Below are 144,179 nucleotides of genomic sequence, written 5' to 3' on the forward strand. Positions count from 1 at the left end.
ACACCATGTGTGTCACTGTCAGCATACAGTGCTATGATCCTCCAGCCGTCATCCTGGGTCATGAGGACCCTCTTCAATGATTACTGGCGTGGCCCAGATGGAAGCCCACCGCACTAATGTGACGAGGGGATCGACCCAGAGGAGAGCGCAGGGGGGCGGCCCTCCTCCACTCGGGCAACCGATGGGGGCTCTGTTTGCCTTCCTAAAAGGGAATCAAAGCCCCAGGGAGCCCTGTTGCCATTGTGCCCCCGTAATTGGATTTTGGGTCCTAGAGAAGGGAGAGACTCATTTTCCCGGTGAGACAGAGAAAGCGCTGCCGCCGCAGAGAGATGGCTTTGGGCGCTATGGAGGAAGGCCCGGGATCATTCATTTCCCCTTGAATGGGAACGGCGGTGCTTAGCGCCGGATTGGATGCTGGCGACCACAATAGGACGTGTGTCAGTCAGTTGATCTGCTGCATCTGATGTATTATCCGGCTGAGAGTGTGTGTGTGTGTGTGTGTGTGTGTGTGTGTGTGTGTGTGTGTGTGTGTGTGTGTGTGTGTGTGTGTGTGTGTGTGTGTGTGCGTGTGCGTATGTGTGTGTCTCTTTGTCTGTCTGTCTGCGTGCGTGCGTGCGTGCGTGTGTAACAGAGTGGTTCACTACCTCAGCCTGATGTCTAATATCTCCCCCGAGCCATAAGGATACCCCTTTGGCTTAGCGGTTAAGATGTTGGCTTTCCACGTGGGAGACCCGGGTTCGAACCCAGGCGTTACAATGGTGCCGTGACCCGGATTGCATGGGTTTCCCCGTGGGAGGAGGTCAAAAGGTGGGTGAGTGTAACAGAGTGGTTCACTACCTCAGCCTGATGGCGAGAAACTCTAATATCTCCCCTGGGCGATAGACATGTCCTTGGCTTAGCGGTTAAGATGTTGGCTTTCCACGTGAGAGACCAGGGTTTCAATCCCGGGCGTTACACGTGCATGAATGAAAACATCCTGTGATTGGTGGAAACATTTTTGAAAACTCTTGAAAAGAAATGTATACATTTTTCAATAATTCAGATCTATTTCAACACAAATCTTCTCTTCTGGGGAGTCCCTGGCACAAACTATTTTCAGATGGGGGTCCGCGGCCAGATGCATCTCAATTAGGGGGTCCTTGACATGAAAAAGTTTGAGAATCACTGTACTAAATACAGGTTGTTTCTTTTATGTTGTTGTCTTGCCTTTAAAGGTTGATTGATTGAGTGAATACTTTAATAACAAGATTTCTTAACAGTATGGTCAAAGGTTATGCTAAAAGGATAACACAAAAAGCCCCAGGGTTTGTTTCCATCGTGGCCCATTGTACTCAATGCATCAATAAGACATATACAACACATACATATGTAACGCCCGGGATCTGAACTCGGGTCTCCCAAGTGGAAAGCCAACATCTTAACCGCTAAGCCAAAGGGAATTCTTTGTTGCTATGGGGAGATATTAGACTTTCACGCCATCAGGTTGAGGTAGTGAACCACTCTGTTACACATACATATATTACATACAATGCAGTACATACTGTAATGCAATGTGTACGGCTGGCCTGTACGTAAGGATAGATTCTCTTTATGAACCAAGTCCTTTCACAGACACAACACAATATTGTGAAATTTGTTTTACTTTGTATGGAGTGTATAGAACAAAGAGAGAGGCACCTTGCATTTTAGAAACACACACGCATGGCACAACTTTAAGCCCAACCCCTAAACCTATAACCTCTACATTAAATGTCTAATCCTAATCTTAACCCCAACCTGAATCTTTTCCTTAATGTAAGCATAACACCTTTTTTTAAAACAATAAAACAACCATTTCAACCATTTCTCAAATTCTAATATACTTGTTGGGACATTTGGCCCTGTCAAGTATAGTATTACAAGCGCACACGCACACGCACGCACGCACGCACGCACGCACGCACGCACGCACGCACGCACGCACGCACGCACGCACGCACACACTCACGCACACACGCACACACTCACATAAACACGCGCATGCACATGGGTACAGGCACACCCACCTATACACACATAAATAGTGGTTTCCATGGGGACCAAAGCAAGCACTCTGCTCTTCAAAAGCGGGCGAGCGAGCAGAGGTAGCGGCCCTATTGTCTGGAGACAGAGAGAGAGAGAGAGAGAGAGAGAGAGAGAGAGAGAGGAGAGAGAGAGGCTGGGCAGCACACTACACACAGATGAAAGCAGTGCCATCCTCAAAACCCAATCATAATTTAGTCATCACCGGAGGAGACTATGATCATAATACAGAAATAGGTAACAAAATAGGCAATATGGGATAGAAGGGGAGAGAGAGAGAGATGGAGAGAGAGAGGGAGAGAAAGAGAGAGTGAAGTGCACGGGTCAGGGGAAGGGGATGAGGAGAGTGCTGCTAGATGGGAAATGATAGGGGGAGGGGGGGGTGGACAAAAATGGCCTTGTGTTTGATTGTTCCTCTTATTTGCAATATCAGCAGCCCTTAATAGTCAGGCAAAGCACTCAGTCTGAGAGGACGTCTGGAGCCTGGATACAGCCCTATGTATACAAGAGGAGTGGGCCCTAAGGAAGAGTGGGCACTAAGGAAGAGTCGGCACTAAGGAAGAGTGGGCCCTAAGGAAGAGTGGGCACCAAGGAAGAGTGGGCACTAAGGAAGAGTGGGCCCTAAGGAAGAGTGGGCACTAAGGAAGAGTGGGCACTAAGGAATAGTGGGCACTAAGGAATAGTGGGCACTAAGAAGAGTGGGCACTAAGGAATAGTGGGCAGTAAGGAATAGTGGGCAGTAAGGAATAGTGGGCAGTAAGGAAGAGTGGGCAGTAAGGAATAGTGGGCAGTAAGGAAGAGTGGGCAGTAAGGAAGAGTGGGCAGTGGGCACCTCCATGTGACATTTTGCTATTTTGTTCAAAAATGTTAAATGATAATATTTATAAAGTATTTAACCACTTAAACCCCATGTGGTTGAGTGAAGTCTCTCAGGGTTCTATCTCTTTTCAGTTTTTTGTTATTGTGTGGGGAAAGCTTTCGAAAATAGCAGATCGACAAGCTCACAACGCGACGCAACGCGTCTTGTTGTGAGCTTGTCGATCTGCTATTTTCCTGCGGAAGCTTTCCACACAATACAGAAGCGGTAGTTCACCCATTTTTTTGTTTTTTTCTTATCGATTAGTCACCCAATGGAGACTTGAATTCATGGATATTTTTTTGTTTTTGTTTTTGTAATGATTGATGATGACCAGCGGACCGGTAGGCAGCGGTTCCGGAAGGAGAAACAAAGGAGACTCTTTGTGTCTCCTACCGGAAACTCTGCCGGTCATCAAATTATTGGCTTAGAAATGCGACTAAAAACAAAAAAATATCCATGAATTCAAGTCTCCGTGGGATGACTAATCGATCGGAAAAAAAGTCATTTTGGGGGTGAACTATCCCTTTAAGCTAATAAACAATAACCTTTATTTGTGCAGAATTATATACAATACATAAAATGTATCTCAAAGTTCTAGAGATAATGCTGAGAAAAAAACAATACAGGAACAATATAAAAATGATTAAAGCAGTCCATAGATGTATTTAAATTCAAATCAAGTTAAACCAAGGAGCAAAGTGTTTTCCTGGTTTTGGAGCCAAAAGGTCCTTGGGTTCCAGGTTCACATGGAGAGAGAGAGGCCCTTTAGTAGGTCAAACCCAATATGGCGCCTGGACATTTACAGCTGGGACTCGTAAGGCCATTATCCTCTAACAATGCCCCGGAGAGAGGGACATATTTGAGCCCATTAGGCCGGGCCCGAGCGGGCCCTCCCCTCCTTCATTAGAGGGGGCTTTTTAACCCAAAAAATAAACCCGCAGAAAACACACAAAAAACACGTCAGACAATGAGCACACAGAGAGGTGACCGGGGGAGGGGAGGGGAGGGGAGGGGGGGGGGGGAGGCAAGGTGGCGCTTGTGGTTGGGGTGGGGGTATGGGCAGTAGATTGGCGGCAGTGGTGGGAGAAGTAATCAGATATTTGTTTTACTTGAGTAAACGTATCAATACCACAATGTACATACTCATCTGTTACAAGTCCTGTATTCAAAACTGTACTTGAGTAAAAGTAGGCATCAAAATATACTTAATATCTTTACTTAATTATCAAGTAAAAGCACTCATTATGCAGAATGCCCATTTCAGAATCATATATCATGTTACTGGACAATAACTATTGATCATAAGCACTTTAAACCCTATTTTATTCTTCCGGTATTAGAACACAGCTGATCTACAAGCTTAGCTCACAATGCGTCACATGGCGACTCGTTGTGAGCTTGTAGATCGGCTATTTTTGAAAACATCTTGAAGATTTTAAATTAATAATGTGATTAATTATCTAATCATCTGAATCCACAAAGCAACTAGTAACTAAAACTGTCAGAAATGAAGTGGAGTTTTTGTCTTGTTGTTATGACCTTGGTGGGGGGTTGGGGAAATAACATGTAAAATGTACATGTATGTTTATTGTCTGTTACACATGGAAAATAAAAATAAACGAAATGGAGTAAAAAAGTGCTACATTTGCCTCTCTGAGATGTAGTGGAGTAGAAGTACATATGGTAGGGTTATGGAAATGGAAATACTCAAGTCAAGTATAAAAGTACCTGGAAAAAAACTGCACTTAAGTAGGCCTACAGTACTCGAGTACATGTACTTAGTTACTTTCCGCCCCTGATTGGCGGGTGGTTGGAACGCAGCTTTGAGGAGAACAGAGGGCAGCTCCCTAATTACTGTGTTTCTGTCTCCTTGGCCTGAAAGAGACTTTGATAATGTTTCTCTTTCTGCTGGCGCTGGCACAATGGGAGGCCAGGCCAGCTTCAAGCACGACTAGTTCTGCCCATTAGGGGGAAGACATGCCTTCGCCTTGGTTTTCTCCACACCGTTGGTTCCCAAAGTGGGGTCCGGGGACCCCCAAGGGTCCTTGGCGGGCAGTGGTGGAAAGTAACTAAGTACATGTACTTAAGTACTGTGCTTTTTTTTGGTTGTTACTTTTTACTTTTAATACTAGAGTATTTTCAATTTGCAATACTTTTACTTCTACTCCACTGCATCTCAGAGGCAAATATTGTACTTTTACTCCACTATAAATAATTATTTGAAAACTTTAGTTACTAGTCACTTTGCAGATTATAAAACATACATTAACCACTTTAGCCCTATTTTATACATAGGCTATTTGAAAATAGCAGATCTACTTTGATTGATTGATTGATTGATTGATTGATTGATTGATTGATGTACTTTATTTAGTAAGACATGTGAACAGTACATGACAGTACATAACAGTACATGGAAGTACAAATTCACAATACACTGTCTACTAAACTGGAAATCTCATTAAGCACTAAGCTTGTTTAAGATGAGAACCCCATGCACACAAATCATGATGACATATAAGAGACAGACAGATATACACACTACTGTACAAAAAGTCATACAATCAGTTTACAGGTTACTGGTATGAAAAGTGAAAAATATGTACAAAAGAAGAAAGAGAGAGGGGGGGAGGTAGGGGGGTAGGTTAGGTTAGGACATGGGGTAGGTTAGGACTTGGACAGGGGCCATTTTTGAATTGCAGCCTCCTGAAGGTGTATCTTTAGGGCAGTTTTGAAAGTGAGTAGGGTTTTACACTCCTTTACTCCTTTTGGTAGGGCATTCCACATTTTTGATGAATAGCATGAGAACGAGTTCATTCCCTTTGTTGAGCCAAATCTGGGTTGAACATGATTTGTGGAGCTGCCTCTGGTGTTATGATCATGGACTTCATTAACATTTTGGAAGTATTTTGACAAATACAGGGGGATCCCAATGTTGTGGTGTATCTTGAAGACCAGGCCCTAGCAAGTTGCTGTACTCTGTCCTCAACCCTAAGCCATCCAATCCTAGCAAAATGAGCAGGGGTTAGATGGGTTTTGTGATTGAGGCCAAGAAGTAGCCTTACAAGTTTGTTTTGGGATGTTTGGAGCCTTGTTTTTAAGGCCTTGGAGGAGTTGTGATACCATGAAGTGCATGCATAATCATAATGACCTTGTATGAGGGCCCCTGCAAGAATCTTCAGAGTATTCTTACTGACTAGACGATCAATCCTCCACAAATAGCGTGTAGTTTGGTTGACATTTTTGATCGCTCTTTCGGCGTTTTTGTTACCGGAGAGGTTTGCCTCCAAGATGGAACCCAGGTAGGTGAGCCTACAAGCTCACAACGTTGTGAGCTTGTAGATCTGCTAATTGACAGACCCAGGGGGTCGGCCTACAGGAGGCTCGGTCGGTCTGTCGGTCCCTCTTTTCCTCCCCAGCCATTCAGGAACGCTTCAGATTTCAACCACCAGGGGCAACATAGCAGGTCTGGACTTGCTACAGCAGCCATATTGTGAAGACATTCACAGGTGTTACCAATGATACTAATGAAGGCTCTGTTCCATTCTGATCAAACAGAGTCAGGGTGCTGATATTGTGCATGTTGGCTCACTGGAAACACTCTGCTACACCAAGTGGCTCTAAAAGTTGGGTCCAGGGACCCTCATGGTTCCTTAAGGGGTTTCCAAATGGCCCCTTACGAGTGTGTGAGTTATGGGGGTCGTGGAAATTGAAAAATCTGAGAACCACTGTGCTACACTAAATGGAAAAGAGCCTTCATTAGTATCATTGGTAACACCTGTGAATGTCTTCACAATATGGCTGCTGTGCATAGAGCCTATTCTGTGCACTGACTGGCAAGGGACAGGTGAATGTAATCAGACTGGAAGGTTTGCTGGTCTAGCCTATTCACCTGTTTCCTAGGCTGTGTGTTTTCCACTTCCTGTCGATTTCATTGGATATCATTGGTCATCTGACCAGTTTCATTGGATTTCATTGGATTAAATCGACAGAAAGTGGAAAACACAGCCTAGGAAACAGGTGAATACACAAATCTACTAAAATGCTACACACACACACACACACAAAATGCCTAAAATGATTTGTACTTTTACTTTTAGTGGTTTGTAGGTGTGTTGCCTATTAGGAATTTGTTCCTTCTGGGTCTGGCAGAACCAGGTCTCCTGGTCTTGTTTTCAAACATTTTAGTACTTTTTCTTTTGGTACTTTAAGTATATTTTGATGCCAATACATTAATACATTTGTACTTTTACTCAAGTAACATTTTGAACTCAGGCCTTTTACTTGTAACAGTGTATTTTTATATTGTGGTATTGCTTATTTTACTTAAGTAAAACATTCGAGTACTTTTTTTTGCTGGGGGGGGTTCCAGCAAAAGTAGTTCAACATTTTAAACACTATCCATTGATGTGTTGGCTATTAAAAAATAGCAGATCTACACACTGTCTCAATGCATTTGATGTATTACCTTGTGTTCACCTTGCCTTACTGTAAGTCTGCTAAATGCCTACATTGTAAATTGTAATGTTGTTATAATGTATGTATGTCTGTGTTATAAAGGTATGTAGAAACAATTTATTTTAAAACCATTTCATTGATTTCATTTCAGTGATAATGATAAATATATATATTAAAGATTTAATTTAATTTAGAAATGGTTCATCTTTCACTCGATAACTCCCGTTGCAAGTTGCCATGTCATTTGTCCATGTATGGTCCAGCCATATGGAATGTGGAACGCAGAAAGTATTTAAAATATTGCTTTGATGCTCACATTAACCATAGGAAGTATTAACTTGTGTTTTAGTTAGCACATGCATTCCATAGGGCTGGACCACACATGGACAAATGAAATCATCAACTTGCGATGGGAGTTGTCCCTATTGGGTGAAAGGCAAACTTTTTTTCTAAAATAAATAAAATATTTACAGTATTTTTTATTTTAGTTATAGGGCAATTATAATGTATTAACGCATATAAAGCTTATTAGCCAGGGATCCTTTTCAGATTTGCAATAATTTAACAAAGTGGTTCTCAAAGTGGGGTCCGAGGACCCCCAGGGGTCCTTGAGGGAGTTCCAGGGGGTCCCCAGCTGATGGATAGTTAGGTATCTGTAACTCTGAGAGTGTACACATTTGTACACTCTCAGAGTTAAATTTACATTGATTTTACAATACAAATTGGGGTCCGAGAGATATAAATGCCATTAATGGGGGTCCGTAGCCCTAACGCATGTCAAACTGGGGGTCCTCGAAATTCAAATGGTTGAGAATCACTGCTAGAGCCGTAAATATCTTCTCTTATGGGGGTCCCTGGCATATACTTTCAAATGGGGCGTCCGCAGGCTAATAAGTGTAAATTTGGGGGGTCCTTGACATGAAAAAGTTTGAGAACAACTGATTTAACACACATGCTCTCTTATGGAGGTCCCTAGTACAAAATCTTTTCAAATGGGGGTCCCCGGCCAAATACAACTAATACATTTTGTTTTTGAGCCAAACTGTGTTCATCAGCATTTTGACTTCAGCAGCAGGCTGACGCATGGAACCTTTAAACCGGTGCCGCTCCTGTTTCCTCAGGATGACATTTGCGGTGACACACTAGCCATGAAAAAAAAAGACATAATATTTGTAAACAGAATAAAAGGTGAGTGAGAAGCGTTTTGTTTTTGAACTACTTATTGCTATAGATATTTATATATATTTTACCAGAGGATGTTATTGTCAAAAATGGACTTCTAAGTGAGTAAAGGATGTGTGGTGTCGTGGTTGAAATGGCATTTTGTTTCAAGGATGAGACAGTTAGGCTAACGTTAGCATAGCGGCTAACTAGCCTGCTGATATCAGCTGGTGTCAGGTTGTTGTGATCAGAGGTGGAAAGTAACTAAGTACATTTACTTAAGTACAATTGTGAGGTGTTTGTTCTTTACTTGAGTATTTCCAATTTTCAGTACTTTTACTTCTACTCCACTACATCTCAGAGGCAAATATTGTACTTTTACTCCACTATTATATGAAAACTTTAGTTACTTTGTAGATTTGGATTGTTATTACAAAACATACATTAACCACTTAAGCCCTATATTTTTTGGCCATTTCAAAATAGTAGATCTACAAGGTCGCATCTGCTGTTTTCAAAGGCAGTAAAAAAATACCTCAAAAAATTACTTAAGTACAGTACTTCAGTAAATGTACTTAGTTACTTACACCACTGGAAATCAGCTGATGTTATGATCAGCTCTCTGACCTTCTGCTCTGAGGCTGTTGTTGTTGTTATTAATATATTAGTGGTGGTAGAAGTACTCACATTTTTTACTCGAGTGAAAGTATCAATGCTGCAAAATGTAGAAATACTCCAGTCTGTTACAAGTAAAAGTCTGGAATTCCAAATTCTACTTGAGTAAGAGTACAAAAGTATTGGTATCAAAATGTACCTAAAGTAGAAAGTACTCATTATGCAGAATGTCCCATTTCACAAGTTCTCAAATGGATAAAAATATTTGAAAATAGCCGATTTACAAGCTTTGCGACGCGTTGTGTGAGCTTGTAGATCTGCTATTTTCAGATGGCCTAAATATACATAGGGCTGAAGTGGTTAAAGTATGTTTTGTAATAATAATCTAAACCTACAAAGTAACTAGTAACTAAAGTTGTCAAATAATTGTAGTGGAGTAAAAGTATAATATTTGCCTTGAGAGTAAAAGTATAGAAAATTGGAAACACGCCAGTAAAGTCAAAATTCCTCAAAGGTGTACTTAAGTACAGTACTTGAGTAAATGTACTTAGTTACTTTACACCACTGGTTATTATTAATATTGGATATATACAGGAAGAGTGGACACATTAACATTATGGCCATCTCAATGTTTTTTGGCTATTCCCCCCCAATATGTAAAAAAAAGAAAATATAGAATTTGGAAAATGGTCTGAACTTAAAATAATGTAAAGTATACATGATTTTGAACATTCATCATTATCAGACTTTAATTTACCCTTCAACATAATGACTGTCTATCCACAGGTTTTGTAGCAATTGTTGAAAAATATTAGGCCTTATGTCAAATGTTCAAGAAGCACGTTCAAATCATGTTTACATTCATTGAGATCATTTTCTGCGTTTTTTACATTTTATAAATAAAATGTAATAATAATAATAATAATAATAGATCGGCTATTTTGAAAACACCTGATGTGATGTATAGGTTTGCATAGCGCTGGTCCACAGCGTTAAGGAGAACTCCTTCTAACGCTATGGACCAGAGCTATGGTTTACACTGCCTTTAATATGTTGTCATTAAACAATCTGTTAGGGAGTGCTGTCTGCTAGTATTGGAACAAAACACAAACAGAAACACGTGGCATTTTTCATGGAGTATAGTTTGACTTTGTGTAGTATATAGTCATGAAAAACAAGTCAGGGGTCTTCAACGTTTTCAGGCCAAGGACCCCCTAGCCGAGAGAAAGATGAAGCAGGGACCCCCTCTGTATTGTATACAATTGTGTTTCAGATAAACTTTTGCTGCTCTTTTTTCCCTCTACACACCTGTAACTCTTTGCCAAAAATAGCCGATCTACAAGCTCACAACGCCTCGCGCTGCGAGGCGTTGTGAGCTTGTAGATCTGCTATTTTTGGCTAAAGTTCTCCTCAGAAAAGGGATGCTAGGGTTGAAGTGGTTAATGTAAAAGGAAAAAATCTTATCACACAAAGATTTGGCGGACCCCCTGTAGTAACTCTGAGGACCCCCTGTTGAAGACCCCTGCCCTAGATTATTGACCGACGGGGCAGAATTACGGCATTAATTCACTGTCCTGGATGGAAGGATGCATAAATCAAAGATTATTTTTATAACTTTTGCCTTGATTATTTATGATGAATGAAAGATTATTTTAAAATAAAATAGTACGTAAATCACCTTTTTACAGCAATGCATTGATTGCATTTAAAAAAAATATATATATTCTCAATTATTCGATTAACCTACATGAGCAAGATGAAACAGTTTCTAGGTTCCTCTTAATGTGGGTTATTATATTTTGGGTTAATTGTCCAGCCCTGTGCTCTGGTGTTGGTCACGAGGCTGTCTTTCCATGTGTCATCATCACTGAGTCAAGGTCACTGATGATGAGAGGCTGTTGGATCAGTCATGAATCATCACATACTCATGTACTATCCATCATCTTTGATCAACATTATTATTATTATTCTCTTAAAAAAAGAAAAATCAAATAATCAGGAAGCGCATACAAACGCATTACATACAAACAAATTGATTTAACACATTTGAATACATACATTTTTTTAAACTAAATCTATTCATCTGATAAACCACTTAAGCCCTTTTCCATACTTTGCCGTACAAAATTGGTATCACACATTCCTTCCCTGGCTGACTAATAATCAGCCAGTGATTAGTAATCTGTGTGGGTACACACACACACACACACACACACACACACACACACACACACACACACACATATATTTTTATGCCAAGTCTTCATGGTTGATGAGCTCACACTTTTCACTATGTTGATTGCGCTACTTTAATTTGCCATAAGGACTTGTCTTGTATGATATCTATAAGGTTTTTAATATGTTATTTTCCATTATGACATGGCTCCCTCTGACTGATCCTGGCTTCTGTCACTGCAATGTCAAGGGCTACATAAACATAACCACTAAAGCCCTATATACTCGGTCGTATGGAAGTTTGTGAAAATAGCCGATCTACAAACCCCACGTCGTGTTGCCATGCATGCATGTTTGGGAGGTTATAGATCGGCTATTTTCACTATTTGTGAAAAATATTTTTTCACTTATAATGGCACGCCTAAAGTAGGGATGTCAGGAGTGGTTAACAACAACACAGGCATTTGTTGCCCCCCCCAAAAAAACTCCTAATTTCCTAACCCCTGACACGCACAAACACACACCGAATCAGTAAAATGCTGCGTGGCGATTGGCTAGCGGTGATGTCATGGACTCTAAATAATGTATGTGTGTGGAGGAAAGTGGAAGTCCCTGCTGGACTGTTCAGAGTGGGACGAGAGAGGGAAATCAATACCAGAGAGAGAGAGAGAGGGAGGGAGAGAATGAGATATGGAGAGAGAGAGAGAGAGTTGGCAAGGGCAGACGCTGCATCATAATGTAGAGAGTGAGACCGTGTTGCCATGTCTGCTTATTATAAGCGACTTTGGGCTTGTTTTTCTGTAAAGTTGCTTGTAAACATTGGTAGTTGGGTTTTTTGGTTTTGTTTCTATAGTTGCTTATTTTGTTTTGTTTTGTAGTTGCTTATTTGGGCTACCTTCCTAAATGTTGTTTAAACCAGTGGTTCTCAAACATTTTCACGTCAAGGACCCCCAAATTAAATTGTGATTGTCCACCGCCCCTCACATCTGAAAAATATTTTGTGGCCAGGGACCCCCATACAAGACGTGTGTTGTTAAAATGTTTAAAAAATATTCCACGTTTAAAAAAATAATAAAGTTTTGAAAATAGCAGATTTACAAGCTCACAATTGTGAGCTTGTGGATCGGCTATTTTCAAATAGCCAATGGACATAGGTTTCAAAGTGCTCACGTGGCCTATAGTCGCTTCTATTGGGCTTGTTTTCATAGACACTTATTTCTCTCGCAAAATCTGGCAACACAGAGAGAGAGAGAGAGAGAGAGAGAGAGAGAGAGAGAGAGAGACAGTGGGATATGGATGGATGGATGGATGGATGGATGGTGTGAGTGTGAAGTGAACTCCACCCATCCCGCCTCCTGGGTGCTTCCCCCCCCCCCCCCCCCATGCAGCGCAGCACCATGCTAGCTGATGAATATCATCTGTCATACCAACTGAGCAGGGAGACAGACAGGGAGGGATGCTCTACTGTATGCTGCTGTATTTCTGGGCCATACATGAGGGTTTAAAGCTAATGGACACTACAGTACAACTACAGTATGTATAGGCAGGCAGGTAGGTTTTTAGACTGTTTATACATTTCGCTATTCAGGGTTGGCTAAAGTTCGCCCAGCCAAGTAACTTACTGTTGTTGTCAAAGAGTATTTTTTCACTTAAGTGGGTGCTGTACTGTATTACATACATACAGTGGTGTAAAGTAACTAATTACATTTACTCAAGTACTGTACTTAAGTACAATTTTTAGGTATTTTTACTTTACTAGAGTATTTCCAATTTTCAGTACTTTTACTTCTACTCCACTACATCTTAGAGGCAAATATTGTACTTTTACTCCACTATAATTATTTGAAAACTTTAGTTACTAGTTACTTTGTAGGTTTAGATTATTATCACAAAACATACATTCACCACCTCAGCCATATATTTATATTTCGGCCATTTGAATCTGTCTTTTGACAATTTTAGACATGTTATTAAATTGAAAATGTGTGAAATGGCCGGGACATACTGCATAATGAGTACTTTTGTACTTTAAGTATATTTTGGTACCAATACTTTATTACTTTTACTCAAGTAAATTTGTTATCCCGGACTTTTACTTGTAACAGAGTATTTCTACATTGCAGTATTGATACTTTTACTTAAGGAAAACATTTTAGTACTTTTTTCCACCGCTGTAAAGGGGGTACAGAAGACAGAGAAGTTTGAGACCACTGATATACCACCACGCCCCATTTGATAATATGGTGTATTGTTTAGTTGTTATTGTGTATTGCGGTGTCCCTTGACAGACCATGTCTATTTTCTCTCTCTCTCTCTCTGTTTATTAGAGTGAAGCCACAAACCGTATCAAAGCTGACAACACCGGTGCCATCTGAGCATGAGACGAGTGTCTGAACCGGGCTAGCTGATCCTCAATATCGACTCTCCCCTGAGTCTTGACGTCTCCCCGCCTGCCTGCCTGCCTGCCTGCCTGCCTGGCTGGCTCCCCCATTTGTCTTTCACCACTTTCCCCTCATGGTTCAGAGTTCTCTCGCTGGTGTTCTGAAGCCAACCAGCCATGTGTATTTAGCTAAGTAGAGCAATTGTTCTGCCTAAATCGGTGTCATTTCTGGCAGCGTTTCTGGCAACCCGGCCGCTGAAGTGTGTGTGTGTGTGTGTGTGTGTGTGTGTGTGTGTGTGTCACGTTTTGGCTTAAGTCCCCCACCAACAACGGCATTCCCCCTGCTGCAGCTAGGAGCTCTTCTCCCTGGATGAAAGCCCTGACTTGAGGGGAAGAAGCAGCCAGAGAGAGGGCCGGCCTCCCTTTGGACTGCAGACCACTGCTGCTCACTGTTCCTGCTCTCTGTTGGATAGACAGTACCAACAGTCACTCCAGGCACTTCACTGGATTTATACAGGTCAGTAAAGGGGAGCTGCATTACCTTAGTCATTATGTTGTAGTCATTAGCTACAGTCCTGTCCCTAGGGCTGTCACGACTGCAAATCTAAGTTGACGATTAATTGCCTCTCAAATAATTGCGATTATCGATTTAAAGGTAGGGTTAGTGATATTTTTGGGTTAAAACAAAAAGTATTTTGTTAAAAGGTTAAAGCACTATATTCTGATAGTAATCATTGCTATAGAGTCGGTAGGTGTCAAAATCTCAGCCAATCAGGAGAAAGTACCCATTTTAAGCTTAATTTTTATAGTGTTCCAGTTCCAATTTTGTCTGCTCATTTCTTAGTGTCATCACTTCCAATTTCACTTGTTTAATCTATATCCTGATTGAGTTCTCTATCCTGATTGGATAAAATTGGAAATGAAACTGAAACTGAAACGAAAATGCATTTTCTGTTTTATAAAGAGCTGGGGAGACATGGAGACTCCTTCTACTGAACAAACACTCTATAGCAATGAGTACTATCAGAATATAGAGCTATTTAACACTTATTTTAACCAAAGAAAATCACTTACCCTACCTTTTAATTGTGTGTTTGGCATTGAACATTGGGACGTATGAATTCAAATTACATTTCTGTTTGCCTTGTAGGCTTTGTAATAAAAAATTGCACAGGGCAAATAACTTAAATATACAAAGAAATTATTGACATATTTAATAAATTTATACATGTAAAATAGCAGAAATAGCTGATCTACAAGCTTTTTTTTTGGAAAATGAGTGAACATTTTTCAACATGGAGACGATTATGACGATTATGCAAAAATAATAATTGAGATTATCTCAAATGATTGCGATTAGACAATAATGTAATAATTGTAACAGGCCTACCTATCCCCCATCTTTTGCCACCAGAGGGAACAGATGGCAGATCTGAACGTGGCTATGTGGGATCTGGGACTCTGACTCTACCTGTGAATCCGTCTGGCAGTAAGAAGACTTCCAGCCCAGCCCGGGGAGAAGAAGAAGGCCCAGCCCGGCCCCGGGGCCCAGTCAGTCAGTCAGTCAGCCATGGAGGGGCTAGAGGGGCTGGACGCGGTGGGTGACATAAGCCCCGCCTTGGAGGCCACCGAGGACTTCATCCACTGCCTGGGGGGGTCCGGGAGTCCGGACCACCAGAGCCACAACCACAAGGGGGACAAGGTGGTGCAGGCCCCAGGCCCCAGGCAGCCCAAGAAGCAGCTGCAGGAGGCCTCCAACGTGGCCCTGGGCAAGCTGAGCTCCAGCGGGGTGTGGGGCCTGCTGGCCAGGGAGCACCAGGCCGAGGTGGGCCCACTGGGCCTGGCCTGGGCCGACCACCAGCCCCCCTCGGCGTTCAGCGTGCTGGGGCTGGGCATGGTGGGGGGCCTCAGGTACGCAGTGGTTTAAAGTAACTACTAACTAAGTACATTTACTCAAGTACTGTACTTAAGTACACTTTTGATGTGTATTTCCAATTGTCTATACTTTTACTTCTACTCCCATTACATCTCAGAGGCAAATATTGTACTTTTACTTCACTACAATTATTTGAAAACTTTAGTTACTAGTTACTTTGCAGATATACATTATTACATTATAAAACATACATTAACCACTTTAGCCTTATTTTATACCTAGGCTATTTGAAAATAGCCGATCTACAAGCTCACAACGCGTCGCATCGCAACGCGTTGTGAGCTTGTAGATCTGCTATTTTCAACATTTGAGTACTTTAACTTTTGGTACTTTTAAGTACATTTTGATACCAATACTTTTGCACTCTCACTCAAGTCAATTTTGAGTTCCGGTTCTTTTACTTGTAACGGAGTACTTCTACATTGCAGTATTGATACTTTTACTCGACTAAAACATTTGAGTACTTATTCCGCACCACTGCAGGTACGGCAAGAGGAGCCGCGCGCGCTCCACCAACGACCTGGCCGCCCACACCAAGGACTGCAGCACCGGCAACTCCTCTTCCACAGCCGCCTCGTCCAACTCTGCCTTCAAGAAGGGACACAACCGCTCCAGGTCGGACGTCAACTACCGGCCCTCTGCCTACATCACCGACAACGGGCTGCCCGCCGTGGACGGGAACACGCTGAAGAACATGGCCCTCAACCACCTCAGAGAAGGTCAGTTTGACTCTCTGTGTGTGTGTGTGTGTGTGTGTGTGTGTGTGTGTGTGTGTGTGTGCGTGTGCGTGTGTGTGTGGTTCAGCTATCTTTAACCCATTAAGAACTTAAGGCCAATTCTACAAATTCCTTCTAATTCAGTAGTTCTCAAACTTTTTCTTGCCCCCAAGGACCCCCAAATTGATATATGTTTATTTTGGTCGCGGACCCCCCATCTGAAAACGTTTTGTGCCAGGGACCCCCAGAAGAGAAGATTTGTGTTTAAATTAAGTGCTGAATTATTCAAGATTTTTCAAACACTTTCAAGTGTTTGAAACACACCCTATCTCTTGGCTGAAAATAGCCGATCTACCGGCTCACAACGCCTCGCACTCGCACCAGAATCTTCACCTCATATGCCATGATGCCCAGATTGGGACGCCGTTGTATTGGTTAACTCATTCCCTGCCTAGAACGTAAAAAACGTAATTATTTCCAATTACGCCAAGAACGTAAAAAAAAACGTAATTAATTTTTTTTCAAATGTTTTTTTCTTTTATTTTTTTATTTTTTTGACCCAAAGACCAAGGAGATATGATTTTTCGAAGATCTAGACTCCTATCCACTTCCTTGTTAACTTAAAACTTAAAAATTCTGTATCTCGGCTCCTGAGCACTTTTTTTTTTTTCAATGAAAAATCTCTGGCAGTGGGCAAACGCGGCCAGAAATAATTCAGGCAGTGAATGAGTTTAAGAATAGAATGTTCTTGTAATAGCCTTCTTGCAGCATTTATAGCAGATGATACCGTCTTCGTCACACTGGAGTCAAGAAAACAGGAACAGATCAGCGAATGACAATGATTCACATCTACAATCATCATAACTACAGTACTATAGTTATTGTAGGGGACCCATTTCAGGGCAGATTTAGCTGTTCAAACATCTATTTCCAACATTTATAAAAACATATTTATTGTTTATGAGAATGCCAAATAATAACTTTAAGTACAATTCCTTTTGAATATCCAGCATTTAACATTTTCTGTAGCCCTGCCTTAGGCACTAGGGCTGTCACAATTATGGCATTTTACATGACGATTATCATACAAATCTTTGCGATCAACGATTTAATTGCGCTTTTGTCGTTGAACACTGGAAGGTATGATTAAAAATAATATTTCTTGTTTGGCTTTTAGGCTTGTTTGAACATATATGAACATTTTTCAATATGGAAACGAATAGGACGATAATGCCAACAAAAAAAAAGCGATTATCTCAAATAATTGCGAGTAGGCGATGATGTAATAATTGTGACAGGCCTAATAGGCACTGGGCTCTGTAAGCCCGTCTCAGTCAGCAGATTGATCTAACTGGCACTTTGGTACAGTCGTGCACACTGACATTGAATCAATGAGGTGCCACGCCCTCTCGTAAGAGAATCACACTAAATGTCCATTACACTTATGCCTAGTTAATAGCCGCCCAGTCTCACGTAGCCAGACATCTATTTCCACAATCTCCGAATGCTAGTGTATAGAGTCTTGTTTGTCATTTCCATTCACGAAATATGTGATAGATTTTTTTCTTTATTTGAGTGTTATGCTTCCAAGCCCAGCCCATATGGACTTAAAGTACAACTTAGGTTTTGTACAACAAGGGTTATCTTATTAGTTTGTAATGATAATAATTAAAAGATGAGTGTTAAAAAAAAATCATGTATTGTTTTCTATCGTTTTTTTTATGATTTAGTGATTTTTAACTGGGGGGCGGGGGCATTCGGTCCATTGGTAATAGTCATGAACGCAGCCTCCGATTTCCGTGAAACATTGTACCCACATCCCCACTAGGCCAAGGAAGAAATGCCACCCTACATTTTTCAAATCAGCCTCATGGTGGCGCTGTAACAGGCAGATTCACATTTTGGCCTATTTATAGGCCTATTTATAGGCCAAAACGTGAATCTGCCTGTTACAGCGCCACCATGAGGCTGATTTGAAAAATGCCTTGTGGGGATGTGCGTACAAAGTTTCACGGAAACTTTAAAGTACACTTTGACTTAGACACTGAACCGACATGGCAATTCACAAACAACGATCAAACGAATAGCCGACTAAAACACCCAAGCAATACAACCTCAAACTTTTCTGTTTGACTGTATAGGATGTCAAGGCCAGAAAGTATTTTTTTGCCACTCAGTAGGCGTTCCCGCATAACCTCCGGGTACGATGATGCCACGCGCATAGCCTCTAGAGGACAAATTTGCGCGACTGTAAACTAAGAGGAAACGGAAGCGGGGACGAGGCGTCATATATCCTCTTTATCCTCTGATCATTTTCAGAGCTTCCGTTGCTCCAGACTGTGTGACGGAAGCATTTGAAAATTGTGGGAGGCAACAGTCTGGGTCGTGAGACTAATAGCCCCCTGACCCCCCCCCCCCCCCCCCAAATTAGTGAAATACCACTTTAACCCTAAATTATACTAGGCTATTCGGAAATAGCCGATCTGCACGCTCAAAACGCCTCGCACTGCTCGTGCGGTTTTGAGCTTGCAAATCGGCTATTTTCCCCCCCAAAAAATTACACAACATTGTTTAAAAAAATCATGTTCTCTTATGGGGGCCGATGGCACAACATCTCTTCAGATGTGGGTCCGCTGCCAAATTCTATATCAATTTGAGGGTCCTTGACAAGATTTTTTTTTTCGAAAGGTGCATTACGGCCAATTAGAAATGCAATGATAATAATGTCTTGCCGTCCCGTTGGTTTGGAGAAGCTCCCTTCAGGACTGAGAGGTTTTCAATAAAAACATGACCCGGCCTTATTTCCCTCATCTCTGCTGAAGCATCCTCGCACAGAGAGAGACATAATGACACATGATTGTTATGAGCATGATAACCTGAAATCACACAGCTGTGTGCTATGATGACGCTCTCACGCACGCTGGCGCACGCACACATTTGTATTGCTATACTTGTGAGGACATCCAAATAGGATGCCAGTTTTATGAATGCCATTTCAGCCAATCTACAAGCTCCTTGTCCTGGGTTCGATTCCCGCGGGGGGACGCTGGGGGCGTGTCCTCTCCTCCGCGTCATCAGTGCCCATACCCTAGGTGGGGTTGGTGAAAGGGCCTCTCTGTGTGGAGTTTGCATGTTCTCCCCGTGTCCCCTCGGGTACCTACCCTCACAAAAACATGCAGTAATCCTGGTCTCTATACTGCCTCCCCCTGGTCAGCCGCGGCGCCTGATGGAGGGGAGAGGAACTGGTTGAAATAACGTATTCCTTCCACACGCTACGTCCTACCGGGGAAACTCCCGCCTGTCGGGTGATAAGAAGCGGCTTGCTAGCTCTCATGCATTGAAGGAGGCATGAGCTCGGCTCTGGGCTCTCCCTACGCTGGCAGAGGGAGTGCAGCGCTCAGGATTACTTGGACAATTGGCACTGGGTGAAAATAATGGGGTTGCAAAATCGTGGGATAAAAATGTAAAGATATAATCTACAAGAGACGTGCTGTGAGCTTGTCGGCTATTCTCAGTGTGTGACGTCAAATCTTGGATAACTCCAACCTTAAACCCTAAACTTAACCTCTAAATATTTAATCCTAACCCTGTCCTTAATCTTTTCCTATTGTAAGCCTAACTCTAAAAAGCTTTTTTAACCATAAAACATGTTTTTCTTGAGAGGACCAGGACAGTCTATTTCTCAAATTCTGCTGTACTTGTGGGGACATTTGGCTCTCACAAGTATAGTAGGCCTAGTACACACACACACACACACACACACACACACACACACACACACAAGCAAACACACAAAGAACTCGGTGCAGTTTGTTTTGTGTTTGTGTGTGTGTGTGTGTGTGTGTGTGTTTAGCCACATGAAGACCTAAGGAGATCGTCTCCATAGAAGGATAATAGGCTGTAATCCTGTCAGCAAATGGGCTGAAATGAGGCGAGAGGAGAGGAGAGGCAGCCCAATTATCCTGCCCCCGATACTAGCAGGATTATTTAGCATTAGCATAATGTGTGTGCCAATAGGAGTCTGGCCTTTTTTTAAGGGGAAATTCGGAGTCAGACGGCTGTGTTTTTTTTCCCTCTGCAAGGCTCGCCTTGAATTCTTAATTTACGCTCTGTAGAGGTGCCGCGCGCTGAAAATAACAGACCTACAAGCTCATGAGGGGCAAACTTTTTCATGTCAAGTACCCCCAAATAATGTACGGTACTGTATATGTAGTTGGCCGAGGATCCCCATCTGAAAATGTTTTGTGCCAGAGACCCCCAGAAGAGAAGATTTGTGTTATTCAAATTATTCAAAATCTTCCAAACATTTTTGAGATTTTTTCAAAGATTGCAGATGTACAAGTGTGAGCTTGTAAATCTGCTATTTTTGAATATCCAACATATAAATGGATAAGGCGGTTAAAATTATTGTGGCGCTCTGTAAACTACTTTAGCTGGGGACCCCCTGGAACCCCCCCCCCCCACCCCACCCCAAACCCCACTTTGAGAACCATTGCAGTAGGTAGGATACAACAGCAGTGGCAAGTAGTGGGGGGGAATTAATTGGCATAATTATTCAAATTGGGAGGAAAAAGAGGTAAATTCGATTACTCAGAAAACAAAGAATTGAGTCTACTAATGGTTTAGGTCTTCAACGTTTTCAGGCCAAGGACCCCCTAGCTGAGCGAGAGATGAAGCAGGGACCCCCCTCTATATTATATAAAATTGTGTTTCAGATTAAAGTTTTTTTTTTACTTGGTCTGCTCTTTTTCCCCCCTTTTTACACCTCTTTGCCAAAAATAGCCGATCTACAAGCTCTTTTTGGCTAAAGTTCTCCTCAGAAAAGGGAAGTTAGGGTTCAAGCAATCTGGGAACCCAGAGCCAACTGAAAAGGAAAAACAGCGACCTCTGCTGTTTGTTACTATCTCAGTTAGCTCTGGGGGGAGCAAAATGGAGCACCCGTGCGCAAGGAAACCGGGGTTTTGGTCTGCCTTCAGCCTTTCACTTCCGGTGGTGCGACTGTTTTCATTCCCACTAACTAATATGTCTACACGGAACACTAACACCACTTCTCCCAGAGAACATGGATCGTTTTGGTTATAAGCCCACTTGTTTCTATGATGAAAGGGCAAGTTAAAATGTGAATATCTTTCCGTGGTTTTGTCTGCTCCGCGGACGCTATTGTTAAATGAGTTTCGGTTGGTTTCCAGTGGGGAAGGATCGACGGACACGTGAATCCCGCCCACTACATTTGATTGGGTAAAGCGCGGCCTGCTTCCTGATCTGAAGGCACGCCCACTTGTAGGTCAGTGCGTACACGTTATGACAAACCTCCCCGACAGATTCCAACGCAGAGCAGAGTCTGTTCTTGAGAGATTAGGGTTCAAGTGGTTAAGGTAAAAAAAATAATCATATCACACAAAGATTTGGCGGACCCCCTGTAGTAACTCTGAGGACCCCCTAGGGATCCCGGACCCCCTGTTGAAGACCCCTGTACTAATGGTTTAGTAGTTGTGTTTCCCGCTTGCAGTCCTCTTCAGGTACAGGTGTACACAGTCTCACATCATCATGCCATTACACTTTTCGAGAACTGAGCATTTTAGAGTTTTTGTTTTTCTGTCGACCTTTTGAGGGCCCGTTCAGAGATCTCTATGATGTCATCAACATTAACCCATTAAGACCGGCGGGAACGCATCTGTGCCATTTTACGATTTCTGTGGCTATTCAAAGATCGCAGATATAAAAGCTCATACTATGAGCTTGTATATCTGCTATTTTGGAAAAATCCTGAAAATGTGTGCAAATCTTTGAATTTATATATATATATATATATATATATATATATATATATATATATATATATATATATATATATATTTTAAAGCCAACATTTGTAACTCAAATCTTTGCTTCTAGGGGAGTCCATGAAATAAAATATTTTACGATATTTATTTTCTTTTTTTTTTTCTCGTTAGGATTTAGAAAACTTTTTTAGAATCGGCCTCGGGTCTTAACTCATTGAGTGCCATTAACGTGTTTCACGTGTTTTAGCGCTATGGTGCAACGTGCCATTAACGTGTTTCACGTGTTTTTGAAAAAATTTGAAAAAAAAAAAAAGAAATCACACCCAGTGTGAAGTGGGCGGTGTGGTCACACTGGTCATCACAGTGATGGAAGTTCACTTAAAGAAAAGTAATATTGTGGACCGATACGATACGATACGATAATACTTTATTGTCAGTTTGCACTGAAATTTGTCTTGCGACCCAACAGCCATGTATGCAACATATAACACACACATTTGACATGACACAAGAAAACAAAAAAAATACATACATAAAGACATGCAAAGACAAGAGCAATGTCCACCACATAGCCTACCCCTGGCCTATAACTCCTGATTAAGCCTCAATGTCGTCTGATGGACAAAGGACCTCTTCAGTTTGACCTTATTGTATGTAGGAACACCGTATCTCCTTCCTGAAGGCAGCAACCTATATTCTCCATACAAAGCATGGCTAGTATTTGAAGTGATATTCCTTGCCAACCTTATCATACTGTTATTATACGTAGATGTATAGAGCCTCTGAAGTGGTTGTCCAACAATCTTTGAACAAATGTTCACTTGCTGCAGCAGTTGTGACTTTAAAGCTACAGACAGACATCCATACCAGGTGGTACTACAGTACTGCAGAACACTCATAATAACAGAAGTGAAAAACAAAAGAAGAATCTGTCTACTAGCACCAAAAGATCTCAGACGGCGAAGGAAATAGACTCTTTGTTTTGTCTTCTTACCCACTGATTCAATCTGGTCTTTCCATGACAAAAGGTGGTCTATTACTACTCCTAGGTATGTATACGAACATACCTGGTTGATCTGTTCACTATGAATAGTAATGGGGGATCTGTGTATCTCTAGTGGAGCACCAAAAACAATCTCTTCTGTCTTTTTTGTGTTAATGATAAGAGCGTTGTTATCACTCCACTCCACCACCTTATTTACTCTGTGTTGGTGCAGTCCAGGATCACTGGAACTATCCAAAAGAGAAATCAAGACTGTATCATCAGAGTACTTTAGAATGTATTGGTCTGGTTTGTCAGTGCGACATTCAGACAGACATTCCTCAGTACGACAGCTGTCAGTATAAAGGGTGAAAAGTACAGCTGAGCTTACACAACCCTGGGGAGCACCAACATTAGTAGTTAATGCTGAGGAGAGGGTTTTGTTCACTTTCACCCTCTGTACTCTGCTAGTAAGGAAGGAAGCATACCAGTGAATTAAGTATGGATTCAGTTCCAACTGTACCATCTTTGACACCAGAATATCAGACTGTATTGTATTGAAGGCTGAAGAGAAGTCTAAGAACAGCACCCTTGCATGATTCTTATTAGACTTATCTAGGTGTTTTGTAATGAAGTGGACCAGTGTGACAACCGCGTCCTCTGTACCGCAACCTTTCTTATAAGCAAACTGACAGGGGTCAAATTTGTCTTTAGTTATACTCACATGATGTTGCAACAGTATTCTTTCCAGTGATTTCATAGTCACTGAAGTGAGAGCTATGGGTCTATAATCCTTATGTTCTTTTGGACATAGGATTTTGGGTAGTGGTTTTATGTGTGAGGTTTTCCAACACAGAGGAATTATGTGTGTGTCTACAGAGGTTTGAAATATTGGTTGCCACACAGAAGCCAACTCGGATGCAAAGTTTTTGAGGAGAAAAGCACTGCACTCGTCCGGCCCATTAGCTTTCCTTGTGTTAGTACACCGAAACACTCTCCTGACATCCTCTTCAGTGATGATAATTCTGTCTGAGGGGGCAGGTGTTACAGCCTTCAGTATTTCAGTGCACTTAGAGGAATCACCTAATGATTCGAATCTGGCATAGAAAGTATTTAGGTCATTGGCAAAGCCAAGTTCATTGTCTGTCACAATAGGTTTGGTTGGGGATGACATTCCTGTCATGGATTTCATAGTATCCCACGCCTTTTTGTGATTTTTGGCTTTAAACGCATCCTCTAGATGCTGTCTATGTGCCAATTTTGCCTGCCTCATTTTTGTTTTTAGCTTTTTTTCTGTCAATTTGAGTGCACCGAAATCTTTGTTTATGAAGGCTGTTTTCCTTTCATTTATTACATTCTTTATGTCCTTGGTCACATATGATTTATTGTTTGGATAGATTTTAATTTCCTTTGTAGGAACAACCAGCTGTACACAAAAATTAATGTAATAATTTGTAACTGTGGTTATTTCGTCCAATGAACCATCTCTAAAAGTGTCCCAATCTGTACAGTCCAGGCATGCTTTTAGTTGTTCCTTGCTTTCATTTGTCCATGTCCTAACTACTTTCTTCTCCAGCTTTCCTCTCTTCAGTTTTGACTTATAGACTGGAGTCATGCACACAACATTATGATCAGAGGTCAATATAGGCGGGCCTACCTTGGCAACATATGCATTTGGAATGTTCACATAACACTTGTCCAGAATGTTATTTTTCCTAGTCGCATCCTTGACATACTGTTTAAATCCTGGCAACACAGTGTCTAGATAACACTGGTTCAAGTCTCCAAGCACGATTGCTGGTGCCTCTGGGTACTGTAGTTGTAGTCCATGTACACTGTCAGCAATTGTTTTTGCTGCCTGTGCGGCTCTTCCTGGCCCTTTTGGAGGCACATAGACTAGGAACAGCAGAATGCACCCAAATTCGCGGGGAAGATAAAACGGTCTTAAAGTCATGCCCAGGATCTCCACGTTGGGATCGTCGCATATCCCGAGTTTGACGGAATGGGATCGACACCAGAGATCATTAATGTACACACATACTCCACCGTAACCGCTCCCTCCACCTCTGTCCAGTCGCACCAGAGTGAATCCGGGGACCTCATAGAGTGAGTCTGGTTTTGATGGCTTTAACCAGCTTTCAGTGAAACATAACAGTGATGCCTCACGAAATTCATAGCTGTACCTTGTGTATGTTCTTATCGTGCTGATTTTGTTTTCCAAGGATCGCACGTTGGCCAGAACGATAAAGGGGAGCGGGGGGCGGGTGAATCTCCTCCGTAATCGGATCCGAATTCCCCCTCTTTTTCCTCGTCTCCTCCTCCTTTTTCCTCGGATCAGCTCCACGGGGATGTCATCTAACACGGGCAAGTGGACGTGGCCCGCCGTTGTGTTCGGCTCCGGCGGCCGTAATGCCAGTAGTGCAGCTCGGCTGTACACACGGGCGATCCCGGTCGCCCCGTCTTCACGCCAGATGTTTGCCTCGAGCCGGGTCCCCGGTTCTACCGACCAGCACTTTCCACAGGAGTTACTAATGCACAGGATCAGTAGAGCTACCTCTACGGCTCTCATCTTGGCGATCTTGCACATCTTTACATGTAACGACATATAGACACACGGACAAAACAAACAACTAAACACCAAGGCATACAAGGCACGCTGAGGTCACGGTGCAGCCACAGAGCAGCGCACACGGAAGCTCAGAGCGGACCAACCATTGTACACCCCTAACTTAAAAAAAAAACATGTGTTATTTTTAAGTGCATAGTCCTATTTATAGGGCTATGCACATGTGTCATGTGTTTCACTAGCCAATCACAGTCCTGAATAGAGTCAGCGGTGGCCAATCACGGTGCAGGGCTAGGGGGGTACAATGGTGGCCAATCACAGCGCAGGGTTGGGGGGGTACAATGGGTGGGGGGGTACAATGGTGGCCAATCACAGTGCAGCGAATGTCGATGTCCAAACCTCACATATAGGGGCGGTTTCACCGCCCAAAAAAGAAAAAAGATAATGATATCTTGGCTTTTGAAGTCAAGATATCATTATCTAAAGATTTGCAGCTCCATCCACTCCTTGTTTAATTTATAACTGAAAAAGGCTGTATCTCGCTTCCTAAGCACTTTTTTTTTTTACTTTGAAAAAATAAAAAAATAAAAATAGTAATGGCCAGAAATAGATATTAATAATTTGGGCACTCAATGAGTTAATATCGTCCAACCTGATATGCTGACGCCAGTGCTCAGAAACGACTGTAATGGCATTGTCCGTCAATCGAATGGAGCTGACTCACCTTTTCGGTGTCAACCAGGGGAGAGGAGGACGTGATGTCCATTGTTGTGCTTTCATCAGCTCCTTTTGGGGCGGAGGAAGAGAGAGCTTCACAGACTCACTCAAACTTTTTCATGTCGAGGACCCCCAAAACTATGTTGGCTTCCGACCCCCATCTCAACATATGTTGTGCCAGGGACCCCAAGAATAGAAGATTTGTGTTAAAATGTCAAAATTGTTCAAACATTGTTAAAACATTTCAAATAATAGCTAAAGTATAAAATAACTACTTTTGCTGGGGACCCCCTGGTACCCCCCCCCCCCACCAAGGACCCCTGGGGGTCCCCGGACCCCACTTTGAGAACCACTGCTGTAGACCAGTGGTTCTCAAACGTTTTGGTGCCAAGGACCCCTACATTGATATGTATTTGGCCGTGGACACCCCCATCTGAAAATGTTTTCTGCCAGGGACCCCCAGAAGAGAAGATCTATGTTACAAAAATCTTCCAAACATTTTATATATATTAAAAAAAGATATGTCTAAAATAGCAGATATACAAGCTCACAGCACATGTTGAAAAGCTAACATATAGAATATGGATATAGTGGTTAAGATGATTGCTGTATTAACACATTTAGCTGGAGACCCCCTGGAACCTCTGCTGTAGACATCAGTGGTTCTCAAACGCTTTCATTATTTGGCCGTGAACCCCCCCCATACTCTGTGTGTGTGTGTGTGTGTGTGTGTGTGTGTGTGTGTGTGTGTGTGTGTGTGTGTGAGATCACTTCCAATTTCACCTTTTTATCCTGTATGAGTTCTCCCTCCTGATTGGATGAAATTGGTAAATTTATGTGTGTGTGGTGTGTCCCTTATACCCCCCCCCCCCCCCCACACACACACACGTGCGCAGAGCGTTCTGTATGATAGATTTCTCCGGTGCGGCGGTGACAGGTGTAACAGTGATGGATGTGTTGGTCGGTTCAGCGTTTCACCTTCAGCTGCCAGCCTTCATGCCTCCCCTGCTGCCTTGCTCATTTACCTTCCCTCATTAACATATTTATCGTTGTCTGAAGACATTAGGACAGGGGTCTTCAGGGTTTTTTTTTCAGGCCAAGGACCCCTTAGCTGAGAGAGAGATGAAGCAGGGACCCCACACTACATATTGTATTAGATTGCGTTGCAGACTTTTTCATTGATTTCATAGATGGCTTCATAGACTTGTTTTACAGCACTATCATCAGTGGTGTGTCAATTCATGTTTTTGTTTTGTTTATTTCAGACATTTAACACATTGAGTGCCAAAAACGGTCCGGACCGTTTTTCATAATCCAAACGAGGAGTGCCAAAAACGGTCCGGACCGTTTTTGGGAAAACATTATTATTTTTTATTTTTTTTCTTCACAGCACCAGGAGATATCATTTTTCGAAGATTTAAACTCCAATCCACTTCCTGGTTAACTTATGACTTCAAAAATATTTTGTGACTACTTGAAAAAGGTTAAAAAATGGTTCAAAATCCAGGCACTGACTGTACCCTGTTTTAAAAAAAACCCTGGCACTCAATGTGTTAACCAACAACGCAATAAAAGACACAAACTAGTCCACAAACTAGACAAAAACAATGGTTGTCTGCAAAACGTGAGTTTCGACCCCTACTGCACTGTGCTATATTATTTGTGTGTGTTTAGGGAATGGCTGGGTTCATTTAGTCACGGACCGTGGATCGACGGGTCGGGTATTGGTCTAAGTAATTAAGTACATTTACTCAAGTACTTCCACCAACGTGGGTCTTTTTTTTTGGAGAAAGAGGGCCAGAGGAAAACTTTTTTTTCCTTATACTGCCAATGGGCGCCAATGGTACTACAGGCAACGTACACGTCGGCCTGGCGGTGAATGTTGATCGCACGGAAGGAAATACTGGAGCCGCAGGTAACGGAGGGGGAGACAAAACAAACAACGTAAGGAGCATCGGCGCTCGTTACGTCTCCTTACGTCCGACTATAAATGATACTTAAGACGGTCAATACTTAGTGAACTTGGCCGTTGGCTCTGTACTTGGTTTGCTCCTTTTTCCCTCTACACCAAACTACTTTGCTGAAAATAGTCGATCTACAAGCTCTACAATACAAGCTCTATAATCTACAATAAGGCAGTCTACAGGTGGACTGAGATCTTTTGACAGTTTTGACTGGCTTCAACTCTGCTGTCCCTGTGACTGTGTCTAACCACATGAACCCTAGCGTCCCTATTCTGGGGACGACATTCAGCGAAAATGGCAAATCGACAGCTATTTTCGGCGATTGGATTGTTTGTGTGGGGGGGGGGGGGGGGGACCAAGTATAGACCCCTAGGGAACCCCGGTCAACGAAGTACATAGGGTATAAATGTCTAAAAACTACGCTTTAAGGACGCACTAGTGCTTTTCTTCCCTCAAACTGTGGTCTATTTTGGTCCTGACCTCACCCCGTGTCTATGATTTTAACATGCAACTCCTCTGACCTTCCACTGTGTTCCACTTAGTCTTTCAAATGTCTCCAGTAGAAATGGAAAATGTCTTGAGTTTTGTGTGTGTGCGCGTCTGTGTGTGTGTGTGTGTGTGTGTCTGCTTGTATACTTTTGAGGGCCAAATGTCCCGACAAGTATAGTATAATTTGAGAACATAACATTTTGGAGCCCATTTTCCTGGTCGTCCTCGAGAAATCAAATTGTTGTTTTATGGGTTTAAAAAAATCTAGTCATTTAGAGGCAGTGGTGTAAGGTAACTAAGTACATTTACTCAAGTACTTTTACTTCACTGGAGTATTTTCTATTTTCTATACTTTTACTTCTACTCCACTACATCTCGGAGGCAATTATTGAACTTTTACTCCACTACAATTATTTGAAAACTTTGACTACTCAACTTTGCAGATATATAAATTATTACATTATACAATAAACATTAACCACTTTATCCCCATTTTATACCTAGGCTATTTGAAAATAGCCGATCTACAAGCTCACAACGTGTCGCTTCGTGAAGCGTTGTAGATCTGTTATTTTCAAACATTTTAGTGCTTTTACTTTTTGGACTTTTAAGTACATTTTGATACCAATACTTTTGTACTTTTACTCAAGCAAATTTTGGATTCCAGACTTTTACTTGTAACAGAGTACTTCTACATTGCAGTATTGATACTTTTGAGTACTTTTTCCACCACTGCAATTGAGAACAGAATTCAGGTTAGGATTAGTCATTTAGAGGTTAGGTTTAGGGGTTGGGGGGTTAGAGTTATGCGGGTTTTTAGGTCTAATTAATGGCAATAAATTGTATATAAAATCGTCTCTCCTAAAATGTAGACGTCCTCACGAGTATAGTAATGCAGACAGTGGGTGTATGTGTGCGTGCGTGTCTCTGTCCAGGAAACTGTGGGAGTCTGATAGTCCGTGACAGAGCCAGAGCAGTAAAACACTGTGGGATGTTTTGATTGGCTATCTGATTATTGGGTGTGGCCGCCTGCCTGCCACAACCCTGCTTATACTTAGTCGGAACGGCGGTGTCGGAGTCGCACACCGAAAATAGCAGATCTACAAGCTCACAACGCGTCGCTGAGCGACCCGTTCTGAGCTGCTATTTTCGGTTCATGACACCGGAAAAAAATTTGTATAAGTAAAAAAAGTATTGGCTTCAAAATAATATTTTGAAGCCAATGCTTATTTTACTTTTACAAATTTTCCCGGAAAGTATGTTATACTTTCAGTACAACTGTAAAAGTACTCAGTACCCTTTTCACATTTGTGAAAACGTTAAAAAAATTGCCGATCCACAAGCTGTGAGCTTTTTCGAATAGACAACGTATAAAATAGGGCCTAATTGGTTCATGTTTTTCAACATTAAAACAATTGTGGTGGAGTGAAAAGCACAATGTTTGCCCCCGAGATGTAATGAAGTAGAAGTAAAAAGTACCTTTTAAAATTGTACTGGAGTGCAGTGCTGGAGTGAATGTGCTTAGTTACCAGTGGTGGAAGAAGTACTCAGATATTTTACTTAAGTAAAAGTAGCAATACCACAATATTAAGATGCTCTGTTACAAGTAAAAGGCCTGTGTTCAAAATGTTACTTGAGTAAAAGTACAAAAGTATTGGCATCAAAATGTACTTAAAGTACCAAAAGTAAAAGTACTAATGTTTGAAAATAGCAGATCTACAAGCTTGTAGATCTGCTATTTTCAAATAGCCTATGTATAAAATAGGGCTAAAGTGGTATATATATGTCTTAGAATATAGTCATTTATATCTGCAAAGTAACTAGTAACTAAAGTTTTCAAATAATTGTAGTGGAGTAAAAGTACAATATTTAGTATGTAGTGGAGTAGAAGTAAAAGTATTGCAACTTGGAAATACTCTAGTAAAGTATAAAGTAACAAAAATTTGTACTTAAGTACATGTACTTAGTTACTTTCCACCACTGTTATTTACCACTGAAATCAGGCGTAACCGATCCTGGAACTGAGGCGACCAGCTGTAGTGCAGAGAGTTTATGGAGAGTTGACTTTGGACAGAGTTGCTGAAATATCTGTTGTAGTTGGACGCCTAATTGTATATGCGCACGTTACTCATGCGAGAGGCTGTGCGTGCATGGGTGCTTGCACGTGCGTGTGTGTCTTTTTAATGATAATGATCTTTATTTATAAACCGCTCACCGAAACAGGTTTACAAAGTGCTTAACAATAGAGAGATAAAATACAGCCATAAGGAAAAAAACAACAGTTGAGTAAATATCAAAGGATAAAATCTAAATCGGTAATACAGATCTCAACAATTAGTCAGTTATGACATACAAAGGTTCACAAGGAATAAAACATGGCAATAAAAACAATGTAAAAACCTCGATATAACATCTGGTTTTCCGAAGTAATTCAAAGTTATACGGCTTAACTTTTTCAAATAAAAAATGCGAATAAAGATAAAATAACCTACTGAAACAAACAAAATTTAAATAATGAATAATAACGGTAATAAAGAATTGAAACTTTTGTTCACTGTTTGGTCTGCCGATGAATATGCCACAGATCAATATCACTCAAGTACCTGAACAATCGTGTGTGTGTGTGTGTGTGTGTGTGTGTGTGTGTGTGTGTGTGTGTGTGTGTGTGTGTGTGTGTGTGTGTGTGTGTGTGTGTGTGTGTGTGTGTGTGTGTGTGTGTGTGTGTGTGTGTGTGTGTGTGTGTGTGTGTGTGTGTGTGTGTGTGTGTGTGTGGATCAAGGCTAATTTAATGGAGTAGTTCCTCACAAGGCACGTACAGGCACAAAACTAATTCTTATCTCGACTCCCTCCAAGCATGAAGAATGCCAATCAGAAACCCTTCGTTTGGGCCTAAACCTCATCTGCATATTCATTAGCAGCTTAAACAAAAGGTTTGTTAACATGCAAAGTCGGAGACTTGTGGTGACAACTGTCGTACTGCTGTGTTTGTATAAGATTGATGAGACATTTGCTCTGGCCGCACTGGAGTCAACAGCTGCCACATAGGATTTAGCACGGCTCGTTCCCACTTAAGAGCTAATATAATGAACAAAAAAGGCAATGCAATGTCTGCCATTTAGGCTCATTTTGGTGGGTGTTTTCCATTTGTTTCAGTTAAGGAAAATCACCTCTGGAAAGTAAGAAGAGCGTTTGATGTACAAAGTGGTCGATTTTTACTTGCAATGCCGCAACGTAAAAACACTCTTAATACGAGTAGACTTTTTTCAAAATGTGGCAAACTATTTAGAAAATAGCTGATCTACAAGCTCAGTTGATACAAGCTTGTAGGTACAACATAAAATAGGGTTTAAGTGGTTATGTGTTTGTTTTGTAATCAAAATTTACAAATTAACTTAAGAAGCTAAAGTTTCAATTAATTGTATAAAAAAAGGTAAATACTAAAGTAACAGTATCTCAAAATGTTACTTACGTATTGTACTGGAGTAAATGTACTTAGTTACTTTCCACCGCTGATGTACTTTGGTGTTGGCCTGCCTGTGCATTCGTTGATGGCTTACCGACTTACAGGTCCCATTTTACACCTGGCAGGATTGCACTGTAAATGCATAGCACTACAAACAAGGTTAGAGACACATTTGGCCCCATTAGTTGTAGTTCTGTAAATGACTGTAATGCATCTCCATTTCACGACACTAGGAAGGAAATGCACACTGGCACTCAGATAGTACACTAGAAACTCAACTTCACTGGTCGATTCAGATTCTGGATTCTAATGCGAAACAGTTCGACTATTCGTAAGTATTATATATAAAGTTCTATAAAACTTTTTGATAAAAGAGTACATTTCCAAGCGTTTCAGTGCTGATTTAGACCACATTAACAAAGTCAAGAGCAACAAAGTCATAATTTGCATTTTTTGAGCATTTCAAATCGATAAAGCCGTTCCTAAGCCAATAATTTGATGACCAACGGACCGGTAGGCAGCGGCTCCGGTAGGAGACACAAAGGATACTCCTTGCGTCTCCTACCGGAATTGCTGCCGGTCATCAGATTATTGGCTTAGGAATGCAACAAAAAATCCCAAAAATCCACGTATTCAAGTCTCCATTGGGTGACTAATCGATGGAAAAAAAGTGTTTTTGACAACTATTTGGGGGGCCACTTGCAATACCCTCACGGCCCACCAGTGGGGCTTCGGCCCACCGGTTGAGACCCACTGCCCTAGAGCGGAGCGCTGCGTCTCCGAGACCCTCCATCATCAAGACGCTGAAGCGGAACCAGGAAGCCGGTCATTTCCTCGTTCCATTGAGCCCTGTCGCTCGACACCCGTTTCCTCCCGCCTGCTTGTTCAGTTGGGGGTCTTATCGGAGCGTGTCTCCCACTCTGCTGTTGTGACGTGACACCTGCTCCCATGGGGATCAAATCTCATTACAGCCCCCCCCCCCCCCCCCCCCAAAAAAAAGCAGCTTCAGTCCTTAAAGGGACATGCACTCACAATGCTGTCCATGTGCTTTTCGGTTCATTGTTGATGATAGAAATAATGTTTGCTGTTTGTCGGCGTGCCGCTTAGTGGTGCAACAGTCAATCCACTAATCTATTTAATGTATTATTATTTATGGGCTTATTTTATTGGGCTTATTTTATTGGGCTTATTTTATTGGGCTTTCGTGCCTTTATTTGACAGGACAGTAGGCTGACAGGAAATGGGGAGAGAGGAGGGGAGTGCCATGCTGCAAAGGCCGCCGGGATCGGGAGTCGAACCCGCGACCCACTGTCAGGCTACATTGAGCCTAGGTGCCTGAACCAATTTAATCGATTAATTGAAAAAATATATGATTTAATTAAATTATTTATTAACAATCAGTCTCTATTTTTGGCATGTCATTATAGGTGAAAAGTTTCAAAAAGTAAAAGAACGGTCGTTGCTGATTGACCACCACATGTCATATACGGAGTTGCCTGACACACCTAAGTATGATATCGTTCCATATTTGGGCATGGCTGACCTGATGGGATTCCAAATATGGATATAGCTGAGTCATCGTGACATCACCGGGATGACGTGAGCATTTAGGAGAGCGTTCAGCACCTCCTGCAACCAGGTTATTTGGCCTCAAGACTCAGATACCCCAGCGTCGTACAAGGGCCCTTTGTTTGCACTTGTACTATTTCAGCCTCTCTGCTACCGAGTTACTTTGAACTACCCTGTGAACCACTCGGGTTAGACATCTCGGTTCAAGTTCTAATCAGAACCACTGCGGCGGGTCTCTCTTCCAGACAACCTGCTAGAACCTAGTCAACCCTTGCTATTTTGAGTAGTGTTTCTCAACAAGCATGATCACACACCTTTTACCTTACTGGTAAAAGCTCCTATCCAGGTTTATGGAACAGAGGGCCGGTATGCCACTGCTCTGTACTCTGCCGCCAGCAAGCACAACAAGCTGGAGCAGGTGGAGCAAGAACTGGCCAAAGTTTCTACTCTCATCAAGGACCCCAAGCTTTCCGGCATCGCCGCAAACCCCCATGTGTCGAAACGTAGCGTCAAGAAGCAGACGTTCAATGACGCTCTCACCAGGGCTAAGCTCTCCCCCATCACCGTCAACCTCATCCACGTTTTGGCAGACAGTCAGTGGTGGAAAAAGTACTCAAATTCTTTACTTAAGTAAAAGTACCAATACTGCAATATAAAAATACTTTGTTACAAGTAAAAGTCCAGAATAAAAAAAATACTTGAGTAAAAGTACAAAAGTATTGGCATCAAAATGTACTTAAAGTACCAAAAGTAAAAGTACTAAATATTTGAAAATAGCCGATCTACAAGCTCACAACGCGTCGCGATGCGACGCGTTGTGAGCTTGTAGATCTGCTATTTTCAATTAGCATAGGTTTAAAATAGGTTTAAAGTAGTTAATGTATGTTTCATTATATCATAATTTATATCTGAAAAGTAACTAGTAACTAAAGTTTTCAAATAATTGTAGTGGAGTAAAAGTACAATATTTGCCTCTGAGATGTAGTGGAGTAGAAGTAAAAGTATTGGAAATTGGAAATACTCAAGTAAAGTACAAATACCTCAAAATTGTACTTAAGTACAGTACTTAAGTAAATGTACTTAGTTACTTTCCACCACTGCAGACAGTGGCCGACTGACTTTGACCGGTGCCGTCATCGCCGCCTTTGGGAAGACGATGAGCGCTCGCCGTGGAGGAGTCCTCTGCTCCGTCACCACCGCTCGTCCTCTGGACGAAGCCAACCTCGCTGACCTGAAAGTTGCCCTAAAAGGTTTCCTTCAGAAGGGCGAAACTCTCAAGCTGGAAACAAAGTCTGACCCCTCCGTCCTGGGTGGTATGATTGTCAGTATTGGAGACAAGGAGAAGCATGTGGACCTGTCCACCAAAACCAAGATTCAGAAACTGACCAAGCTCATCAGGGAAACCTCAAGTCCTGTGGACTGAACCGCATCGAAGACTAACATGGGGGGTGGTGGGGGGCGATGCTTATCAATGTACAATTGAGTTTGTAGATCTGCTATTTTTGCAGATTTTTTTCTTATCTTGAAAATAAATAAATAGACAAGGACCTTGTGGGCCTCCTGGCACAAAATAATTACGGACAAATACATATCAATTTGGGGGTCCTTGACATGAAAATGTTTGAGAACCACTGATTCACGTGATTATGTCTGTGCCAGACTGGACAACGTCCAGTGCAAATGTATAATGTATAATGGCAATTATTTTTGCATAATCGTCATAAAAGTCATAATCAATTCCATGTTAAAAAATGTCATATATTTAAAAAAAAAATGGAAATAGCAGATCTACAAGCTCAAAACACGTCATTAATGTTTATTTTTAAGTATAAAGTAATTAAATATGTGTTATTTGTCATATCTGCCCTGGGCAACTTTTGTTAACGAAGGCTAAAAGCCAAACAGAAATGTAGTTTTTATTCATAATATTCCATACATTTTCAACGACAGAAACACAATTAAATCGTTAATAGTTAGTGACAGTCCTACTTGCTTAGTGTTCCACCTCTGGCCCCGGCTCCCGTCACTAATCTCAGGAGCCTCTAAATCTTGATAGGGCTCTTTCCTCACAGAGGCCATGCATTCAGGAAGAGGGACAGCACAGCGCAGCGCGGAGTGGAGCCTAGGCTAGAGGGGGGCTCGGCTCCGACGCGAGCCTTGATATTTTGGTTCGAGATAGTGATGTGGCAGGGGCTCCGCCGCAGCCGTTTTATGTGGAGCTGGCAGGAAGAAACGGCATTGTTAAAGAGGCCACTGAGAAAACAAGTCAGCACAGGAGAAACGCTGCTAATCTGAAGGCCCACCACGGCACACCCACCCACCCCGGCCCTCTCTGCCCTTTCCTCTCCATCACTGTCTGTCTCCTACTCTCTTTTCACCCACGTCAGCCACTTTCATTCTAAACCTTTATCTATGTCTCTCTCTCCCCTCGCTCTAATGTGAGTAGACTGACTGACCTGACTCACGTAGACAGAAGGCACTGAACATACGTAACCCTTAACCAGCTGTGCTTGGCGATATGACGTGCTATAGACTTACAAATATTGAACTACGTAAGCCCTTTATACTTGGTTGTATGATGAATAGCGGAAATAACCGATCTACTGTGTATATATACAGTATATATATATATAATATACTGTTCATGATTGTAGATATTTGGCCACTTGTATATCCTCCTTATTTCAACCCACACGTGAATAAGAGTATGTATGGATATATACACTATCAATACTGTCACTTGCTAGATTACGTTTGCATGGAATGAAGGCGCGTAGAGAGACAACATTTAGTTTCAGATGATAGACGTAACGGCAGCCTTCAGCTGGTACGACATAATGCAATAGTGTGACCCAGTTTCCATCAGCTCGATTGTTGGCTTTGAAGCCACTCTCCCTTTGAAAAGACGTGCTTGGTGACCTAGCCTAATGACAACTCACTGATGTTTTGTAATGTTTTGCAATTTTTTAGAAATGTGCCAGATGGTGCCACCGCGTTGGATAAGTAGGACCAACACAGTGTCGCCTTCCATTCTTCTTCCTCATGCCGCCTCAACCCTCTTACCTGCTACATTGGTCTAGTGCATTGGTTCTCAAAGTGGGGTCCGGGGACCCCTAGGGGTCCTTGAAGGAGTTCCAGGGGGTCCCCAGCTAAATGATAGATTAGGCACCAAATGGAACCTTATGGGTCTGTGACTCTGAGAGTGTACAAATGGAACCAAATGGACCCGTTAGGGTCCATTTGGTTCCATTTGTACACTCTCAAATTAACATTGATTTTACAATATAAATTGGGGTCCAAGAGATAGAAATGCCATTAAATGGGGGTCCGTAGCCCTAATGCATGTCAAACTGGGGGTCCTTGAAATTTAAATGGTTGAGAATCACTGCTAGAGCCGTAAAAAAATCTTCTCTTATGGGGGTCCCTGGCATATCTTTTCAAATGGGGGTCTGTGTGCTAATAAGTCTCAATTTGGGGGTCCTTGACATGAAAAAGTTTGAGAACCACTGGTCTAGTGAAGTGTATCTCAACCTGTGGGTCAGGACCCCCAGGGTGGTCCCCAAATTATTTTGGGGGGTTCCCAGATTATTGTTAATGTGCAACATTGTTTTCTCACTCAACAGTAAACAAACCAACATACAGTATATATGTGTATACAGGGTACCGTATCTGCACATTTCTAAAGTGTCAATCTAAGGACTTTTAAGACCTTTTTAATACCTCTAAAAAGAAAGAAAAGAAAATAAGACCATTACTGCGCCAAAAGTAATCGACAAACTATACTATAAAAACTAGTCAAACATTGGCCAAATTGTCAAATCATAATAGGAAAAATTGTGAAAATAGCTGATCTACAAGCTTTGCGAGGCGTTGTGAGCTTGTAGATCGGCTATTTTCCCAATATTTATCTGTGGAACCGAGTTGGAACTAAATTGTAACGCCTCAACTCCTACAATTCCAAGTGCTTGTCAGGTTGGGATGTCTCCAGTTTAAATATGATTATTTTGGGGGGGTCCCTAGTTCACTTCAAATATGATTATTTTGGGGTAGGTAACATGTACTGTAGGTAAGATGATTCGACCTGTTTCTATCCTGTGTTTTTCTTCTGCTCTGAATCTCTGTCCTCTCCCTTCTCACAAAAAACAAACACATCATGGGGTGTACATAACAATATTTCACCCACTTCTTCACACCTGTAAACCTGTGATGTGCAGTGGTGGAAAGTAACTAAGTACATTTACTCAAGTACTGTACTTAAGTACAATTTTGAGGTATTTGTACTTTACTTGAGTATTTCCAATTTCCAATATTTTTACTTCTACTCCACTACATCTCAGAGGCAAATAATGTACTTTTACTCCACTACAATTATTTGAAAACTTTAGTTACTAGTTACTTTTCAGATATAAATTATGATATTATAAAACATACATTAACCACTTTAGCCCTATTTTATACCTAGGCTATTTGAAAATAGCAGATCTACAAGCTCACAACGCGTCGCACCGCGGCGCGTTGTGAGCTTGTAGATCGGCTATTTTCAAATATTTAGTACTTTTACTTTTGGTACTTTAAGTACATTTTGATGCCAATACTTTTGTACTTTTACTCGAGTAAATTTTTTATTCTGGACTTTTACTTGTAACAGAGTATTTTTATATTGCAGTATTGGTACTTTTACTTAAGTAAAGAATTTGAGTACTTTTTCCACCACTGCTGATGTGACTATGAAATTATTTCTGTTCATCACTCACTTCTTCCTCCTCTCCTCTCCTCTCCTGTAGCTGATAAGGGCAGCAGCAGTGGAGGCAGCGTGGTGAAGCAGGGCGCGCTGGAGCAGCGCGAGGGTCCGCGGGGCCGCTGGACGGCGTGCCACGTGGAGCTGACGCCCTGCGAGCTGCGCCTCTACACCCTGGACAGCAGCGCCAACCGGCAGCTGGGCAACGCCTACTCCCTGTCCCACTGCCAGAGCGTCGTCTCCCCCCCCGCCCCCACCTCCCAGAGCGGACAGAGCGGCCAGCCCCAGCCCAGCGACCCCCGAACCCTCCAGGTTAGAGGGGCTGCATGATTACGGCCCAAAATGATTATCACCATCATTTTGATCCATACGTAGGCCTGTCACAATTATTACATAATCGCATTTTTTTTTTTTTTTTTTTTCATAATCGTCATAAATCATTTCCATGTTAAAGATTTTCATATTTCTTTTTGGGCAGTGGGGTTGGGACACCTCATTCTCTGTACTGTGATTGGCTCATTAGTACACCCCTAGCTGTACTGTGATTGGCTGACTCTATTGGCTGACTATTCAGCACTGTCATTGGCTAGCGAGACACATGATGACATTAATAACCTATAAATAGGATTATGCACTTCCAAAAATCTTATATTTTTTTGGAAGTGAGCTTCCATCACTGTGATGACCACACCGCCCACTTCACACTGGGTGTGATTTTTTTAATGACAAAGATAGTAGAAATAGCAGATCTACAAGCTCAAAACGTGCCGCGATGCGACGCGTTTTGAGCTTGTAGATCGGCTATTTCCACTAATAATGTTTGATTAATAGTGTAATTAATTAAATATGTGTTATTTGTCATATCTGCCTTGTGCAACCTTTGTTTACGAAGGCTAAAAGCCAAACGGAAATAAAACACTCGTACAAGTGTCGCACAAAAAGCGAAAATTGCCGTTTGTGAGCTTTTAATATTTTCATTGAAAGAAAAATCAATTTAAAATTGGTTATTGATTTTTTTTATTATGATAATGGATTCCAATCGATAAGTTGGATTAACCGTTGCACCCCTGTGCCTCCAGGCCATGTTCTTCAACAGCACCCGTCTCCAGCTGAGGGCGGGGTGCCAGTGGGAGGCCCTGGAATGGAGGAGGATGATGTGGGAGAGGGTGCTGGCCGCCAGGCCCCCCGACACCCAGCAGCAGCACAACAAGAGCGCTGCAGAGAACCAGCAGGTCAGGCAGGAGGTTTAAGGTTTAAGCCCAAAGCATGCTCTACTAGGACAGCCTGAAAAAAACGTTCAGGTTCAGCTCGGTATTCATTTCCAAAATGAAGTTCCACTTCCAGCAGTGCTGCTGGCTGTAGTGTCGTGTTGATTTTGACAGCAAATTTTTATTTAATTTTAGTCATAGTCTTTTGAATCAAATTCCATTTAGTTTTAGTCATATTTAGTCATCTGAAATGCTTTACTGTTAGTCTAGTTTTAGTTGACTAAATGTCATAAGATTATAGTCGACTAAATCTACAGTTGATTTAGTCGGTTTAGTCGACGACGCCTTGATGGCGTCGTAATGGTTGATTTTACACTTGGTTGCATGCTGAAAATAGCCGATCTACAAGCTCTCAAGAGCTTGTAGATCGGCTATTTTCAACTACTGCTGTAGTGTAGCTTACACGCTGCTTTAGCCAGTCTCCACTCGCCACCAACAGCGCGAGCCGTGAGCGCGAGCCACAGAAGTATGACATGACTTTTGTCTGTCCACCGTTTGTCTGGTTCGGGGGGGGGGGGGCCCAGCCAAACAAGGGTACAATAATCCATTTGTGGGGGGGGGGTTTAAGTACCAGCCCACCACCACCGCAGAGGCCCAGTGGTTTGAATCCCTCGTGGTGTATCCGGCTTTGTAGTGTTCGGGGGGAGGGAAGCCGGGCGGAGAGGGGGATATTTGTCACTGTACCGTAGTCCTACGGGCAGTGGTGGAAAGTAACTAAGTACATGTACTCAAGTACTGTACTTAAGTACAATTATGAGGAATTTGTACTTATACTCGAGTATTTCCAATTTCCAATACTTTTACTTCTACTCCACTACATCTCAGAGGCAAATATTGTACTTTTACTCCACTACAATTATTTGAAAAATGTAGTTACTAGTTACTTTGCAGATATAAATAATAACATTATAAAATATACATTAACCTTTAGCCCTATTTTATACCTAGGCTATTTGAAAATAGCCGACCTACAAGCTCACGACGCGTTGTGAGCTTGTAGATCTGCTATTTTCAAACATTTTGTACTTTTACTTTTGGTACTTTAAGTACATTTTGATACCAATACTTTTGCACTTTTACTCAAGTAACATTTTGAATTCCAGACTTTTACTTGTAACAGAGTACTTCTACATTGCAGTATTGGTACTTTTACTTAAGTAAAACATTTGAGTACTTTTGCCACCACTGCCTACGGGCTGGGGGCGACACCCGTCAGTGGGGAGTGTTGGACGGGAGGACGGTAGAACGAAGGCTCTCTATGTCCTCCCGGTGGGGCTTCCCTCACTGGCAGGTGAGTCAGTAGGATACAAACTAGCCTGGGATCCATACCATTTTCAGGGGTTTCTGGGGCCAGTTGCACCACCTCACACTAGGTTCAAACTTAGCCTAGTTATAGCTTAAATGGCTTTTAAAAAGAGCCATTTAACCCATTTAGCCAGGAAAGTATCTGTGTCATTTTTAGATTTCTTTGGCTATTCAAAAATAGCAGATATACAAGCTCATAGCGCGGCACTCGCTATGAGCTTGTAGATCTGCTATTTTTTTTTTGTGAATTTTTTTTTGCAAATCTTTAAATATATATATGTATATATATTTTTTAAATATATATTCAAAGATTTGCACTCATTTTCAAGATTTTTCAAAAAATAGCAGATCTACAAGCTCATAGCGTGGCACTCGGTGCCGCGCTATGAGCTTGTATATCTGCTATTTTTGAATAGCCAAATAAATCTAAAATGACACAGATACTCTCCCGGATTGAATGTGTTTAAGCTATAACTAGGCTAAGTTTGAACTTAGTGTGAGGTGGTGGATCCGGTCTGAGCGGAAATAACTTTGTGTCATCAGGCGGCCGGAACCAACGACCCGGAACCACCGGCGCCGTGCATCTCCAAAATGATTCCCCTAGTTTAAAACTTGCATAGTAATCGTTTTTTGTTTCTTTTGGTATAATAATCGTTAGGCATGTCCAGTTTCTATGCTAACTCGTAGCTCGACTAGCTCGACTAAACTAATTGATTGGCATTAGGTGGGGAACAAAAACAATGAGATGCCAACCGGGAACCAACCACTGGAACCACGATTATTTTTTTTTTCCTTTTTTCTAAACCGGATCACACACTTAGGCTAGTTTTAGAAACGAATACCAGGCTTTCCTCCGCGGTGGAAAGGCTGGTGACGCGAGGTTAGGATGCAACAGCAGTGACAACACACAGTAGTGTGGTGTGTGGGGAGGAATTAACTGGCAAAACGACTGATTTGGGGAGAAAAAGGGGTCAAAAAAAGAATTGGCTACTCTAAATAATAAAGTATTGAGTATTATATGTTATTGCATTTTATGTATTTTTGATGTATTAGTTTTTACTGTCTGTGCATACTGTATGCCAGATTGCCGAAGGCAAATGTCCATTTGATGTCAAAATCTAATGGGTATTAACCCATTAAGACCTGGAACGCATCTGTGTCACTTTAGATTTCTTTGGCTATTCAAAAATAGCAGATATACAAGCTCATAGCGCGGCACCGAGTGCCGCGCTATGAGCTTGTAGATCTGCTATTTTTGAAAAATCGAGATTATTATTATTATTTTTTTTTTTTAACTCATTCACTGCCACAATTATTGCTGGCCGCGTTTGCCCACTGCCAGAGATTTTTCATCGAAAAAAAAAAGTACTCAGGAGCCGAGATACAGAATTTTTAAGTTTTAAGTTAACAAGGAAGTGGATGGGAGTCTAGATCTTTAAACAATCATATCTCCTTGGTCTTTGGGTCAAATTTGAAACAAAAACTAAAAAAAAAACTACACAATTTTTTTTCAAAAAAAAAAAATTACGTTTTTTACGTCAGTGGCAGGATTGGTAAACGGGAGAAATTACGTTTTTTACGTCAGTGGCAGTGAATGAGTTAATATTCTTTTCCGAAAAATGGTTAGGATTTAGATTTTTTTAGACGCGGCCTCAGGTCTTAATGGGTATTAAAGTTTCCCTTCTCTTTTCTATCAGGTGGCCAAGTTCCCCACGCCCATGTCTCCCACCTCGTCCTCCTCGCCGTCGGGCCTCGACACCAGGCCGGACGGCAGCGGCGGCGACACCCCCACCCCCTTGGCGGAGGCCAGTAGCAGCAGCAGCACGCCCTCCCCGCTCACCCCCCCCCGCCCGGCCCGGCCCACCGCCCTGCCCCTGTTCACCCAGCGCTGCCAGGAGGTCCTCAAGGCGGGCCTGCTCCACCAGCTGACCTCGGAGCAGAACAACTGGCGGGCGTTCACCTTCGTGCTGACCCGCTCGGCCCTCCGGGCGTTCCCCACGGAGGGCCGGGGCCCCGTCTCGGAGCCCCTCTTCCAGCACCCGCTGGCCTGCTGCGTGGCCGTGCAGCACGACGCGCACCGCCCCCACCCCCCCCACCCCCACCCCCACCCCCACCCCCAGCAGGAGAACGGAGATCCGTGGAGGACGGCGACCGCCGATTCAGGAAGCCACTTTCAGGTGTAGTGTTGTCACGATACAGTACATGATACGTACAGTCAGTGGTGGAAAAAGTACTCAAATTCTTTACTTAAGTAAAAGTACCAATACTGCAAAATAAAAATACTCTGTTACAAGTAAAAGTCCAGAATTCAAAATTTACTTGAGTAAAAGTACAAAAGTATTGGCATCAAAATGTACTTAAAGTACCAAAAGTAAAAGTACTAAAATGTTTGAAAATAGCAGATCTACAAGCTCACAACGCGTCGCAAAGCGACGCGTTGTGAGCTTGTAGATCGGCTATTTTCAAATAGCCTAGGTATAAAATAGGGTTAAAGTGGTTAATGTATGTTTCATAATGTCATAATTTATATCTAAAAAGTAAGTAGTAACTAAAGTTTTCAAATCATTGTAGTGGAGTAAAAGTACAATATTTGCCTCTGAGATGTAGTGGAGTAGAAGTAAAAGTATTGGAAATTGGAAATACTCAAGTAAAGTACAAATACCTCAAAATTGTACTTAAGTACAGTACTTAAGTAAATGTACTTAGTTACTTTCCACCACTGCGTACAGTATTTGGCTGCGGACCTGCATCTGAAATTAGTTTGTGCCAGGGACCCAGATAATAGATTGTTGTTGTGGCAAAATGTTTCAGAAATATTCCACATTTTTTTCAACATTCTATGAAAATGGCAGATCTAGAAGCTGGCAACGTTCTAGATCCGGGTATGTATGTATGTATAGGGTCAAAGTGGTTCAACCCATTTTGATGCTATATTAACACATTTGGAGAACCTCTGTTCTACAATACCTTGAAAAATATCAATACTACTGGAAAAAATCTGATAAGATTTTGGATGTTTATTAACACATTGAGTGCCAGGTACTATGCATCCAAATCATCCTCAGAGTGCCAGCGTTTTTTACTGTGTTGTGACGATCCTTGGAGCGCCGCAGAAGCCATAACGTGCACCAGGATGTAAACAAAAAGTGTCCGGGGGATGGGGGAGGGTCCCGTCTATCCACTGGAACCATTTTTTTTTACCGCGATCGGCCTTAGAGCGATCACCCGTTTAAAATGGCTGGTTTTCAAAAAAAAAAAGAAGAAAGAATCAAAGCTAGAAGTGTTTTTCTCCAAATCCTATCATTGGGGTGGACGGAAGTGATGTTTTTTGGGATGACGTTACATCCGTCGAAGCCTTCTAGCACAGTCGAGGGATCATTCCTACGTTGCGTTAGAGCGCCCTCTTGTGGAATTTCCCCCCCAAAAAAATTGGGGGAAAAGACGTAGATCTACGTTTATGGCACCTAATGTGTGAAAGGCTTGTGAATGTGTTGTTTTCGTTGCAGATTGTCCTCAGTTTATCTCTGATACTATAAGATAAATATCAGTTTTTTCCTTTTTTAGTTCAGGCCTTAACAGTTACAAAATGATCTTATCTTTAAATTAAGTAAAGTTAATTAACCCATGTAGACCTGGGGCCGATTCTAAAAACGTCTTCTAAATCCTGACCCTGAAGTTTTCTGAAAAACTTCAAATATTTATTAAAAAATTACAACAAATGTATGTTGCTATGTACTGTACATAGCAACAAGAACCCCAAAAGGGGTTCCCGTCCTGAAAGGTATAGTTACAAATGTGGGTTCCCGCCCAAAATGGGTTAAGAGACGAGAGAGAGCATGTTATTGATAATATCGATACTGTGGGAAATGAGTATTGAAGTAGATTCAGATATTCAGTGTCGACATGTCATGAAAAAAATCTGTATTTTTTGACAACTTTCAGGTAGTTTTCTCCAAAGAGGTGCTTCAACTCCGGGCAGAAAGTCAGACCAAAGCCCGGGACTGGGTGGAGGCCCTGCGGCAGGCTGCAGACGCCCAGAGGCCCGTCCGGAGAGAGGCGGAGGAGGTGGGAGAGGCAGCGCCAGGTAGGACTTCAAACCACTATCACCATTATTTCAAACTTTTGCCTCGATTACGAACGATGAACGATTATATAAATATATATATATATCTGCTGTCAGGCCTCTTATCTCCATATTCTAACCTTTTTGTGTTTTTTTGTAAATTAACACCCTACTTCAGTGGTTTTCAACCTTTTTCATGCCAAGGACCCCCAGAAGCAAAGATTTTAGTTAAAAATCTTCTCTTCAAAAAATAAATATATTCAAAGATTTGCACACATTTTCGAGATTTTTCAAAAATCTACAAGCTCATAGGGGGAGGGGGGCTGATCTACAAGCTCATAGCGTGGCACTCGTGCCGCGCTATGAGCTTGTAGATCTGCTATTTTTGAATAGCCAAAGCTATATTAACTAATTTCGCTACAGCGTCACACAAACGTATCAAAAGTATCAGATCCGCAAGTGACTCTTTTTGAGCTTGTCGATCTGCAATTTTTGAATTTGAATTTGTTTTGGACATATCATTGTGAGCTTGTGGATCGGCTATTTTCACATTTTTTGTACGTCACCATTGTACAATGAAGAATAATACAGGGTTAATTAAAGTGGTTAATCAGACTAATCGATTTAGTCGATCATTAAAAAAAATATTATTTTCTTGTCGATTTGTTGATATAATAAGAATTTTTTTTTTAACATTAAACAAAATGCCCTTGATTATTGGATCAATCATTGGTTTACCTGTGATCCTACAGTAGTTTACTGAGGCATTACACCGTCTCTCTACATTTGATGCATGCGTTTACCTTGCTTACTGTAAGTCGCTCTGGATAAGAGGTTCTGCTAAATGCCTACATTGTAAATTCTAAATCTACACAAGCAAGATTTAAGTCGGTTTATTGGTTCATATTTAGTGCCAGAGTTTTTTTTTAAAACAGGGTACATCTAGTGCCAGCGCTTCTTACCGTGTGCTGATCTGGTTAGAGCTGTAGACGCCACCACGAGGACGCGGATGTAAACAAAGGGTGCGTGCGCGATGGTCGAGGGTCCCGACTATCGACTGGAACAATAACATTTCTAACGCCATCCGCCATTGCAGAGTGATCGTGCGTCGAAAATGGCTCGTTTTCACCACTGTAAAAAGTAATGGAGATGGGGGACCTTTTTCTCCAGATCCTATCATTGGAGAGAACGGGAGGTACGTTTTTTTGGATTGGATCCACATCCGTCCATTCTATTTTACAGTGTCCGCGGATCATTCCTAAGTTGCGTTGGAGCGTCCCATGTGGAAAAAATAAAAATAAAAAATGAATTTGAACACGCGTAGATCTCCGGTTTTGGCACTCAATGTATTAAATATGGGTTTGGATATGTTTGGGGTTAATTGGGGTTAATTGCTTAGCCCTAGCGCCAGCGGGCTCCCACGGCGGCGTGCTGCTGAGAGCCAGGCCGTCCAGGGAGAGGAGGCAGCGAGACGCCCAGAGAGCCAAGCGCCAGTCGGTCACCACCAGTTTCCTGAGCATCCTCACCTGCCTGGCCGTGGAGAAGGGGCTCACCGCCCAGAGCTTCAGGTGTGCAGGTGAATGAAGCACACACACACACACACACACACGCACACGCCTCTCATCGTAGATTTAACCCATTAAGACCTGAGACTGATTCTACAAAATGTCTTCTAAATCCGAACAGTTTTTTGAAAAAACCTATGTTGCTACATCAGTGGTTCTCAAACTTGTCAAGGACCACCCAAAATGATATGTATTTTGCCGCGGACCCCCATCTCAAAATGTTTTGTTCCAGGGACCCCCAGAAGCAAAGATTTGATTTGCAAATATTCGCTTTGAAAATATATATATTCAAAGATTTGCACACCTTTTTTAAGAATTTTCAAAACTAGCAGATCTACAAGCTCGTAGCATGCCGCGCTATGAACTTGTACATCTGCTATTTTTGAATAGCCAAAGAAATCTAAAATGACACAGATGCGTTCCCGGTCTTAAAGGGTTAATATGATACGATATTATTAGCTTTTACTGATTTCTTTCTTGCTACACATATATGGAACACATAATACACACATTTGACAGGACAAAATAAATTGCGTATTTACATAAAAACATGAATACAAGAGCAGTGATGACCCTCATTGTTCTACTGGGCCCTTGGACAGGTTCTAAATTTAGCCCCAAAAAAATCGACTGAAGAACAAAGGACTTCTGTAGTATTAATTCAACATTTGATATGATTCATTATAAAACACCCAGTGGTATTTTGAAGACGGCCATACTACCCACCCAGCCTTTTTGTGGCAGGTTTTGAGTTTGCGTTCTGCACTACCACACTTATCCTCCAGGTGGCTTGGTCTTAACCCATTAATACCTGGAACTGTGTCATTTTTAGATTTGAGCTAAAAAGCATTATTTTACACTTTAGGCTATTCAAAAATAGCAGATATACAAGCTCATAGCGCGGCACCGAGTGCCGCGCTACGAGCTTGTATATCTGCTATTTTTGAAAAATCATGAAAATGTGTGCAAATCTTCGAACATAATATATTTTTAAAGCGAACATTTTTAACTCAAATCTTTGCTTCTGGGGGGGTCCCTGGAACAAAATATTTTGATGGGGGTCCGCGGCCAAATACATATAATTTTGGGGGTCCTTGACATGAAAAAGATTGAGCACCACTGATATAGAAACATACGTTTTTCAGAAAACTGTTGAGATTTAGGAGACACGTAGAATTGGCTTCAGGTCTCAATGGGTTAACCAAACATCTTATGGGAGCAGTGCGTCGGGGCTAACCACACACCTGTCCTCACACACACACACACACACACACACACACACACACACACACACACACTGCATGCTTCAGGGAGACCCAACTTCAACTTTTTCCCCCCCGACACGCTTCCAGCCAACTTATTTTCTCAGCCCTTCCCACCACTGAAAAGTAAACATTGAGCAGAGATGTGATTTATCAGAAGAGAGCTGGCGCCTCTCGCCCACCATCGGCTACCGCCAGCCCCCCCCCTCCCCCCGTCGCTGTGTGCCCCCCCCCCCCCCCTCCTGTTGTGATTTAGTGGCAGGTCAAACATGTCGGCAAGGTTTATGTAAGCACAGCTATCTCTGCTAATGAGTGTGTGTAGCTAGCAGACCCGGGCCGTCAGGGGGAGTGTGTGTGTGTGTGTGTGTGTGTGTGTGTGTGTGTGTGTGTGTGTGTGTGTGTGTGTGTGTGTGTGTGTGTGTGTGTGTGTGTGTGTGTGTGTGTGTGTGTGTGTGTGTGTGTGTGTGTGTGTGTGTGTGTGTGTGTGTGTGTGTGTGTGTGTGTGTGTGTGTGTGTGTCTCACGAGGGGGGCCGGGAGGGTAATGTAGGTCGATGACAATCCCACCCTGCTCTCTCCATCCGGAGCTGTACCATTACTCAGCTGGTTGTGTTTACCAGGAGATAGGCTTTGGTTAAGGAGATGAAAGGGTTAGCTTGATGCGTTCACGACACGTGCGCAATGCAGACTGCTTTTTGGGTTAACGTGTCACTGCAAAACTCAGCTGGAATATAACTTTGACCGCTTTCAACCTGGTGTTCCCATTTTGGGCATGTTTTTGGCAAACATTTTCAAAAATATTTTCAGTATTCTATATACATTTTTCTTTCGTTTTTCGAAAATAGCTGATCTACAGTCTCACACCACGATGCGTTGTGATCTGTTAGATCGGCTATTTTTTAAATAGGGCTTACTTTTTTTTACATCCTAGAGGCAAATATTGTACTTGTACAGCTTTAGTTTCTTTGCAGATTTAGATTACTAGAGGTTCGGGCCACGTCGCACCGCGACCGATCCGACCGATATGTCTGAGTCATAGTGTCGGGGGCTTTGTTTGATTACCCGTTGTGCCCATCTGTCTACCTGTGTCCCTTTTATGCCCATATATGGAGATCTCTGTATCTGTTAGTCCGTGTCCCTTTTATGCCCATATATAGAGATTCCTGATATATGCCCATATATTGGTATGCCCATATATGGACATATGATATCGGTCGGATCGGCGGTTCTAGACAACCACTTAACCGAATTACTCAACGGTGGTGGGCACCACACTCCCTTGAATCTGTATCGGGTTTGTTGTATGTTATGTCTGAGTCAGATTGACGTGGCCCTGGTGCTGCCTATATATGGGCGTATCGGGTTTGTTTATGGTTATGTCTGAGTCAGAGTGGCGTGGCCGTGGTCCAGCCTACATATGGGCGTAGCGGGTTTGTTTATGGTTATATCTGAGTCAGAGTGACGTGACCGTGGTCCGTCCGTGTGTCCGTCCGTCCGTTCGCCCGCCTGCCCGTCCTCCCTCCCATTTGCCAATTTTAATATAGGATTAATACAAACCCACTTACCGTAAGTCCTATTTTATACTTTAGCTATTCTAAAATAGCTGATCTACAAGCTCACAACGCATTGCGACGCATTGTTAGCTTATAGATCAGCTATTTTCATAAAAAAGTTGATACATTTTGAAACATTTGAGTACTTTTACTTTGTTACTGTAAGCATATTTTGATGGCAATACTGTTGTACTTTCACTCAAGTAAAATGTTTAATGCAAGCCTTTTACTTACTACTTTTTATTTTAAGAAATCTGAGTACTTCTTCCACCTTGTTTCATTATTTGTATGCTGGATGGATTTGGGAAAAGTTTTATACCTAAAACCAAATGTTGCATTCGTGGTCGTGCAAATCAGTGGATCAGTCTTTACAGCAACTTCCTTTTGATCATGGTACGGGTACTGTCCCTTTCACCCTGCAGTGCTCCTCACAGTATGAAAACCTCTGATTTAGACCATAGAATAATGGTAAAAGGAGGTAATAAGGCTCAGAGTTATGGTAAATACTCAACGAAAGTTATCTGAAACCAGACAGACATCTTTGATCAGTCATTTTACCTCCAAAGGGCATAGAAAAAACCCCACCAGTTGTAAGATACAGTACATTACTATGTCAATTTTCTCTGTATCACGCAGTGTCGGCTCAGTTGGAGGAACATTCCCTGGCTCACACAATGGACACTACCCAGAATGCTTTGCTCTAGGATCGCACTCTGACTTGAGAATAGCTTAACCTCAACTTAACTCTTTGACTGCCAGAGTATTTTCATAAAGTACTCCCCCAGTGCCAGCAATTTTCGTGTTTTTTTATTTTTATATTTTGAATTTTTCTCATGAAAATAATTTAAGGACACATAATTTAAAGACCCAGCACAAATCCGCCACTAGAGAGCAGCACATGACAGCTTGATCATGTCGTTGGGTCTCTCTCACCCTTCTTGATAGATTAGACAAGGAAAAACATGAAAACGGATGTGACATCGTCCCAGATTGTTTTGATCGGCGAAAATTACGATGTGATACACGACGGCGATGACTGATCGTCACCCAGACCATAGATTATAGAAGAGAACCTGTCCGTTTGTCCGTTATACCGTGTGAAAACCCGTTTATTTACCTATTTTGGACGAAAATGACTGGGGAAAAAAATCAAAATCCGGAAACGGAATCCAGGTCATGGAACCGGATGCAGATGTCCGTGAAGTAAGTGGAACTCGAGAATAACATTGAATATTAGCGCAATCAGAGATTAAACAATGAAAGCGCGTCGAACGCGTCGACGGCCAACTGGACAAAGTAGCACTTGACGCGTTATCGCGTCGTCCGCAGTCAAAGAGTTAAGGTGAATATCGTGAATGGACATTTGTTCCATTAATATCTTGACAGGTCTATTAGAGGATGGTTTCTCTCTTCGCCGCACCCTGATATCTAAAAACAAACTTTCCATATTATTGACTTTTCCAGATGATGTTTCAAGAAAGTGTACTATCATCATTCAATATTATTCAATCAAGGGTCATATCCTTCTCTTCATCCCTCCTGTCCCTACGACACCCTGGCCGCACTCCAAGTGTCCTCAAAGTGTCCTAGACTAGTACTCTCTCCTTGCTCCCCAGCTGTGGAATGACTTCCCCCTTCAGTCTGGTCTGCAGACTCCCCATCAGGTGTCCAAAACATTTTCTTTTGCTTTGTCTTTTCTGCTCAGTATGTACTTTATGTTTATTGTTTGACCTATTTTCTTTGTCATATGTTTTTAATCTGTTTTTGTTTTTTTGTTTGTTTTTATTTTTGTTTTTAATATCAAATAATTCATTTATACCTAATGTAAAACGGTGAGGTTCTCGCATAACAACTAAATGCCAACTTTCCTATGGAAAGATTAAGAACTAACATGTCATGCATATATGTATATATAAACTATAAACTGTTGTGCAAATCAAATACAGTGCATCAAATCAAAACCTCTTCAGACTTGACCCCACAGCACTCTTCTTTCCTTATCCTTATCCGTATCACTTCTTGTTGCCTATTCTTTTTTTATATTATATTGTTATTTAGAAGGCATGTTGTTTTGACAGATGCAGGTTTGATGTACCCTGGTGTCCTAGTTACTTTGAAGCACTTAATTGTTTTCTTTATGTGTCGTCTCTGCACTCAATTTATATGATTATCTAACCTTGTTTATTGACTAGAGAGTTCTTGCTTACTCTACTTATTCAGATCTGGTGCTTGTAGCTCGCTCTAAGAGCGTCTGCTAAATGCCTAAATTCTAATTGTTAATTGTTTGCACTCTGTCGTATGGTGACTTAGGGCAGTGGTTCTCAACCTTTTTCAGGCCGCGACCCCCCAAAATAATCGCATTTGATCTTTGGACCCTCCAAAATAATCGCATTTGATCTTTGGACCCCCTAAAATAATCGTATTTGAACTGGGGACCCCCCACCCTGATAAGCACTTGGAATTGTAGGAGTAGAGGCATTACCTTTAGATAAATATTGTGAAAACAGCAGATCTACAAGCTTACAACGCCTCGCATTGCGAGGCGTTGTGAGCTTGTAGATCTGCTGTTTTCACAATTGTTGCCTCTTTCTTATATTATTTGACCATTTGGCCAGTTTTTATAGTATAGTTTGTTGATTACTTTTTTTGTAGGTATTAAAAAGGTCTTAAAAGTCCTTAAATTGTCACTTCACTGTCATCTGGGAACCCCCCTAAAATCATGTGGGGACCCACCTGGGGGTCCCGACCCACAGGTTGAGAACCACTGACTTAGGGTTCATGCCACTTGCTTCAGTGTTGCCCTTTTGTAAATAGCTCTGGATAAGAGTCTGCTAAAATGCCTAAATTGCAAAAATGTAATCATCAGCAGTGGCTGAAGTGCAGCCTTTGACCACCTCCTGCTTGGCTTGCCTTGAACCCTGGAATCCTGACCATTGCATTAGGTCAAGGAGGGTCTTATCTCATATCTTGTCTCCCGTTCTTTTCTGGCCTTATTTTACAATCCCCCCATGAACATATTCACGTGAAGTCCTCGGCCTGAACTGAGAGTGTGTGTGTGTGTGTGTGTGTGTGTGGGTGTGTGTGTGTGTGTGTTTATTTTTTACCATCATCGGCAGACAGTGTGGTATTACCCATGGTGCTTTGCAGTTTCACCTTTGGTGCCGTCTTTGTTGTGGGTGGCTTCAAAAGGGGTAGGAGGAGTGTTCTCTGTGTGTTTGTGTGTGTGCGCGCGCAGGTGCTTGTGTGTAGGTGTGTGTGTTATTTGAGCATAGGGACACACTTTTTAACCTTTGGCTGTTATGGACTCTCTCCCTTTCACCCACATCATCCTATGGACATGGGGGATATTATATTTCCATTAGAGCTTGCTGATGTGATTCAAAATGTTATGATACGGTACCCTGTTCCTAATCCTTGTATGTTAACTACCCGTTTACTCGTACTCTTCTTTTTTTCATTCTTACTTGTGTCTATTTTTTCTTTTCGGTATCTGTCCTGTGTTTCATACTGTAGTACTGCCATGACAACTGAATTTCCCTTGTGGGATCAATAAAGGTCTGTCTGTCTATCTGTCTATACCTTTCTTGATTTGTTTCCATGTTGACAGCTTTTCTCTAAACTTCCTCTATAAACCAATTAAGCCCTAACACTTCATTGTACAACAAACGTCAAATCGTTTCCATTTGAAAGAGGGAATGTAGCGCAAGAGTGAAATGAGTCTGAATGAGTTTAATGACAAAATGAAGAAATAAAGAAACGGCTTAATTTATGAAGCTGTGACCAAGCACTTGACAATTTTAGTCAGTGTCTTATACCAGTGAGGCGGGGTATAAAATGAGAGAAATTGCATGAATATGAGCATGGATGGTGTTGTCTGCATGGAGAGCAGCTGTATCCAGCAGTGCCCCCCGTCTCTCTCTCTCACTCTCACTCTCACACTCACACTCACACTCACTCACTCACTCTCACACACACACACCCCCACGGCTGCATCTGTCACTTTAATTCATCCATTGAGGTTTCTTCCTCTCTCTCTCCTCTACTGTGCTTTCATTCCAAGCAATTATTATCAGGTTTTCCCCCAGAGACCCCCTGTTCCTGATCAGGCAGGCGGGCCTTTATCCAGCGCCACTGGCTTTAATAGACCAGTTGAGAGAGAGAGAGAGAGAGAGACGCACCGCCTCACCTTCATGGAGTGGTCACATGACCTTATGGAGATGAACAGCACAGGAAAGCTTTAGTACAACGCTAAATAATAACTACATTGGATCCATTGGAACACAGGTTCTTCTTTTACATTTCCTGAAAAGTAACAGTTTTGGACATACAAGGTTTCCACCTGACAGCGACAATAATAGCGTAAAGAGTTTCAAACCTGCAATATACTGTAGTCTGTAATGAGAGAGCCGGAGAAAACATGGATCGATGGACACACTGGCAGGCAGGCAGACAGGCAGACAGGCAGACACACTAGTATTCTCTAAAATAGTCAATTGCATGCAGCCAGACCTTTACCAAAACACAAACATGCAAAAACAACATTTAAAAATATACCCATTCACCATGAGTTATAATCTGACAGACTTGATGAGCCTCAGTGCCTTGCCATCGCCTCACCTCCCTCTTCAGACCCCAATTTGTCAGCTCAATAATGGCTTGATCCTCTGTACCCCCCCCCTCCCCCTCTCTGTCTATTAGAAGGAGCACCCCCCCACACCTCTCTCTCTTTCTGTCTATTAGCAGGGGTCTTTTTCAGGGGTCTTTTTCAACAAAACCCAGAGCCTTTCAGCAGCCTTCCTGTTCACCACACAAACCATTTCTACTGGGTTCATAGTTGGACCTGTTCACACAGGATGGAACTATACAGGGCCTACAGCGCTACAGAATGCAATGAAACAGTTGTTGCACACCCTGCTTGGGTTCTCTGTGGTCATGATGATGTAAATATAAGCTGGATCAGTGCTTCTCAGACATAGGCATGTCAAGGACCCCCAAATTGATGTGTTAAAGGCCGCGGACCACCATCTGAAAATATGTTGTGCCAATGAAGATTATTTGTGTTCCAAAATTATTCCTGTATATTTTGTTTTCATTCTTTTTTTATAGCTTGCAATTATTAAAATAAATGAAAAAATCACACCCAGTGTGAAGTGGGCGGTGTGGTCACAGTGGTCATCACTGTGATGGAAGTTCACTTAAAGAAAAGTAATATTGTGGACCAACCATTGTACACCCCTAACTTAAAAAAACCCATAAATGTGTTTTTTTTAAAGTGCATAGTCCTATTTATAGGGCTATGGACATGTGTCATGTTTCACTAGCCAATCACAGTCCTGAATAGACTGTGATTGGCCAATCACGGTGCAGGGTTAGGGGGGTACACTGGTGGCCAATCACAGCGCAGGGTTGGGGGGTGCAAATGACCAAACCTCACATATAGGGGCGGTTTCACCGCCCAAAAATAGCAGATCTACAAGCTCTGGAGCTATTTTTGAACATCCGAGGGATAGAATAGGGTTCAAATTGTCATTGTTCCCCCCAGGAACCCCCTCAAGGACCCCTGGGGGCCCCTGGACCCCACTTACAGTACGACTGAGCTGCAGAACCAGATAAATGTATGCCGGATTTATCACTTGAAAGTAAAGAAAAAAACGACATCTGGTCATTTTTGGCAGCTTGTTTATCGCTATTGTCACAATTTTAAGACGTTTTAGAAATAACTAGAGGTTCGGGCTGCTATGAGCCCCTCACACCTACGTGGCACTGCAGATCCGACCGATATGTCTGAGTCATAGTGTCGGGGGCTTTGTCAGAGTACCCGTTGTGCCCGTCTGTCTGTCTCTTTTGTGCCCATATATGGAGATGTCTGTCTGTCTGTCTGTCTGTGTCCCTTGTATGCCCATATATGGAGATGTCTGTATCTGTCAGTCCTTGTCCCCTTTATGCCCATATATGGCGATCGCTGACGTCATCAGCATATGCCCATACATGGGCATGCCCCCTTTTGTGCCAACAAATGGAGCTGACTGATGTGTTTGTGGCTGATGCCATGACGACACATTAAGGTTTGACAACACACTCCATATTTGGGCGTATAGCTGCATTGGGAACTCCTCATATTATTATGGCCGAGTCACAGTGACGTCAGAGGTCTGTCTGCCCACCCGCCCTCCTATTAGACAATTTGAATATATTAATAAAGAAGGAACGGTTTTGGACATACAAGGTTTCTACCCGGCAGTGACGATATGTTCTATTGTGAGGACTGTGGTGGACTTGACCTCCATGCAGTGTTCAAGCTCTCTACACACAAGAGCCGTGTTGTGAAATCTTTATGATTTTCACACGGCCTCTTCACAATACAATGATGGGACTCGGTCCACTTAAACCCTGTACTTAGTTGACCACAGAGTCCCCCAGGACTCTTCTACAACGGGCCCCCCCTGCTTGCGAGCTTGTAGATCAGCTATTTTTGGCAATTGTTTGCCCCCCCAAGAATAGGGATGCTCTGCTCTACAATTCAAGTTGTTAAAACATAGAAAATGGGGCCCTTTAATCACTGGTCTGGTCAGGTGTATAATTGCAAGGCTTGGTTTGGTTTTAATCATTATTCTATTTCTACTCATAGATTGTAAAAACATATGGATATTGGTTTCTACGGACCTGCTTTGAGGCCTCTGTTTCAGTCAATTCAAATCCCACATCTTTGGATTTCCGGTCTTAACTCATTCAGTGCCAAAGACGTGTAACACGTCAAAACAGTGTTTTCAGTGTTTACACTATGAGTGATCGTATGACTTCCGGAGAAACGTATACCCGGAAATAACGTGATCACAACAAACCCAGCCCCGTCCAATCTAATGTTAAAGGATTTAGAAAAATAAAAATGTCTCTGCTTTCTTGTTTTTTTCCTGCGTTTTGGACGAGAACGAGCTATATTCAACAGCCAAAGAACGGAGGGCTGCGGTGACACGATTTAAGTAAAATAATCGATTGATAATTGATCCATATTTTGTCATTATAGCTGAAAAAATAATGCTCTGAGCTGGCATATCAGCTATTGTAACTGTTTTTGCACGTCTCCGTGCGATAAGAGTAAAATAGGGTTTAAGTGGTTATTCCATTTGTTGATATATTTAAAGAATAATATAATATAAAATAAACTTGCTGCTAGATTATTCAATTAATCAGAAAAGTAATTGATGGAATAATAAAATAATTGATAGTTGCAGCACTAGTCCGTTAATAATGTCTATAATTGAATGCCACCCCCTACCGCTAAACAGCAGACCCAGTGATGACAGAGAGCTGTGATGTTCACACGATCCATTAGTTTCCTGTCATCATGTCCCTTTGAAGCCATTTCAAGTCCATAGAAGCGGCCCCGTCTTTGCATATGCACGCCACGCCCTTCCATACATATCCAGCCATCGCTCGTTTAACCCATCCAGACCGGGAAAGCATATATTTATAAGTGTGTATATATATATATATATGTGATTTTTAACCACTTTAACCATTATTTTATACTTTGGATATTCAAAAATGGCAGATATACAAGCTCATAGCCCGTCACTTCGTGAGCTTGTACATCTGCTATTTTTGAAAAATCGTGAACATTTTAGCAAATCTTTGAATATACATTTTTAACTCAAATCTTTGCTTCCAGGGGTCCCTGGAACTAAATATTTTGAGAGCGGCCAAATGGATATAATCTTTGGGGTCCTTGACATGAAAACCGTTTGAGAACCACTGAGAAAACTGTTAGGATTTAGAAGACATTTGTAGAATTGGCCTCAGGTCTTAATGGGTTAACATCAAAATGTGGCTATTTTGTTCATTTTTTTTCATCCAGCGAAATGTATTCAACTCATTAAAACATGAGAATTAAAACAGTTTTTCATTCCTTTTGAAGGAAACGACCACTGTGTCCGTTTGATGCCTGTGACCCGTCGCTGTCTCCCCCCCCCCCCCAACCCCCACCCTTTCACACACACACTCGCATGCATGCACGCACGGGCGCGAACACACACACACACACACACACACACACACACACACACACACACACACACACACTTTTTGAGTGCACACTCAGGTTTGCATGACCCCTGTCATTCGGACAGAGCACATTCTCAGGACCTCTGAGACCGGATCTGTGTATATGTGTGTGTGTGTGTGTGTGTGTGTGTGTGTGTGTGTGTGTACTTGTATTATTATTGTACTTGTGACAGCCAAATGTCCACACAAGTATAGTAGAATTTGAGAAACGCACATTGTGAGGACAATTTTCCTGGTCCTCACTAAGACAAATGTTAGTTTTATGGTTAAAACTGATTTGGGGGAGTCAGGTTTCATTTAGAGGTCAGGTTTAGGAGTTACATTTAGAGTTGGCAAAAAAAAATCACTCATAAAATCACCATCCAATCATTCATAAAATTATCATCCTAAAATGTTTATGCCCTCACAAGTTGTGTGTGTGTGTGTGTGTGTGTGTGTGTGTGTGTGTGTGTGTGTGTGTGTGTGTGTGTGTGTGTGTGTGTGTGTGTGTGTGTGTGTGTGTGTGTGTGTGTGTGTGTGTGTGTGTGTGTGCGTGCGCCCAGGTCCCCCCTCATATAACTGTCACACATGTTTACATGCCATACACGCTGATTAAGGCTTGACGCCGTAACGTGACTGTCCGTAAGCATATGAATTAAAAGTACCAGAAGGAGTGCTGGCTATTACTTTATTACTGTGAATCTTAGTGAGCCGTGCGACCGGCCAAACTGCATTATATACAGACTGAGAGAGTGCTTGGTTTTGTTTTCTACTGTGTGTGTGTGTGTTTGTGTGTGTGTGTGCGGCCTTGGAGATGGAGGACATCAGGAGATGCAGGGGGTTCACATCAAAAGGTGGGCAATGCCCCCCCCCTCCACACACACACACACACACACACACACACACACACACACACACACACGTCACACACACACAATCAAACAGTCTTTCTCAGGCTCCTCTCCATTTGAGTACATTTTTATCTGAGTGTTTGGTTGGTATGAATAGAAAACATCAAAGCAGGGTCTCCTCTTGGACCCCTACACCCCCGACCCACCCCATCCCTGCCGCCACCACCACCACTCTCCCTGTGCATGCATGCGTGTGTGTGTGTGTGTGCATGCGTGCATGCGCACACACGCGCACACACACACACACCGTTTTGTCTTATTATACTTGGGAGAATATCAACATTTTAGGACGTTGAAAGCATGAACTCCTTTTTCTGTGTCACCTCTCTCTCTCTCTCTCTCTCTCTCTCTCTCTCTCTCTCTCCCACGTTACCTTTTCTCTCAGCTGTGCTCTCTCCCACTCGGATACGCTCACCCTTGTACCTCTCTTCAGCACCATGCCCTCACAGTATGCAGGGTATACTCTCTCTCTCTCTCTCTCTCTCTCTCTCTCTCTCTCTCTCTCTGTTTAATTTTCCATTCATCCCTCCCTCCTGTCTCCTTCTCTCTTCCCTCCACAGTGAGTCATAAAGGCTCAGATGTGTGCGTGTGGTTTCTGGGTGAGAGTGGGGTTTGGCCGGACCTACAGGAGGCTTCTCTGGAGTGGAGCCCCCTAAACAACACTCAGCGCCCGTCATACCCACTCTTTTATTCTGCTACACCAGCAGTGGATCTCAACCTGTCAGGATATTGCAAATGGGCCCCCAAAATAATTGTCAAAAGATTATACAGATTTTAAAATAAAAGATTTTATTGATATAAAACATAACATTAATATATTTTTAAGTAATTAAAAAAAAAGTAGAAAAATGTGTTTGTTCCATTGATCCAAGCTGGAAACCGTTACATTGACTATACAAAAACTCAAGGATGAGTCTGTTTTGGTCAACACAAGCCCTTTTCCTCAATGAAGCTGACCGGTGGGAAAAAAAAACATGTCTTTGATGTTTCGTCATATCTTGTTCATCAAATAAACGTCACACGCGCACAGACTACGGCAGCCGAAGAGAGACAAACTTGGCTGTTTTCAGTCCTGTTGACTTTTTGGTAGATTTTAATCCATTCAATCGCATCGCATCTCCGTCATTTTGGGGGTCTCTGGCTATTCAAAAATAGCAGATCTACAAGCTCATAAGTGCCGCGCTACGAGCTTGTAGATCTGCTATTTTTGAAAATGTGTGCAAATCTTTTGAATATATATTTTTTAAAGCGAACATTTGTAAAACATTTTGTTGTCCCAGGGACCTCCAGAAGCAAAGATTTGAGTTAAAAATATATGTATTCAAAGATTTGCTCAAAATGTTCAAAAATAGCAGATCTCCAAGCTCGTAGCTATGAGCTTGTAGATCTGCTATTTGTGAATAGCCAAAGTCTTAAATAATATGGATAAACTGGTTACACGGATGCGTTGCCGGTTTGAATGGGTCTCTTTAACCCATTCAAACCGGGAACGCATCTGTGTAACCAGTATGATGCTCTCGTTTTTTTCAGGCGAAAAGTGAAAATATACGTGTCGCTGGGTCTATCAAAGTGCTTCAAAGTCTGAGGCATTTAGCTGCTGCTTTTCTCCAGTGAATGACAGGCAGGGCTTTCAGGTGCCCCGGGGACACTTTGAAAAGAACATATCTGTTGTCTTTTACTGCTAGGAGGGTTTCTCTCTCTCCACAACACGGCTTATATAAATAGTGCACTCATCAATCCTTTCCCCTCATTGGCTCGATCCACTCCCAAGGTCTCCGCGATCATTGGCGGGGAACAGATCTCTGTGACGCGGTTGGAGGGTGGCCACCAGGCTTTGGTGGCTTTTGCTTGAAAACGAGGCGAGCGTGTGAGGGCCAGATGCCTCATGTCTTTATTTGCACAAGGTCTATTTCTTCCTCCATAGAGCTGCTAGCTATCTGTATTTGGGATTGTTGCTCTTTAAGGCTTTGTTTTTCTAAGGGCCCCAAACTAGTCCCCAGAACCTGGTCCACATTACAGGCCACTGCTGCTGCTTGTGGGGAACGGGACCATATGCGACTTGTGTTTTGACATAGAAAGTGCGGTTCTTGGGTCAGAAGTTGTTTGTGTGCATGCGGCCGTGTGTTCTCGTGCACCGGCCATGTGTGTTGTGTGTGTGTGTGTGTGTCTCTGTGTGTGTGTGTGTGTGTGTGTGTTTTTGTGCCTGTGATCCTTGACAGTGGCAGCGGTGTGGTCGACAGCGGCCGCGGGTTGCGTTAGCCGGCCCGGCCCGGCCCGGCCCGGGACATATCTCCTTCCCAGAAGTGACACAGCGTTTGTCTGGCGGAGGACCAGCTCTCCTGATCAACATTATACCCACAAAGCTGCTCAAGGATGTGATGTAACCAGTTGACCATATTCACACAGCGGCCATCTTATTTATGCCTCTTTCTTTTTTCTTTGTTTTTCATTTTACCCCCAATTTAGTCATTACGCCAATTGATTCATCCCCACACACATTTCTCTTTTTAGAGATTAATTTTTTGGCTTTTATGCCTTTAGTGATAGTATAATAGCCTGACAGGAAATGGGGAGAGAGATGAGGAGCAGTGGTGGAAAAAGTACTCAAATTCTCTACTTAAGTAAAAGTACCAATACTGCAATATAAAAATACTCTGTTACAAGTAAAAGTCCAGAATTAAAAATGTACTCGAGTAAAAGTACAAAAGTATTGGCATCAAAATGTACTTAAAGTACCAAAAGCAAAAGTACTAAATATTTGAAAATTGCCGATCTACAAGCTCACAACGCGTCGCATCGCGACGCGTTGTGAGCTTGTAGATCTGCTATTTTCAAATAGCCTATGTATAAAATAGGGCTAAAGTGGTTAATGTATGTTTCATTATATCATAGTTTATATCTGAAAAGTAACTAGTAACTAAAGTTTTCAAATAGTTGTAGTGGAGTAAAAGTACAATATTTGCCTCTGAGATGTAGTGGAGTAGAAGTAAAAGTATTGGAAATTGGAAATACTCAAGTAAAGTACAAATACCTCAAAATTGTACTTAAGTACAGTACTTAAGTAAATGTACTTAGTTACTTTCCACCACTGATGAGGAGTGACATGCAGCAAAGGCTGTCGGGATCGAGACTCGAACCCACGATCACGCTGTCAGCCTACTTTGGAGCCTAGGTGCCTGGACCGCTACGCCAGCAGTCCAGGCCACACACACACACACACACACACACATTTCTGTGTGTCGTTGCTCCCGCCCAACACTCCCCAGCCCGTAGGAGTAAGTGCGGTGACAAATAGCACCCAGTCCTGCCCGGCTTCCCTCCCCATGGATTAAAGTTCTCAGTCGCCATGCACGACTGATTTCAGTCCTTTGGATTCCATAGAAGCCAGCATGTTGTCTTCTATGGAAGCATGTTGCACAGCGAAAATAGCCGATCTACAAGCTCACAACACGTCGCAATGCTTGTGGATCAACTATTTTCGGTTAATAGTTATTTTAAGATGATTTCTTTTTTTTTTTAAGTGGTCAGACTAGAGAATAGAATACGTGTTCAGAAGCATCTTCCATAGAACATGAATGAATGGTCTCAGAAATGTCATGAAAGCGAAAGGTTAAAGCCGCAATCTGTGATTTCATCAACTGTCTGGCTGTATTTAGAACAGCCGCAACATAGGTTTTAGAATGATAACGCCTAAACATTATCCTTACATTTTCAGTCTTGAGATTTTATTTTACTTTATTCCATGCCTCCCACAAACACGGTTGTGTTCGTATGGACGCTTCGACAAAGCCATGGATTCGACACGGTGGATTCGAACCCCCCAGACTCCGCGGTGATGGGCAGGCACTTTACCACTTGCGCCATCCGAGCGCCCCCCCCCAAAACTGTGCAGATGCTAATATCTTATCCTTTTATCAATATCTTATCCTCTTCCAGCAGTTTCACAAAGTGCACGAGCAGAGGCATAAAATAGCCCGTGTCTTTCTATCTTTAGCAGCCGTGTCAAAAGAAAGAAGATAGAAGATAGGCACACATAAAATACATAAGTAAGAAAGAGAGTCATTTGCCCGTTTCATTCCGTTATTACGACGACTACATTTGGACAATGGAAGAATCATAGTCATACTTCATATCCACAGATTGAGATGATCAACTCAGAATCAGAATCAGAATCAGTTTTATTGTCACATCACAGGTTTACAAGGTAAACTCAACATAAGTGTTTCAGAAAACTCTTAATTTTTTTTCATGCAAATAATACGTTTTTAAAAAAACGTATAAAGTCAATGCAAGCTTACATGGAGCGAAAAAGCGAAGCGAAAAAGCGTCTTTTAATTATTCGGAACAAGTCCGAATTTTGCGTATATTCGCATATTCGCCGGTGTGTAACCGCCTTTAGGATTTAGAACAGTAGTTCAGAACAGTGGTTCTCAGGAATAGCAGGTATACAAGCTCACTTCGTGCCGCGCTGCGTGCTTGTACATAATATGCTATTTTTGAGAATTTTTTAAAAATCTTGAAAGTGTAAGAAAAATATTGAATAACCTTTTTTTTAACCCATTTAGACCTGAGGCCGATTCTAAAAACGCTTTCTAAATCCTGACCTAAGTTTCCTGAAAAACTTCAAATACTTATTAAAAAATTACAACAAATGTATGTTGCTATATACTATGTACATACTGTAGCAACAAGAACCCCAAAAGGGGTTCCCGTCCTGAAAGGTATAGTTACAAGTAGGGGTTCCCGCCCAAAACACAAATCCTCTTCTGAGGGTCCCTGGCACACAACTTTTTCAGATGTGGGGTCCGTGGCCAAATACATATCATTTTGGGGGTCCTTGGCACGAAAACGTTTGAAGGCATTTGTGGAATCGGCCTCATTGAGGCCGATTCCACAAATGCCGTCAAACTTTTTCAGCGTTTTATTTTTTTTAGGCAGCGGTTCCGGTAGGAGACACAAAGGAGACTCTTTGTGTCGATAGAAATCGATATAAAGAAAGTCATTTTGGGGGTGAAGTGAACTATCCCTTTTAATGGGTTAAAGAATTCTTCCTACATTAGTTCTCTGTTAGGACAGGATCTCTGTTAGGACAGGATCTCTGTTAGGACAGGATCTCTGTTAGGACAGGATCTCTGTCAGGACAGGATCTCTGTTAGGACAGGATCTCTGTTAGGACAGGATCTCTGTTAGGACAGGATCTCTGTTAGGACAGGATCTCTGTCAGGACAGGATCTCTGTTAGGACAGGATCTCTGTTGGGACAGGATCTCTGTTAGGACAGGATCTCTCTGTTAGGACAGGATCTCTGTTAGGACAGGATCTCTCTGTTAGGACAGGATCTCTGTTAGGACAGGATCTCTTGAGACCCAGTTTTGAGACGCACTTGTTTTGCACAGTGAGTGTCCAATCATAATGGAAGGAAAATCCTTCCATCTTGTAGATCGGCTCTTCAGGCTAAACATGCACACATACGCCAGTGCCTTCTATTTATACTCGTGACACGTCGTTAGCGTGTGTAGATCAGTTCTTTTTGGCAAGTGACACCCCCCTGCGATGGAGTATATGTACATAAATTAACCCATTAAGACCGGGAACGCAACTGTGTGTCATTTTTAGATCCCTTTGGCTATTCAAAAAACGCAGATCTATATATATTTTTTTAATTTGAAAATGTGTGCAAATCTTTGAATATATATATATATATACATTTTCAACTCAAATCTTATTGCTTGTGGGGATTCTACAAATGTCTTCTAAATCCTCTTCAAATTTTTTTTATTTTACTTACGTTGCTAAATATCGGTGGTCATCACAGTGGTCATCATAGTGATGGAAGCTCACTTCCAAAAAAAAAGGATTTTTGGAAGTGCATAATCCTATTTATAGGTTATTAATGTCATCATGTGTCTCGCTAGCCAATCACAGTGCTGAATAGTCAGCCAATAGAGTCAGCCAATCACAGTACAGCTAGGGGTCTACTAATGGGCCAATCACAGTGCAGGAAACTAATACTAATGAGGTGTCCCAACCCCACTTATAGGGGCGGCTACACCGCCCAAAAATAGCAGATATACAAGCTCATAACGTGCTATCAGCTTGTATATCTGCTATTTTTGTATAGCCCTAAATAAATCTTAAAATGACACAGATGCGTTCCCGGTCTTAATGGGTTAAGCTTGAGGTCCCGAGTTCAGTTGGTTTTGGCATTTAGCGTTTTTTTGGTCCGTTGAGCTTGAGCTGCTCTGAGTCTCTTGCTGTAAGGCCAGTGTTCCCTGTCAGTGTTGTTTTTTTTTCTCCTGGGGTGACCGTGTGCTATTTCAGTAGCGTGGTTGGTTAGTGTGGTTCTGGTGGATTACAGGGCAGCGCGGACACACGACACCCCGCTTGCATGGTAGTGCGGTTCTGTTCCGCTACCAAGGACCCAGGAGCTCCAACACAACAGTTTTGTGTGGGAAGAGGAGAGGGAAGCTACACAACGTAGAGAGCAGTGATTCTCAGCCTTTTTCAAGGACCTCCGGTTTAATATGCATTAAGACCTGGAACGAGTCTGTGTAATTTTTAGATTTCTTTGGGCTATTCAAAAATAGCAGATCTACAAGCTCATAGCGCGGCACCGAGTGCCGTGCTATGAGCTTGTAGATCTGCTATTTTAGAAAAATCGTGACAATGTTTGCCAATCTTTGAATACTTTTTTTTTTTTTTTTTTTTTTTTACTCAAATCTTTGCTTCTGGGGGGTCCCTGGAACAACATATTTTGAGATGGGGGTCCGCGGCCAAATACATATCATTTTGTGGTCCTTGACATGAAAACCACTGATATTATAGCAACAACAAGTTTTTTCTTTAAAATTTTGCTAGGATTTAGAAGACATTCGTAGAATCCCCAGAAGCAAAGATTTGAGTTAAAAATGATTGCTTTAAAAATATATATATATTCAAAGATTTGAAAAAAGAATCCCATGATCTTTAAAAAAAAATAGCAGATCTACAAGCTCATAGCGCGGCACTCGCTATTAAAGGACAAGTCCGGACTAAATAACATATAGGCTCATTTTCCTACTTATATTGACCCCAAATGACCCCTGTCGTCCAGTTTCCCCAGCAGACCCCAGCAGCCCTCATAGCATAGAGCAGAGCCCATAAACATATCGCTACTTCAGCAATTTGTTGAGGTCAAAAGTGATATATTTTTTTCATGAATCTGTTATTAGTTGTCATTACACACACATCCATGCCTCGGTTGTCCCACAATATCAGTGTTGCCATGTCCGCTTGTTATCAGCGACTTTTGGCTTGTTTTTCTGTAATGTCGCTGGTAAAGCTTGTGAGGTTGCGTTTTTTTGGGGCTCGTTTCTAAAGTGTATAGCTGCTTATTTGGGCTTGCTTCCTCAATGCTGTTTAAACCATCGTTCTCAAACATTTTCATGCCAAGGACCCCCAAATTATATGTTTATATACATATCTAACTGTGCAGGTAAAGAGCATTCTGCCTATCTAATCGATAGCAGCAATATCACAGTCGAATGTGCAAGGAGTTGAGCATGTATACATAAATGAGTCATTTAACCCAATCGAATGTGCAAAGGAGTCGGCATATTACATAGAAAGAGAGGATTTTTACTGTGTTGAAGCTGAAGTTAGTTTGGCCAGTGTTGTGGTCTCTCTCTCTGGGAGATAAAGTAGGAATGGCCCCACTGGCTGATTAGACCATTGTGTGTGTCTCCGTCAGAAGTCAGATCTCACTCTGTGATACCTACCAACCAGCCTGTCTCTTAGGAGACTCATTGTACCCTCCTCTCTTTTTGTCTGACCCCCCTGTACTCTTTTTATTTTGTCCTATTTTTTATCTTTCGCATTCTCTCTGTGTCGCTCTCTGTTTCTTTCGTGAGCCATTCTTTCTTTCTTTCTTGTCCTTTCTCGCTCACCCCTCCTCCTCCTCTCCTTTCTGTCCTTTACGTCTTTGCCGTGTTTATCACATTTTGGGATTCCGCACATCGCTGCCGAGTGCTCCGTGTGTGTGTGTGTGTGTGTGTGTGTGTGAGTGTACACACACCCCAAAGTGTGTGTGTGTGTTTGTACACACTCACTCACTTGCACACACACACACACACACACACACACACACACACGCACAAGTTTGTTGAACTATGTTTGTGAGTATATCAACATTTTAGGATGGCAATTTTATGAACGCCATTTTTACAATATTTTGACATTTTTATCCCTAGTATAAACCAGACACAACTCCAACCTAACCTAACCCACAGGACCACAATGGAAACAAGCCCTTAGGGCTTTTTGTGTTATCCTTTCAGCATTATTGTATAATGGTACCACTGTACTATTTGCAAACTGTTAATAAAGTGTTCAATCAATCAATCACCTCTCTAATTGTCTAATCCTGACCCTAACCCCAACCTAAATATTTTCCTACATTTATAGGATATATATTTCCGTTCATTAAACTGCTGTTGTATGTTATGAATACATCCACACAGAACGTGAACATAATGCAGCGATAAAGTGATGTATTTATTATTATATATAACGAAGGTCGACTTTTCACCTGTATGAATGAGGGATCACCAAATTAACCCATTCAATCCGGAAACGTAATGTTTGCACACATTTTCATGATTTTTCTAAAATAGCCAAAGACATTTAAGATGACAGAGATGTGATCTTGGATTAATAGTGAAATAATCGCGAAAAAACTAACCAAAAAAAAACCTTTCTCTACGAGGTCCAGGAAAGTTTTCCGCACAATGTCTTATTTCTCACAAGTTATTTCCACCACAACTATTTCTATATGTGTGGGGGAACATTTTTCCCTCAGACACACTCCCTTTCTTTTCCATAGCTTTTCAACCCTCTCTTTTCCAAGGATCACGTAGATAACGATCTCTCTCTCTTCCTGTCTCTCTTTCTCTTGCATTTGCTTTCGTCTTTTCTTGGCCCCACGTCTTCCTAGATCGTGCGGATAAGGGACACCTGCTTGCCTTCACCTGTTTGGGTGTGAGTGTGTGTGTGTGTGTGTGTGTGTGTGTGTGTGTGTGTGTGTGTGTGTGTGTGTGTGTGTTTGTATTACTATACTTATAAGGACCCAATGTCCTTAAAACGAGGTTAAAACAAGATTTTTAGAGATACATTTACTATTCGAAAAAAAGATTTAGGTTTAGAATTAGAAGTTAGGTTTAGGGATTAGAGATAGTTATGCCTGATGTACACATAGTTGCTCACCGGTGTTGCTGATCTACAAGCTAGTGAGCTTGCAGATCTGCTATTTTTCGGATCTGCTATTTTTCGGCTTTAGGCTTATGCTTTAAAAATGGCAATTAAAAAAATGGCTTTCATAAAATCATCCTTCTTAAAATGTTGATGTCCTCTCAAGTATACTAATACAAACCTGTGCGTGTGCACACGTGTGTAGGAAGTGTGTAGATGGCTTGTTGTTCGGGGTCGGGTACGTACGGGTGTTTGGGTGTCGTGATGGAAGACTTCTAAAAGAGCCCGGAAGACAAAGCAGAGAAGCAGAACAACAGACCATGGCTGAGCACACAAAAGGACGCGTCGTCCCGTCCCGTCCGTCCCTCTCTCTCTGTCTGTGTCATTGATGTCCTCCAGCCGTGTTGTGACTACGGGACCAAAACAAGGACGTCCTCTGATCTGAACGTTTTTGGGATGTTTTTAGATGTTAACAGACAGGGTTGATATGGTCTGCCGTGATATGATAATAGACATGTATGCCTACAGTAGAATAGAGCAGTGGTTTTCAACCTTTTTCATGCCAGGGACCCCTAAATTGATATACATTTGGCCGCGGACCACCATCTGAAAATGTTTTGTGCCAGGGACCCCCAGAAGCAAAGATTTTAGTTAAAAATGTTCTCTTTGAAAAATTAATATATTTTAAGATTTGCACACATTTTCAAGATTTAAAAAAAATAGCAGATCTACAAGCTCATAGCGCGGCACTCGGTGCCGCGCTATGAGCTTGTATATCTGCTATTTTTGAATAGCCGATGCTAAGTGGTTAAAATGATTCTGAGGCTATGTTAACTCATTTAGCTGGGGACCCCCTGGTAACCCCCCAAGGACCACTGGTTGAAAACCACTGGAATAGAGCAATGTACCTCAAACTTACACTTTTTAAAGGGATAGTTCACCCCCAAAATGACTTTTTTTCCCCCCATGGAGACTTTGAATTCATGGATATTTTTTTTAGTTTTTGTCTCATTCCTAAGCCAATAATTTGATTACCAGTGGACCGGTAGGCAGCGGTTCCGGTAGGAGACACAAAGGAGACTCTCTTGCGTCTCCTACTGGAACCGCTGCTGGTCATCAAATTATTAGCTTAGGAATGCGACAAAAATATCCATGAATTCAAGTCCATGAGGGGGTGACTAATTGATAGGAAAAAAGTAATTTGGGGGGTGAACTATCCCTTAACTCTTGACAGTAACAGGTCCATTTGGTTCCATTTGTCAGAGTTACAGACTTGTAAGGGTCAATTTAGACCCCCGTAAAGGAACCCAGAAAGTCACTTTGAGAACCACTGGAATAGAGTATAATACAAGTTAAGGCGTTGAAAAAATAAGACATTAGAATGTCTAAAATCTAAAGGTAATTTATAAAAATGTAAGGTGCTGTGTGTGTGTGTGTGTGTCTATTAACCATTTGAAACGCGTTGTGCTTGTACATCTGCTATTTCCGTTAAAGAGATTTGTCATGTAGAGGGGGGGAAAAGTAGCAGGCCTAGTATTGACACTTGGGGGACTCCAGACAACTAGGCTATATAGGGTTTAGGAAATGAAACGTTTGCCGCATTGACCCCAGAGTTGAGCGTATGGATTATTCGTTAGGGCATTATTCACCACCTTGATTTCATGGTTGTTGTATCTTTTTGCATGGTGGCTTATGCATAATTCTGAAGCAGTTTTTGAAGCAGTGACGCACAATTTTAGCCATCCCATATTTTACTATTTGTCGTTGTATGAAAACACTCGGTTACATTGTCCCTAAAAATAACCTGGTTGTTGCATTATTCACCATGGCAACCAAGGACACAACGCTGCAGCGCGCTGTGTTAAGTCACTTCGTTGCTCTCGCGTAGAAACCTCATATCTCCAAATGTCATCTTTTTATGTTTTGTTTCGTAAATGTACGTCCTACTTCAACATACAAGGGTGTCACACAAAATTAGCAAAAATAGCCGATTCACAAGCTCACAACCGCGATGCGGTGTGAGCTTATCGGATATTTTCACTATTTTCACATGTTTTACAAATAATAAAAAAGGAACGGTTTTGGACATACAAGGTTTCCACCCAACAGCGACGATTTGCTCCTAGAGGCTGCTACAACGTCTTTAAAGACAGGACAACAGATCATTTTAAACGCTGGGAATCCAAATAATGTGAAAAAAACATAACCTATATGTAAGAATTATGATTTGCCATTCTCATAACCGCTAAATATGTTTTACAATTTTTTCAATCAAATACAAACAATACTTACCGTATATCATCCTCCAATATATGTTTCACATTTAACGGTGGAGAAGATTCCTGATCATTGCATAGTCTAGCTGGTTTAGAATGCTAGACATTAAAGGTCATTACACACCGGCGATTATGCGAATATACGCAAAATTCTGACTCGTTCTGAATAATTAAAAGACGCTTTTTCGCTTTGCTTTTTCGCTCCGTGGAAGCTTGCATTGACTTTATACGGGTTTTTTTTAAACGTATTATTCGCATGAAAAAAACGCCTCCAGTGTGTAAGGAGCTTTACGATGTACATTTATAGGCCAATATTGTACCAAGAACAGTCAATACAGTACTGCATGTATTACTAGCAACCTCCTCCACTCGTGATGATTATGATGATGATATAATTCGATTCTTCATACCTGGACAGCTGCTTTTTCAGCAGTTATGGAGAACTTTTCTCACTGTAAGTCATTGCTGTATAATAATTGTTTTATTTTAAAGCAAGTGAAGTTGTTGTCTAGATACGGACTACTATGTAAATATCTAAAGTTGTCCCTTATCTGCAGCCCTACCTTTTTTAAGAGTGCTCCACAGCACCAGGTCACAGTGCATGGGGCATGGGGTGGCTCAGGTGGTAGTAGTGGGTTAAGTGTCGAAGTGTCCTTGAGCAAGACACTGAACCCCTAACTGCTCCCGATGAGCAGGTTGGTGCCTTGCGTGGTTTTCCTCCGCCGTCGGTGTGTGAACGTAATGTACATTGTAATGCGCTTTTTGATAAAGGCGCTTTATAAATGCACCATTTACATTTTAAAATCCTTGAACGCTGAGAGTGTAAAAATAGAATAAGAGTCATTTTGGTTCAGTCATTTGGCTGGGGACCCCTGGAGGCCCCTCAAGGACCCCTGAAGGCGTTCAGGGACCTGAGGCCAGTTCAGTTATCTGTGAGGGTGTTGTTGGTTTTTAGTGGAGGGGTGGGGGCTGTAAATGGACACACTTTAACCGTGAGTTTAGACGCCACTTTGATACTCCTTCAGTGAACCTCGTTTCCTTCTGTAATGATTAGCTGCTCAGAGCAACATCATTATTCACATCAACTCGGAGTCCCCTGGACAGCTAATCACTAACACACACACACACACACACACACACACACACACACTCACACTCACACTCACACTCTCGCACGCTCACACACACACAGAGATAAACCAAAGCAGGTTCCTCCCAGCATTCTTTAGCTTGTAATCTAACCTTATTGATTGTAACCTTTTTTTCGACCACACCTGTCTACATTTATTTGATCTGTTTCTCTGTGTGACAATGATATGATTTGTAATGTTCTTTTCATGTATATTAAATCTGCTTACAGCATCTAGCCATAACATAGTTTCCTAAGTTTGTAATGTTCATTTTCATATACAAACTATGTTTACTGCTGCTAGCCATAATACTTGTTTTATTACGTTTGTTTCAAATAAGGTTTGAATTGAAGCATTTTCTTTTGCACACGCATAAGCGCACACGCAAAGGTACACACACACACACACACACACACACACACACACACACACACACACACACACACACACACACACACACACACACACACACACACTCTCTAGATTGTATGTGTCCTGTTTCAGTGTAAAGGTACTTTACACATTAATTCACATAACATTTCCCCTACGGTTTGTGTCTTGAGTACCCACAGAATACGTACATTTGTAATCCGTAGAACAGCGAGAACATGGGTTTAGAATGATGATACCTCATACATCATAATTCTCAAATCACAGATTAGAACTCGGCCGAACAAAAGGTTTCAGTCTTGTGGTTAGTTTTTGCTTTAACCCATTGAGACCGAGAACGCATCTCTTGTCATTTAAAAAACGTCTTTGGCTATTCAAAAATAGCAGTTGTACAAGCTCATAAGTGCATTTTCGTGGAAAATGTGTGCAAATCTTTAAATATAAATATATGTTTTAAAGCGATCAATTTAACTCCGATCTTTGTTTCTTGGGGTCCCTGGAACAATATTTTTGAGATGGGGGTCCGTGGCCAAATACATACAACTTTGTTATTTGAGTCTTTGACATGGAAAAGTTGGAGCACCACTGATATAGCAACATAAACGTTTTTTTTTTGCTAACTGTTTGTAGAATATATATATTCAAAGATTTGCACAAATGTTCACGATTAAAAAAGAAGAAAAGAAAAGAAGAAATCTTAAAAAGACACAGATGCATTCCCGGTCTTAGTGGGTGAATCCCTGAGTGTACTGTACAGCTCCATTATACTGACCCTCGCCCTGTATCCGCTCTCAGGCTGTCAGCGTCCCGTAGGCCTGTCCCGGGGTAACGCCAAGGTGTGCTGCTACAGCGGCTGGTACTACTGTCACAGCTGTCACCAGGACAACGCCTTCCTCATCCCCGCGCGGCTGCTGCATAACTGGGACACCAGCAAGCACAAGGTGGGTGGGACCCGCCAGCATCCCGACATGTCGCCCGTACCGACCCCGAGTCTGACAGCGTAGGGCTGTAACTATCCATTTTTCTTCTTGGCAAATATTATATTGATTACTTTTTCAATTAATCAAATGAGTGAGAAGTGCAGGTTTTTTTCTTTTATCTTAATTATGCGATGTCTTAACGATTTTTGACAAAGACTGAAATTACAGACATTTTCTCTAAGATTTTTGTTAGTTGTAATTATTTTTGTAAACGCAGTTTCAGTTATGTTTTTTTTTTTGTTGGAAAGCCTTGTTTTTGTTTTCATTTAATTTAACTACATTTCTTTTTGTTTTAACCCATTAAGACCTGGAACGCATCTGTGTCACTTTAGATTTCTTTGGCTATTCAAAAATAGCAGATATACAAGCTCATAGCGCGGCACCGAGTGCCGCGCTATGAGCTTGTAGATCTGCTATTTTTTGAAAAATCTTTACATTTTTTTGGGGGGGATTTTTTTCCAAAAACTGTTAGGATTTAGAAAACATTTTTAAGAATCACCTCAGGTCTTAATGGGTTAATTAACTATAATAACCCTGGCATATGTCTGTGTGCATGCATGCGTGCATATATATGTGTGTGTGTGTGTGTGTGTGTGTGTGCGTGTGCGCGCAGGTGTCCAAGCAGGCCAAGGAGTTCCTGGAGTTTGTGTACGAGGAGCCTCTGCTGGACGTGCAGCAGTTGAACCCGTGTCTGTACGATCACTGTGAGGCCCTGAGCACCGTGCTGCGTCTGAGGCAGCAGCTGCAGTCCCTCAGAGCCTACCTGTTCAGCTGCAGAGCCACCGTGGCCGAGGACCTGCGACGCAGGTACTGGACACCAGCGCTTCTAGAACCTTTTGTTTGCACCAAGGACCCCCAAATTGTACAAGCTCGCAGCATGGCACGAAGTGACGCGCTGTGAACTTGTAGATCTACTATTTTACCATTTGTTTTGAAAAGTATCGGGGGGGGGGGGGGGAAATCTATTAAAAAAATGGTTCAAATGATTGTGACGCTGTTAACTCATTTTGCTTGGGACCCCCTAGAACCTCCCAAGGACCCCTGGGGGGTCCCTGGACCACACTTTGAGAACCACTGATAGTACACTACCTTCTGCTCTCTTCAGCAGGGGTTCTCAAACGGTGGGTCGGTACCCCCAGTGGTCCCGGGGTTCCCCAAATGACTTTGGGGGGGGGGCCCAGATGATTTGCTTAATGTGTAACATTGTTATCTCACTCAACAGTAAACAAACCAACATACAGTATAAATGTTAACAGGGTATCTGCACATTACTAAAGTGACAATTTAAGGAATTTTAAGATATTTTTAATACCTCCGGTTATGAAAAATAAATATACAATATTACGAGGCGTTGTGAGTTTGTAGATCGGCTATCTGTGGAGCCCAGTCACACTAAATGTAATGCCTCAACTCAAAGTGCTTGTCAAGGTGGGGGGTCACGTGTGTGTGTGTGTGTGTGTGTATGTGTGTGTGTGTGTGTGTCAGTCAGACCACAGCAGAGCAGGTGGACTGTACCAGAGGTGTATATGGATCATTCTAGCTGAGAAGGGTCATCTGTGTGTGTGTGTGTGTGTGTGTGTGTGTGTGTGTGTGTGTGTGTGTGTGTGTGTGTGTGTGTGTGTGTGTGTGTGTGTGTGTGTGTGTGTGTGTGTGTGTGTGTGTGTGTGTGTGTGTGTGTGTGTGTGTGTGTGTGTGTGTGTGTGTGCGCGTGCGTGTGCCTGCAAGGGCACAGTTGTACGCATCAATGTACATTGGTTCATCTGTTTACTTTTGTTCGTACACTTATGTATGCTTGCATCCCAGTCTGCATACCGTGTGTGTGTACTTGTATTACTATACTTGTGAGGACCAAATGTCCTCACAAGTATATAGTAGAATTTGAGAAATAGACATTATGAGGAAAATTTTAGATAGATTTTTAGAGTTACGTTTAGAAAAAGATTCAGCTTAGGCGTAGACATTTAGAGGTCAGGTTTAGGGGTTAGCGTTGGAGTTTTGCCTGATTTATACTTAGTTGTCACACCGCAAAAGAAAGGCTAATAGGCTTTATGGTTATGGCTTTAAAATGGCATTCATAAAATCTCTGTCCTAAAGCGTTTATGTCCTCACAAATATAGTAATACAAACGTGTGTGTGTGTGTGTGTGTGTGTGTGTGTGTGTGTTTATAAGAGAGGGATCCCACACTAAAAGGCTGTCTCTGAGCTGATGGATGCTCGATGCTCCAGCCCGGGTCACTGGCTCACACATGGCAGCCATGTTCTCCTGGCCCTCCTCAGTCACCAGTTTGATTCATGGTTCTTCAACACATAACACCACACCACCAGTTACATTGTATATTATACTGAGACATTTTTTCTTTGGTTAAAGGTAGGGTAAGTGATTTGCGTTGGTTAAAATAATTGTTAAATAGCTCTATATTCTGATAGTACTCATTGCTATAGAGTGTTTGTTCAGTAAAAGGAGTCTCCTTGTCTCTCCAGCTCTTTATAAAACAGAAAATGCATTTTCGTTTCAGTTTCAGTTTCATTTCCAATTTTATCCAATCAGGACAGAGAACTCAATCAGGATACAGATTAAACGAGTGAAATTGGAAGTGATGACACTAAGAAATGAGCAGGAAAAATTGGAACTGGAACACTATACAAATTAAGCTTAAAAATGGGTACTTTCTCCTGATTGGCTGAGATTTTGACACCTACCGAAAAATGTATTTTCTGTTTATTAAAGAGCTGGAGAGACAGGGAGACATCTGTTACTGAAAAAACACTCTATAGCAATGATTACTATCAGATAGGCATGTAACGATTTATCGTATATCGATTTAAATCGATTCAAAGTGGTGACGATTTAAATCGATGCAATAAAATATGACATCGCGATGCAACCAGCAGAGGGCGCAATCGAGTCTGACTCCATTCCTTGTTATCCGCCTACTATTTTGTCCCCTCAGGGCCACCATAGCTTTCTCCGTCGGTCTCTTCTTCACTCACTCAACGGCAGGCTATGAACGGAGAGTGGGGTTCACGTCCTCTCAGGCTATGAAATCTAAACAACTAGGCGATCGCACTGCATAAAGAGGGAAATGTGCGTCGCATGTAAACATGTTTATTTGATTGATGAAAAGCCCAAACTATACCGTTTACCCCCTCCCCCATCTGACAATATTGTTAGCTGTTGTTAGCCTGTCTGATTTAAACTCTGTAGGAAACATACAACTGATAGGCTTCTAATGAAAACGGCTAATTCTGGAGCGCCTCGGTGCGGCTGCCGCTGCAGAGTACAATGAATAATAATCTATATGAATAATAATAATTTAACAATTGTATCAGACTGCTGACAACGTCAAACTCATTTCAACACTGTCTGTCAGATATATAGCGAATTACATTGATATTAATCAATTAATTTTTAATCTAATCTCATTTGGAGCAGTTTAAAACAGTTTCCCTTATTACATAAATGTGTACAGAATGCTGAGAATATAGCATAGATAAAAAATTACTTGTAAATCCCAAGCTTGGAACAAAGGCTAAGCCTTAATTTGTTTATTTGAAGGTTTTCTTTATAATCTATTTCATCTGGGACATATGTTTTAAAATTAATTTATTTCATAATACTTATATATTTAAATTTATTATTTTACAGATAAAAAAGTATATGTCTTAATATGTACCTTACAGTTAATGCATGTACCTCATGAATAATAAAAAAGGCTTAATTTCATATATTGAAAAGAGGACAAGAGAAAATACAGTTGTTAAAAAATACATGATTTTTGTAAGAGAAATAATCAAGGTTTTTCAGTAATTTGTCTCGAAAATAAATGTGCTTAAAAATCGTGAAAAATCGTATCGTGAACCTCGAATCGTGATTCGAATCGTATCGTGAGTTGAGTGAATCGTTACATGCCTACTATCAGAATATAGTATTTTAACCTTTTAACAAAATACTTTTTGTATTAACCAAAAAATATCACTTACCCTACCTTTAAAATAAGTGTTAAATAGCTCTATATTATGATATAGAGCTATAGAGTGTTTGTTCAGTAACAGGAGTCTCCATGTCTCTCCAGCTCTTTCAGAAAATGCATTTTCAGGTCAGGATACCAATTTTATCCAATCAGGATGGAGAACTCAGACAGGATACAGATTAAAAGTGAGATTGGAAGTGATGACACAAAGAAAAGAGCAGACAATTGCAACTGGAACACTATAACAATGAAGCTGAAAAATGGGTACTCTCTCCTGATTGGCTGAAATGTTGTCACCTACTGTACCTGAACATGTATTTTCTGTTCATTAAATAGCTGGAGAGACGGGGAGACCCCTGTTAAGGGGGGCGCATGCTACCATTTTCGGTGGTCACCTTATCACCTTATCACCGCGGTGGTGATAGAGAGAGCTCTCTCTATCATAGAGAGCGCTCTCTCTATCACCTAAAAGGTGATAGGGTGACCACCTCATTTGGTAGCATGTGGGTCCCTTTACTGAACAAACACTCTATAGCAATGATTACTATCAAAATAAAGTGCTTTAACCTTTTAACAAAAACCTTTTTGTTTTAACCCAAAAAAATATCACTTCCCCTACCTTTTTAAATGCTTTAATACCTGAAAAACGTAAACTCAAATCAAACAACCAAACTGAAAAATTGAATAAAAATTCAAACTAATGAATATTCCGAGACTGTAATAAGTCTGGAATAAATGAGGTATTAGTGTGTGTTCTTAGTACAGAGGGCGCTAACAGTCTTATCAGTAACCTCATACCAATATAGCAAGACATCTCAGTCTTAAGCCCCTTACACACCGGGGGCGAATTTTTCATGCGAATAATACGTATTTTTTTAAACCTTATGAAGTCAATGCAAGCTTACATGGAGCGAAAAAGCGAAGCGAAAAAGCGTCTTTTAATTATTCGGAATTCGGAAGAGTCCGAATTTTGCGTATATTCGCATATTCGCCGGTGTGTAATGACCTTTACTGCTGTGTCCCTTCGAGTTTGGGTGGCGTGTGTCTGTGCATGCACTGTGTGCGTGGCAGTGCATGCATGTGTGCGTGCGTGTGTGTGTGTGTGTTTGTGTGTGTATGCATGCATGCACTGTGTACGTGCGTGTGTGTGCGCATGCCCTGCATGCGACCGTGCGTATGTGCGTGTTTACCTCCATCCCATTAGCCAGTGCCCCGCCACATCCAAACAGTACAGGATTAATGAGCGCTGTGGCGCTAAAACGTTCCCCTGGTCATCACTCTACTGTGAGGGGGATCTGAGGAGACCCCCATACACACACACACACACACACACACTCATACTTGTATTACTATACTTGTGAGGACGTCAATGTTTTAGGATAGAGATTTTATGAATGCCATTTTTACCATAATTGCCCCATTTTTAACCCTTATCTGAAAAAAGCAGATCTACAAGCTCCAAGTGCGTTGCGCTGCCACCCGTTGTGAGTTTGTAGATCGGCTATGTTCCATCGTGCGACGACGGTGCGCAACTAAGTATAAATTAGACATGACTCCAACCCCAACAGCTAAACCTCATCATGTTGGTCCTTCGCTTGGACGAGAGCGAAGTGACTTCACAATGTCTTGTGGGTGCGAAGATGGCTGATGAGGCCGATCCTCGCACGGAATGTCCGGTTGCATTGAGGCCATGTGATGGCTGGGGGCTGGCTGGGTGAGAGGGAGGAACTGCCACAGTTTGGGAATCCCTGACCTATACCAAATCTCTTTGCTGAAAATAGCCGATCTAGAGCAGAATGTTGGCCTATTACGACATGCCCAGACGTACAGCCGCTAGGGGTTAATGTGGTTAATAGATTTGACTCCGCCTCTCATCTCTAACCACTAACTTAAGTCATTCTGGTCAACACTGCTTGTGATTATTGTCCACTGATAGCCATGGGAGGCTTCTGTCTGTCTGTCTGTCGGTCGGTCGGTTGGTCGGTCTGTCGGTCTGTCCTGTGTGTGTTAGACACATAGAGAACACACACACACACACACACACACACACACACACACACACACACACAAAGACAACACACACACACACAGCTCCCTGACGCCCCATATTTCCAGGACAGAGTTTAGTGGCGACGTTACACACACGCATACATTGTGTACACACATACACACTCCCTCCTTCATTATACTGTAGACTAATCACTTAATGATAGCTAGATACACACACTTAATGAAAAGTGTGTGTGTGTGTGTGTGTGTGTGTGTGTGTGTGTGTGTGTGTGTGTGTGTGTGTGTGTGTGTGTGTGTGTGTGTGTGTGTGTGTGTGTGTGTGTGTGTGTGTGTGTGTGTGTGTGTGTGTGTGTGTGTGGGGAGAGGGGGGAGGGTATAGAGAGAAATAGACGGATTGAGAAGAGCAAACTAAAGTCTTGAATCAAATAATATCAGGTGCTATGAGGATACTGTGTGTGTGTGTGTCTAATCTAATCAGTAAATGGTAGTTGTCAAGTACTGGAGTACTGTTATCAAGACAAACACAAACTTGCCCATAGGCTTAACAGTAGGGTGTGGTCATCTATAGCATCTGATAAACGTGTTCATACGTGTGTGTGTGTGTGTGTGTGCGCGTGTGTGCGTGTTTGTGTGTATGTGTCTGGTAACCCATAGTTACGTGTCAAACAGTGGCATTTATCAGTGGTGCCTAACACTGCGAGGTGTCTGGATCACATGTAGGGCATGTCTCACACACACACACACACACACACACACACACACACACACACACACACACACACACACACACACACACACACACACACACACACACACACACACACACACACACACTGTACTTGTATTGTGTATGACACTCATCACAGATTAGGTTGGATTTAACATGGAGCCATGCTGGATAGTGGCGAGACACACACACACACACACACACACACACACACACACACACACACACACACACACACACAGTTCTCCCACCCAGAGCTCTCATGCATGTGTTTTGTCACATAGTAACAATATACAGTGTAGTGCAATATGTACAGATATCATATCGTCTCTGTCAGATGGAAACCTTGTATGTCCAAAACCATTCCTTTTCTTTCTCTCCATTATTTAAAAAAACATTTAAAAACATTGTCTACAAGCTCCAGGGACCACCAGAAGCAACCAGGGGGTCCCCAGCCAAATGAGTTAATAAAGTGTCACAATCATTTTAACCCCCTTTATCCATATTTTGTACTTAGGCTATTCAAAAATAGCAGATCGTGAAAATGTGTGCAAACCTTTTGAATATATATTTGAACATTTGTAACTCAAATCTTTGCTTCTGGGGGTCCCTGGAACAAAACATTTTTGAGATGGGGGGTCCGTGGCCAAATGCGTATAATTTTGGGAGTCCTTGACATGAAAAAGTTTGAGAACCTCTGAAGTAGGGAATTCATTTACAGTACGCCAAAAAAAAAAGACATTTGAAATGTGGGAGATATGAGGTTTCCGGCCGACTGCAACGATATGCGTGTCAGCAGCTTGTCAGTGTGTAGCAGATAGCAGATAGACTGTATCCACATGGCCTGCATGGGAGAATACCTCAGCCTTTACACTCACTGCCCAGCTCTCTATCTTAGGGCCTCTGTCACTGTTATTACATAATGGCCCGATCGCAATTATTTCAGATAATAAGGAAGCCTTGCCCCGAGGAGCCGCATGTGGCCCATTGTTGGGCCGGAGCCTATCTGCTGTTTCTGTAGCGCATGAAGTGGGTGCTGTGTGACTCCAAAGTCCAGGCCCAGGGCTCTGACATTTCTTTATTAGGAATAATAACCGTCTCGTTTTCAAGGGGGTCCGCAAATGACAAAATACACTTCATACATTAACCCCTTCTATCCGGGAACGCATCTGTGGCACTATAGATTTATTTGGCTATTTTTGAATTAACTCATTCAGTGCCTGACTTATTTCAGGCAGTTTGGCTCTGAGTGCCAGAGCCAAAATTCATTGTAAAAAAAAAAGTGCTTAGGAGCCGAGATACAGCCTTTTTCAGTAAGAAGTTAAACAAAGAGTGAATGGAGCAGAACATTTTCAAATCATCATATCTTCCAAAAAATATAAATAAATAATAAAAAATAAAAAAAACATTTTTTCTTTTTTTTTATATATATATTTTTGGACGTCTTAGACGTCCAGTGGCACTGAATGAGTTAACAATCGTGAAAATGTGTGCAAATCTTTGAATAGATATATATATACATTTTTAACTTCAAATCTTTGCTTCTGGGGGGTCCCTGGAACAACATATTTTGAGATGGGTCGTCCACGGCCAATTACATATCATTTTGGGGGTCCTTGACTTTTCCACGAGATTCACACGGACGAGTTTCTGTCCGGGCAAGGGGCCCGAAATGAGTGCAGGACCGAACATATCAAAACTTCCTTTGGGAAGCGCAAATGTATGGGCCACACAATTTGGTAGGTGGTGTGATTCATTACCCTGCACCAATCACAACGCACCTGTCAATTGTGTGCCCCATAACGTATGTGCTTCCCAAACATCATCGACTGTTTCCAAAGGACGTTTTCATATTTTCAGTCCAGCAGTCATTTCAGGTTCTGGCCTTGTCGCTGGCAGACAATGTTGTCCGTGTGAATCTCGTGGAAAAGTGGAGATATTTGACAAAACACACGTTTTCTGGCAGAACCTTCAAATGGATATGAAACTAGAGGACAATAAATATCTGACTCCAAGTATTATTAATTCATTTTTGGGTGAGTACACTTTTATGCCGCGCAGATCAGTCTGCTAACCGTGTGCGGATGGGACCGATCTATGGCTGTGTATTTGAAATACATGAAATGTATGTAAGATCACAGACATTCTAGGGCTAATCTGCCCTGTGCAATCTGTTGCTTACAAATCTTATAAAGCAAACATCAGCATTAAATTTTGATTTACATGTTCCAACATTCAATGCCAAAAACAACGATGAAACCGTTCATCGCTAAAATGGCATCATGGCGACAACCCTATAGCTCTATCACCATTTTAGCATGATTTCATAACCTAAGACCATTTCTAAGCCATTATTATTATTATTGCTTTGCCAGATATTGTGAAACAAAGGATTGGTTTGAGTTATTTTGCAGGATTACAGCTTCTTTCTATCTCCATTCATCTGTTCATTCATGTTTTTAACGCCATTCACTGTGAACTTACGTCACAACTCATTACTTTAGTGTGTGTGTGTGTGTGTGTGTGTGTGTGTGTGTGTGTGTGTGTGTGTGTGTGTGTGTGTGTGTGTGTGTGTGTGTGTGTGTGTGTGTGCACACAGAGTAAGCGTGCGTGTGCATCTTGCGTATGCTTTGTGTGAGTGTGTACATATGAGCCGTGTGTGTGTTTGTCCATAATGTGCGTCCAAATAGGTTTTATCTACGGTTCCATCCAAACGCCCCGCTGTTGCTAGGCGACCGGTCAAAAGCCATCGGTCGCATCCGGTGGGCTGTGTGGCTTGGATTGGTTAATAATATTATCATGCAGTTACAGTAGCATGGGCCAGTGGTTCTCAACCTCTGGGCCGGGTCCCACTTGTGGGTCGCGAGGATATTTGCAAGTGGGCAAATAATAGGCAAAATCCCTGGAACAAAATATTTTGAGATGGGGGGTCAGTGGCCAAATACAGTACATATCATTTTGGGGGTCCTCGACATGGAAAAGTTGGAGCACCACTGATATAGCAACATACTGTTAGAATTTAGAAACCATTTTTAGATATGTATTTGGCCGCGGACCCCCCATCTCAAAATGTTTTGTTCCAGGAAACCCCCAAAAGCAAAGATTTCAAGTAAAAAAATTTCCCTTTAAAAATATATATATCCATAGATTTGCACACATTTTCAAGATTTTTCAAAAATAGCAGATCTACAAGCTCATAGCGCGGCACTGAGTGCTAGAATCTAGAATAGCCAAAGCATAAAATAATGGTTAAAGTGGTTGCTTTCCTGGTCTTAATGGGTTAAAGTAAAGACAAGGGAAGATTGGTAGGGATATGCTGCCATTTCTTTTAATTCCTCTTGGACTTCTTATTTTTGTTTGGGCTCCATTTATTTCCAGGTAGGGTGGAGTTTTTTGTTTGTCATTTTTGGCCTTGGCCTCCCCGATTAGATATGCTTTCCCTATTTATGTTTCCTATGCAGTTGCTGTAAACTCAACTTTGGATAGAAATAAATGTACACTTTTTCCGTCATTTGTGTTGGGGTATTTTACATGTGTTACTTCTTAGCCTCTAGACTACATTAAGGACGTAACGTCCGAATAAACTTGCCATGCCAGTTTTTGCCTCATTAGCTCACTAGTGCGTCGCATTAGATCTGTTTTTGGCATTAAAGGTTTCATGATGTTCAGTTTTACCACACATTAAAAGTCTTTGTCATGGTCCTTCAAACGTGTATAGAAAGTTTCAACAAAAAATTCCACTCCATTGATCCATGGCAGGTGTTTTTCTCTCACATTTCTAAAGCCTTTTCAACTGTAATGAAAAAAGAAATCTTTGCCTGCGGGTGTTGCTGGTGAGGGATTTTGCCTGTCAATCATCGCCTCTGCTCCGCCCCCCCCAAAGGATAGGGGAGGGGAGGGGCGAGGAGGAGAGTGGGCGGGATTAATCGGCTGTGACCTCACTGCCGAAGGGCCAAGCTCAGATTACTTTTCAGCCTAATTATTCAGAAAACCCCAGACCACAGAAAATCCACTGAATGTTCAAAGTTCAGATTTTTGGGGTGTAATTGAGGTCATAAAACCCCCCCAAAAAAAGTGAAAATGAATGTCATAGAATCATTAAGTTTTAATTGTTCTTCTGTTCTCCATGTGTGTGTTGTTCACAGGATCTTCCCCAGAGAATACCTGCTGCAACACATCCATCTGTATTCTCTGTCGGACCTACAGCAGGTAAACACACACACACACACACACACACACACACACACACACACGTAACGTGAATATTGTTGCTGTCGCGCAGAAACCTCTTTCCTGTAAATTAACGTCCTACTTGATCATACTACAGCGTCACACAAAAGCATCAAAAGTAGCAGATCTACAAGCTCGAAACGCGGTGCGAAGTGATGTGTTTTGAGCTTGTAGATCTGCTACTTTCGCTGTTTTTGAATTTGAATCCTCAAAAGTAACAGTTTTGGACATAATGAGGTTTCCACCCGACGGAGACGAGGGCAAGCGAGTCCCTCACACGATTAAACGTTTATAAAGTAAACAGCCGTCTCTCGCGTGTAATGAAAATAACAAGTGTGTTTACAAAGTTAACTTCACCACCAAAGGCTAATAAAACTTGGAATGGACATTATATAAGCCCTTTCTACTGAACAATCACTCACTCACCTTAGCCGAGGTAAAAAAGATGCTGGAATATCCGATCACTTTGATCAGAGCTTTATTGATTACTGAGGGGGTTCTGTCCTTTGGACGAACCCTCCACTACATAGGAATTGTTAATGTAGTAATGGACACAGCTTTCATCATTCTGTATCCTCATCAAGGTAAGACGGCTTCATGGGATGTGGTCAAATCAATATTATAAATTAATAGCGCATCATTGGAGTTGGCATGAAAGCCCAAATGCGGAAAACACGCCGAGGGACCTAATAATCTCTAAATGTGTCAACTGAAAAGGAAAAAAAATCGTTTGAATTTGTTTAGTACTGTTGTAATTGATTTTTCATGAAGAATAAGGCATTCTAATGACATAGGCAAGCTTTGGCCCCGTGTAAGTCAGCCTCGGAGCAGACTTGAGAAAGAGCGGACCTCCCGCAAAATACAGACAGAAAAAGATTAATGAATCAGACGTGAGAAATTGCGTAAATTCCTTTACGTTCAAAATATAAATATATATAAAAATATGGGCGTAAACAGCTTAGTGAATCGGGCCCATTGAAACTAAGAACATTGTTGCCATCTTAAACATCAATGTTGCGTGTTTCATGTCGTTCATTAAAACATACCTGTCATATTTGGGGTTTCATAGTTACCAGGCCTACAATCAACCGTGTGTGCCCTGGTATTATCAGAGCTTAGACGTGTCTCTGGTAATCAACGTGGGTCAGACAGGTGTGTTTGGGGTGTAGCCCCCCCAAAACACAGGTGTGTCCCAAGATGCTCCCAAGATGCTGCTCATGTCACACGAGAGAGCGAGGTTCTCTTCTTCGGTGGCTCGTGTCTAGTGCTGTCACGATTATGACATTTTACTTGATGATTAATTGACACTCAAATAATTGCGATTGACGATCTAATTGCGTTTCTGTCGTTGAACATTGGAACGTTATGAAACGTTTTTTATTTCTGTTTGGCTTTTAGGCTTCATAAACAAAAGGTGCACAGGGCAGATATGACAAATAACTTACATCATTTAATATCTATACTTTGAAAAAAAAGTTTGAGCTTGCTATTTCCACTATGTTTGAAAATGTTTGAAAATATATGAGTCTTTCAACATTCGGCAATAGACAATTGCGATTATCTAAAATAATTGTGATTAGGCGATCATGTAATAATTGTGACTTATCTCATGTCAGTGGTTCTCAAAGTGGGGTTCGGGGGACCCCCAGGGGTCCTTGAGGGGTTTCCAGGGGGCTGCCAGCAAAATGAAGTTTAACAGTTTAAACACTTTATTATTTTTCGGCTATTCAAGATGTTGACAAATCAAGAATGTTGAATCAACAGTCAAAACTACAGTCAAGAACTGTGCTCTTCTCTTATGGGGGGTCCTTTCATGTGAGGGTCCGTGGCCAAATACATATTAATTTGGGGGTCCTTGACATGAAAATGTTTGAGAACCACTGGCTTATATCTGACATAACTGTATAGCGAGGGTAAGTGATATTTTTGGTTAAAATAAGTGTTAAATAGCTCTATATTCTGATAGTACTCATTGCTATAGAGTGTTTGTTCAGTAACAGGAGTCTCCATGTCTCTCATTACCAATGGCTGTGATGCCTTTGGCTTTATTCTGTTGACAACTTGAAGGTTTTCTTGGCCAGTGTGTGGAGTGTCTTTCATTGTTGGACATGTCTCCATGCGTTGTCCATTACACGTCTTCTATTGTTGGACATGTCTCCATGCGTTGTCCATTACACGTCTTCTATTGTTGGACATGTCTCCATACGTTGTCCATTACACGTCTTCTATTGTTGGACATGTCTCCATGTGTTGTCCATTACACGTCTTCTATTGTTGGACATGTCTCCATACGTTGTCCATTACACGTCTTCTATTGTTGGACATGTCTCCATACGTTGTCCATTACACGTCTTCTATTGTTGGACATGTCTCCATACGTTGTCCATTACACGTCTTCTATTGTTGGACATGTCTCCATGTGTTGTCCATTACACGTCTTCTATTGTTGGACATGTCTCCATACGTTGTCCATTACACGTCTTCTATTGTTGGACATGTCTCCATACGTTGTCCATTACACGTCTTCTATTGTTGGACATGTCTCCATGTGTTGTCCATTACACGTCTTCTATTGTTGGACATGTCTCCATACGTTGTCCATTACACGTCTTCTATTGTTGGACATGTCTCCATGCGTTGTCCATTACACGTCTTCTATTGTTGGACATGTCTCCATGCGTTGTCCATTACACGTCTTCTATTGTTGGACATGTCTCCATGCGTTGTCCATTACACACGTCTTCTATTGTTGGACATGTCTCCATACGTTGTCCATTACACATGTCTTCTATTGTTGGACATGTCTCCATACGTTGTCCATTACACACGTCTTCTATTGTTGGACATGTCTCCATACGTTGTCCATTACACGTCTTCTATTGTTGGACATGTCTCCATGCGTTGTCCATTACACGTCTTCTATTGTTGGACATGTCTCCATACGTTGTCCATTACATGTCTTCTATTGTTGGACATGGCTCCATGCGTTGTCCATTACACACGTCTTCTATTGTTGGACATGTCTCCATACGTTGTCCATTACACGTCTTCTATTGTTGGACATGTCTCCATACGTTGTCCATTACACGTCTTCTATTGTTGGACATGTCTCCATACGTTGTCCATTACCTCGTCACTCAAGGGTCCTTCTGGCCGATCCACACGGTCACGACTCTTTTCTGTTCTGGCCCCACAGTGGTGGAATGAACTTCCCACTGATGTTAGGACAGCAGAGTCACTGCCCATATTTCGCCGCAGACTGAAAACCCACCTCTTCAGGAAACACTACCCTTCCTCTCTGCCTGACCTACTTGTTGTTAACTAGTTGTTCGAACGCTTGTTTTCTATTGCTGTATTGTTTATTGGATCTTGTTTAGTCGATACACTTATTTGTTTTAGCTCATGCTCATTTGATTTAGCTATTTTGTCTCATCTGTTTAAGGAAATAGGTAGCTGATATATTGCACTTTTACCTTAGCGCTAGGTATACTCTTGGTTGCTTGTTTTTGCAGAAAATGCACTAAAGACTTCTGGTGATTAGTAGTTTTCGTTCCCTACCTATGTTGAATACACTTATTGTAAGTCACTTTGGATAAAAGCGTCTGCTAAATGACTGTAATGTAATGTAATGTAATTACACGTCTTCTATTGTTGGACATGTCTCCATACGTTGTCCATTACACATGTCTTCTATTGTGTTCTGGTGCGTTCCATGCTGTCCTTTCAAAGGCAGCAGCTCCTCTGTGTCAGTTGGCCATTGAAGGGAAGGGGCTCCTCCAAACTTCTATTGTTTATGTTCTCCCTCAACCCCCTCTCTCTCTCTCTCTCAATCAGAGAGATATTGAGAGAGAGAGAGAGAGAGCTCTCTCTCTCTCAAACCCTCTCTCTCTCTCTCTCTCTCTCTCTCTCTCTCTCTCTCTCTGTTACCATGAACTACTCCAGACACTCATGGTGAAATAGTTGGAGCCCCCTTCTTCTTCTTCTTCTCTCTCTCTCTCTAGCTGACCCCCCTCCCTCCCTCCCTCCCCCTCCCCACGCTCCTCTTCACTAATTGGTCACATTCAGAATCAACAGGCAGGAAAACAAAGCGTGACATCTCTCCATTCTTCCCAACGTCCTCGCAAACCACACAATTACTCACACGCTGTCACACACGTACACACAACATGCAAACACGCACAAAAGGCACGCAGATGCACACGGTGTTAGACGCACACAAAAAGGTACAAAGATGAACACACGAGTTTTAAAAAAAAAATAACATTATTGTTCACTAGATATGATAGCTTGCAAAGGAATTGATTTAATTAGTAGGTTTTGTACGGACAGATTACATGTATAATAATAAAGTATAATGCATTTTAGCAACAAGTATCTTATTCTGTAGCGTACCTTAGAGGACCTTAGATGTTAATGACATGTTAATAATAATATAAAATGTAAAGCATGTATTGGCATGTTTGTTATAGAATATACAAAACCAACTAATAACAGAAAAATATATAAAACGGCTAATTAAAGCATTTGATATCATAGTAGTTTTTTCTTGTCTTAACCACCTTCAACCTGACGTCACTATTTTGGGTATCTCATCATAGACTACATATTTAAAAAATATATGTATATATTTTTAAATACAGAAAATAGCTGATCTACAAGGTCACAAAGCTTGTTCTCGCTGTTATAGGGCTTAAGTGGTTATGTGTCATCATTTATTGAAGTAAACCCCAGCATCCGTATTGTAGAGAAACTCTTTTGTGTCGCGCTTTTAGCCTTAATGTCTGACTGTACCATGTGCTGTTTACATTTCTGACTAATATTCAATCAATCAATCTTGGGAGTCGCCGCTCCATATCTCTTCGCCAAATATTAGTCAATCTAGGAGCTCACAACCCCCTGACACGAACACGGTGTGAGCTTGTAGATCGGCTACTTTCACCGAACGTTCTCCTAATTATGACATGTTCAGAAATGAGGGGGCGGGGGGGTGGCGCTCAGGTGCCCTCGGTTTCCTGTTTATCCACGCTCTCTAAATAAAGCAAAGGGGAAATAAACCCCCCACACACACAAAACACAATGAAACTCTCTCGCTCTCGTCGTCTCTCGCCTCGTCCTCAGCACGCTGCCCTCTTAATTGGATTTACTTATTAACGAGCCTGTTCCTTTTGATTACCCGGCTGAATAAAAACACAGCCCTTAATCAGCGTGGGCTTTTTTGTTTGCTGGAGGAAACACGGGAGGTCAGCGCAGGCCGCGGCCACTGCCTCTGACCTGGACGCTCTTACGTACACGCTAATCCATTCACTCCATTCTCAGCAAATAGCCTTCATTCTCCTTGTGTGTGTGTGTGTGTGTGTGTGTGTGTGTGTGTGTGTGTGCTCTATTTAGAGCCAGTTCATTTGTTATACACCATATGTGTTTGTCCAAGCCTTACCCACACACACCAGCCCTGTTTGGCAACTCTTCCTCTTTGTGGTGCGCTGAGGAGTTTGTCCCTGAGTGTTTTTTTCGCTACACTGCAATAGTTCAGCGGAATGTTTTTTTTTTGGAGGTCTTGGTGTGAGGACTGGATTTTGTGTGTGTGTGAGAGAGAGGGAGAGCGAGAAGGAGAGGGGAGCAGATTTGTATACATACTAATTGTGTCAAATTAACACTGTGGCAAGCTACTGTAGTTGGTTCTGATGTACTTGTCGTGTGTGTGTGCATTCCTTTGCTTGTGTTCGTGCGTGCGTGCGTGCGTGCGTGCGTGCGTGTGCGTGTGCGTGCGTGTGTGTGTGTGTGTGTGTGTGCGAATCCTTTCGTGACACACAGCGAGCAGAGCCATCTTCCCAGCATAACAGCCAGCTATTCTCTACATGCCAAGTACTGTCCTACTCTGGCACAAAGGCCTGCTGAATACATCCTCACTCTCACTCTCACACACTCTCTCTCACACACACACACACACACACACACAGTGTCACACACACACAGTCCTCACACTCATTACTGCGACATACCTTCACTTAACGGGGCCATGCTACCCACAATGCATCTGAAATGTATTTCGTCCCAGCCAGTTACTGTAAGGGATTCTCTGAGAGAATTTCACAAGAGTATTTTGGTTGGTTGGATATTTGATTGTAATGCGTTTTGATTGTAGTTCCTAGAAAGCCCTGTGCTCTGTATTACATATATGCAAAACCAACATTCTCTTGAGTTCTATTTAACCAATCCGGGAACGCATCTCTGTAATTTTAGATTTCTTTGGCTATTCAAAAATAGCAGATATACAAGCTCATAGCGCGGCACCGAGTGCCGAGCTATGAGCTTGTATATCTGCTATTTTTGAAAAAGCGTGAAAAGTTGAATATATATTTTTTTAAAGCGAACTTTTGGAACTGTCAAACGTCTAAAAAAAACTATTGTTGCTATATCAGTGGTGCTCAAACTTTTTCTTGTCAAGGACCCCCAAAATTATATGTATTTGGCCGCGGACCCCCATCTGAAAATATGTTTGGTCTAGGGACCCCCCAGAGGCAAAGATTTGAGTAAAAATGTTTGCTTTAAAATATATATATGTTCAAAGATTTGCACAAATTGTCAAGATGTTTCAAAAATAGCAGATCTACAAGCTCATAGTGAGGCACTCGGTGCCGCGCTATGAGCTTGTAGATCTGCTATTTTTGAATAGCCAAAGTATAAAATAATGGTTTAAAGCGGTTACACAGATGCGTTCCCGGTTTTAATAGGTGGTTTAAACTGTACGTTTTTTGTTTTGTTAAAAAGTTATGGCTCTATCATAGAGTGTTTGGTTAGTAAGAGGGCCTCTCCATCGCTCCAGTTACTTGGTTAAAGGAGTAGTTCACCCAAAAAATGACTTATTTTCTATCAATTACACACCCCATGAAGCATTGAATTCATTGAGACTTTTTAGTTTTTGTCACATTCAAAATTTCCATGATTTGTTTTGGGGGGTGAACTACTCCTTTACATACATTTTCAGGGTCGGGTTACCAGATTTATCCAATCAGAAAGGTGAACATTGCAAAGATCATTTATCAGCTTCAATTTTTATAGCGTTCCAATTTTGGTCATTGATCAGCTCCTTCGTGTGTCATCATTTCCAATTCCAACTTCAATTGTTTATCCTGTATCACGTTGGTTCTCAAAGTGGGGTCCGGGGACCCCCAGGGGTCCTTGGGGGGGTACCAGGGGGTCCCCAGCAAAATGTGTTAATATAGCATCACAATAATTTTTACCTTTGGCTATTCAAAAATAGCAGATCTACAAGCTCATAGCGCGGCACAGAGTGCCGCGCTATGAGCTTGTAGATCTGCAATTTTTGAAAAATCGTGAAAATGTGTGCAAAACTTTGAATATATATATTTTTATGCGAATATTTTTAACTCAAATCTTTGCTTCTGGGGGTCCCTGGAACAAAATATTTGAGATGGGGGTCCGCGGCCAAATGCATATCATTTTGGGGGTCCTTGGCATGACAAAGTTTGAGAACCACTGAGTTAAGTGGTCCGATGGGTGGGCCATGTTTATTTGAATGATCAATCATGAAACCAACGCAGTATACCTTCTTATAAGTTCTTATTTATCAGGATCACTTTTTAATATCGGCATTATATTGCCATTAAAATCTGTCCCTCGCGTCACATTTACATTTACAAATACTGTTACTTTAGTGCAATTTTGAGGTATTTGTACTTTACTTGAGTATTTCCAATTTCTAATACTTTTACTTCTACTCCACCACATCTCAGAAGCAAATGTTGTACTTTTACTCCACTGCAATTATTTGAAAACTTAAGTTACTAGTTACTTTTCAGATATAAATTATGATATTATGAAACATACATTAATCACTTTTATGCGTAGGCTATTTGAAAATAGACGATCTACAAGCTCACAACGCGTTGTGAGCTTGTAGATCTGCTATTTTCAAACATTTTAGTACTTTTACTTTTTGATTTGGTGCCAATACTTTTGTACTTTTACTCAAGTACATTTTGAATTCTGGACTTTTACTTGTAACAGAGTATTTCTATATTGCAGTATTGATACTTTTACTTAAGTAAAGAATTTGAGTACTTTTTCCACACACGCGCACGAGCACACACCCACCCCACTGATGACTGGATATATAGTGCACTGGTAATCCTGTTCAGTGTGTGTGTGTGTGTGTGTGTGTGTTTAAGGAGAGGGTGTTATCCAAACACAGCTCAACCCTGCTCTTTATTGAGCTGTAATCCCGACAGCCTCTCCGGCCTCTCTAATGGAGCTGTAATGCTGTCGGCCCGCTCTCTCTCTGTGTGTGTGTGTGTGTGTGTGTGTGTGTGTGTGTGTGTGTGTGTGTGTGTGTGTGTGTGTGTGTGTGTGTGTGTGTGTGTGTGTGTGTGTGTGTGTGTGTGTGTGTGTGTGTGTGTGTGTGTGTGTGTGTGTGTGTGTGTGTGTGTGTGTGTGTGTGTGTGTGTCTATACTTGTTAGGGCCAAATGTCCCCACAAGTATAGTAGAATTTGAGAAATAGACATGGTAAGGAAACATTTCGTGATCCTCACAAGAGAAGTTGTTGTTGGTTAAAAGAGAATTTTAGAGTTTTAGAGGGGAAAACCGGTTTGGGGGTCCTTGACATGAAAAGGTTTTAGAACCACTGATTTAGAAGTTTGTTTTAGCGAAAATGTTGATGTCCTCACAAGTATAGGTGTGTGTGTGTGTGTGTGTGTCTGTGTGTGTGTGTGTGTGTGTGTGTGTGTGTGTGTGTGTGTGCGCACGCACGGGGGGGAATTCTGGAGGCGGGGTTAGGAAAACGGCTGCTAAACAGCCGTTTGAGGGGATTAGGAGGTTGTGGAATCACAAAGAACTCCACGTGGGACGGAGGGGGTAAAGATTGGGGGGGGGGGGGGTGACACGATGGTAGAGGGGTAGAAATGGGGAGGTGATGGGGGGGGGGGTAGAGATGGAGGGGGAGATGCGGGAGGAGAGAGGGGAGGGGGAAAGGGTCCTGCAAAATAGGAAGGTGGGAGCGACTGAAGGAAAGCAGAGGAGGGAGAGGGAGAGAGTGTGGGGGGGTATGGGAAAACACCGGGACAGATAGAACGGGGGTTAAGTAGAGGAGGATGAGTAGAGAGAGTAGAGAAAGACTGGATTCACTAGAGACACAGAGGGAAAAACCAAGAAACATGGAGTATAGAAGACTGAAGGAAACATGTAGGTGAGCATTGAGAGAGAGAGAGAGAGGGAGAAGCTGGGTGGGAGGGATGGAGGTTTTGGGAGTGGGAGGAGAAAAGGGGGGGGGGGGGTCCTCTTCTTGGAAAAGCTACAATGACAGTGCACAGACAGCAGCTGACAGGCCCCCAAAAGCCCCCCCCCCCCCAACACACACACACACACACACACACACACACACACACACACACACACACACACACACACAGCAAGGACCTGCTGGAATGCAGAGGTCTAGCACTTGTCAGTCATGTGTCAAGAGAGCACATTTCTGAGGCCTTTTCACCCTTTGGTTTCATTCACACAGAGTGGGACACAGAGTGGGAGACAAACATGCAGAAGGTTCTGAAGCTTCCGCTGTCAATAATTAGTACAGAGAGAGTAGGAACACCTCCGCTAAGGGGCCGTCGTGTCCGTTCCTATACGGGAGCAACGTTTTGGGGAAACCATCAGCGAGACGAGGCGCTGGCCGAACGCTCTGTTTTGTGGCGTTTTTATCTCCTTCCCGAGAGTTTGACCCATTAAAACCGGTAACGCGTCTGTGTAACCACTTAAACCATTATTTTATACTTTAGCTATTCAAAAATAGCAGATATACAGGAAAAGGGGAAAAAAAAGCGCCCAAAAAAATGTACTTAATTCTAGGAAGTGCCACTGGTTTTCTTCTTCTGTTTAATATCACATTCCCCATCTGCTGCTGATCAGGAACGCGCTTCTGTGCTAAATCTAAATTCCAGTTCATTCTAGACCTGATTTAAACTGTTGTTTCACAGCGGAATATCATCCTATCACCCCATTTTTACTAGAGGACATCCGTAGGTAGGAATGTGTCATTACCTGTCAAATTTGCAAGATGATGTTGAAATGACATCAGAATTACCCTTTTCACTTCATCCTGCCCCACTACTTCTGAATGCTAACGCTTTGTGATGGAGTCACGAGCTACAGTGATGAGTGAGGTCACAGACGTCTTTTGGTAGGCCAACCAGGAACTTCTCTCCGACCATGGGGGGGGGGGGGTTCCTACCGTAGATTTCCATAGTTTTTTGGACAAATTAAGAAAACTATGCCGATGCCCCTTGGGAACAATGCCCCTTTGGAATGCATGCCACTCGGGGCAATGCAATACCCATTGTACCCGTTGTCAATGGGTACTTAGTGCGGTACCCATTATCATAGTACTTTGAGGCCAAGATGGCAGTACTATGACGCTGTGTTGATTTTGGCAGCAAATTTGTATTTAGTTTTAGTCATAGTCTTTTGAATAAAGTGATAGAAATGTATTTTTGGCGGGCCTTGAACCCATTGGAAATGGCCGATTTTCACTTAGCTGCATGCCGATGTGAGCTTGTAGAGCAGCTATTTTCGGTCTGTGACAACCGCTTGGACCCATGATGACTTAGTTCTACTGGATCTATTCTCCACTAGTCTCCCCCTAAAATTTCAGTCTAGATTATATTTGTTGACAAAATTGTCAGTATATCTAATCTTAGTTTTAGTCCTCATAGCTTAGTTTTTATTTAGTTTTCGCCAGTGAAACAAGACCAGGAGACCTGGTTCTGCCAGACCCAGAATGAAGTCCTAGTATGTAACACACCTACAAACCACTTTATAACTGAAGTTCATGATGTCATGAATAGTTCGTGACGAAAGGGGACGTCACAAACTTTTTTTTGGCTGGGGCCGGAGGACAAATGGCCCCTGCCCATGTATGGACGAAACGGGTACAAAGCCTCATGTAAGCCCGACCCCTTGGGTCTGGCAAAAAGGTAGTCGACGAACATTTTTCGTCATAGTTTAAATCAACACTGCTATGACGTCATATTGGTGACATCAGGGATCTCCATACGTGGGCATAAAACCGACACATACAGACAGAAAGACCGCATTGGATTGAACCGCAGGTCCAACTGGATGTCCACTCGGCATTGCCACGCTGTCAGGTACTCGGGGCTCCGAACGCCAAGTTGAAAGTTGATTGGTCAGACGATGATCGTGTTATGTGCAAGACAGACTTATATTAGCATCTTTCTCTCTCCATTCATTGATCCATCTTTCTGTCTTAGTCCCTCCCTTCATCTCTCCTTTATTCATCCATCCATCCATCTTTCTGTCCCTCCCTCCATCGTATCATTGTGCCACCCAGACCCGTGCTGCCAGTCTTGTCGTTGTGCCCAGTCCAATTATAGAACCGCCTTCATTACTGGCTCTGTCACTAAGCATCAGCACGTCTATTTGTCATGTGGACTGGACTGGACTGGATGTGGCTTGGCCCTGCTTGCTTTGGCCTGGCTGTGGGGACAAATATACTGCTTTTACACTACAAATATACTGCTTTATACTACAAATATACTGCTTTATACTATGTTATACGTGTCTATCAGCCTCTATAACATTACCCCACTTTACATCTTACGCTTTAATCATACTCTGCTGAAAATAGGCCATTCTACAAGCTTGCGACGCTATTTCAGTTTACGTTTCTTTTAAAGGTAGGGTAAGTGATTTGCGTTGGTTAAAATAATTGTTAAATAGCTCTATATTCTGATAGTACTCATTGCTATAGAGTGTTTGTTCAGTATTAGGAGTCTCCTTGTCTCTCCACCTCTTTATTAAACAGAAAATGCATTTTCGTTTCAGTTTCAGTTTCATTTCCAATTTTATCCAACCAGGACAGAGAACTCAATCAGGATACAGATTAAACAAGTGAAATTGGAAGTGATGACACTAAGAAATGAGCATGCAAAATTGGAACTGGAACACTATACAAATTAAGCTTAAAAATGGGTACTTTCTCCTGATTGGCTGAGATTTTGACACCTACCGAAAAATGTATTTTCTGTTTATTAAAGAGCTGGAGAGACGGGGAGACATCTGTTACTGAAAAAACACTCTATAGCAATGATTACTATCAGAATATAGCATTTTAACCTTTTAAGAAAATACTTTTTGTTTTAACCAAAAAATATCACTTACCCTACCTTTAATTGCACGTTTCAGCAAGGCAATTCAAAGTGCTTTACGTAAAACATTAAACATTGAGACCAAGCATTAAAGTGAGTTTCTTTGTTAAAATAATAGTTAAATAGCTCTATATTGCGATAGTAATCACTAGTGTTTGTGTTTGTGTCGCTCCAGCTCTTTAGTGAACAGAAAATGCATTTTCAGGTGGTGACTCGTGACACCAATCAGGAGAGAGATCTCATACAGGACAAACAAGTGGTCACATAAATAAGTGAGCAGACACAATTGGAACTGGAACACTGTAAAATCAAAGCTGATTAATGTGTACTCTTTCCTGCACAAGTAGAAAAGCACACACATCCACATTGTAAAATGCCAGGTGCAGGTGCAGAACCAAAACCTCAATGAAATATGGAGCCGGCACACTGGGTCATGTTCCAAGAGATTAAAGGGTTTATTACCACCATAGCGTTATGTTTGGAGCCTAGTGTCTGAGGAAGAGCCACTAGGCTCCAAACGTCACGCTATGGAGGTGATAAACCCTTAATCTTTTGGAGCGTGACCCCCGTGTACGGACTCTGTTTTTCAATGAAAATTAGAAAATGTATTTTCTGTTTATTATAGAGCTGGATAGACAGGGAGACCCATGTTACTGAACAAACACACTATAGCAAGGATTACTATCAGAATATAGAGCTTTAACCTTCTAACAAAAATTAAAAGTTTTGTTTTAACCAGAAAACATCACTTGCACTACCTTTAAAAAAAAATAAGGACAAAATTACAGTGCAGAAGAAAATGATAAAAAATCATCAGGCAAAGCCAACGGAAACAGAAAAGTCTTCAGCTTTGAGTTAAAAGAACAGAGTTGTATGATGACTTTTAAATCGCTAGCTTTACAGCTGTCTTTCTGTCTGTCTGTCTGTCTGCATGTCTGTCTGCTGGGCTCTAAAATACTGTACTGTAGTTTACAGTGGGCTACAGTGAACAGGTCTGTGAGATGAGATCGCCACACACAAAACAGTTCTAAATTGCCCCATTGACCAATAATACAACTTCCAAATCAACAAAAGGAACGTTCAGCTTCCTGAAAAGCCGTTCCAGTTTAAAAATGAACGTAGTTCTAGTTGGTTATTTACTTTTGTACTTTTGTAGAGACAATTATACCTTTTTTAGATAGACAGACAGACAGACAGAGAGACACGTTATGAGCAATAAATAATAAATTACGCAGGAACATGATTCAGACAGGAGAGTGTGTGTGTGTACTGGAAGGTCGGGGTGGTCTGCCCTTCTTTCGCCTACCTCCCTCTCCTCCTCTCTCCTTGTCTTTTTGTGCTCTCTCTCCCTCTGTGTCTCTGTGTCTCTGTGTCTCTGTGTCTCTGTGTCTCTGTGTCTCTCTCTCGCTCTCTCTCTCTCAGCAGAGAGCATAGAGGGCATTATAATTGGGAGGTCCCTGTGTGGGCCGTGCCAGGTGTAACCACTTGTATGAGCTCCCAGGGTCTATGGCCTCTCTCTCTCTCTCTCTCTCTCTTGCTCTCTCTCCCTCTCGCTCTTGCTCTCTCTTTCTCTCTCTCTCTCTCTCTCTCTCTCTCTCTCTCTCTCTCTCTCTCTCTCTCTCTCTCTCTCTCTCTCTCTCTCTCTCCCCTCCTCTTTCACATACACTCTCCTCTCCCTGGTATTTCAAAGAGCTTGTCAAGCAGTGCCATTAAATGGCATTCAGTATATTATGTTTCTTTCTTTTCTTTCTTTCTTTTTCTCCAGAACGGAACAGCCCTTTCTTCCTTCAACCCCTCACTTTTATTTTCCTCCTTTTCTGCCACTCCCCTCTCTCTCTCTCTCTCTCGCTCTCGTCTTTAATTTGCAGGTTTTCATTAGGTTTAATGTGAATGCTTGAAGCGGTGTTGTGCTCTGAAAATACTAGACCTACAAGCCCACCACGCGCCGCGTGGGCTTGTGGGCCCTGCCCTTTTTGACAGAATATTAACCACGTTTGACATTGAACTCTCTCTCTGTCACATGTTCTTGTCATGTACCTTGTAACCTTCCATCTTCCTTTTCTTGTTTCTCCTTCATCCCGCTATCTCTGGACCTTCATGTACTTCATTCTCCCTCGCTCTCTCTCTCTGTATCTCTCTATATCTCTGCTTCCTTATTATTATTATTTACTACTAACTAACTCTTCCATTGGAAGAGTGATATGTTTTGATATTTAGTCGACTAAGACTAAACAATTTCAGATTACTAAAACTAAATGGTGTGTTATTCATAAGACTAAATCAGAATTAATACTGACCCCAACACACACACACACACACACACACACACACACACACACACGTAATCTGGCGTTCACACGCAAGTCAAATGTTCATAATCATATTGTTAGTCTGTAAGTCTGGCTCAAGGCTTGCAACAAATGAGAGAGTCCACACACTGGTTACAAATACAAAATGTGTTTTATTAACATAGTATAAGGTTAAAAGTGAAAAAAACACCTCATCTGCCAGTGGACTTGAGTGAGGTGCTGGAGCCAAAAGCAAACCAAATGAACAATTAAAGGGAGCCTCCGCACACTCAAAACTGTGCAAAATCAGGCATCGATGCCTGGAGGAGGTCTATGACCGAAACCTCGCTATATATATAAAACATTTGAAAAAATCTGATTTTTCGCAGTTTTGAGTGTGCGGAGGCTCCCTTTAATTAACACTCAAATAGTGAAAAGTAAAGATATCAGTGTCAGTTATCAGTAGTGTAGGCCAGGGAGTGTGTGTGTGAAGTGTTGTATGCAAACAAATCAAAAGCAGTGGGCCATGCTGCTGCAATGCTGCATGGTGGCTGCATGGGAAGGGAGAGAGTGAACTCTTAAATAGAGGAGGAGGCCAGAGAGCCACGCCCTTTTCAGATGGCACCTTATCTCCCTGACGGGCCCCTAAACCGGACACTGCTGGGAAAACAGACACACCTTTAGTATTCAGCCAATCGGACAATAAGTTTCACTCTTATGTACCTGTACACAAGATGTGACAATAAAGCACAACCTTGAACCTTGGACAATTAACCCATTAACTCATTCAGTGCCAATGATGTCGCAGACGTCACGTTTTTCATAAGCCCAGAGTGCCAATGACGTCTGAGACGTCATGAAAAAAAATGATTTTTTTTTTTTTCCTTTTTTTTTTTAAGGTTCAGAACCCAAGATATGATGATTTGAAGATTTGCTGCTCCATTCACTTCTTGTTTAACTTCTTACTGAAAAAGGCTGTATCTCGGCTCCTAAGCACTTTTTTTTTACAATGTATTTTTGGCCTCGGCACAGGGGTGATATAGCCAGAAATATTTTTGGCACTGAATGAGTTAAAAGTTTTTTAATGTATACACTGGCAGTTAAAGAGTTAATGGGTTGAAGCGATATTGTGAAAGTTGCCACCCTTTTCCCTAATGCATTGTTCCTTTCGTCATGTGTGTGGTTCTCTCATGCTTTAGGTGATCGATGGGAAGCTGGCTCCGTTCCTGGTCAAGGTGATCAAGTTCGCCAGCTCCCACGTGTTCAGCTGCAGCCTGTGTCGAGAGAAAGGCTTCATCTGTGAGCTCTGTCACAACGAGCAGGTCATCTACCCCTTCCAGGACTCCACCACCAGGAGGTAGGTCACGTACCCTCTCTTCCAGGACGTCCTCATTTAGTATCCCAAACCCGCTCCGACGCCTCCGGACGCCTCTCCCAGGCGATGGGAAGCAATTGACGTCCTCCCAGACAATGGGAGGCAGAAGGCTTTTTCATACATTTTTAACCCATTCATTCCGCAAATCTTTGAATATATATATATATATATATTTTTAAAGCGACATGAAGCTTTGCTTCTGGGGGGTCCCTCGAACAACATGTTTTGAGATGGGGGTCTGTGGCCAAATACATATCATTTTGTAAATTCTTTGTGTACATTTGTAGAATCCCCAGAAGCAAAAATTTGAGTTACAAATGTTTGCTTTAAAAAAAATGTATTCAAAGATTTGCAGTGACAATAGCAGATTTCCTCACAACGTATCTTTCAAAATAAAAGCTTAAGTGCCTAAAAATAAATTGTGTGTGTGTGTGGTATGTGTACAGTATGTGTGTTGAGTGTCAGGGACAGTTAATCCAGTGCAGTGTCTTGGTCGTGTCACCTTGCCGTCACCCTGTGTAGCAGACAGCAGGGTGATAAGGCCTCCAGATGGCCTCATTCCATCCTCATTAACATGACCACACTATCAACAAATATGCTGTGTGTGCCTGCAACTGTCCATTCAGTTTCTTACCGATTTATACTGTAGATATCTTTTTTAATACTTCACCGTACAGCACTGTCATATCGCGACGCAGTGTGTAACTTTTTGGGGGAATATCAATTTCTAATCAATGTAGCAACACAGTAACCATTGAAGATATCTCACCAATATTTGGAGTTACATCATGGCAAGGTAACTACACAAACCCAAACCTCTACCAAAGTATCACTGTGCTTTAAGTATATACAATGAGTGCGTTTCCTCATTGTTCAAACCAGTTAGTGTCTGTACATGACACTGTGACTTGATCTACAAGCTTGTAGATCATCTATTTATCGCCGAATGTTCGCCCCTGGGGTAGGCTCTATGCACAGCAGCCATATTGGCCAGAAATTGGGCCCTTTCCCTACTTCCTACCACATGTGTTACCAGTGATACTGATTAGAGCTCCGTTCCATTTCGTGCAGCACAGTGGTTCTCAAACGCTTTCATTCCAAGGACCCCCATGACTCTGAGAGTGTACAAATGGAACCATTTGGTTACATTTGTACTCTCAGAGTTGCACACCCGTACCGGGGCCATTTGGAACCCCCTCAAGGAACCATGATGGGTCCCTCCCTGGACCCCACTTTGAGACCCACTAGTGTAGCAGAGTGTTTCCAGTGAGCCAACATGAACCCTGACTCTGTTTGACCAGAATGGAACAGAGCCTTAACACATTCCACGCCAGAGTTTAATCTCATAATGTACTCACCAGTGCCAGCGTTTTATTGTTGTTTTTTTCTTTTACTCACGTCGCCACAGACAAAGTTAAATCCGTTAAATCCGCGCATTCAACTCTTTGTAAACACACCTTGTGAGTCGACCACCGAAGACCGCATGAAAATCTGATCCGCCATCTTGTAGTTACAACGGTTTATGTTAAACAGCGATCAGCGACGAGAAAAACTACAACCGAGAAAATGGCGGATTGGTGTCATCTTTAGAATGGAAGTGGATGGGATTGGAAAAAAACGGATCCCGGATAATTCCGTTTCCGGTGGTGCTACAATGAAATGTGTCGTATCGAACGAGGCCTACAATGCAATGTGAACTTTAAAAAAATAAAAAAAAATAAAAAAAAACAGTTGGCGTAGATCTACGCGACTGTCACGTGGCGGCTTTAAATAGGTTCGCGTAGATATACGCGACTGGCACTCAATGTGTTAATCAGTATCATTGGTAACACCTGTAAAGAAGGAAGTAAGGAAGAGGCCCAATTTCTTTCAAATATGACTAATGTGCATAGAGCCTCTAGGTCCCTATAGGACAAGTGGGTTGACGCTGTATTTATGTGTCTTTTTGTGTGCCTACTTGTGTGTGTGTGTGCGTGTGTGTAGGTGTGACGGCTGCGGTGCGGTCTTCCACGCAGAGTGCCGTCTGAAGGCCCAGCCGTGTCCGCGCTGCGTCCGCAAGGAGCTGCACCACAAGAGACCCAATACCTTCTGGTCCCCCGACGACGATGGCCCCGGATGCTACCACCTGCCCTACCATGACACCTGAGACACACACACACACAGGCATACACACACACACACACACACACACACACACACACACACACACACACAAGACCGTTGCTGTTGGGCAGAAACCTCGTATGTCCAAAACTGTTACTATTATTTAGTCACAAGCAGCGTGATCTAGTGTGAGAGTGACGACACCAGCGTAGTCTCCCATTGTAAGAATGAAATGCGGAAATGCTCGTTTTATCTCAATCAGGAAGTTCCAACGTTTGGAACTACAGCCCATAACGGCCCGCTTTGTGACGGAACTCTCTCTCTCTATGGGTCTGGTCACAAGCTCTTGTTAAATGCTTTTCATTGGTTGAATTTATAAATCCCACAGACGCACTTAAACCACTTAACCCATTAAGACCTGAAGCCGATTCTACATGTCTCCTAAATCTCAACAGTATTCTGAAAAACGTATGTTTCTATATCAGTGGTGCTCAATCTTTTTCATGTCAAGGACCCCCAAAATGATATGAATTTGGCCACGGACCCCCATCAAAATATTTTGTTCCAGGGACTCCCCTGAAGCAAAGATTTGAGTTAAAAATGTTCGCTTAAAAATATATATATATTCAAAGATTTGCACACATTTTCACGATTGTTCAAAAATAGCAGATCTACAAGCTCATAGCGCGGCACTCGGTGCCGCGCTATGAGCTTGTAGATCTGCTATTTTTGAATAGCCCAAAGTGTAAAATAATGCTTTTTTAGCTCAAATCTAAAAATTACAAAGTTCCAGGTCTTAATGGGTTAAACCCCAGCATCCGTATTGTGGCGAAAGCTTTCACTGAAAATAGCAGATCGACAAGCTCACAACAGCATCGCGTTGCAACGCGTCATGAGCTGGTCGATAACAGGGGTTTAAGTGGTTAACCACTTTCACTTTGTAGATTTTTCAATGGTGAGGAAAATAGCAGATCTGTGACGCATCGTGAGCTTGTTGATGGGCTATCGTCGCTACTTCTGCGTGACATTCCTGTGTGAGATTGCATTCATTTACAAAAAAAGCAAACAAACAAACAAAACTAAAGTTCAAATATGGAGATAAAAGGTTTCTGCCCAACAGCAACGATATGTTTCTCCTCTCTTTATTTGTTTTTGTTTTTGTTTTGTGAGTGTGTATTGACCATCTTCACACGACGGACATCAAAATGGCAGCCGTGTGAATGTGGTCTTTCTGTGTGTGTCAACGAAACACACACGCACGCACACACACACACACACCTGAGACCAGCTGTCTGAGCACATACAGTAAGACCGGACACCTGCAACCGCTAAACCTGGATTTATAGACGATAAAATAACCTACTGACCATGCACAAACACACACACAAGGACAGTTCTATACCTCTAATATGTAATATAACACACGCAGATGCACACACACACACACACACACACACACACACACACACACACACACACACACACACACACACACACACACACACATTTGTGGACTAAGTATGGTGATTGGGTCGATGAGTGAGAGAGAGAAAAACAATGGATTTGTATTTTATTTTCCGTTTTTATTTCCGTGTCGAGCCATCGCTCTGTGTTCATGTCAGCTCCACTGTCCGCCAGAGTCCAACCTGTCACTGCTGTTACACAATAGAATCAACTGAAGTGGATCATTCATCACCCACTGGCTGTGTTTACATGTGCACCATAATACCATCGTATCGTTATAGCAGACCTACAATGCGAGCTTGTAGATTGGCTATTGTCTGTGAAGGGATTTGGTGTAGAGGGAAAAAAAGGTATTGAAGTATACTTAGACTTACAAAGAATAGTCTAAATGTGTTACATTGCAATGCGTTGTGAGTTTGTTGGTCATTTTTCTTCAGCTACTAATTTCGACGTTTTGAATGAAATAACTTTCTCAACAACTGCTAATCTCGCAAACTGCTGGACCGATTGACGCCAGACTTTTCATGTAGGCCAAGGAAGACACCGAATTTGTTCAAATCAGCCTCATGGTGGCGCTATACTAGCCCACTTTATGTGTTGGCCCATAACTCTATATAACTTGAACCGTAGTTAAAAAACGTATTTTTCCATTGGCTCAGGTCCTGATGGCTTCAGTTCAACCCCTGACTTACACAGTCCTGGGTAGGCCACTAGGTTAGTGAATGTAAAATAAGGTTAATCATGGAAAGGGTTTTGTTGTTGTGCCTACATTGCATAACACACGTCTAGGCATTTGTTGTGTGTCGTGGCTGTCCAGTGGAAAACTTGTATGTCCAAAACTGTTACTTTTCAGGACATTTTTAAAAAGAGTCTGCGGTCCAATGGATCCAATGTAGTTATTATTTAGTCACATTCTCTTTAATACTTTCCGTTGGTTAAATGTTTATAAACCCCACAGACAGACTTATCTACTTTCACTTCTTTTAAATTAAAATATAACAGATTTACAAGCTCAAACCGGTTGCATTGCGACTCGTTTTGAGCACGTTTTTGCTACTTTTGCACCACACTTTTGTACGTCGTAGGGCATTTATTTACAAGGGGAAAAAATCATAAAAAGTTGAAATATGGAGATACAAGGTTTCTGCCCGGACAGCAAAGTTGTGTTTATGTGTGAGCATAATAATGAACGCATAATGGAGAAACGGGAAAGCAGGTTATTATTGGCTCATATAAACAGAATTTGCCACATTTTTCTGTAACCAAGATATGAGTCAGTATTCCAGTTACTGTGTGCATGTAAACATAGCCAATGATAAACAGCAAAATGTGAGGTCAAATAGTTTAGAGATTAGACTATGGTCAACACACTCAACAGAAGGAGAGACCTTGTGGTATTAGTATTATTATTATTATTATTATTATTATTATTATTATTATTGTTATATACCACGTGGCTATCTGCTCCTATGGTTGTCTATATCCATTTTAATTACAATTAATTGCACTTAAATAATTGGGACAAACTATATACATACAATATATGTAATAACTGGTTATTGTATTATTTACACTTTTACTAAATACGACTTAATAAGTAAAATAGGTGCCAGTAGTTATTAACAGTTACAGTAACTGGTTATTACATCTAATTCTGCTTAGACGTTTTTGTATAATCAATGGCCTGTGATTTAACCGCTCTGGGGGGAAACCTTTGCTGACAATAGCAGATCTACAAGCTTAAAGCCTAAGCTTGTAGATCTGCCATTTTCAGCGAAGATATTTAATGTAGAGCGAGAACAGAAAAGACACTAGTATAGAGCCCTGAGGGACAACCTATGGCGTTTAAGTGGTCAAAGGGTCGCCTTTAAATGAATGTGAGCTCTGATGATACACTGGAGTGACGTCATAGAAATATACAGTAGGCAGACACCTCTCTCTCTCTCTGTGTCCACATATTTTTGCACTATTATGCATGTGAGAAAGATGTCCGACCACAGACTGGCTGTTTAAATGAAACTACGAGTATCGATGGATTCAACAAAACCGCTCACGTCTCCATCCAGATGTTCTCCCTGTTGATCCTACTGTACCTCCCTTTAATGTCTGCTCATTCTGGACAAGAAGGCATGTTTTTCTTATTATAACCGGATTTTGTGTGTGTGTGTGTGTGTGTGTGTGTGTGTGTGTGTGTGTGTGTGTGTGTGTGTGTGTGTGTGTGTGTGTGTGTGTGTGTGTGTGTGTGTGTGTGTGTGTGTGTGTGTGTGTGTGTGTGTGTGTGTGTTAGGGATGGGTATTGGCAACAATCTCACGATACGATACGTATCACGATACTTGGGTCACGATACGATTATATTGCGATACGCATCACGATACTTGGGTCGTATCACGATATTGGGATATATTGCGATATATTGCGATATATTGTGATATATTGCAATATATTGCGATATATTGCGATATATTGCAATATATACATATATCACAACTACATATTGTTTATATATACACTACATATTGAGTAGCTGCAGATCTGTGATAGGTTCTTTGAATGTTTTTCATAAAGCCTGTATCTTAAAAAGGAAAAAAAAAAAAAAAAAAAAAATTTTTTTTTAATCGCGATACAGTATACAGTATCGCGATACAGTATCGCGAAATAAAATATCGCGATATATCGTGATATCGATAATATTGCCCATCCCTAGTGTGTGTGTGTGTGTGTGTGTGTGTGTGTGTGTGTGTGTGTGTATTACTATACGTGTGAGGTCCAAATGTCCCCACTAGTACGGACGGAATTTGAGAGATGACATTGTGAAGAAAATGTTCCGATTCAATTTTTGGGATTCAGCCGGTGTGTCAGATCTTCTCTCTCTGTTGGGATTAAGCTTCTGTCTGGCATAAGTAATTACTCTCTCTCTCTCTCTCTCTCTCTCTCTGGGCCGTTCCTGTGCTTGTGCCAGGCGTCCCGGATGATGACCCGAAGCAGCTTCTGGTCTCACGCCGCAGATCCAGGAGACGTATACAGTACACCGGTCGTGGTTCTCAAACGTTTTCATGTCAAGGACCCCCCAAAATGATGTGTTTGGCTGAGTGGCGGCCATGCCGTGGTGTAATTTATACCAAAGTGGGGTCCTTGAAATTAAACCGTTAAGAGAACCACTGCCCTATGCGTTCTGAGATGCCCTTTATAATCCAATGCTTTCTTGTGTAGACAGAGCAGTGATTATCCAGGTCTGTGTGTCTGTCCTACTGTGATTTAGAGGTAGTCAAAACCATATCTTGCATTTTTTGGGTCATTGTTTTGTTACAAGCCCACAACGCGTTGTGAGCTTGTAGGTTGGTTGCCTATTTGGTGCTGCGTGCACGTGTAGGGGGTCTCAGCTTTTGTCAGATGTAAAAAGAATAGGGGGTCTCCAAAGAAAAAAGGTTTGCGAACAGCTGGTCCAGTGTTGTAGCTGGCTCAGAGACTCTGACCCATTCAAAAGCCCGGTCTCTGACCCAATGTCGTCGCTGTCGGGTGGAAACCTTGTATGTCCAAAACCGTTAACCCATTAAGGCCTGAGTCCGATTCTTAAAATGTTTTCTAAATCCTAACAGTTTTTTGAAAAAAATATAAAAAATATTTTTTTCACGATTTTTCAAAAATAGCAGATCTGCTATTTTTGAATAGCCAAAGAAATCTAAAGTGACACAGATGCGTTCCAGGTCTTAATGGGTTCATTTGCAGGAAATTGATTTTTTTTTTCCAATGGAGCCAATGTAGTTCTTATTTAGTCACAAGCTCTTGTCAATACTTTTCTTTGGTCCGACCATTTATAAAAAACCCCAGGCTTGAGCCGGTCCTAAGTGAAAGGCTTTAAGTACACTGTGTCGTGTTGTCTGTCACGTAGCATCATGTCGGTTCGTCTGGACACAAGTCGAAACCTCACGCGATGATTTCAAATCATTCAAAATTGATACTTGAAGGAGGTTTGATTGATCGTGCCTGGCGCAGAGGGAGAAAGCAAATGCAGATCTACTGTAGGAATGCTTGGATTCATGTCATGAATACAATTCTGAATTTAGTTTGATGCATAACTTCATTGATTAAGGGGAAGGCGCTATGGATATACTTACTGTAACTTGTCTGTGTGAAAGAAGGGAAGACGTTTGTGGTTTCTTTTTGGCTATTCATTTGCACTGCTGTATGTGAATTTGAATTATGAATGCGTTTGCTGCCATTTTCATATGTTTACCGATATTGGCCCGGCTGGCAGGCTTTTTGTGTATGTGTGTGTATGTAAGAGGGTGTGTTCACACACGTTTCTGTGTGGTGTACGTACATAATTATGCAGAGTGTCGAGCTATGTTAAAGCTCCAGTTCACATCGTAACCACATGAGACTGGTTTATACTTTGGCTATTCGAAAATAGCCAGATCGGGCATAGATGGGCTATTTTCTGCAAAGATATTTTAGTGTAGCCCTTGGGAATAATGGTCAACTACGAATAGGGTCCATGGGAATACGGGTCAACTAAGTTTAAGTGGTTATAATCGATAAAAAAAAATCAAAGACGGACATTACAAACCTGAGCTTTAAGTTGAAGCCTGGTCATAGAATCTGATGGTGTGTGTGTGTGTGTGTAGTGTGTGTGTGTGTGTGTGGGGAAGTGAACATACAGGTTTGTGTGAGTTCCTCATTTGTTCCCCATATACCTCTTAAAAGTATTAGAATATATGATTTTTGTTGCTTATTTAAAATACACATCCCTAAGAGATCAAATATATAACTGTACCAGTGTTAATGCTGTCCAACTTGCTAGATTTCAGTGAGTCTTAAATAGGGTGTAATTGATTATTTTTTAACAGCTCTATATTACCATACCAAGCATCGCCACAGAGTGTTTGTTCTCCGTCTCTCCAGCTCTTTAATAAACCGAAGATACATTATCAATTCATCCAGTCAGGTGAGAGATCTCATACAGGAATACAGCATAAAACAATTGAATTGATGAAACAAAGAAATGAGCAGACAAAATTGTAAACTAGAACGCTATGAAATTAAAGCTAATAAATGGCCTTTGTGGGGGATTCAATCTCCTGACTGGATAAGATTGGTATCCCAAACTGAAAATGTATTTCTTTGTTTACTAAAGAGCTGCAAAGACTTAACAAACTCTCTACAGAGCTTAAAGCTTTTAAATGAAACCATATCATTGACTTACTTTAAAGACAAAGCCTGTTTAAGTGGCTCTGAACTCTACATGAGTCATGTTAATCTGCAGGCCGTTTCCCCCCAAACACTCGTCTCTCTAGCATCTACTCTCTCAGAACTCTGTTGGAGAATCAAATGTGTCATTGATGTTGTTTATGCCAAGAGGAGAAGATCCAATTTAGTGTGGAGTAGATTATCAACCATCAATCCTGTTGTTTGTTTACTTACATACTTACTTAGGCCTTTAAATTCCCTGAGGGAACATAGGCCATTGATGAAACCCCTATATCCACTCCGGTATTGTGCCCATTGTTGCCTTTACAGCCATGTATCCAACATTGATCCAACACAAAAGATCTTCAGCGATTGCCAACCTGTAGGCCGATGACCAATAGGGGGGCCGTGAGGATATTGCAAATGGGCCCCCAAATAATTGGCAAAACATAAACATTTTAGTGATATAACATAAATAACAAAATGTAAAAAAGGGAATGCTCCATGAATGATATTCAGCAGAAGCATCTAGGAGTGGAGAGGCCATACAAAATGAACACTCACTGAGGAAACCTCCGTTTCCATTGTAGACATTTCACACAGATGAGTCTGATTTATGCTCAGATAGCCGGTGTCGCTGCGCTGAATATTTTAGCCGATCTGCAAGCTCATGAAGCGGTGCAGTGCAATGTTTTTTTGGGGCTTGTATATCGGCTATTTTTAGCGCTGTGACACGGGCGCTAAAAAAGTAATAATGGGGCTTTTACACACAAATCAAGGTCAAATGGCAGCCGGTGGGGCTCCATGTCTTGGCCAGGGACACTTTGACACAGGGCAGGAATTGAACGTTTTGGCCTTTTTGTTACAGGGACTGTTATCAGTGTACGGTGTGTTCCCAACACGCTGTACGCCATCATGTGATTGTCTCCATAATGTTTTATTGCACTTGTTTTTAAAGATTATTTATTGTACAGTATTTAAGTTGAAGTTATGGTTTCTGCTTTACTTGCTTGTCTGTTGTTGTTTTTCTCCAACGTCACCCAAGCCTAACTGTTATGCAAGAGAACAGGGACGTGTGTTTTCTCTCCTGTCCGGATGTTGGGACTTTGTCTGTTAGCCACTGATGCCAATAAAAAAAGTACATCTAATTACTGAATGGTGTAAGGATTTCATTTTTTTACTTTTCACTGCAGGACTCTGTCTGTCTGTCTGTCTTGCAAACTGCTGGACTGATTGAGGCCATATTTCTTGTTCACGCTGCTAGTAAGTCGCTCTGGATTAGTAGCGTCTGCTAAATGTCTAAACTGTAAACTGTAGACCATTGGTTCTCAAAGTGGGGTCCGGGGACCCCCAGGGGTACTTGGGGGGGTTCCAGGGGGTCCCCAGCCAAATCTGTCAATATAGCGTCACAATAAATGTAACCTTTTATACTTTGGATATTCAAAAATAGCAGATATACAAGCTCATAGCGCGGCACAGAGTTTGTAGATCTGCTATTTTTAAAAAATCGTGCAAATTTGGGCAAATCTTTGAAAATATGTATTTTTAAAGCAAACATTTGTAACTCAAATCTTTGCTTCTGGGGGTCCCTGGAACAACATATTTTGAGATGGGGGTCCGCGGCCAAATGCATATCATTTTGGGGGTCCTTGACATGAAAAAGTTTGAGAACCACTGCTGTAGACAACTTATACCTCCATACATGTTTTCTCACATAACGTCGCTGTCAGGTAGAAGGAACCTTGTATGTCTAAAACTGTTACAGAAAAAAGAGAACCCGTGTTCCAATGGATCCAATGTAGTTATTATTTAGTCTCAAGCTCTTGCTTTTCATTGGTTCAATATTTATAAAAACCCACAGACACACTTTAATTGTTCAAATATCGAGGAAAAAAAGCTGATCTGAAAATGTGTGAACATTTTTCAACACGAAAACAATTGTGACGATTATGCAAAATAATTGCGATTATCTCAAAATAATTTGTGGTCAGCTGATCTGCAATTTTTTATGCTTTTGTGCGACGCTGTAGTACAGTATGATAAATAGGGCATTAATTTACGAAAAAGAAGACATTTTTTAATATGGAGATAGGAGGTTTCTGCCCGACACGCAGTGATGATATACAGTGTGTATCAGGGCAGGAATTTCATGGAGGCCATGGCTGCCGAGGCCCCTCGGTTTGGAACCTTCAAATATGATATAATATAATGATAATGTCCTGAGGCCCCACAGTGTTCCTGATGCCCCGCCCACACTGTTTTCTCCTCTGCTTCTTTCCCTTCAATACACTTTCATACTGTTTTCTCCTCTGCTTCTTTCCCTTCAATACACTTTCATACTGTTTTCTCCTCTGCTTCTTTCCCTTCAATACACTTTCATACTGTTTTCTCCTCTGCTTCTTTCCCTTCAATACACTTTCATACTGTTTTCTCCTCTGCTTCTTTCCCTTCAATACACTTTCAGACAACCACCGTCTTTAGTTGAGATTCTGAATGGTTAACTCCCCCCCCTGACGACCCAGATGAGTCCTGTGACTCTGACTAGTCCAGGGCTGAGCAAGGTTGCCAGATCTGCTTATTATAATTTCCCAGCAAGATTTTATTTGAAAATAGCCGATCTACAAGCGTTGTGAGCTTGTAGATCTGCCATTTTCAAATAGCTGATGTATATGTTAAAGTGCTCATGTGGCCCATAGTCGCTTCTTTTGGGCTGGTTTTCCTAGACCTGGTTGCTTGTTTCTCTCACAGAATCTGGCAACACTGGGGCTGAGCATGTTTTGACTCCGTAGTTTTACAAATGGTCGCCGTCATGCAGAAACCTCATATTCTAAATTAACGGCCTATTTCATCATCCTACAGCGTCACATGAAAACATAAACTGTCGGGCAGAAACCAGCTAACCCCAAAATGCTTATTTTTCAGGATTTTCTGAATTGGGGGGAAAAGGGGGAAAACAAGAAGCATCTCTATGGCTATTTTAACCATGAACTTTATGTAGATTTGGCATTGTATATCGTCGCTGTCGGGCAGAAACCTCTTATCTCCATATTCTAACTTTTTGTGTTTTTTTGTAAATGAACGCCCTACTTGATCGTACTACAGCGTCACACAAAAGCATCAAAAGTAGCAGATCTACAAGCTCTTTGAGCTCGTAGATCTGCTACTTTTCCTGTTTTTGAATTTGAATCCTAAAAAGTAACAGTTTTGGACCAGACAGAGACTATATTGATATTTGACTATGTTGCTTTCTTGTTATCTTCCTTGTTTCTTTCTCTCTCTATTCGTTACCCTCTCTCTAACTCTTTCCTTGAACCTGTACGAGAAAGTTCACCCACACATTTACATCTGTAACCTTGTGATGCGACATAAAAGACGCAGCCTGGATAACATGCCATTCACAATGTAGGACAGCAGATTATAGGATATGTTAATGTAAAGGATGTGATGAATAAAGCTCCATACTGTAATCTATATCAGATAGCTAGCTCCATTCCAGTGTCCTACATTCATCAAGCTACTTTTTTTTCTTCCTTTTTATTCTCCTCGGCAATTGTTCGGTAAAACAATATAACATATGGGGGGATAGATAAATAATATCCTGTGGTCCTGTGAGATTGTTGCTTAAACTTTGGAAAACTATTTTTCTGTTCGTTTCTGTTCGTTTAAAAATGCTGTTCGTTTACCAGGCTTCAACTCGGGCCGGGCTTTAACTTTCCGGCCCTCTTAGCGTGAACATGCTGGTGTTTGGTCAGGTTACATAGCAGGCTGAAACTCTTGTCACACTGTTTAAAGACGTAAGGTTTTTCTCCAGTGTGAACACGCTGTCTCTTAAAGATGACTGAAACGGACGGTGGAAAGGTTTTTCCCCGGTGCGGACACGCTGGTGTCTCTTCAAACCACTTGAATCATAGAAACTCTTGTCGCTCTGTTTACAAATGTGGGTTTTCTTTCTCGTGTGAGACAACTGATTTGTCTTGGCTTCTTCTGTTGGTTGAGTTAAAGTCCCTGCAAACTGTCGATGACTGTAAGAGTTTGGTTCGTCTTCTGTGTCTCCTTGTCTCTGGCTGGTTAGAGAGCTTGTGGTTGTCTGTCCATTCCACGGCATGTGGAAGTAGAGGTTGTTATGGCTCCTCTTACTGTTAACTCCTTCCATCACCAATGCTGCTGCTATACATGTGACTGTGATGGGTATTGGAGTAGTAGGGATCATCTGTTGGAGGTGTACAACCTATATACCTTACTCTGCCCACGCGTCTCTTCAATCTTTCTCTGCCCCTTGCAGGATTACCTCACAGCACTGCGGCTCAGGAAACTATATCTGAAAGTCTAGAGACATCTTCACGCCTTATATAATTTGAAAAGGAGCTCTGGTCTGACGTCACACACAACAAAAAAATGTTTGCCTGCCAACCTGGATTTGCGTAGGCCGCTGGTCTGTCCACATTTGAGCACGACTTTATATAACGTCATCATCAAAGCGACAGCAGAGATCCACATGAAAGCCACGGACAGACAGACGCACAGGTGCAAAAAACATCATCTCTGCCCCGGGGCCTTTCGGCCTGCCGGAGGTAATAAGGTGAATATTTCCGTTTTACGCAGTGGTAGAAGTAGTAGAAGTTTTACTTAAGTAAAAGTAGCAACACCACAATATAAAAATACTCTCTTACAAGTAAAAGATCTGTATACATTTTTTGACTTTTTGAAAATGTAGTGTAACTGTCCTAACTGTCCTAACTGTCCTTCTGTCCTAACTGTCCTAGCTGTCCTAACTGTCCTTCTGTCCTTCTGTCCTAACTGTCCTAACTGTCCTTCTGTCCTAACTGTCCTAACTCTCCTAACTGTCCTAACTCTCCTAACTGTCCTAACTGTCCTTCTGTCCTAACTGTCCTAACTCTCCTAACTGTCCTAACTGTCCCAACTGTCCTTCTTTCCTAACTGTCCTAACTGTCCTTCTGTCCTAACTGTCCTAACTGTCCTTCTGTCCTAACTGTCCTAACTGTCCTTCTGTCCTAACTGTCCTAACTGTCCTAACTGTCCTTCTGTCCTAACTGTCCTAACTGTCCTTCTGTCCTAACTGTCCTTCTGTCCTAACTCTCCTAACTGTCCTAACTGTCCTTCTGTCCTAACTCTCCTAACTGTCCCAACTGTCCCAACTGTCCCAACTGTCCTTCTTTCCTAACTGTCCTAACTGTCCTTCTGTCCTAACTGTCCTAACTGTCCTAACTGTCCCAACTGTCCCAACTGTCCCAACTGTCCTTCTTTCCTAACTGTCCTAACTGTCCTTCTGTCCTAACTGTCCTTCTGTCCTAACTGTCCTAACTGTCCTTCTGTCCTAACTGTCCTAACTGTCCCAACTGTCCCAACTGTCCCAACTGTCCCAACTGTCCCAACTGTCCCAACTGTCCCAACTGTCCTAACTGTCCTTCTGTCCTAACTCTCCTAACTGTCCCAACTGTCCCAACTGTCCCAACTGTCCTTCTTTCCTAACTGTCCTAACTGTCCTTCTGTCCTAACTGTCCTAACTGTCCTTCTGTCCTAACTGTCCTAACTGTCCTAACTCTCCTAACTGTCCCAACTGTCCCAACTGTCCTTCTTTCCTAACTGTCCTAACTGTCCTTCTGTCCTAACTGTCCTAACTGTCCTTCTGTCCTAACTGTCCTTCTGTCCTAACTGTCCTTCTGTCCTAACTGTCCTAACTGTCCTTCTGTCCTAACTGTCCTAACTGTCCTAACTGTCCTTCTGTCCTAACTGTCCTAACTGTCCCAACTGTCCCAACTGTCCCAACTGTCCCAACTGTCCCAACTGTCCTTCTTTCCTAACTGTCCTAACTGTCCTTCTGTCCTAACTCTCCTAACTGTCCTTCTGTCCTAACTGTCCTTCTGTCCTAACTGTCCTAACTGTCCTAACTGTCCTTCTGTCCTAACTCTCCTAACTGTCCCAACTGTCCCAACTGTCCCAACTGTCCTTCTTTCCTAACTGTCCTAACTGTCCTTCTGTCCTAACTGTCCTTCTGTCCTTCTGTCCTAACTGTCCTAACTGTCCTTCTGTCCTAACTGTCCTAACTGTCCTTCTGTCCTAACTGTCCTTCTGTCCTAACTGTCCTAACTGTCCTTCTGTCCTTCTGTCCTAACTGTCCTTCTGTCCTAACTGTCCTAACTGTCCTTCTGTCCTAACTGTCCTTCTGTCCTAACTGTCCTTCTGTCCTAACTGTCCTTCTGTCCTTCTGTCCTAACTGTCCTAACTGTCCTTCTGTCCTAACTGTCCTTCTGTCCTAACTGTCCTTCTGTCCTAACTGTCCTAACTGTCCTTCTGTCCTAACTGTCCTAACTGTCATAACTGTCCTAACTGTCATTCTGTCCTTCTGTTCTAACTGTCCTTCTGTCCTAACTGTCCTTCTGTCCTAACTGTCCTAACTGACCTAACTGTCCTTCTGTCCTTCTGTCCTAACTGTCCTAACTGTCCTAACTGTCCTTCTGTCCTAACTGTCCTAACTGTCCTAACTGTCCTAACTGTCCTTCTGTCCTAACTGTCCTAACTGTCCTAACTGTCCTTCTGTCGTAACTGTCCTAGCTGTCCTAACTGTACTTCTGTCCTAACTGTCCTTCTGTCCTAACTGTCCTAACTGTCCTAACTGTCCTAACTGTCCTTCTGTCCTAACTGTCCTAACTGTCCTTCTGTCCTAACTGTCCTAACTGTCCTTCTGTCCTAACTGCCCTAACTGTCCTTCTGTCATAACTGTCATAACTGTCCTTCTGTCCTAACTGTCCTAACTATCCTTCTGTCCTAACTGTCCTTCTGTCCTAACTGTCCTAAATGTCCTAACTGTCCTAACTGTCCTAACTATCCTTCTGTCCTAACTGTCCTTCTGTCCTAACTGTCCTAAATGTCCTAACTGTCCTAACTGTCCTAACTATCCTTCTGTCCTAACTGTCCTTCTGTCCTAAATGTCCTTCTGTCCTAAATGTCCTAACTGTCCTAACTGTCCTAACTGTCCTAACTGTCCTAACTGTCCTTCTGTCCTAACTGTCCTAACTGTCCTTCTTTCCTAACTGTCCTAACTGTCCTAACTGTCCTTCTGTCCTAACTGTCCTTCTGTCCTTCTGTCCTTCTGTCCTAACTGTCCTAACTGTCCTAACTGTCCTTTCTGTCCTAACTGTCCTTCTGTCCTAACTGTCCTAACTGTCCTTTTGTCCTTTTGTCCTTTTGTCCTTCTGTCCTAACTGTCCATCTGTCCTAACTGTCCTAACTGTCCTTCTGTCCTAACTGTCCTAACTCTCCTAACTGTCCTTCTGTCCTAACTGTCCTAACTGTCCTTCTGTCCTAACTGTCCTTCTGTCCTAACTGTCCTAACTGTCCTTCTTTCCTAACTGTCCTTCTGTCCTAACTGTCCTTCTGTCCTTCTGTCCTAACTGTCCTAACTGTCCTTTCTGTCCTAACTGTCCTTCTGTCCTAACTGTCCTTTTGTCCTTTTGTCCTTCTGTCCTAACTCTCCTAACTGTCCTTCTGTCCTAACTGTCCTAACTGTCCTTTTGTCCTTTTGTCCTTCTGTCCTTCTGTCCTAACTCTCCTAACTGTCCATCTGTCCTAACTGTCCTAACTGTCCTTCTGTCCTAACTGTCCTAACTCTCCTAACTGTCCTTCTGTCCTAACTGTCCTAACTGTCCAATATCAGTAAATGTACCTCAAAATGTATTTGCTTACTTTCCACCACGTGGTTTAATGAACATCTTGCAGTTTTTAGTCTACACTGATTGGATCTCGTACTGTTTTCTTAGCAAACGTGCCCGTCTGCCAGTCCTCGATAATCAAAAACATAAAAACCACTGCACTGTGTGACAAATTTCAAGATAAAACAAGATGGCGTGGCCTCTGTGTGGAACTCCGTCTCCTTGACATGTGGCCAATCTGTGGCGTCAGGCAGATATGACGTATCTATGGCGTATGCTTGGCCAAGGTTTATAGTTTAGAGTTATAAATATATTCATCCCAGACCAAAGACTGTCTCACAACAATTATTTATTTATTCATGCAGATAGTACGTCGATAACGGGTACTGCACTAAGTACTCTTTTCAACGGGTACTGACGTCATAATACATATTACCCTCTGACAATAACTGCTACTGCACCGGTTTAGGTAATGCAGAATGGTGTGCGGTTTTGGGAAGATTGCCATAGGTACTTATGTGGAAATAAAGTGCAGCGATGGCCGAAAGTGGCGATGCCAGCCGGCAATGGTGACCTCACTGAACGAGGACAATAATAGCGTCACGGTGGAGTGGATTGAGAACGGAGACACAAACGTGAAAGAGATCGACTTGGAAAGTATATTTGCCCTGAACCCAGACGAGGAGACTGACCCCAGCCCAGAGACTACACCGCCTCCCACCGCCGCTTCTGTTAAAATCAACACAGTTGCAATGAACCATCACACAACAGCACCGTACAAGAGTGACTCTCCATCCAGAGATGACAGAGTGGTGACCCACGCGTGGCCGGCCAGCCCACAGCCTGAACCGGTCCCTCCCATGTACCCACGGAGGAAGTGGGATTCTTTCCGAGCCACTCTCGACTTCGGGGCTCTGGCGCGCAACAAGTGTCACCCTCCCTTCAGGGACAGCAAGCTCACTCAGGTCCTCAGAGAATCCTTCACTAGGAAGAACCCGCGACGTACGTGCAAGATTGCGACCCGATCTCCTGTTATGACATCGTGTAAGAATACACGCAACATGCTACGCTATGCTAACAGGGTGAAGGAGCTGACAGGTGACCCCGACCAGGTAATCCCCAACATCCACGCAGTAGAGTTTTCGGACGACGACTGGCTAAGCAGCTCGCCACAGAGCGATGACCTCAAACTGAGCTTTGAGTGGAATGAGTCATGGTCTCAGACGGTGGAGACGCAGGAACAGGGTCTAGAAGACAAGCGACCACCGCAACCTGAACCAGCCCTCCTTCCCTCTGCTAAACGGCCTGCACAGCCCACGCTGGCTCAAAAAACACAGCAACCCCAGAATGTGAGAAGGACGTTCAACTGTGTGAAGGAGGAGGAGAAACAGAAAATCCATGAGAAAGAGAGAGAAAGAGAGAGAAAGCTGACGGAGAAGAGAACACAGGAGGTCGACACCACCGTTCCCCACTACGAGATCATGTACATGATCAGGGATGTCCGAGCTAGTTTAGACTACAGACCTCAGATCAAAGCAGACCTGATTGAAACACACAGAATATGTGTTTATGTGAGGAAGCGACCGCTGAACCAGAAGGAGCTGACCAGAAAGGACCTGGACGTGATCACCATTCCCACTAAAGACGTGGTGATGGTCCACAAGCCCAAACAGAAGGTGGACCTGACCCGCTACCTGGAGAACCAGACCTTCCGCTTCGACTACGCCTTCGACGACTCCACAACCACGGAGATGGTGTACAGGTTCACAGCCAGGCCCCTGGTGGACACCATCTTTGAGAGGGGAATGGCCACCTGCTTCGCCTACGGACAGACGGGAAGTGGAAAAACACATACTATGGGTGGAGGTGTTCCTGGACAGAACCAGGATTGTTCCAAAGGAATCTATGCATTAACTGCTCGGGATGTATTTCTCATGTTGAAGAAACCCAACCATAAGAAGTTAGAACTACAAGCGTATGCAACCTACTTTGAAATCTACAACGGGAAGGTGTTTGACCTGCTGAATGGCAAAACTAAGTTGAAGGTGTTGGAGGATGGTGAACAGCAGGTTCATGTGGTAGGACTACAGGAGAAAGATATCGAATGTACGGAGGATGTTCTCCAACTCTTAGAATTGGGAAACAGCTGCAGGATAACAGGCAAGACTTCGGCCAATGAACACTCTTCTAGGAGCCACGCTGTGTTCCAGATCATCCTACGGAGGAAGGGGGAGATGCATGGGAAGTTTTCGCTCATCGACTTGGCTGGGAATGAGAGAGCAGCTGATGCGTCCAGTGCCGACCGCCAGACTCGCCTGGAGGCGGCCGAGATTAACAGAAGTCTGCTGGCGCTGAAGGAGTGCATCAGGGCTCTGGGACGCAACAAGTCTCACCCTCCTTTCAGGGATAGCAAGCTCACTCACATCCTCAGAGACTCCTTCATTGGGAAGAACTCACGTACGTGTATGATTGTAACCGTATCTCCTGGTATGACGTCTTGTGAAAATACCCTTAACACGCTGCGCTATGCTGACAGGGTGAAGGAGCTGATAGTTGAGCCCAGCCAGGTAATGGAAGTGGGTCAACACAACGCCGTCCATGAGGTCAACCAGCCAGAGCTTCTGGAACAGTGCTGGCTGAGCAATCCACCACAGAGTGATGACCTCAAAATGCTCTGTGAGCAGAATGAGGAGGAACTATCTCTCTTCCGTCAGAGTTCATTTAGACCTCAGGTGGTCCCCAGAAGCAATGTTGAGAATCATTATCCTAAGCTGTCTACCTTCTATGATGCGACGTCTGAGCTGGTGGATATGAAGGAACGGAGTCTGGAAGACCACCAAACTGTCTTCCAGGAGTCAATCCACTGGTGGGGGGATGAGAAGGTGTTGCAGAAGATGGAGGAAGTGGATGAAGCGGACTCATACGCCACCCAGCTGGAACTGATCCTAAGTCAGAACATAGAGATCCTCACTGAACTTAGAGACAAAGTGAAGTCATTCAGTAAGCAGATCATCCCCAAGAGCCCCGTCGTCCGGTGTGACGCGTCGCCTGAGCCTCAGCGGTCATTGTCCAAAGAAGCCATTGATCATCTGATACTGAGGCATCTAGAGGCTGAGTTTAGCAGAGATTACGCTTCGTTCTGTTCTGCACTGCATGTACAGGAACAGGCCAGTAAGCAGATCAACCGCAAGTGGCCTGTCAGCCGCCAGCCTGAGCCTCGGGCTCAGCAGCCATCGTCCAAAGCAGCCATGGATCATCTGATGCTGAGACAACTAGAGGCTGAGAATAACACTCTGAGAGATGATTACGCCCGCCTCAGCAACAAAGAACTTCTTTGGGCCAATGAGAGGGACGCTTTGGAAGAGCGCCTCAACAACAAATGCAAAAAGAAGAGTCTCTGGGAAAAGTTGCGCTTCTGGAGGAGATCAGGGAGATCAAGGACCGCCAGCTCTGAACTCTCTGTGGAGGCCGAGGAGGAGGCAAATCAGAACCTGGGACACAACGCGATTCAGAAGATAAACAAACAGCTTGAAGAAAGGGAGGCTTTGGATGAAAAGCTCCTCTGTGCACAGCAGAGGATCGCAGACATGGAGAATGAGATACAGACGACCCCGATAGAAGGTCCGTGGAAACAGAGACTGGAGCAAACTGTGGAGAAGGACAGGCAGAAACGTGAGATTTTGGAGGAGCAGGTTAAAGACCTCCAATACCAGCTGGACGTCATCACTAGAATGGGCAGAGCGAGATACTATTAGGACCATCTAAGACATTTTTTGAGGGGTCATTGAGAGAAGGATGCTCTGGATGAGCACCTCAACGACACATCGTTGCTGTCGGGGCAGAAACCTTGTGTCTCCATATTTCAACTTTTCTTTTTTTCTTTCTTTTCTTTTTTTTGTAATTAATGCCCTAATTTGTCATACAAGAATGTCAAACAAGAATAGTAAAATATATTTTGAAACAACTAATGTTGTATGTGTGTCCCGCAATCCAGTGGACCAATCAGCACCACATGTCTTGTAAATCCACAAATATTTAGCACATATTGTAAATTGTTTTTGAACTTTAATTTCATACCGGATAGAACTTTAATGTCACGCCTCCATTGACATGTGGAGATGACCATAGATGAGTGACATCCAAGATCCACATTATCTGACCTCAATACTGGAAGAACAGGACTCTGTGATGGGCTACTGTTAATGCCTATTAGAAATATATTATTTTGTTCTAAATATCCAAAAGTTGACAAATACAGTAGCCTACTATGACATCAGTCATCTCCATATTTAGGCATACTGAGAGAGATTGACACCAGATTCCTAGAATGTATAGATAGATAAAGATAGCCAAGCAGACTACATGTAGATTGTCATTAACCATTGTCCATTGTACTTAGTTGGAGGTCAGTCAGTGGCATCAGTATTGTGACATTTTTCAAGATGTTTTGGGGACTTTTTCATTACATACACCAGTAAAGGGGTAGAGATCCTCTCTTTACCTCCGCCCCTCTAGCTCCGAGATTGGTAACTCTGACCTGAACATGTATTTTCTGTTTACTAAAGAGCTGGAGAAATGTGGAAAAGCCTGCCTGTTACTGAGCAATCACTCTGTAGCAATGATTACTCACAATATAGTGTGGAGCCAAAGATTTGAGTTACAAATGTTTTCTTTAAAAATATATTTTCAAAGGTTTGCACAAATCTTCACGATTTTTCAAAAATAGCAGATCTACAAGCTCGCATAGCGCATAGCGAGTGCCCACTTTCAAAGTGGGCCCACTTTGAGAACCAATGCGCCACCAATGCGCAGGTAGGCACCGCACCATGGAGAAGCAGTGGGAGAGAGACAGAGAGAGGCCCAGCAGACAGCCCACCAGCCTAGGCTGCGTCATCGAGGGGCGGTACCTACCATTATTGTGGGATCACCTTAGCGATCACACTAATGTTATTGCCACTATTTATAGTGGGATCGTTTTAGCGATCCCACAATTTATACATAATTTATTCTTCTATACCATACTTCCGCCCGTTTTTTGGCCCCTAACTAGTCCTTCATACTTTTAGCTACAAACTCCGTTCCAACTATTCAATGTTCAGGACATATTGGCTACCATTAGAATTGTTGAAATAATTTGTACTTTTAGAGATATTAGGGTCTGAAGGTTTTAAAGGTTCTAAAGTCCTAAAGGTTTTAAAGGTTCTAAAGGTTTCAAAGATTCTAAAGGTCTAAGGTATTTTTAGTAATTAAAAATGAAATACTCTAAAATTACAATTGTTTTAAAAAAATCAAAAGGTAGCCGATATGTCCTAAGTAGGCCGAACGTTGTATAGTTGGAACGCAGTTTGTAGCTAAAGTACGGAGCCCTCCAGTGGCCATTGAGGGGGGAAAAAGATGAATGCGTGGGAATGCCTTAGTTATGCGTGGGAACGCTTTAGTAATGCGTTCCGACGCATTAGTATCGTGCTAAATTGAGGGAACAAGTTACTAATGCATGGGAACGCGTTACCTTATTCGTGAGAATGCATTACCTTATTCGAGGGAACAAGTTACCTAATTCATTCCCTCAAATAAACTAATTTGAGGGAATGAATTACTAATGCGTGGGAATGCATTACTAAAGCGTGGGAATGCATTACTAAAGCGTGGGAATGCATTACTAAAGCGAGGGAACGCATTAGTAATTTACTTGTACTTAAGTACAGTACTTGAGTAAATGTACTCAGGCCATGTTTAGAGACATTTTGACTTGGATTATGCAACATAATAGCCTATGTGCATTCATCATATTCTTTATTATGGTGGAGAAATGTATGCTATTCAAGGATTATTATTATAATAATATTATCATTATTCGTTGTGCACTGGTCCAATACAATACAAACCAATGCGCTGGTGCGCATATCTAAACACACCCACAGCCTGGCACATTCTATCTTCTAATTCTCCAGGAATGTCTGTGATTATAATTTTACTATTATCAGCAGATAATAGTGTCAATTCCTTGTGTCAATTGTGTTTATATAAGATGATAGACTATTCAAAGAAGACAATTTGTGCCACGAGATGCCATTCGCTCCAAATGACACACTTCAGTTTCATTCATGGATTACACAGGAAATAATGAACTGATATAAAATTCTCTCAAATCAGTAACAGGGAGGTGATACATATGTCCATCAAATATGGTTTTATTGAAAGGCAATCCAAGGGTAGAGCTTGGAAACCAACCTTCGGGAATGTCCGACGGCTTGGAGGGCCTCAGTGCGGCTGGAGAGTTCACCTTGGGATTTGTCATTACAATTTTACTGTAATCCACCAAAGTGTGACTGTTAATTCCTCGTGTCAATACATTGTGTTTTTATCACCGGTGCCAGTATTATTATTATTATTGTTAATAGACAGGCTACTTTGCAAGTATATGTTAGCGCAACTTAAAGGGATACTTCACTTTCGGGCCGGGGACACATTTAAAAAAAATATTAAAAATAAATGAAAAAAGTTATGGAAAATTCATGGCCCCCTCACACATTAGTAGGACACTCTAATGCGTGAGGGGGCCATGAATTTTCCATAACTTTTTTCATTTATTTTTAATATTTTTTTTAAATGTGTCGGCGGCCCGGAAGTGAAGTATCCCTTTAAGTGCTTGCAGAACTTAATAATATAAGCACACTTATTATTATTTTGTTGGTCAATGTGTTCCTGTTTGCCCTTCACTGCCAGTCTGTTTGTTGTATGTAGTTGTCTGTGAGTATCTTAATGTTTAATCTAGTCTCCTCGATTCGGTGTATGTAGGCCATCTTCTTGTGGTTTTACAAGTGAAACGTGCAAGTGCCCTCCTAGTCCTTCTCGTGCTCCTTGTGTTCCCTGGTGTTTTTCATAATAAAAAAAAGAGAACTCCTTGTATCTGAACTAGTCTGCCTTGGTCTTTCTGTCCTGCACTCCCTCCTGACTCGCATAGTGACAGCAGTCTTCATTACTTTTGGAGTCTCTCATTCTCCCCTCGGCTTGTTTGTCTTTTGGTTTGCATCCATCATCCAACTCCTTACTTCTAAGACATTTAATTTCAATGACCCCCATATCTCTGAGAGTGTACAAATGGACCATTAGGGGTCCATTTGGTTCCATTTTGTACACTCCCGGGAGTTACAGAAATGTAAGGGGACATTCAGAACCCCCTCAAGAAACCATGAGGGTCCCCTGGACCCCACTTTGAAAACCACTGCTTTACACAAATCCACTACAGATTCTGCAGACTAACTCACTCATAAACAATTAGTTAATTAGCCTTTGTCTTTATATTCATAATCAATTCTGTGTTTAAGTGTATTGCTCTTATTTTGTTTGAACTCTGAGCCAGGTTCACACTCTTGATTAAAACTGCTAGTTTTGGTCTTCTGAAATTGATAAATGACAATAACGAATGTGTTTTTTGATACCATTAAACATCCCTCTGTTTGCTCTCCAACCATCTGTTGCATGTTTTTTTTTCAACAGATGGTGTTTAACAATAACCTAAAATTCAAAAAAGTTGTGTCATAATGAACCCTGATCATCAGTGAATCTAGTAGATTCAGTCATTCTGTCAGGGCGAGAGGTGTTTGCTGTAGACTTTCAACTTTTGACCTGCCACCTCTCCCTTAAACTACAAATATTACCTCAAGTTTCTAATTAGTGTGAAAAGCCTGGTGGCGCAAGGGAAAAGGAGAGGCCTCGCAGGTGGAAGGTTGGGGGTTTGAATCTTGGTCCTGGTAAATCTCTATCTTTGCTCTTTTTAAGGCGAGGAGCGTGGAATCAGCCCGCCTCCCTCCTCACGCCCTCTTTTAGCTCCGGTAGGAGGGGGAGGAGCATGGCTAAAGCCCACCTCCAGTGGGAGGAGCTTAATACATTTACATATAAGAAATTTGTGTGGTATGTCATTGACATTATTAGTATTATAGTTGATTTATTTGTTATCTTTTTGACCACTGTTTTATGTTTTTTTATTGAGGCACTTTGAAGTTTTGTATTGATTGTTGTTTTGGTTGTTTGAGATATTTTGTATTAGTTGTTGGAGTGGTCTTTTGTATTATTTGAGCTTTGAACCCTGAACCTTTGGTTTATAAACCGCTGATTCATCTATTGAGCCACGCTGGCATAGAAGAAGCAATTGGGGATGTAATACTTAACTCACCTTTTACAATTTAGATGGAAAGTGAAAAATTCTCTTTGGGAGTTTTGAACCCAGAACCTTTGGATTATAAACCCCTGTTTCTTCTATTGAGCCGCGCTGGCATAGGAGATGTAATTGGGAATGTAATACTGAACTCACCTTTTACAATTTAGATGGAAAATGAAAAATGCTCTTTGGGAGCTTTGAACCCAGATCCTTTGGATTTTAAACCCCTGATTTATCATTTGAGCCACGCTAGCATGGAAGAAGCAATCGGGAATGTAATAGTTAACTCACCTTTCACAATTTAGATGGAAAGTGAAAAATGCTCTTTGGGAGTTTTGAACACAGAACCTTTGGATTATAAACTGCTGGTTCTTCTATTGAGCCTCGCTAGCATAGGAGATGTAATCGGGAATGTAATAGTTAACTCACCTTTCACAATTTAGATGGAAAGTGAAAAATGCTCTTTGGGAGCTTTGAACCCAGAACCCTCGAGGTTGAAACCCCTGAGTTATCATTTGAGCCATGCTAGCATGGAAGAAGCAATTGGGAATGTAATAGTTAATACACCTTTCACAATTTAGATGGAAAGTGAAAAATGCTCTTCATAAGCTTTGAACCCAGAACCTTTGGATTAAAAACACCTGATTCATCTATTGAGCCACACTGACATAGGAGATGTGAACGGGAATGTATTTATAAACCACATATTTTACATTTGAGCCACACTGGCATTGAAGATGCAACCGAGAATGTAATATTTAACCCCCCTTTTAGAATTTAGATAGAGTGATGATAATGTCCTTCATGAGGTTTGATCCCTGAACCTTTTATTTATAAAACCCTGAATAATACCTCGAGCCACACGAACATGGAAAACTCACGTAAGAATGCAATACTTAACCAACCTCTTTGATTTTAGATTGAGAGTGAAAATTATATTAAGGAGTTTCAAACTCTAAACCTTCAGCTTATAAATCCCTGGTATATCTCCTGAGCCACACGGATATGGAAGATGCAACTCTATTTAATGACTATAAGATATGACAATAACGGATTTGTATTTTGATGACATTAAACATCCCTCTGTTTGCTCTCAATGAAAGAGTAAATCTGGGTGCAGAGAAAACATTTCCAACAGATGTTTTTTAACAATAACTGTTGTGTTTTCTTGTTGTGTTCCTTGTTTCTTACTTATACTTGGTGTTTTACAATACAGTTGTGTTTCTTTACATATTTTAGAAATATATCTTCTTAGTTCTAGTTTTAATTTACACTTGTGTACCTTTTGTTTTGCAGTGATATCTGAGTGTTTCCTGTTTGCTGCTACCTGTCTTGTCTCACCATGTCATTTGCAAATGTTGTTCACCTGTGTCTTGTTTAGCCCTAGCCAATCGTGTGTTGATTGACCATATATAAGCACCTGTGTCTCCAGTGTGTTTCTGTTTGCCCTTCACTGCCAGTCTGTTTGTTGTATGTAGTTGTCTGTGAGTGAGTATCTTAGTGTTTGATCTAGTCTTCGGTGTATGTAGGCTTTCTTCTTGTGCTTTTACAAGTGAAACTTGCAAGTTCCCTCCTAGTCCTTCTCGTGCTCCTTGTGTTCCCTGGTTTTTGTCATAATAAAAACAAGAAAACTCCTTGTATCTGAACTAGTCTGCCTTGGTCTTTCTGTCCTGCATTCCCTCCTGTCTCGCATAGTGACAGCAGTCTTCATTACTTTTGGAGTCTCTCATTCTCCCCTCACATTTTGGCTTGTTTGTCTTTTGGTTTGCATCCATCATCCAACTCCTTACTTCTAAGACATTTTAATTTCAATGACCCCCATATCTCAGAGTGTACAAATGGACCATTAGGGGTCCATTTGGTTCCATTTTGTACACTCGGAGTTACAGAAATGTAAGGGGACATTCAGAACCCCCTCAAGAAACCATGAGGGTCCCCTGGACCCCACTTTGAAAACCACTGCTTTACACAAATCCACTACAGATTCTGCAGACTAACTCACTCGTAAACAATTAGTTAATTAGCCTTTGTCTTTATATTCATAATCAATTCTGTGTTTAAGCGTATTGCTCTTATTTTGTTTGAACTCTGAGCCAGGTTCACACTCTTGATTAAAACTGCTAGTTTTGGTCTTCTGAAATTGATAAATGACTTTAAGATATGACAATAACGAATGTGTGTTTTGATAACATTAAACATCCCTCTGTTTGCTCTCCAACCATCTGTTGCATGTTTTTTTTTCAACAGATGGTGTTTAACAATAACCTAAAATTCAAAAAAGTTGTGTCATAATGAACCCTGATCATCAGTGAATCTAGTAGATTCAGTCATTCTGTCAGGGCGAGAGGTGTTTGCTGTACACTTTCAACTTTTGACCTGCCACCTCTCCCTTAAACTACAAATATTACCTCGAGTTTCTAATTAGTGTGAAAAGCCTGGTGGTGCAAGGGAAAAGGAGAGGCCTCGCAGGTGGAAGGTTGGGGGTTTGAATCTTGGTCCTGGTAAATCTCTATCTTTGCTCTTTTTAAGGCGAGGAGCGTGGAATCAGCCCGCCTCCCTCCTCACGCCCTCTTTTAGCTCCGGTAGGAGGGGGAGGAGCATGGCTAAAGCCCACCTCCAGTGGGAGGAGCTTAATACATTTACATACTAAGCAAAGAAATTTGTGTGGTATGTCATTGACATTATTAGTATTATAGTTGATTTATTTGTTATCTTTTTGACCACTGTTTTATGTTTTTTTATTGAGGCACTTTGAAGTTTTGTATTGATTGTTGTTTTGGTTGTTTGAGATATTTTGTATTAGTTGTTGGAGTGGTCTTTTGTATTATTTGAGCTTTGAACCCTGAACCTTTGGTTTATAAACCGCTGATTCATCTATTGAGCCACGCTGGCATAGAAGAAGCAATTGGGGATGTAATACTTAACTCACCTTTTACAATTTAGATGGAAAGTGAAAAATTCTCTTTGGGAGTTTTGAACCCAGAACCTTTGGATTATAAACCCCTGTTTCTTCTATTGAGCCGCGCTGGCATAGGAGATGTAATTGGGAATGTAATACTGAACTCACCTTTTACAATTTAGATGGAAAATGAAAAATGCTCTTTGGGAGCTTTGAACCCAGATCCTTTGGATTTTAAACCCCTGATTTATCATTTGAGCCACGCTAGCATGGAAGAAGCAATCGGGAATGTAATAGTTAACTCACCTTTCACAATTTAGATGGAAAGTGAAAAATGCTCTTTGGGAGTTTTGAACACAGAACCTTTGGATTATAAACTGCTGGTTCTTCTATTGAGCCTCGCTAGCATAGGAGATGTAATCGGGAATGTAATAGTTAACTCACCTTTCACAATTTAGATGGAAAGTGAAAAATGCTCTTTGGGAGCTTTGAACCCAGAACCCTCGAGGTTGAAACCCCTGAGTTATCATTTGAGCCATGCTAGCATGGAAGAAGCAATTGGGAATGTAATAGTTAATACACCTTTCACAATTTAGATGGAAAGTGAAAAATGCTCTTCATAAGCTTTGAACCCAGAACCTTTGGATTAAAAACACCTGATTCATCTATTGAGCCACACTGACATAGGAGATGTGAACGGGAATGTATTTATAAACCACATATTTTACATTTGAGCCACACTGGCATTGAAGATGCAACCGAGAATGTAATATTTAACCCCCCTTTTAGAATTTAGATAGAGTGATGATAATGTCCTTCATGAGGTTTGATCCCTGAACCTTTTATTTATAAAACCCTGAATAATACCTCGAGCCACACGAACATGGAAAACTCACGTAAGAATGCAATACTTAACCAACCTCTTTGATTTTAGATTGAGAGTGAAAATTATATTAAGGAGTTTCAAACTCTAAACCTTCAGCTTATAAATCCCTGGTATATCTCCTGAGCCACACGGATATGGAAGATGCAACTCTATTTAATGACTATAAGATATGACAATAACGGATTTGTATTTTGATGACATTAAACATCCCTCTGTTTGCTCTCAATGAAAGAGTAAATCTGGGTGCAGAGAAAACATTTCCAACAGATGTTTTTTAACAATAACTGTTGTGTTTTCTTGTTGTGTTCCTTGTTTCTTACTTATACTTGGTGTTTTACAATACAGTTGTGTTTCTTTACATATTTTAGAAATATATCTTCTTAGTTCTAGTTTTAATTTACACTTGTGTACCTTTTGTTTTGCAGTGATATCTGAGTGTTTCCTGTTTGCTGCTACCTGTCTTGTCTCACCATGTCATTTGCAAATGTTGTTCACCTGTGTCTTGTTTAGCCCTAGCCAATCGTGTGTTGATTGACCATATATAAGCACCTGTGTCTCCAGTGTGTTTCTGTTTGCCCTTCACTGCCAGTCTGTTTGTTGTATGTAGTTGTCTGTGAGTGAGTATCTTAGTGTTTGATCTAGTCTTCGGTGTATGTAGGCTTTCTTCTTGTGCTTTTACAAGTGAAACTTGCAAGTTCCCTCCTAGTCCTTCTCGTGCTCCTTGTGTTCCCTGGTTTTTGTCATAATAAAAACAAGAAAACTCCTTGTATCTGAACTAGTCTGCCTTGGTCTTTCTGTCCTGCATTCCCTCCTGACTCGCATAGTGACAGCAGTCTTCATTACTTTTGGAGTCTCTCATTCTCCCCTCACATTTTGGCTTGTTTGTCTTTTGGTTTGCATCCATCATCCAACTCCTTACTTCTAAGACATTTTAATTTCAATGACCCCCATATCTCAGAGTGTACAAATGGACCATTAGGGGTCCATTTGGTTCCATTTTGTACACTCGGAGTTACAGAAATGTAAGGGGACATTCAGAACCCCCTCAAGAAACCATGAGGGTCCCCTGGACCCCACTTTGAAAACCACTGCTTTACACAAATCCACTACAGATTCTGCAGACTAACTCACTCGTAAACAATTAGTTAATTAGCCTTTGTCTTTATATTCATAATCAATTCTGTGTTTAAGCGTATTGCTCTTATTTTGTTTGAACTCTGAGCCAGGTTCACACTCTTGATTAAAACTGCTAGTTTTGGTCTTCTGAAATTGATAAATGACTTTAAGATATGACAATAACGAATGTGTGTTTTGATAACATTAAACATCCCTCTGTTTGCTCTCCAACCATCTGTTGCATGTTTTTTTTTCAACAGATGGTGTTTAACAATAACCTAAAATTCAAAAAAGTTGTGTCATAATGAACCCTGATCATCAGTGAATCTAGTAGATTCAGTCATTCTGTCAGGGCGAGAGGTGTTTGCTGTACACTTTCAACTTTTGACCTGCCACCTCTCCCTTAAACTACAAATATTACCTCGAGTTTCTAATTAGTGTGAAAAGCCTGGTGGTGCAAGGGAAAAGGAGAGGCCTCGCAGGTGGAAGGTTGGGGGTTTGAATCTTGGTCCTGGTAAATCTCTATCTTTGCTCTTTTTAAGGCGAGGAGCGTGGAATCAGCCCGCCTCCCTCCTCACGCCCTCTTTTAGCTCCGGTAGGAGGGGGAGGAGCATGGCTAAAGCCCACCTCCAGTGGGAGGAGCTTAATACATTTACATACTAAGCAAAGAAATTTGTGTGGTATGTCATTGACATTATTAGTATTATAGTTGATTTATTTGTTATCTTTTTGACCACTGTTTTATGTTTTTTTATTGAGGCACTTTGAAGTTTTGTATTGATTGTTGTTTTGGTTGTTTGAGATATTTTGTATTAGTTGTTGGAGTGGTCTTTTGTATTATTTGAGCTTTGAACCCTGAACCTTTGGTTTATAAACCGCTGATTCATCTATTGAGCCACGCTGGCATAGAAGAAGCAATTGGGGATGTAATACTTAACTCACCTTTTACAATTTAGATGGAAAGTGAAAAATTCTCTTTGGGAGTTTTGAACCCAGAACCTTTGGATTATAAACCCCTGTTTCTTCTATTGAGCCGCGCTGGCATAGGAGATGTAATTGGGAATGTAATACTGAACTCACCTTTTACAATTTAGATGGAAAATGAAAAATGCTCTTTGGGAGCTTTGAACCCAGATCCTTTGGATTTTAAACCCCTGATTTATCATTTGAGCCACGCTAGCATGGAAGAAGCAATCGGGAATGTAATAGTTAACTCACCTTTCACAATTTAGATGGAAAGTGAAAAATGCTCTTTGGGAGTTTTGAACACAGAACCTTTGGATTATAAACTGCTGGTTCTTCTATTGAGCCTCGCTAGCATAGGAGATGTAATCGGGAATGTAATAGTTAACTCACCTTTCACAATTTAGATGGAAAGTGAAAAATGCTCTTTGGGAGCTTTGAACCCAGAACCCTCGAGGTTGAAACCCCTGAGTTATCATTTGAGCCATGCTAGCATGGAAGAAGCAATTGGGAATGTAATAGTTAATACACCTTTCACAATTTAGATGGAAAGTGAAAAATGCTCTTCATAAGCTTTGAACCCAGAACCTTTGGATTAAAAACACCTGATTCATCTATTGAGCCACACTGACATAGGAGATGTGAACGGGAATGTATTTATAAACCACATATTTTACATTTGAGCCACACTGGCATTGAAGCTGCAACCGAGAATGTAATATTTAACCCCCCTTTTAGAATTTAGATAGAGTGATGATAATGTCCTTCATGAGGTTTGATCCCTGAACCTTTTATTTATAAAACCCTGAATAATACCTCGAGCCACACGAACATGGAAAACTCACGTAAGAATGCAATACTTAACCAACCTCTTTGATTTTAGATTGAGAGTGAAAATTATATTAAGGAGTTTCAAACTCTAAACCTTCAGCTTATAAATCCCTGGTATATCTCCTGAGCCACACGGATATGGAAGATGCAACTCTATTTAATGACTATAAGATATGACAATAACGGATTTGTATTTTGATGACATTAAACATCCCTCTGTTTGCTCTCAATGAAAGAGTAAATCTGGGTGCAGAGAAAACATTTCCAACAGATGTTTTTTAACAATAACTGTTGTGTTTTCTTGTTGTGTTCCTTGTTTCTTACTTATACTTGGTGTTTTACAATACAGTTGTGTTTCTTTACATATTTTAGAAATATATCTTCTTAGTTCTAGTTTTAATTTACACTTGTGTACCTTTTGTTTTGCAGTGATATCTGAGTGTTTCCTGTTTGCTGCTACCTGTCTTGTCTCACCATGTCATTTGCAAATGTTGTTCACCTGTGTCTTGTTTAGCCCTAGCCAATCGTGTGTTGATTGACCATATATAAGCACCTGTGTCTCCAGTGTGTTTCTGTTTGCCCTTCACTGCCAGTCTGTTTGTTGTATGTAGTTGTCTGTGAGTGAGTATCTTAGTGTTTGATCTAGTCTTCGGTGTATGTAGGCTTTCTTCTTGTGCTTTTACAAGTGAAACTTGCAAGTTCCCTCCTAGTCCTTCTCGTGCTCCTTGTGTTCCCTGGTTTTTGTCATAATAAAAACAAGAAAACTCCTTGTATCTGAACTAGTCTGCCTTGGTCTTTCTGTCCTGCATTCCCTCCTGACTCGCATAGTGACAGCAGTCTTCATTACTTTTGGAGTCTCTCATTCTCCCCTCACATTTTGGCTTGTTTGTCTTTTGGTTTGCATCCATCATCCAACTCCTTACTTCTAAGACATTTTAATTTCAATGACCCCCATATCTCAGAGTGTACAAATGGACCATTAGGGGTCCATTTGGTTCCATTTTGTACACTCGGAGTTACAGAAATGTAAGGGGACATTCAGAACCCCCTCAAGAAACCATGAGGGTCCCCTGGACCCCACTTTGAAAACCACTGCTTTACACAAATCCACTACAGATTCTGCAGACTAACTCACTCGTAAACAATTAGTTAATTAGCCTTTGTCTTTATATTCATAATCAATTCTGTGTTTAAGCGTATTGCTCTTATTTTGTTTGAACTCTGAGCCAGGTTCACACTCTTGATTAAAACTGCTAGTTTTGGTCTTCTGAAATTGATAAATGACTTTAAGATATGACAATAACGAATGTGTGTTTTGATAACATTAAACATCCCTCTGTTTGCTCTCCAACCATCTGTTGCATGTTTTTTTTTCAACAGATGGTGTTTAACAATAACCTAAAATTCAAAAAAGTTGTGTCATAATGAACCCTGATCATCAGTGAATCTAGTAGATTCAGTCATTCTGTCAGGGCGAGAGGTGTTTGCTGTACACTTTCAACTTTTGACCTGCCACCTCTCCCTTAAACTACAAATATTACCTCGAGTTTCTAATTAGTGTGAAAAGCCTGGTGGTGCAAGGGAAAAGGAGAGGCCTCGCAGGTGGAAGGTTGGGGGTTTGAATCTTGGTCCTGGTAAATCTCTATCTTTGCTCTTTTTAAGGCGAGGAGCGTGGAATCAGCCCGCCTCCCTCCTCACGCCCTCTTTTAGCTCCGGTAGGAGGGGGAGGAGCATGGCTAAAGCCCACCTCCAGTGGGAGGAGCTTAATACATTTACATACTAAGCAAAGAAATTTGTGTGGTATGTCATTGACATTATTAGTATTATAGTTGATTTATTTGTTATCTTTTTGACCACTGTTTTATGTTTTTTTATTGAGGCACTTTGAAGTTTTGTATTGATTGTTGTTTTGGTTGTTTGAGATATTTTGTATTAGTTGTTGGAGTGGTCTTTTGTATTATTTGAGCTTTGAACCCTGAACCTTTGGTTTATAAACCGCTGATTCATCTATTGAGCCACGCTGGCATAGAAGAAGCAATTGGGGATGTAATACTTAACTCACCTTTTACAATTTAGATGGAAAGTGAAAAATTCTCTTTGGGAGTTTTGAACCCAGAACCTTTGGATTATAAACCCCTGTTTCTTCTATTGAGCCGCGCTGGCATAGGAGATGTAATTGGGAATGTAATACTGAACTCACCTTTTACAATTTAGATGGAAAATGAAAAATGCTCTTTGGGAGCTTTGAACCCAGATCCTTTGGATTTTAAACCCCTGATTTATCATTTGAGCCACGCTAGCATGGAAGAAGCAATCGGGAATGTAATAGTTAACTCACCTTTCACAATTTAGATGGAAAGTGAAAAATGCTCTTTGGGAGTTTTGAACACAGAACCTTTGGATTATAAACTGCTGGTTCTTCTATTGAGCCTCGCTAGCATAGGAGATGTAATCGGGAATGTAATAGTTAACTCACCTTTCACAATTTAGATGGAAAGTGAAAAATGCTCTTTGGGAGCTTTGAACCCAGAACCCTCGAGGTTGAAACCCCTGAGTTATCATTTGAGCCATGCTAGCATGGAAGAAGCAATTGGGAATGTAATAGTTAATACACCTTTCACAATTTAGATGGAAAGTGAAAAATGCTCTTCATAAGCTTTGAACCCAGAACCTTTGGATTAAAAACACCTGATTCATCTATTGAGCCACACTGACATAGGAGATGTGAACGGGAATGTATTTATAAACCACATATTTTACATTTGAGCCACACTGGCATTGAAGATGCAACCGAGAATGTAATATTTAACCCCCCTTTTAGAATTTAGATAGAGTGATGATAATGTCCTTCATGAGGTTTGATCCCTGAACCTTTTATTTATAAAACCCTGAATAATACCTCGAGCCACACGAACATGGAAAACTCACGTAAGAATGCAATACTTAACCAACCTCTTTGATTTTAGATTGAGAGTGAAAATTATATTAAGGAGTTTCAAACTCTAAACCTTCAGCTTATAAATCCCTGGTATATCTCCTGAGCCACACGGATATGGAAGATGCAACTCTATTTAATGACTATAAGATATGACAATAACGGATTTGTATTTTGATGACATTAAACATCCCTCTGTTTGCTCTCAATGAAAGAGTAAATCTGGGTGCAGAGAAAACATTTCCAACAGATGTTTTTTAACAATAACTGTTGTGTTTTCTTGTTGTGTTCCTTGTTTCTTACTTATACTTGGTGTTTTACAATACAGTTGTGTTTCTTTACATATTTTAGAAATATATCTTCTTAGTTCTAGTTTTAATTTACACTTGTGTACCTTTTGTTTTGCAGTGATATCTGAGTGTTTCCTGTTTGCTGCTACCTGTCTTGTCTCACCATGTCATTTGCAAATGTTGTTCACCTGTGTCTTGTTTAGCCCTAGCCAATCGTGTGTTGATTGACCATATATAAGCACCTGTGTCTCCAGTGTGTTTCTGTTTGCCCTTCACTGCCAGTCTGTTTGTTGTATGTAGTTGTCTGTGAGTGAGTATCTTAGTGTTTGATCTAGTCTTCGGTGTATGTAGGCTTTCTTCTTGTGCTTTTACAAGTGAAACTTGCAAGTTCCCTCCTAGTCCTTCTCGTGCTCCTTGTGTTCCCTGGTTTTTGTCATAATAAAAACAAGAAAACTCCTTGTATCTGAACTAGTCTGCCTTGGTCTTTCTGTCCTGCATTCCCTCCTGACTCGCATAGTGACAGCAGTCTTCATTACTTTTGGAGTCTCTCATTCTCCCCTCACATTTTGGCTTGTTTGTCTTTTGGTTTGCATCCATCATCCAACTCCTTACTTCTAAGACATTTTAATTTCAATGACCCCCATATCTCAGAGTGTACAAATGGACCATTAGGGGTCCATTTGGTTCCATTTTGTACACTCGGAGTTACAGAAATGTAAGGGGACATTCAGAACCCCCTCAAGAAACCATGAGGGTCCCCTGGACCCCACTTTGAAAACCACTGCTTTACACAAATCCACTACAGATTCTGCAGACTAACTCACTCGTAAACAATTAGTTAATTAGCCTTTGTCTTTATATTCATAATCAATTCTGTGTTTAAGCGTATTGCTCTTATTTTGTTTGAACTCTGAGCCAGGTTCACACTCTTGATTAAAACTGCTAGTTTTGGTCTTCTGAAATTGATAAATGACTTTAAGATATGACAATAACGAATGTGTGTTTTGATAACATTAAACATCCCTCTGTTTGCTCTCCAACCATCTGTTGCATGTTTTTTTTTCAACAGATGGTGTTTAACAATAACCTAAAATTCAAAAAAGTTGTGTCATAATGAACCCTGATCATCAGTGAATCTAGTAGATTCAGTCATTCTGTCAGGGCGAGAGGTGTTTGCTGTACACTTTCAACTTTTGACCTGCCACCTCTCCCTTAAACTACAAATATTACCTCGAGTTTCTAATTAGTGTGAAAAGCCTGGTGGTGCAAGGGAAAAGGAGAGGCCTCGCAGGTGGAAGGTTGGGGGTTTGAATCTTGGTCCTGGTAAATCTCTATCTTTGCTCTTTTTAAGGCGAGGAGCGTGGAATCAGCCCGCCTCCCTCCTCACGCCCTCTTTTAGCTCCGGTAGGAGGGGGAGGAGCATGGCTAAAGCCCACCTCCAGTGGGAGGAGCTTAATACATTTACATACTAAGCAAAGAAATTTGTGTGGTATGTCATTGACATTATTAGTATTATAGTTGATTTATTTGTTATCTTTTTGACCACTGTTTTATGTTTTTTTATTGAGGCACTTTGAAGTTTTGTATTGATTGTTGTTTTGGTTGTTTGAGATATTTTGTATTAGTTGTTGGAGTGGTCTTTTGTATTATTTGAGCTTTGAACCCTGAACCTTTGGTTTATAAACCGCTGATTCATCTATTGAGCCACGCTGGCATAGAAGAAGCAATTGGGGATGTAATACTTAACTCACCTTTTACAATTTAGATGGAAAGTGAAAAATTCTCTTTGGGAGTTTTGAACCCAGAACCTTTGGATTATAAACCCCTGTTTCTTCTATTGAGCCGCGCTGGCATAGGAGATGTAATTGGGAATGTAATACTGAACTCACCTTTTACAATTTAGATGGAAAATGAAAAATGCTCTTTGGGAGCTTTGAACCCAGATCCTTTGGATTTTAAACCCCTGATTTATCATTTGAGCCACGCTAGCATGGAAGAAGCAATCGGGAATGTAATAGTTAACTCACCTTTCACAATTTAGATGGAAAGTGAAAAATGCTCTTTGGGAGTTTTGAACACAGAACCTTTGGATTATAAACTGCTGGTTCTTCTATTGAGCCTCGCTAGCATAGGAGATGTAATCGGGAATGTAATAGTTAACTCACCTTTCACAATTTAGATGGAAAGTGAAAAATGCTCTTTGGGAGCTTTGAACCCAGAACCCTCGAGGTTGAAACCCCTGAGTTATCATTTGAGCCATGCTAGCATGGAAGAAGCAATTGGGAATGTAATAGTTAATACACCTTTCACAATTTAGATGGAAAGTGAAAAATGCTCTTCATAAGCTTTGAACCCAGAACCTTTGGATTAAAAACACCTGATTCATCTATTGAGCCACACTGACATAGGAGATGTGAACGGGAATGTATTTATAAACCACATATTTTACATTTGAGCCACACTGGCATTGAAGCTGCAACCGAGAATGTAATATTTAACCCCCCTTTTAGAATTTAGATAGAGTGATGATAATGTCCTTCATGAGGTTTGATCCCTGAACCTTTTATTTATAAAACCCTGAATAATACCTCGAGCCACACGAACATGGAAAACTCACGTAAGAATGCAATACTTAACCAACCTCTTTGATTTTAGATTGAGAGTGAAAATTATATTAAGGAGTTTCAAACTCTAAACCTTCAGCTTATAAATCCCTGGTATATCTCCTGAGCCACACGGATATGGAAGATGCAACTCTATTTAATGACTATAAGATATGACAATAACGGATTTGTATTTTGATGACATTAAACATCCCTCTGTTTGCTCTCAATGAAAGAGTAAATCTGGGTGCAGAGAAAACATTTCCAACAGATGTTTTTTAACAATAACTGTTGTGTTTTCTTGTTGTGTTCCTTGTTTCTTACTTATACTTGGTGTTTTACAATACAGTTGTGTTTCTTTACATATTTTAGAAATATATCTTCTTAGTTCTAGTTTTAATTTACACTTGTGTACCTTTTGTTTTGCAGTGATATCTGAGTGTTTCCTGTTTGCTGCTACCTGTCTTGTCTCACCATGTCATTTGCAAATGTTGTTCACCTGTGTCTTGTTTAGCCCTAGCCAATCGTGTGTTGATTGACCATATATAAGCACCTGTGTCTCCAGTGTGTTTCTGTTTGCCCTTCACTGCCAGTCTGTTTGTTGTATGTAGTTGTCTGTGAGTGAGTATCTTAGTGTTTGATCTAGTCTTCGGTGTATGTAGGCTTTCTTCTTGTGCTTTTACAAGTGAAACTTGCAAGTTCCCTCCTAGTCCTTCTCGTGCTCCTTGTGTTCCCTGGTTTTTGTCATAATAAAAACAAGAAAACTCCTTGTATCTGAACTAGTCTGCCTTGGTCTTTCTGTCCTGCATTCCCTCCTGACTCGCATAGTGACAGCAGTCTTCATTACTTTTGGAGTCTCTCATTCTCCCCTCACATTTTGGCTTGTTTGTCTTTTGGTTTGCATCCATCATCCAACTCCTTACTTCTAAGACATTTTAATTTCAATGACCCCCATATCTCAGAGTGTACAAATGGACCATTAGGGGTCCATTTGGTTCCATTTTGTACACTCGGAGTTACAGAAATGTAAGGGGACATTCAGAACCCCCTCAAGAAACCATGAGGGTCCCCTGGACCCCACTTTGAAAACCACTGCTTTACACAAATCCACTACAGATTCTGCAGACTAACTCACTCGTAAACAATTAGTTAATTAGCCTTTGTCTTTATATTCATAATCAATTCTGTGTTTAAGCGTATTGCTCTTATTTTGTTTGAACTCTGAGCCAGGTTCACACTCTTGATTAAAACTGCTAGTTTTGGTCTTCTGAAATTGATAAATGACTTTAAGATATGACAATAACGAATGTGTGTTTTGATAACATTAAACATCCCTCTGTTTGCTCTCCAACCATCTGTTGCATGTTTTTTTTTCAACAGATGGTGTTTAACAATAACCTAAAATTCAAAAAAGTTGTGTCATAATGAACCCTGATCATCAGTGAATCTAGTAGATTCAGTCATTCTGTCAGGGCGAGAGGTGTTTGCTGTACACTTTCAACTTTTGACCTGCCACCTCTCCCTTAAACTACAAATATTACCTCGAGTTTCTAATTAGTGTGAAAAGCCTGGTGGTGCAAGGGAAAAGGAGAGGCCTCGCAGGTGGAAGGTTGGGGGTTTGAATCTTGGTCCTGGTAAATCTCTATCTTTGCTCTTTTTAAGGCGAGGAGCGTGGAATCAGCCCGCCTCCCTCCTCACGCCCTCTTTTAGCTCCGGTAGGAGGGGGAGGAGCATGGCTAAAGCCCACCTCCAGTGGGAGGAGCTTAATACATTTACATACTAAGCAAAGAAATTTGTGTGGTATGTCATTGACATTATTAGTATTATAGTTGATTTATTTGTTATCTTTTTGACCACTGTTTTATGTTTTTTTATTGAGGCACTTTGAAGTTTTGTATTGATTGTTGTTTTGGTTGTTTGAGATATTTTGTATTAGTTGTTGGAGTGGTCTTTTGTATTATTTGAGCTTTGAACCCTGAACCTTTGGTTTATAAACCGCTGATTCATCTATTGAGCCACGCTGGCATAGAAGAAGCAATTGGGGATGTAATACTTAACTCACCTTTTACAATTTAGATGGAAAGTGAAAAATTCTCTTTGGGAGTTTTGAACCCAGAACCTTTGGATTATAAACCCCTGTTTCTTCTATTGAGCCGCGCTGGCATAGGAGATGTAATTGGGAATGTAATACTGAACTCACCTTTTACAATTTAGATGGAAAATGAAAAATGCTCTTTGGGAGCTTTGAACCCAGATCCTTTGGATTTTAAACCCCTGATTTATCATTTGAGCCACGCTAGCATGGAAGAAGCAATCGGGAATGTAATAGTTAACTCACCTTTCACAATTTAGATGGAAAGTGAAAAATGCTCTTTGGGAGTTTTGAACACAGAACCTTTGGATTATAAACTGCTGGTTCTTCTATTGAGCCTCGCTAGCATAGGAGATGTAATCGGGAATGTAATAGTTAACTCACCTTTCACAATTTAGATGGAAAGTGAAAAATGCTCTTTGGGAGCTTTGAACCCAGAACCCTCGAGGTTGAAACCCCTGAGTTATCATTTGAGCCATGCTAGCATGGAAGAAGCAATTGGGAATGTAATAGTTAATACACCTTTCACAATTTAGATGGAAAGTGAAAAATGCTCTTCATAAGCTTTGAACCCAGAACCTTTGGATTAAAAACACCTGATTCATCTATTGAGCCACACTGACATAGGAGATGTGAACGGGAATGTATTTATAAACCACATATTTTACATTTGAGCCACACTGGCATTGAAGCTGCAACCGAGAATGTAATATTTAACCCCCCTTTTAGAATTTAGATAGAGTGATGATAATGTCCTTCATGAGGTTTGATCCCTGAACCTTTTATTTATAAAACCCTGAATAATACCTCGAGCCACACGAACATGGAAAACTCACGTAAGAATGCAATACTTAACCAACCTCTTTGATTTTAGATTGAGAGTGAAAATTATATTAAGGAGTTTCAAACTCTAAACCTTCAGCTTATAAATCCCTGGTATATCTCCTGAGCCACACGGATATGGAAGATGCAACTCTATTTAATGACTATAAGATATGACAATAACGGATTTGTATTTTGATGACATTAAACATCCCTCTGTTTGCTCTCAATGAAAGAGTAAATCTGGGTGCAGAGAAAACATTTCCAACAGATGTTTTTTAACAATAACTGTTGTGTTTTCTTGTTGTGTTCCTTGTTTCTTACTTATACTTGGTGTTTTACAATACAGTTGTGTTTCTTTACATATTTTAGAAATATATCTTCTTAGTTCTAGTTTTAATTTACACTTGTGTACCTTTTGTTTTGCAGTGATATCTGAGTGTTTCCTGTTTGCTGCTACCTGTCTTGTCTCACCATGTCATTTGCAAATGTTGTTCACCTGTGTCTTGTTTAGCCCTAGCCAATCGTGTGTTGATTGACCATATATAAGCACCTGTGTCTCCAGTGTGTTTCTGTTTGCCCTTCACTGCCAGTCTGTTTGTTGTATGTAGTTGTCTGTGAGTGAGTATCTTAGTGTTTGATCTAGTCTTCGGTGTATGTAGGCTTTCTTCTTGTGCTTTTACAAGTGAAACTTGCAAGTTCCCTCCTAGTCCTTCTCGTGCTCCTTGTGTTCCCTGGTTTTTGTCATAATAAAAACAAGAAAACTCCTTGTATCTGAACTAGTCTGCCTTGGTCTTTCTGTCCTGCATTCCCTCCTGACTCGCATAGTGACAGCAGTCTTCATTACTTTTGGAGTCTCTCATTCTCCCCTCACATTTTGGCTTGTTTGTCTTTTGGTTTGCATCCATCATCCAACTCCTTACTTCTAAGACATTTTAATTTCAATGACCCCCATATCTCAGAGTGTACAAATGGACCATTAGGGGTCCATTTGGTTCCATTTTGTACACTCGGAGTTACAGAAATGTAAGGGGACATTCAGAACCCCCTCAAGAAACCATGAGGGTCCCCTGGACCCCACTTTGAAAACCACTGCTTTACACAAATCCACTACAGATTCTGCAGACTAACTCACTCGTAAACAATTAGTTAATTAGCCTTTGTCTTTATATTCATAATCAATTCTGTGTTTAAGCGTATTGCTCTTATTTTGTTTGAACTCTGAGCCAGGTTCACACTCTTGATTAAAACTGCTAGTTTTGGTCTTCTGAAATTGATAAATGACTTTAAGATATGACAATAACGAATGTGTGTTTTGATAACATTAAACATCCCTCTGTTTGCTCTCCAACCATCTGTTGCATGTTTTTTTTTCAACAGATGGTGTTTAACAATAACCTAAAATTCAAAAAAGTTGTGTCATAATGAACCCTGATCATCAGTGAATCTAGTAGATTCAGTCATTCTGTCAGGGCGAGAGGTGTTTGCTGTACACTTTCAACTTTTGACCTGCCACCTCTCCCTTAAACTACAAATATTACCTCGAGTTTCTAATTAGTGTGAAAAGCCTGGTGGTGCAAGGGAAAAGGAGAGGCCTCGCAGGTGGAAGGTTGGGGGTTTGAATCTTGGTCCTGGTAAATCTCTATCTTTGCTCTTTTTAAGGCGAGGAGCGTGGAATCAGCCCGCCTCCCTCCTCACGCCCTCTTTTAGCTCCGGTAGGAGGGGGAGGAGCATGGCTAAAGCCCACCTCCAGTGGGAGGAGCTTAATACATTTACATACTAAGCAAAGAAATTTGTGTGGTATGTCATTGACATTATTAGTATTATAGTTGATTTATTTGTTATCTTTTTGACCACTGTTTTATGTTTTTTTATTGAGGCACTTTGAAGTTTTGTATTGATTGTTGTTTTGGTTGTTTGAGATATTTTGTATTAGTTGTTGGAGTGGTCTTTTGTATTATTTGAGCTTTGAACCCTGAACCTTTGGTTTATAAACCGCTGATTCATCTATTGAGCCACGCTGGCATAGAAGAAGCAATTGGGGATGTAATACTTAACTCACCTTTTACAATTTAGATGGAAAGTGAAAAATTCTCTTTGGGAGTTTTGAACCCAGAACCTTTGGATTATAAACCCCTGTTTCTTCTATTGAGCCGCGCTGGCATAGGAGATGTAATTGGGAATGTAATACTGAACTCACCTTTTACAATTTAGATGGAAAATGAAAAATGCTCTTTGGGAGCTTTGAACCCAGATCCTTTGGATTTTAAACCCCTGATTTATCATTTGAGCCACGCTAGCATGGAAGAAGCAATCGGGAATGTAATAGTTAACTCACCTTTCACAATTTAGATGGAAAGTGAAAAATGCTCTTTGGGAGTTTTGAACACAGAACCTTTGGATTATAAACTGCTGGTTCTTCTATTGAGCCTCGCTAGCATAGGAGATGTAATCGGGAATGTAATAGTTAACTCACCTTTCACAATTTAGATGGAAAGTGAAAAATGCTCTTTGGGAGCTTTGAACCCAGAACCCTCAAGGTTGAAACCCCTGAGTTATCATTTGAGCCATGCTAGCATGGAAGAAGCAATTGGGAATGTAATAGTTAATACACCTTTCACAATTTAGATGGAAAGTGAAAAATGCTCTTCATAAGCTTTGAACCCAGAACCTTTGGATTAAAAACACCTGATTCATCTATTGAGCCACACTGACATAGGAGATGTGAACGGGAATGTATTTATAAACCACATATTTTACATTTGAGCCACACTGGCATTGAAGATGCAACCGAGAATGTAATATTTAACCCCCCTTTTAGAATTTAGATAGAGTGATGATAATGTCCTTCATGAGGTTTGATCCCTGAACCTTTAATTTATAAAACCCTGAATAATACCTCGAGCCACACGAACATGGAAAACTCACGTAAGAATGCAATACTTAACCAACCTCTTTGATTTTAGATTGAGAGTGAAAATTATATTAAGGAGTTTCAAACTCTAAACCTTCAGCTTATAAATCCCTGGTATATCTCCTGAGCCACACGGATATGGAAGATGCAACTCTATTTAATGACTATAAGATATGACAATAACGGATTTGTATTTTGATGACATTAAACATCCCTCTGTTTGCTCTCAATGAAAGAGTAAATCTGGGTGCAGAGAAAACATTTCCAACAGATGTTTTTTAACAATAACTGTTGTGTTTTCTTGTTGTGTTCCTTGTTTCTTACTTATACTTGGTGTTTTACAATACAGTTGTGTTTCTTTACATATTTTAGAAATATATCTTCTTAGTTCTAGTTTTAATTTACACTTGTGTACCTTTTGTTTTGCAGTGATATCTGAGTGTTTCCTGTTTGCTGCTACCTGTCTTGTCTCACCATGTCATTTGCAAATGTTGTTCACCTGTGTCTTGTTTAGCCCTAGCCAATCGTGTGTTGATTGACCATATATAAGCACCTGTGTCTCCAGTGTGTTTCTGTTTGCCCTTCACTGCCAGTCTGTTTGTTGTATGTAGTTGTCTGTGAGTGAGTATCTTAGTGTTTGATCTAGTCTTCGGTGTATGTAGGCTTTCTTCTTGTGCTTTTACAAGTGAAACTTGCAAGTTCCCTCCTAGTCCTTCTCGTGCTCCTTGTGTTCCCTGGTTTTTGTCATAATAAAAACAAGAAAACTCCTTGTATCTGAACTAGTCTGCCTTGGTCTTTCTGTCCTGCATTCCCTCCTGACTCGCATAGTGACAGCAGTCTTCATTACTTTTGGAGTCTCTCATTCTCCCCTCACATTTTGGCTTGTTTGTCTTTTGGTTTGCATCCATCATCCAACTCCTTACTTCTAAGACATTTTAATTTCAATGACCCCCATATCTCAGAGTGTACAAATGGACCATTAGGGGTCCATTTGGTTCCATTTTGTACACTCGGAGTTACAGAAATGTAAGGGGACATTCAGAACCCCCTCAAGAAACCATGAGGGTCCCCTGGACCCCACTTTGAAAACCACTGCTTTACACAAATCCACTACAGATTCTGCAGACTAACTCACTCGTAAACAATTAGTTAATTAGCCTTTGTCTTTATATTCATAATCAATTCTGTGTTTAAGCGTATTGCTCTTATTTTGTTTGAACTCTGAGCCAGGTTCACACTCTTGATTAAAACTGCTAGTTTTGGTCTTCTGAAATTGATAAATGACTTTAAGATATGACAATAACGAATGTGTGTTTTGATAACATTAAACATCCCTCTGTTTGCTCTCCAACCATCTGTTGCATGTTTTTTTTTCAACAGATGGTGTTTAACAATAACCTAAAATTCAAAAAAGTTGTGTCATAATGAACCCTGATCATCAGTGAATCTAGTAGATTCAGTCATTCTGTCAGGGCGAGAGGTGTTTGCTGTACACTTTCAACTTTTGACCTGCCACCTCTCCCTTAAACTACAAATATTACCTCGAGTTTCTAATTAGTGTGAAAAGCCTGGTGGTGCAAAGGGAAAAGGAGAGGCCTCGCAGGTGGAAGGTTGGGGGTTTGAATCTTGGTCCTGGTAAATCTCTATCTTTGCTCTTTTTAAGGCGAGGAGCGTGGAATCAGCCCGCCTCCCTCCTCACGCCCTCTTTTAGCTCCGGTAGGAGGGGGAGGAGCATGGCTAAAGCCCACCTCCAGTGGGAGGAGCTTAATACATTTACATACTAAGCAAAGAAATTTGTGTGGTATGTCATTGACATTATTAGTATTATAGTTGATTTATTTGTTATCTTTTTGACCACTGTTTT

At 41.6% G+C, this 144,179-nt stretch overlaps 3 protein-coding genes across 3 annotated transcripts; all 3 read left to right on the forward strand.

Annotated features, from left to right (window-relative positions):
- The first annotated feature begins 8,498 nt into the window (after positions 1 to 8,498).
- plekhm3 (pleckstrin homology domain containing, family M, member 3) lies at positions 8,499 to 102,108 on the forward strand. Its single transcript, XM_080456911.1, has 14 exons — positions 8,499 to 8,566; positions 13,657 to 14,226; positions 15,124 to 15,620; positions 16,129 to 16,364; positions 38,679 to 38,944; positions 39,712 to 39,864; positions 42,903 to 43,382; positions 45,148 to 45,289; positions 46,668 to 46,844; positions 72,413 to 72,558; positions 73,211 to 73,404; positions 83,451 to 83,514; positions 99,203 to 99,360; positions 101,362 to 102,108. Exons 3-14 carry the CDS (start codon positions 15,280 to 15,282, stop codon positions 101,522 to 101,524), a joined length of 2,520 nt encoding a protein of 839 aa, XP_080313037.1. The 5' UTR covers positions 8,499 to 8,566; positions 13,657 to 14,226; positions 15,124 to 15,279; the 3' UTR covers positions 101,525 to 102,108.
- LOC308105761 (ATP synthase subunit O, mitochondrial-like) lies at positions 32,084 to 35,317 on the forward strand (the record flags this gene model as incomplete). Its single annotated transcript, XM_080456688.1, has 3 exons — positions 32,084 to 32,093; positions 34,230 to 34,494; positions 35,002 to 35,317. 3 exons carry the CDS (start codon positions 32,084 to 32,086, stop codon positions 35,315 to 35,317), a joined length of 591 nt encoding a protein of 196 aa, XP_080312814.1.
- A 14,174-nt stretch (positions 102,109 to 116,282) lies between the features above and the next one.
- Positions 116,283 to 119,558, forward strand: LOC308105855 (kinesin-like protein KIF2A; the record flags this gene model as incomplete). Its single annotated transcript, XM_080456779.1, has 2 exons — positions 116,283 to 116,612; positions 117,027 to 119,558. 2 exons carry the CDS (start codon positions 116,283 to 116,285, stop codon positions 119,556 to 119,558), a joined length of 2,862 nt encoding a protein of 953 aa, XP_080312905.1.
- Positions 119,559 to 144,179: the final 24,621 nt, after the last annotated feature.

This window comes from Gymnoscopelus braueri (assembly GCF_963280865.1).
Source record: "Gymnoscopelus braueri genome assembly, chromosome: 18".
In the NCBI taxonomy this organism is placed as follows: Eukaryota; Metazoa; Chordata; class Actinopteri; order Myctophiformes; family Myctophidae; genus Gymnoscopelus; species Gymnoscopelus braueri.

Excerpts from the sequence above, each read along its gene's own strand:
- plekhm3 (XM_080456911.1), top strand. The coding sequence starts at position 15,280 with ATGGAGGGGCTAGAGGGGCTGGACGCGGTGGGTGACATAAGCCCCGCC. Across the intron at positions 39,865-42,902 it reads GCGCTGCAGAGAACCAGCAG|GTGGCCAAGTTCCCCACGCC; the intron begins GTCAGGCAGGAG and ends CTTTTCTATCAG. Across the intron at positions 45,290-46,667 it reads GGTGGGAGAGGCAGCGCCAG|CCCTAGCGCCAGCGGGCTCC; the intron begins GTAGGACTTCAA and ends TTAATTGCTTAG.